At 44.5% G+C, this 131,217-nt stretch overlaps 6 protein-coding genes, 1 long non-coding RNA gene and 1 pseudogene across 7 annotated transcripts; 5 read left to right on the forward strand and 3 right to left on the reverse strand.

The window, feature by feature from the left end:
- Nucleotides 1-5,353: 5,353 nt before the first annotated feature.
- On the forward strand, nt 5,354-9,351 carry LOC136515076 (DUF724 domain-containing protein 3-like). Its single transcript, XM_066508759.1, has 3 exons — nt 5,354-5,896; nt 6,400-6,858; nt 7,486-9,351. The coding sequence occupies exons 1-3, from the start codon at nt 5,354-5,356 to the stop codon at nt 9,349-9,351; spliced, it is 2,868 nt and encodes a 955-aa protein (XP_066364856.1).
- Nucleotides 9,352-23,152: 13,801 nt separating this feature from the next.
- LOC136518733 (uncharacterized) lies at nt 23,153-23,803 on the forward strand. The gene is made up of 2 exons (XM_066512423.1): nt 23,153-23,389; nt 23,472-23,803. Exons 1-2 carry the CDS (start codon nt 23,217-23,219, stop codon nt 23,599-23,601), a joined length of 303 nt encoding a protein of 100 aa, XP_066368520.1. The 5' UTR covers nt 23,153-23,216; the 3' UTR covers nt 23,602-23,803.
- Nucleotides 23,804-24,810: 1,007 nt separating this feature from the next.
- On the reverse strand, nt 24,811-26,997 carry LOC136518352 (probable carbohydrate esterase At4g34215). The gene has a single exon (XM_066512000.1). It carries the CDS (start codon nt 26,545-26,547, stop codon nt 25,690-25,692), a length of 858 nt encoding a protein of 285 aa, XP_066368097.1. The 5' UTR covers nt 26,548-26,997; the 3' UTR covers nt 24,811-25,689.
- A 557-nt stretch (nt 26,998-27,554) lies between these two features.
- LOC136514956 (uncharacterized) lies at nt 27,555-29,764 on the forward strand. The gene is made up of 3 exons (XR_010773910.1): nt 27,555-27,634; nt 28,435-28,625; nt 29,532-29,764. It is a non-coding gene; the product is annotated as an uncharacterized lncRNA (long non-coding RNA).
- Nucleotides 29,765-32,294: 2,530 nt separating this feature from the next.
- LOC136518134 (probable carbohydrate esterase At4g34215) lies at nt 32,295-34,351 on the forward strand. The gene is made up of 2 exons (XM_066511802.1): nt 32,295-33,027; nt 34,003-34,351. The coding sequence occupies exons 1-2, from the start codon at nt 32,425-32,427 to the stop codon at nt 34,204-34,206; spliced, it is 807 nt and encodes a 268-aa protein (XP_066367899.1). The 5' UTR covers nt 32,295-32,424; the 3' UTR covers nt 34,207-34,351.
- Nucleotides 34,352-35,148: 797 nt separating this feature from the next.
- Nucleotides 35,149-39,040, reverse strand: LOC136518135 (calcium-dependent lipid-binding protein-like). The gene is made up of 11 exons (XM_066511803.1): nt 38,850-39,040; nt 38,502-38,603; nt 38,024-38,074; nt 37,760-37,880; nt 37,168-37,286; nt 36,961-37,059; nt 36,783-36,863; nt 36,614-36,696; nt 36,137-36,362; nt 35,844-36,011; nt 35,149-35,758 (listed from the first exon to the last, which is right to left on the reverse strand). The coding sequence occupies exons 1-11, from the start codon at nt 38,952-38,954 to the stop codon at nt 35,441-35,443; spliced, it is 1,473 nt and encodes a 490-aa protein (XP_066367900.1). The 5' UTR covers nt 38,955-39,040; the 3' UTR covers nt 35,149-35,440.
- An 18,176-nt stretch (nt 39,041-57,216) lies between these two features.
- On the reverse strand, nt 57,217-65,597 carry LOC136518306 (MFP1 attachment factor 1-like; annotated as a pseudogene).
- Nucleotides 65,598-69,128: 3,531 nt separating this feature from the next.
- On the forward strand, nt 69,129-72,507 carry LOC136517187 (PGR5-like protein 1B, chloroplastic). Its single transcript, XM_066510715.1, has 11 exons — nt 69,129-69,495; nt 69,630-69,751; nt 69,867-69,963; nt 70,072-70,172; nt 70,286-70,342; nt 70,456-70,532; nt 70,689-70,737; nt 71,092-71,202; nt 71,298-71,395; nt 71,475-71,550; nt 72,252-72,507. Exons 1-11 carry the CDS (start codon nt 69,303-69,305, stop codon nt 72,288-72,290), a joined length of 1,020 nt encoding a protein of 339 aa, XP_066366812.1. The 5' UTR covers nt 69,129-69,302; the 3' UTR covers nt 72,291-72,507.
- The last annotated feature ends 58,710 nt before the right edge of the window (nt 72,508-131,217 follow it).

The raw sequence follows: 131,217 nt of genomic DNA on the forward strand, positions 1-131,217 counted from the left end.
ACACCGAGTCCGTCCGGTCTAGATTTATTACTCCACATTCCCATATCACATGCTAACATAATTAACCAATGTTCCATTTAAAACTTGCAGGTGGCAGGTAGTCACCCGACTTTCATCGTTCTACGCATAGCTAAGCAAAACTAGGCATATACAAGTTTAAAACTGATAAAATGGTAAGTATGGAATAACAAGGGTGGTAATGCACCAATTAGGCTTTTACTTAACTCTTAATCACTTAATGCAGTAACAGAAAGCAAAAAGCAAAATTAATTTGTAAAACACAAGGTAGGGTTGTATGCATCCGGGGCTTGCCTTCGTTGATAGAAAAGTCCGATTCCTGCGACGTTACACAAGGATTCGATCTGACTTCAACAGACGGATTAACCTCCTCAACAACTTGATTAACTACCACGTTTTCACCTTCGTTCACTACACGTAATAACAATGCCATGTTTAACATGATGCGGAATACGAAATATGATGCTCGATGATGGATGCAAAATTAATAATTTGAATACAACTTTCCTTCGCGGTACAGTTGCAAGTCAAACAAACTAAATCTTTTTTATAACACATATATCAACTGCCAAGGATCATTAACAACAAATGACCCGAGGTCATCACTCAATCCAAAAGTCCAAACAAAAACATAAATCATTAAAGGTTACTATTTGCTTTTATGAATTAATTATTTAATTCAAAATTATGAAATAAATCAACTTATTCTAATTGAGCTCAAAATTTTAGTACATGTTCATTACATGTTAACTAAGTGGCAAAACAAATTTCATATTTTTTGGATAAATAAATAAGCCTAGAAAAATCATGGAAATCCATTTATGAATAAATTGAGCAATTTTTATCACATTTAAAAATTACTGAAAAACATTATTTCATATTTTTCTTAAATACTATACCTCACAGAGAAGTCACTCAAAAATTTTCATAATTTTTGGAGCTCTAAATAAATCTACACAAAAATAACAAAAACAGACACTATTCATTCAAATCTGAAAATAGAAAAATCCATTTGAACGCTGAGTCACTGACAACGGGTCCCACATGTCATCTTCAACCTCCGACGTTGACCACGGCAGCGACGGCTCTGACCGGAGATAACTCGCCGACGGTGAGTCCAATGGCGATGGCCAAGGTACCAAAACGTTCACCAAGACTAGGCGCATCTATTGACGTCCCTACTTGATCCGATGACGGTCCTATGCTAGCTCAACGTCGGCCATGGCGGATGCAGTGGCATGGCAGTGCTACACCGGCAAAACGAAGCCAAAAACGGGGAAACAGAGGGCATGGGAAGGTCCAGTAGCTCACCACGAACACGTTCAAGCAAGAATTAAGGCCGGAGAAGCAACGGTGAAGCGGGGCGGCGTTCACAGCGATCACGGCGGTGCGAGCAATGGCGACGGCGGTGTTCCAGTGGCTGTGGTGGACAAAACGAGCAATCAACAAGATATTAAGCACCACGGCATCACAGAGAAGCTGAAACAATGCTTCTCGAGATCAGAAGCTCACCGTAGAGTACTGGCCACGACGGCGCTCGCTCGACGGGGACTCTGCCGGCCGCGAGGAAGAAGAGCGTGGTCAGCGAGTTCCCGGTGAAATCAGTCGACCACAGTTGGCTGGGTGGATGCGCAAGAGAAAGACGGAACTGGAACGGCCTTTACCAAGACGACCACGGCGCTAGGGAGACGGTGCGGGCTCGCCGGAGCTATGGCGGTGGCATCGGGAAAACAGAGCAAGAGAACGGGGCCAACGGCGACGGCCGGGGCTAAATAGAGCAGCTCAGAAGCGCAAGGAAGCTGCGCTGTGGCCTTCACCGCGCCAGCGCGACGCCAAAGACGGCCACGACCGCGCCTGGAAGCAAACCGAAGGTCGCCGCCGGTGTAGCTTGAGCGGTGAGTACTGTTCATCAAATTTACAAAATTGCCCTCCAGTTTGAAACTCAAATTACTCCCAAATTTTTGCAACAACTCAAAAATCTCCAAAAATAAAAGTTGTTCAAAATCAAAAGTTCTACAACTTTTCTTTTATAACCATCTCCTAATTCGGTCTAGATTTTGAAATGAACTTTTGAATTTGAATAGGGAAATTTACCGAATTACGCCTTTTTGATTTACTCAAAAATTTTCTAAACAACTTGAAAAACTCCAAAGATAAACTTTGTATAACTTATTAAGCTCTATACTTTTGCTTTTGGGCCCAACCCCAAAATATGCTTAGATTTTGAAATGGATTTTCAGGGTAGGATTTAAATGTGGAAAAGCGGAGTTTTCTCGAAAAATTCAAAATCCAAACAAACATTGAACTTGAGTCAAACAATACATTGCAACACATACCACATAAATATAAACTTGTATTAGTGTATGCATATCAAAGTTTTCACCAAATGCCAAATGCTTTGCAATGCATATGATGACATGCCAGATTTTAATATTTAAACACCCGAGGTGTTACACTTAGGCTTGATTAAATCTATAGAAAACAGTTTATAATGACAAATAGTTTATCATATGAAAATATATCCATGAAGAATACAATGCTACTTATAATTATAAAATATTGATACATTTTTTTACAAAAACTGTTCTTTGTTTGACATCCACCAGTGAGGCAGTTTTGTCCATCCCTAGACCCGTAAGCCAGACAAGCTTTCTAGTCAGTGAACCAAACATGCTCTTAATCAAAATTAATATGGTATAAATCAATAAAAAGCTTCAAATAGAGTCATTTTCTTCTGGGTGGAGTATATAGGGAGGGGCGTCCTTGTCGAGGGCACGACAAGGAAGGAAGAAAAGGAGAAGATTGAAGGAACATGACGATAACAAGGGTTGCTTGTGGCATAAAAACGAGACTATGAGGGAAGAGATGAGCAAACGTAAAGAAAAAAAGCTAACCGCTGGATAGGGACCACGGTAAAAAAAAATGATTTGAGAACCACTTTAGTTTAAGGGCTTGAACATAGACCTATTAAACTTGTGTTATTTAACTAAAACTTTAAGTCCAGTCTCAATGGTAGTTTCATTGTCAATAAATGAGGTGTAATATAGGGAAAAAGTGATGATGTGGCACCCTGTTGACCAAGAAAGAGAAGAATTTTTTTCAGTAGGATGAAATAAGTGTGGCTCGGTTACCAACATCTTAGAAACGGAATGACACCACATCGAGGGAGATTCATTTCATCCTCAGGTAGGTGAGGCAATCTCGTTCGGAGTTCAGTTGCATTTGGCTATCCGCTCCCTCCCCACCTTCGACAAAAAGATGGCACCTCGCTTCCAATCTGACAGCGAGCCGGCAACGACGACTTGATGCAACAAGGGAGTTCCCGAGGGGCGCAACTCCGAGGTCCATGGATGGTTGACAAAAGAAGGGTGATTCCATTTGCTAAGAGGTCCATGATCGCCGGCGTGGGTGGCTTTTCCCTAGTAGGCGGCGCCGGCGCAAGCCGGCCGAGAGTGCCGTGTAGGCCACTAGAGACCCTTGCATTTGGTCGTGCAACAGTATAGCTGTATTGTCCTTTTTTTTGTAATATTGCTGGTTCGTTCGTCGCACGGTCAATCTTGCTTGTGTCTCGCTAGTGAGATTGTGTCGTTATGTAACGTTTTAAACTCCTGCATTCTTAATGAAATACGAGCTAGACCCGATAGTGAAAAAAAAATCACCGGCCATATTCAGCCACGCCGCACCGCCATGAACAATGTTGATCGGGATATGAATTCTGGAGGTAGTAGCGGCTTGGATTTCCCCTACAGGAATCCACTCCCTAAATCCATGATTTGTTATAGATCTTTGCATTTTAGGCACGGAATAACATCTGAGATCACGAATTTGGTTAGCACAGGGGAAAGAAGAGAAAAAGATTCATAGAATAGGGAGCGCTGCTATCGACTTTGTATGTTTGGGCTTTATAATGCATCAGTGTGATAAATCAGTCTTATACTCATCACATTTCTTGGAATAGTGGCAGAGATATAGTTAAACCTAGTTGTCATCAGTTCTTTCTGTCGTTCTGAGCATTGCCGATTGTGGTCGAGTTCAGAGTCGAACCCAATAAGCTAGGGAGGGTACCAGGCGGTGTTTGATCTGCGTAATTTCTCTGTAAACAGAGGTGTATCCATGATATTGTTAAGGTCGTCAGACTTCCAACAGTAGAGGTCAGCTTGTGTGCTCAAGGATTAAGCTAAATATGTTGTCAAAAAAGAAGAAGAAGAGCAAGCTAAATATTATTTGAAGTGGCTGCATAATTCACATGGTACATCTGATCATAACACCGACTACACAACACTTTAATGATATGGTTAGTCTATGAAACTGTGTAAAAAAAACTATGCATCGAGAGCGACTGCTTCCTGCATCGTTTCAAACATGTAAAGCTAATGTGACAATATTATAATTTGTGAGATAAAACTGTACACTAAGAGCAAGTATAGTAAGATGACAATCATTCTGTTCGCTTGTTGATTTCAGCCATGGCTTATCAGTCAGCCAACAGTGTTTTCCTCTCATAACAAACCAGCACCAACCGGGCTTATCAGTCCAGAAACCAACCAGCGAACAGGCTAAATAAGTGAGCTATACGCTAAGGTAGAGAGAGAAAAGAAATGAGCTATAAGCGACATAGAAACTCAGAAATAATGTAAGAGACATGCATTAACTGTGAATAACGACGGTAAAGATTTATACAGCAAGCAACGGACGGTATCAGTAGCCTTGCTCTAAAACTAATTTTAGTTTAGGGTCTTGATGGTTGCTCTGTCCCCGTGTTGCTGATGCCCAAGGTCGTGCACTGCTTTCTTCCCCGTTTCCAAGAAGGAACCCTCTTGTGTCGCGGGGTTGCGCACAGTACAGTACAGTACATGGTGCTGGCTGCTGGGCTGCAGGCCGGTCCAGCGGTGACTGGCAGGCGAGAAGGAACGCGTCCCGTCGTGGCACCCTGCATCCAGTCCACGTACGCCCCCAGCTAGCTGTCCCGTCTCCGCTCGCCACTGCGTTCCGCCGTCACATCGCCACCCTCTCCTCTCCTCGCTGCTCCCAGCAACCGCCAACCAGGACGGGTATCCCGCGACAGCATCAGGCTCTCGCCGCGTGCCCCTCAGAGCCTCCATCCGGGCCGTCCGCTCCCGCCACCGCCTCGGGAGCCGCGTCCCTTCCCACTACCACCGCATTCCCTCTTCAGTTGCAGCACTGCACCAGCAAAACCCCGAGCCCGAGATGAGACCCCTCCTCCATCGTGGCCTCCGCCATCAATGATCCCGGACGTGGACGACCATTCCATCGCTCTTCTCTGCTGCCCACCCAAGAAACACACAGCGGAAGGAGCGCGTCCAGGATCCGATCCATGGGGCGCGGCCGGCCCAGGAAGCGACTGCGGTCCCACGGGGACCACGAGGCAGCGAGGGAGGAGGGCGACGACGACCCAGCCCTCATTCCCGTTGGCGCCGAAGTGGAGGTGCGCAGCGACGACCCCGGCTTCGTCGGCTCCTACTACGAGGCCACCGTCGAGGGGTACCAGCACAGCGACCTCAGCTACGTGGTGGCCTACTCCAAGCTCAGCCGCAGGGACGGCGGGGACTCGCCGCTGCGGGAGGTCGCCACCTCCACCAACGTGCGCCCGCGCCCGCCCCACAGGCCGCCGCCGCGGCGGGGGTTCGCCATGCACGACATGGTCGACGCGTTCCACAACGGCGGCTGGTGGGCCGGCGTCGTCGTCAGTGCCGTGGCGGTGCCGCCACCGGAGGCGGACACCGCGCAGCGGCCACGCAGGGTGTACAAGGTCTGCTTCCCGACGTCGCGGGAGCTGCTCGACTTCGAGGAGACGGCGCTGCGGCCGAGCCGCGTGTTCCTGGACGACTGCTGGGTCCCAGCTGCTGCTGCAAAGGCGGTAAGCGATCTGCCTATTCGATCCGTGCATGTTTGGGTTGGATTGGAGTGCTAAATACTAATTATTTTTTTCACTGATCCCATATTTTAATTTTTGGAACGACAACGACTATAAATGTCAAAACTTTTACGCAAAGATTATATTTTTAATGTTATTTTACTTAAATAAACTGGTTAAAATTTGGGGTCCTGGAAGTGGACATGTATTTTCTCAGCATTTTGGATATGAACATGGATTGTATTTATATAATAAGTGCTACTAGATGTGAATTTCATAATGCACTCCAGAAAATAAAAATGCCACTTCTTTACAATTGTTAGCTACTATATTATACTGAGCCATTTGGGCCTATATGAAATGGACTTGTTAATTGAATGCTTGAAATGGATGAATCAAAGAGATGAATTAAAATTAATGGATACTGGGTTGTAATCCTAGATTGCAAGCTCAAGTAACTATGGTGAATGCCCAACTGTGCATTCTAATGCTCTTGCTTTGTGCAGAAGAATGGAACACCACTATTCAGAGAGGGAAGCCAAGTTGAAGTGAGTCGCTCCACAAAAACGTTCGGCAAATACTGGAGTCCAGCTACTGTTCTCAAAGTAATTGGCGCATCGAGTTTCTTAGTACAATACAGAGATGTCAAAGAGGATGGTGAACTTGTTACTGAGATTCTAGACTCTCAATATATCCAGCCAACAAGAGACATGGTTCACATGGACTCAAAGTATAGATTTGCCCCATCTTCTCACGCGGAAGTCTTCCGTGAAGGTAGTTGGTGGTCTGGTGTTATTTTGGAGGTTTTGGATATTAAATCAACCAAGAAGTATGTCGTGAAAATCAAGAGTCACGAGGCAGATAAGGATGATGCCGAATGTACTGATTTGTTGACTGTTGACCATACGCAGCTGAGGCCGCGCTATGACTGGTACCATGGAAAGTGGGTGCGCTGCTCGTCAGAGGTACACATAATTTATCTTTTCTGTTTTTTTGAGTGTTTGTAAGCTCTGGTTTAAGTTCTTCTGCACATGGATGGTGTCCTTTTTTTATGTAACTACTGGAATGTTTGTAATGACATTATTTCACTTTTAACAAAACTCTCTTTCACAAAAAAAGGGTTTGTTGTCGACTGTGGTTAGTTTTTCCAAAGTCTGTACTTTCACTATGTGACTCTCAATATTAGATTCCTTGGAATATTATTTGTTTGCTCAAAATTTGTTCATTTTTGTGCACTGTTTTTGACATGACCATGCCATATTGATTATTCTCATTAATTGGTTCAGTTTAGCAATGAGCATGATATTAGTATTCCAGGTCTTCATGCTTACAAGAATAAAAAAGACCTCTTTAACGCAATTGTTGGAATAATTGATTCTTTTAGTCATGGTTATTGTACTTCATTATTTTCTTCGTTCATTTATAAAGACCACATAAATTCGTTATAGTCAAACCAACATATATAAATTATGGACGTTCAGATTCCTAAATCTATGTTGTACTGGTGTTTTTGTAATCTTTTGGCTTGTATCAACATTTTGATCAAGATTATAATTTATCACCATAATGATGTGTTGTCTTTCCCATTTCAGAAACCTGTTAATAAGGGGCCTCAATCAACATCTCGAAAAAGGCCAGCTTCTGCTGTCTTGGCAATGGCATCATGTAACGATAGTGTTGATATTGCTAGCATGGCACCATGTGTTGACAATGACAGCATCAGCTATGAATCTGGCTCACATCTTATGGAAAAGGTAAATAAAGATGTAGTATCGGAACCATTTTGGTCTGACTTGGTGTCCAATGAAAATGACCCTACCAAGCATAAGGCAAGCACTTGTCCTGAAAAAGTGGTGAAGCAACAAGGTATAATATTGTCATTTAAGTCCCACTTGCCTACCAAGCGTAAGACAAGCAGTTATCCAGAAAAAGTGGTGAAGCAACAAGGTACAATGTTGTCATTCGAGTCCCACTTGGCACTTCCTTCACAATCATCAGCAACAGGGTTTGGCAATTTCAAATATGATCCTAAACTTTATCTAAGTGATCAACTTGAACGACGCTCTTCTCAGATGGTGGCCAAGCCCTCTGCATCACAGACTGGACAGCTGCAAGCTTCCTTGTTTGGATCATTCGGGACATTAAGGCCTCTTCCTGTCCCACAGACCCCATCTTTTATAATACCATCACATACCATAGAATTTGGCAGCGTTGTAGGATCAAACAAAGCATTAGCTTATCAGGAAAAGCAATCAACTGATGGATGTTGTGATGGTATGGCTGGCGTTAACCAGAGCACCAATTTTGGGTCATTTACTGCATTCAAGAATTTTTCAGCTCATGAGGAACATGGAATGCCGAAACAGGATCATACTTCAGCCATGGTGAGGGATGCAGCTGAAGGTATCCAATCCATCGAGAATTCAGAAATAGTACAATTGTCTTCTATCGGTATGAGCAACTCTACTGAAGCACGACCTGATGATACATTGATTGCACCAAAAGGTGCCATGGTGAGGTATGCAGCTGAAGGTAGCAAATCCATCGAGAATTCAGAAATAACACAGTTGTCTTCTATTGGTACGAGCAACTCTACTGAAGCAGAACCTGGTGATACATTGATTGCACCAAAAGGTGCCATGCTGAGGTATGCAGCTGAAGGTGGCCAGTCCACCGAGAATTCAGAAATAACACAGTTGTCTTCTATTGGTACGAGCAACTCTACTGAAGCACAACCTGGTGATACAGTGATCGCACCAAAAGGTTCTGAGGGTACGCCAATGTCCAAGTTTGTTCCAAGCAGAACACACGGCTCTAGTGACTCCTTGCTGCAGGGATCTCGTGATGTCCAGGAGAGCATCGTAGCTGAACAGCCTTCAGATTCCTCGGATGTTGAGGAAATTCCATTCGTGAAGACCTCCCCGTTGTGGGCACAGATTGAGGCAATGGAAGTTTTCTGTAAGGTGCCGCAACGACCAAACTTTCACAAGTGCCAGCAGCACGTTCCAGAGCTCCGTGAAGGAATGGCATTGGGTCTGATGCTCTGTTTCGCCAATCTGGCAGAGAGCGTAAAAAGGCTATGCATTGAGGATGATGATGCAGTGTTCGAAGAGAAGATGAAGGGCGTTTCTTTGCTGCAAGCTGATGGGTTCGACGTGGAGCACCTGCGATCACGCCTGGAAACATTGCTGCGCATAAAGAAGGGGCGTGCCAATCTGCAGGGCACAGTTAACGATCTGGAGGAGAAGTTCTCTCACGAAGAGACTCAGAGGCGCACACAGATCGGTGTGCTAAATATGACTGTCCGTCAGCTTGAACTGCAGGTTTGTCTCTTCCGCCGCATGATGCAGTCTGCTATTTCACAGGAGCTAAGTGATGCCTCGGAGATCTCGAGGCTGAAAAGAGAAGTTAGCAAGCTCGAGCAGCGCTTCAGCAGCGCTACCGCATCACCGTGGTGAGGCACACCACCTGCGTCACATGCTTATTAGTGCTATCTAGGGCTGTCTTTTGGTGTATTTTGCCGAAACTGGCGAAACTTATGCTGGTTATGATTCTGGGATGTTACTGCATCAGCGTTCAGCAAGTGAACTCTTAAGACATCTTGTGTAAGTAGTTGGTAGGGCTGCCTTGATGGGTATGGGAACTCAGCAGCTGATGAGCCTTATGCCAGGAGCCCAGGAGCATATGATTCTGGTATGTTACTGCACACCTGCCAGCCTACTAGGCAGCGGAGAGCTCCCTGGCCATTTGTGTGTAATAATGTAGTTGGTAGGACTGCCCTGGTATGGCGGCATGAACCGAAGAACCTTGTTCCATCTGTTTTGTTTCTGGGATATCACTGCACCTGTGCTTTATGTGGAGTACCATATCATCATGCATGTATTCTAGGCACGTCGTGTTTTGCTTGTTTGGTGCCTGGACAATCTGGGAAGGTTGCAGGGCTTGTCACTACAGCAGCCAGTGGCTTCCCTGAGTGCCAGCTGCACTCGGGGAAGACCCTCCGGCTAATCCTCGTCCGACAGAGACGCCTTTCCCGAGTGCCGAAAATCGTGCACTCGGGGAAGGCTTTGCCGAGTGCCGTGCTGGCACTCGGGGAAGATTTCACGCCGACGGCCGACGCCGTTTTTTTTTTTATTTTCTTCTCCGAGTGCAACACTCGGGAAAGATTTTTGAATTTTTTTTAAATACTCTTTGCCGAGTGCTGCAGCTCAGACACTCGGCAAAGAAATTTTATTTTTTTTAAAAAAAAACCTCTTCCCCGAGTGCTTGGGCTGTGGCACTCGGCAAAGAAATTTGTTTTTTTTTAAACCCTCTTCCTCGAGTGCCGCAGCCTAGGCACTAGGGGAAGCCTGTTTTTTTATTTTTTTAAAAAAAGATGTCTATTATGGCATATTATTGATTGTAGTAATAGTACATGCTCTGCAGGTCACAACAATGGGTATTATTGCACTGAAGTGCTATAATACCAAAATGAACACAATATACAATACAAAATCGTTTCTTAGTACAGCCACAATTTTTGGATCTAAGATAACTTGAAAAAGATTACAATAGCAGAAGAGCAAGGTACCCAAACTATAAAATTACTCAATGGGCCAATTATGATAAATTCACAATATGCATTACATAACATGTTCACATTGCCAGACTTAGGAAATTTAGTGCAATTTTGAAAGAAAATGGTCACAGGTACGTATACAAATCATTGTAAATGGTCACTAGTACATACATCTATGTAGCCCTATGTGCAGCAGGTACCAAGAGATAGCATAAAGGATTTTCCTAATACATGAAAATTCAGAAATATAAAAGAAAAATACAATTGTCTCCAAGCAGGCCAAGTGCTTAATTTTCTAAAGCATTAGTTTGGCCTCAAATCTTCACTGAGTGAAGCCACGCCAATACTCAACCATGTCCAGTTCCCAACTAGCAAGCCAGAACTTGATGTTCTTTCCTTTTTAAAAAAAAATACTACTTTACAAGTTAGAGCAGCCCACACTGTATGTGTGACAGCAGTTACATATTCATATACAAAAACTTGTTCCAATGCATAGTAATTTATTTAATCCAAACAAGTCCTATTGCTCTAGAAAAACCACGTAAAAAACTGATTAACTTCTTGAGATCATACTACACTTCATGTTAGTTAACTGACATTCCATGTTATCTGAATGATGCTATATGTGAAACAAGCATACACATATAATTTATACTATGTTAACTGTATCTATCACATGTCAAAATGGGTCTAACATTTTGCAGGACAAGCTTTGCATAAAGTGGGAAAACTTCACAGGCAAAAGATAAAGGCAAGCTGTATAAGAAGATAAATAGATTGCAGTACATACTCTAGAAAGTTAGAATTAAAATTAACCTGTCATTTTTATTGAAACAAAATCGATCAACACTGCACTGGCTCTCTACTACCTTGTGTACAATGATAGTGCAAAGTGGGGGTTTAGAGGACCAGAAGAAGTGGAATCTTGAAGAGATAGGTACACGCCTTCTGTTTGTTTGCAAGAGAAACATATGTTTGTGTGCAAGAGAAACATACCTATTGAAGTGGCACGGAAGAAGGCTGGAGCCACACAGGCACCTAGGATGTGTAAACAAATGTCAATCAATCTGAAATCAATAGGGGAAATGGTTGTTGAAACATTTAGTTTGGACCTACCTACTGTTAGAAAAATACTTGTTTAAAAAACACTCAAATTATAGCATGGAAAAGTCACAGTTTTGCAGATAAATGTAGAGCATGATGACTATTAGCCGTGTCAATTTATGGCATGGTGAATGTACCTGTCATCCACGGTAGATGAGCCAATTCATGTTCTTTGCATCACGATAACATCTCCAAGTCAAAGCTCGCAAAAACCTGTGTACTGAAGCAGTAAGTATATATTGCAATAAAGAGCGCTAACAAATTTACCTAACCAACCAATATCTTAAATCTCAAATAACAAGCATCCATCAGACACAATCATAGAAGGGTACAATTAAGGATTTAGCTGCTGCAAAGAGCAAAAACAATTTTTGAATGCATTTACCATACTATATATGCCATCTCACTCGAAGAACAACAATTATTGATGCCTTTACCATACTATTTATGTCATACATATCACTTGAAGAACAACAGTTACTTTGGCAAAGAAGGAAACAATTGTTATCAGAAAAGTCAATAAGCTATGATACCTTATTCATTATCATAATCAAGCATTGTATATTTGAAAAGGACAAATGAATGTTGTAACCCGATCAATCTGAATAATAATAGTAGAATTTAACCGGCATGTGAACACGCATATGAATAACCAGAAGCTATGGGTTACTCAATTTTCTGAGTGGTACTAATTATTGCAGGAATCCTCATCAATGCGAGGTACAATCAAATAAACAATTATCTCGAATAAAACCTCACTAGCAATGCTGTTTTTGCTGAATCCGATGGACCGTTTACCAGATCTCTGCTAATGCAAGAACGACAACATTGGGCAGTATGCTGCAAGTAGAAGAGAGAGGAGGCGCACCAGCCTAGCACCTGCGGACAGACCGACGGACGGTGGTGTGGCTGATGGAGGCACACGGGAGGACAACGCCGCAAGGCTACTGGAGGCGAACTGGGGGGCAGACGGTGTCGGGGCTCGCCGGAGTCGGAGTCGGGGCGGACGGCTCAGGGACGTGGCTCGCCGCGACAGATCGGGGCTGGAGCTGGGGCGGCGGTTGGAGGCGCACGGCGTCGGGGCTAGGGCTCCGCCGGGGCGGGGGAGCCATCCAGAGAGCACGACGGCGCACGCGGCCAGGGAGCTCGACCTGCACGCGACTGCCAGGCCACCCTAGCAGGCCTTCATCGCCTCTTCCGTCATGCTGTTTGCGGGGAGGCGTGGCCGTGGAGGAGGGGAGGCGCGGCCGCGGAGGAGGGGAGGCGTGGAGGCCGTGGCGTGCGGGCCAGTGGCGCTCCGGCAGGGGGGGATGCGGCGGCAGCGGGTCGAGGGAGGTAGGGCCGAGGCCGCGCGGGGGCCGAGGCGGGGGCGCGCGGGGGGCGGGAGGCAGGGGCAGGGGCGCGCGGGGGCGGGAGGCAGGGGCGGGGGCGCGCGGGGCCGGGGGCCAGCGGCGGCGGGTCGGGTGGCGACGGCGAGCCTCCTGGCGGCATGGGTGCAGGCGCGGGGAGGCAGCAGGGGCGCGCGTGGTGTGGGGCGCGGGTGGGGGTGGTGGCCGGTTAGGTTTAGGATATTAGGGGCGATTTTAGGGTTTTGGGGGTGTATACGCGCGTGGGTTGGCGGGGAAACAGAAATTAGGCCGGATTGGCGCGGTTCTAGCGCGGGTGATCGAATTCGTGTGAAATTTTTTGACCGGTACGAACTGCAATGGCCGCGGCCAGATCGATCTGAGCTGAACTGAAAATTTCAGTTAGGGTGGAGAAAAATTCCAGGGAAGGGTCGTCTATACGTACACCGATATTTAACGAGAAATTCTAGCTCCGGAGGACAATAAGTCCAGAGAAGTGTCCTCTGTACACGATGAATAATTAACTAGAATTTCCGGCTCGGGAGACGAATAATTCCAGGTAATGTATTGAGAAGAAGTGAGAAAATAAGTGCCCTGGACAGTAATGACCACTTTGTCATATGAAGAAATGACCAATACAAAAGTTATAGATCTTGATGAGTTATTCAACTTTGGTATTTATCACTTTTTCAGCTGAAATCATTTGGGGTACCAAAATCTTGTCTGAAGTTGCATATTTTGAAATTCAAAATTTAAATTGTTCAAACTTTTCATATGTATATATTGACAAAACCAACAAAATAAATTGATAGAGAATGATTTTAGAAAATTTTAGAAAAAAAATCATCAGATTTGGAGTTAGTATGAGAAAGAAAAACTAGTTACAAAGTTGACACACAGATTAAAAAAAGAAATCACACTGTAAACTTTGTAACTAGTTGTTCTCCCTCGTACTAACTCCAAATATGATGGTTTTTTTCCTAAAAATTTCTAAAATCATGATTCAACATTTAAGTTTGATTAAACTTGGATGTGACAATGTTTTACGCATTTTGAAATTTGAAATTTGAAATTTGACAAGTTCCAACTAAATTTTAAAACCCTAAATGATTTCAGATGTAAAAGTGATGAATACAAAAGTTGTTTAACTCATCAAGTTCTATAACTTTTATTTTGGTCATCTTGTCATTTGACAAAATTTGAACCTTTCAAATTTGAAATTTTAAAAAATGACAACTTCGAACCAAAATTTGAGACCCAAAATGATTTCAACATAAAAAGTGATGAATACCAAAGTTGTTCAAATCATTAATATCTATAACTTTTATTTTAGTAATCTTGTCATTTGATAAAATTTGAACCTTTCAAATTTGAAATTTTGAAAAACGACAAGTTCGAACCAAAATTTAAGACCCAAATTGATTTCAACATAAAAAGTGATGAGTACCAAAGTTGTTCAACTCATGAATATCTACAACTTTTATTTTGATCATTTCTTCATTTGATAAATTCTTAGCACACATTATTCACTAATCTTACACATGTCTCATATAATTTATAAAACCATATGAGAGATATGTCACATTTGTGAACAATGTCATTACCACTTTGTCATATGAAGAAACTTTGTAACTAGTTGTTCTCCCTCGTACTAACTTCAAATATGATGGTTTTTTCCCTAAAAATTTCTAAAATCATGATTCAACATTTAAGTTTGATCAAACTTGGATGTGACAATGTTTTACACATTTTGAAATTTGAAATTTGAAATTTGACAAGTTCCAACTAAATTTTAAAACCCTAAATGATTTCAGATGTAAAAGTGATGAATACAAAAGTTGTTTAACTCATCAAGTTCTACAACTTTTATTTTGGTCATCTTGTCATTTGACAAAATTTGAACCTTTCAAATTTAAAATTTTAAAAAATAACAAGTTCGAACCAAAATTTGAGACCCAAAATGATTTCAACATAAAAAGTGATGAATACCAAAGTTGTTCAAATCATTAATATCTACAACTTTTATTTTAGTAATCTTGTCATTTGACAAAATTTGAACCTTTCAAATTTGAAATTTTGAAAAACGACAAGTTCGAACCAAAATTTAAGACCCAAATTGATTTCAACATAAAAAGTGATGAGTACCAAAGTTGTTCAACTCATGAATATCTACAACTTTTATTTTGATCACTTCTTCATTTGACAAATTCTTAGCACATATTATTCACTAATCTTACACATGTCTCATATAGTTTATAAAACCATATGAAACATGTGTCACATTTGTGAACAATGTCATTACCACTTTGTCATATGAAGAAACTTTGTAACTAGTTGTTCTCTGTAACACCCCAGGTGTTTGCCACCAGTTAAGCAATGGGTTTGAGCTAAAACATGGTATATTAAGTGATGATGAAGATGTCAAGGTCAAACCTATAGAAACGAGCCCCAACCTAAACTTGGAGATTTCACCTTTGCTCGCCTATAGACCCCTTTTCAAGATATATGCTTGGGTGGTGTTATTGGAATATCTTCATGTGTCTCACATCAATACCCATCTATATTGATCCATGGACAAGTTTTGTGAAGTTTGGAATCAAGAAGTCACATGAAATGACGAGTTATGTCCTTGCTTGAATAATTTTATAAAGTGAATGGAATTCTTGATCGTCAACCAAATCTTGCAACCTTGCCCAAATGACTCTAGATGAACTCTACAACAAAAGTCATGAAAGGTTCATGTTGAGGAGAAGTCAAGAAAATGCCTCAATCGGTCAATAACTCTAATTTAAGCTTTATAGTGATGATACTTTGACCTATGTTGACCAACCACTTACAGTGCTTGCATGGAGTTGCACCTTAAATAAAAGTTGAAGATTGGGTAGAGTAGAACAAACTTTGTTTTTGGACTAAGAGCTAGATCAGCTTGGAAGTAAGTCAAATCAAGGTCACAAGATCGAAATTGCCGTTGTTTTCAGCACTTAGAAATATTCTAAGTCTGGAGTTTCGCTAAGCAACGACGTTGGCATTCCGCGTTCTCTGAAATTCGCTAAGCAACTTGAGTTGGTCCAAAAATAAAAGTGGAAGGTTATACTATGAAGAAGAGCATGCAAAAAGTTGCACTGAGTTTGACTGAGTTTTGACCTCCGAAAGTGAATTTCCGTGACCGTTATCAAGGCACTGACACTGTCATTTTGGGGCTTAATTAGCCACTAACCTACAGCCCTAATGGCCAGTTACCCTTAATGAAAGTTGGAGAGTATCTAAAGAGCAACAACTTTGGTACAGGCACCCAGGTCTAAATCCATGTGGATTATGCGAAAAATGGACTCCAAGTCGGGCACCGCGACGCACGCCACGTGTTCGACGAAATGGCGTCGTGGCAGCCATGCACCGGAGCGCGCCCCACCATGGCTGACGCGTGTCCAAGCTCTGCGCCACGCGCTGCCGAGTGCCCTGCTCCTCCATAACTGTGCGCCCGAGCGGCCCTCGCCTCCCTCCTCTCCATTCTCCTCCTCTTTCTCGTTGTCTCCTCCTCGCTCTGCCGCTCGCGCCGGCGTCGCCCGCCACGGCCGGCTACAGCCATGGCCGCCACCAGAGCCCACTCCCACCCGAGCTTCTCACCTCCAGACGCCATGCGCATTGCCGCGGCCACCTGCTCCGTACCTTGTGCCCCTCTTGTTGCCGTGCCCCGGACTGGAGTTAGCCGTCGCCGAAGCCAGGCCATCACCGCTACCGCCTGGACGCCGCGGTCGAGCCACTGTGGGCCACCTTGGGCTAAGCCGAGCAGCCCCGCGGATGCGCACGGACCCCTTGGTGCTTCCCCATCATTCCCCCACCACCGCCAGCCCTTCTCCGGCCACCACCGACCGATTCCCCGGCGTCCTCTGTTCCAATTCGCGTCAAGGACTTCGCGCAAGAATTTGAAGAAGAGCAGGGTCCTATCTGCAATGTCATAGACTCATGTGAATAGTGCCGTAAGGACTGGTTTGTAATTATTTTGCAGGAACTTTGGAAATTCATAGTAAATCGTAGAAAATTCGTAAAATAGTAAATGAGGACTTTTTGGAATCCTTGTGAAATTGTCTATGCAGTGGATCTATAATATGGCATGTTTTAGTTTAAATATTTTGCGGTAAAAATAGATTTGTGCAGTAAGGTTGTAATGCTAGTTGAATTTGTTATTTTTCATAACTGTAGATCTAGGGCTCCAAATGAAGTGAAATTTTTGTGGCATGCTACTTATGTGATAGTTGATGTGTGGTAAAAATTTCATGAGTATTGGATGAAGTATGAGTGAGTTATTGGTTTATCTTGCTCTCACATGAATTCTTGCTTTAGCAACTTGTCTTTTTCATAGAGGTTGCTATACATATCCAAATGGAGTGAAATTTGTACAGTAGACTATTGAGAGGATATGTGAGCCACTGTAAATTTTGTAGAAGTTATTGTACACTTTTGGTATATGTTCATTAAGTCACCTTGTTATCTAAAATAAATTAAGAAATGCATTAAAAGAATTTATTTGGTCATGGACACTAGGTTTTTTGGTGTTCTTTAGTCATGTGTGACATGTTGGTAAAGTTGGTTTTGCCCAATTATGTATTTGCAACATAAGTTAATAATTATTTTCTTGCCGATGTGGTTTATGGACAGATCTAGGAATTTAGCAAAGTTCTTCATGATAATATGCTTTGTTGTGAAACTTGTTTATACAAAAGTTGTAGATAATTCATGTATCTAGCTTCTATTAAAATTTGGTGTCATTTGGCCAAGTAGTTTAAGAGTTACAGCTGTTTAAAGTTGGGTTTCAGAAATGGCTGCTTTCTGTCAATTGTAGACCAGTTTCTGTAAATAGATATATTTGACTTAGTTAACTTGAGAATCATGCTAAGATGATTAAAGATGAATTGTAGAAAATTTCATAAGCTTTCCATAATGTCTTCTTGCAAGTCATTTGGATTTGTGTAACTCCAGTTATAGCTAAATCTTGTAGCTGCTGTTTGCATGTCCAGAAATTGACAGATTCCAATTATAGTTGTTTGCTTGTATATTGCTAAGTGTGGCTTTGTTGATGATCAAGTTATGATACTTGTGACCTTATTAAACTTGTGTCATGCTTGATGTGCTTGCTCTCTATAGTTAGTTGTGTGATGATAGTTAAATAGCTATTGGTGTCTATGTCTTACATAATCTTGTGTTGTCTTGAATGCTTATGTGATGCATCTTGTGTTACCATTCATCACATTCATACACATGCATCTTGCATCTCATTTAGGTACGCTAGATGAACCACGTGAAGGACGTGATGTTGGAGCCAAACCCGAAGACAGTGTTTGATGGATCTGTCCCGAAGATGGAAGGACTAAGCGAGTGCTAGGATCTGAGATGTCACCAGAATGGTGCAAGCTAACTGAACTGACTTGTGTCGGATCCTAGGCAAGCCCCGGAGCATTATAAGTCTCCTAATTTATAAAAGCAATTCTTTCTATATATGAGTTATATATTGTTGCATTAAGTTGTAGGAGTTGATTGAAACCGTTGATGCATTTATTACTATCCTTGCCTACCTTATTACCTTTTTACCCTATTAGGTCAGGATCGAATAACTGCTTAGCCTTGCTTAGACCGGTAGCGATCGGTGATATCCGGTCACCTACATTTATAGGTGGTTACTGGAAGAATTTAGCTATGGAAAGAATGATATCCTGGAATTAACCATGTGTGATGGATAATTGGAGACCAGACAGAAAAAGTTGGAGGCAACCAGACAGGGTTCTGGAGTGCTGTTAGTTTCCATCTGTGTCGATTAAGGACCGACCGTTGTTGGGCCTCGAGTCATGTTGAACGCATGCCTTACATTTAGCTGGCCGGATAAAGTACCTTCCAACCGTGAAGCTGGGAGATTTTTCGGGCCGAGTAGATTGCCCGCAACGCACTGTGCCGGAGCAGGTGTGGTAGGACACGGGGGCGAGATGATAAGACTAAAGTGCAGTCGGTCGGCCCCCGAGTACATGTGGTTCCTGGCAAACTCGAGATTCCTGAAAAGTTGACTCGGTGATCAATATCTCACTTTAGCGGGTGAGTGAGGTTTGTGTAAGGAATAAATCACCAGCTGGTTAGGAATCGATTCGAATCGCCATCGCTCCTGGATAGTGAGCACTTGACTCGAGTTACTTCATCGTAGTAATTATTATGGAACAATGATGGTTATATGGATGGTATGGGATATGCTAAATCTAAATTGGTAACTGGATGTTATTGGTTAATCAAGTGATTGCTATAGTATAGGTGCTTACCTAGATGGATAGGTTATAATAAAGATGATGCAAAGTATTTAAAAATGGTTTATTCATGATAACATATGCTTTTCGCAAACGAGTCAGCTAGCCCACTAAAGAAAGCCTTGCATGATCCTTGGTGTCACTTTATTTCTGGTTTACGACGGGTAAGTCTGGCTGAGTACATTCGAGTACTCAGGGTTTATCCCACCTTGTTGCAGGTGATGTTCTCGACCTGTTGATGATGGTGGCTAACCACCGGTGGGCTCGGTGATTCTATACTTACTTCTCATCTATATGCTTTTGTCGGATGATGTCACTATGCTAGCAATATATTTGAAACTTATATTAATGTAATCATTTGAAAGCTATGTTGTTTTCACTAAGCGATTTTGAAACCCAAACTTGTACTATTATTTGTTAACCCCTTTGCAATATTATTTCCGCTGCAACCCGATGTATGTGATGTGTATTTGCTTAATCACGCGATCTTGGTTGTGATGTTGATTTACCGAGGTCTTTCGGGACACTCGGCGGACTACCGGGTTTATATGAGTGAAAGTATGGGTGTGTCAACGTGTTAGCGGAGACAACCGTACTTGATCTTGTATAAATTGGGCGGTTCTGTCACATTCTCCCTCGTACTAACTCCAAATGTGATGGTTTTTTTTCCTAAAAATTTCTAAAATCATGATTCAGCATTTAAGTTTGATCAAACTTAGATGTGACAATGTTTTACACATTTTGAAATTTGAATTTTGACAAGTTCCAACTAAATTTTAAAACCCTAAATAATTTCAGATGTAAAAGTGATGAATACAAAAGTTGTTTAACTCATCAAGTTCTACAACTTTTATTTTGGTCATCTTGTCATTTGACAAAATTTGAACCTTTCAAATTTAAAATTTTAAAAAATGACAAGTTCGAACCAAAATTTGAGACCCAAAATGATTTCAACATAAAAAGTGATGAATACCAAAGTTGTTCAAATCATTAATATCTACAACTTTTATTTTAGTAATCTTGTCATTTGACAAAATTTGAATATTTCAAATTTGAAATTTTGAAAAACGACAAGTTCGAACCAAAATTTAAGACCCAAATTGATTTCAACATAAAAAGTGATGAGTACCAAAGTTGTTCAACTCATGAACATCTACAACTTTTATTTTGATCATTTCTTCATTTGATAAATTCTTAGCACACATTATTCACTAATTTTACACATATCTCATATAGTTTATAAAACCATATGAGAGATATGTCACATTTGTGAACAGTGTCATTACCACTTTGTCATATGAAGAAATGACCAATACAAAAGTTATAGATCTTGATGAGTTATTCAACTTTGGTATTTATCACTTTTTCAGCTGAAATCATTTGGGGTACCAAAATCTTATCTGAAGTTGCATTTTTTTGAAATTCAAAATTTAAATTGCTCAAACTTTTCATATGTATATATTGACAAAACCAACAAAATAAATTGATAGAGAATGATTTTAGAAAATTTTAGAAAAAAACATCAAATTTGGAGTTAGTATGAGGAAGAAAAACTAGTTACAAAGTTGACCCACAGATTAAAAAAAAGAAATCACACTGTTCACTATGATCATGTAAGGATCATCTAGAACAGTGTGATTTCTCTTTTTAATCCGTGGATAAACTTTGTAACTAGTTGTTCTTCCTCATACTAACTCCAAATGTGATGGTTTTTTTCCCTAAAAATTCTAAAATCATGATTCAATATTTAAGTTTGATCAAACTTGGATGTGATAATGTTTTACACATTTTAAAATTTGAAATTTGACAAGTTCCAACCAAATTTTAAAACTCTAAATGATTTCAGATGTAAAAGTGATGAATACAAAAGTTGTTCAACTCATCAAGATCTACAACTTTTATTTTGGTCATCTTGTCATTTGACAAAATTTGAACCTTTCAAATTTAAAATTTTAAAAAATGACAAGTTCGAACCAAAATTTAAGACCCAAAATGATTTAAATACACTTTTCCCGCAAGTACCTCGTCATGTTACGTCAACAAGATGCTCGACATTTCATGTGAGTTCCTGGATACGGCCTCAACATACACCAAATATCATGAATATCATTTTTTGAATCACCAAATTCTATTATTTCATGCACCTGCAGTTCAAATTTAAAGTATGCAAAATTGTCCCAAATTTGAACAGGGAGTTTTAAATAATGTGGGAAGGCCTCACAAAAAAATGAGGCAAAAAAAAAACAAAAAAACAAAAAATCTTCCCCGAGTGTCTTCTCTGGCACTCGGGGAAGGCAGCCTCTTCCTCGAGTGCCCTGTTCTGGCACTCGGGAAAGGGCCTCTTCCCCGAGTGCCAGGGAAGGCACTCGGGGAAGGATTTTTTTTAAAGTTTTAACGGCGTGGGCGGGGTGGACCGTCAAGTACCATGTTTTTTGCCGAGTGCCGATCTTCTCTGAGTGTTGCACTCGGGGAAGAGGGCCTTTGCCGAGTGCTGCTCTTTACCGAGTGCCAGGATCTCTGCGGCACTCGGGAAAGCCTCTCTTCCCCGAGTGCAATTCTTCCCCGAGTGCAACACTCGGGAATTCCCGAGTGCCCGATTTTTGACACTCGGGGAAGCCAGCGACACTCGAGGAATTTTGCCTCTCCCGTAGTGTGTGTGCTGGTAATTGAATGATCTTGAATGACACGTACTGTTAACTGAATGATCTTGAATGACATGTGCTGTTAACTAAGTGATCCTTCGGTTTTGAAAAAAGGTGAATGACATTGAATGACATGTGCTGTAAATTGAATGATCTTGAATGACATGTGCTGTTAACTGAGTGATCCTTCTGTTCTGAAAAAAGTGAATGATCTTGAATGGCATGTGCTGTTAGCTGGATGAGAATGATCCTTCTGTTCTAAAAGAAAAGAGTGCATGATCTTGAATGACATGTCGTGTTGCTTTAAGCTTGAATGCTTGATGACTCCATCTCCACCTTCTAGTAGAAGGTTTATTTTTCTTATATATGCATACAGCAGCAACAATTGTCATAAACCAATTCGTTCATTGCGATTCCATTTGCGTTTACACTTTTTTTTTTTGAGAAAACTCTCCCCATCATATTCAGGCATTATAAGAGTTACAAACACCATCAGGTGGAGCTAGAAACCAAACATGTCTACCCATCTGACTATAAATTGAGCTGCGAGCTAACAAGTGTGCATCGTTATTGGCTTGCCGATTCTCATGCATAAATTGATTTTGGATGATTCAATAGTGCTCTGTGAGAGAACAAGTTGAAACAAGGGAAGAATGGATCAGCCGACTGGATCATTTCTAAGGATTGAAGTCTCGGATAAAAATTTACATCCATTGTCTAAAACTTTACGCCCCCCGCTCGCCTCGCTGAAAAAACAAACCGAAACACTATTCCGGCTGATTTGCTGTGAGAGAAAAATACTGTTTCGACTGTAAAACAAGCTGAAAAGTACGGATTATAAGAGAAACGAACATGGCCTACGTTTCCATCAACTATTTTGTGGATTTTAGTATGCACTAGTTTTGTTATCTATCAGTAGTAATAGACCTGGTGTAGACGCTATCTTGACCCGGTGCTAGTATATACGCTTTTGTAGCGTCAGAATTGACGAGCTCCGCCACTGCTCCTAAGAACAACCCGCCTGCATCTCGTGCAGCCGCAGCCGCAGCCGCAGCCACCGTGTTTGAGTTCTTTGAGGTTGCCGCGTCAACATTAATTAATTTTTGCATAATAACCTGGGATCCACCTCGGGCCCTGTGGGCTGCGGGTTACTCGGACTCGGTAGCATCATCTCCAGCTCTGAAATAAACAAAACAATGCGTTTGGACAGGATGGCAGCCCACAGGGATACAAAGCCGGGCGCGGTGGACCAAGGCCGACCAAACAACTTGAGGCAAGTTTCAACGGCCCGGCCCACCAGCAGAGGACAAACCAGATTCGACTACTCCAACTCCGCTGAGGTCTCGCCCCCGAATTCGCATTCGCATTCGCACTCGCACGGCCACGGCCATGGATTCCGGCGTGCCTGCCCCTGCCCCTGCCCCTGCCGCCGCACCCGCGGCGGCCAAAGACAAGCTGTGCCGGCGGTGCAAGACGAGCTACGATCCCTCGGTCAACACGCGCCTCTCCTGCAGGTTCCACCCTTCCTTCTTCGTCTGCCGTCGACACGACGACCAGAAGAGGTGCCTGCCTACCCTACCCTACCCTGCCCTGCCCTGCCCTACACCCTGCTCGCCTATGATCTGATTCATCTAGGTAGTACAGGTACTACGAGCTCCGCGACGGCGACCCTCCCTACGCCGCCAAGTTCTACGACTGCTGCGGCGCCGAGGACCCCGACGCTCCCGGATGCACCACAGACCTGCACCGTTCCTACGACGACGCCCAGGGCTAGCAAGCAACCCTCCTTCCTCTTCCATTCCACCATCCGCTTTGTTCTTCTACACCACAGGCCTCATCTTAATCTCCATCTCATCTACCGTTTGCTTTTGCCTCCCCTCCCAATCCGGAGATCAGGAGAGCGGCTGCTTCAGCCATCGAATTAAACCATCTTGTACAATAAATAAGCTTGCAAAATAACCCGTGCTTGACTTGAACCATCCATCCATATAGTCTAATCTAATTAACCACAAATTCGAGCGAATCAAATCCATGTGTTTTGATTTAGGACTTGCCGACTTGGTGGTATCTGGCATCATTACCATCTGCTCTTGTGTGCACTTATATATGCCATGCCTTGGGAAAACCTGGTTGGTTGCATTCAGAGCATATATAGGAGAATACAGATGGCATGCCGTTTCTGAATCCTGAATTCCCGCATCATCAACATGGCATGTTTTGCCCACACAACAAATCTGTGTATACTGCGTACTCTGGAATCTGGATCAAGAGGAAACATCCGATTTTCATGAGTACATGAACCTCCAGATGCCCCCAAATCTGTGCAACTTGCATGAGCAGACCTAATCTTATAAACTTTCTTATGTTGCAAACCGTTGGCAGAGTGCCAGTGCTTACAATCTGGGTTACAAATTTCTTTCTTCTCTTCATGGTCACGTGGTGGTCTGAGTGTAGTCAAATATGCTCAAACTCAGCGTGCCACTAAGCTCTAGCAATGAAATGATGCATAACGAGCTCATCAAGCACGCCCCATAATCCATAGCAATGAAATGATGCATAATGAGCTCATCAGGCACGCTCCATTGGTGCCTCCGTAGCTGTGCGATGAAAAATGATTATGGTATGCACAAACATCACTAGCCAGGGAACGGTTCAGCTAAGCCCTGTCTCTCATGTGGCGTTGGTGAAGGGGAAAAAAAACTTCCTTCCTTTCAGTAAGTGCATTGCTACCTTTATATGAATGGCATTGCTGGCATTGACAATAGGGCAGCATGTTCCCACCCCCCACCCCCCCCCCCCCCGACTTGGGGTATTTTCAGATGCTTGGCTTGGCCAGACTTTGGAGGTACTCCATAGTATTGGTTGTTAGGAAAGCTGTTTCCTTGCTCCACAACGATTTACCAGCTTCAGCGATCTGACTTACCTTCTCCCTAAACTGATATTTAGGTAGAGAATATACTAATACAGATGTTGCCTACTGAAACTTTCCCCTTTCCAATTCATTTAGGATTGTCGGTTTCAGAAGTCCAACAAAGTTGAACGGTGCTAGTTTACTGAAAGTGAAAGCTGACAAGGAAACTACAGTACATATTGACACCAAGCAGAACAGTCCTCCACTAGCGTTATGAAAAGAAGTCATCAATTGCCTGAAAGTTGCAGCCCAGCTTCTTTTGAGGCAAGGCAACCACCAAATGGTAGCGCATATTCTGAGCAATCTCCCAGAAATTCTGAGGCGCAGAGGTGACAAAGCTCTGAACTGAACAATACGGAGTCTCTGTTAGCCTGTGATGGATCTGACACGGTAACATCATACGGTAGTTTACAAGTAAACCTAGCTAGTGAATATTCCTATACTCCGTAATGTTGTATCTGTTGAGGAGAGTCACAGTTTTGAAGTCGCCTGCTTTTGGAGAGCTCTCTCTTTGGACCTGAAGCATGAGTACATGCTGTCAAAACTGAATTGCCTCTCAGAGCAGTTAGTGGGCAATTACTTGGTCGCTGAACAGCGTGGCGTGTTCCGTACAAGTTTAACCTGGTGCTAGTACTGTGAATGAAGAGCATGAACTGCGAGCATCGATTGGTTGGCCAGAAATGAGCAGTTAATACTGACTTGATTAATAATCGCGTACACAGTACAATGCGGTTAATGGGTGCTGTAACATAACATTTCTGTTACGGCAACCCCAGGAATGACCATTTCATTTTCAATTTTTCACCATCAGTATTCAGTAAGCAACACAGAAATTGAAGGCAGGCTCTAGAGCAGATGCGGTGTGCCTGATGGGTGTAATTTGGTAGCAATTGTAATCTAATACAACAAGGAAGGAATGGCAATGAGAACGAAGAAGCAGTAGTCAGGCTCTCAGAGCGTAGCTGCCAGGTAGGAGGCGGCGAGCATCTTCCCCAGCTGCACCTGCGCCGGCGTGGTAAGATGCGTGTAGTCGCTGGCGACGGGCAGGCCCTTGGCGTCCACGTACTTGACGTTGTGGAGGCTGACCCTCCTCTGCGCCTCCCTGACGATGTCGACGAACTTGCCCTGCCCCGTGGCGAGCCCGACCTGGATGACGAGCAGGTCCGGCATGCCGAGGTCCCGCCTGACGTCGCGGACGAAGGCCTCCATGCGGGACGTGTAGACGTCGGCGTCCTGGCGCCTGATGGTGTCGGCCTCGCCCTGGTACCACAGCAGCGCGGCGAGCCTGGGCCTGGGCCCGTTGGCCGTCTGCTGCATGGCGGCCCTTGCGCGCGCGAGCATGCGGTCGTACAGCGGCGTGCCGCGGGACCAGTTGGCGATGGGCGTGGCGCCCTGCGCGCAGGGGACGAGCCCCACGACGGCGGGGCGGCGGCGGCCGGAGCGCCAGGACCGCAGGAGCGCGTGCGCGAAGGGCATCCCGGGGCCGACCCCGAGCACGTTGTGCAGGTCGATGCCGGCGTGCAGCGGCTCCCGGGCCTCCTCCCAGCGAAGGGACGGGGAGAGGCGGAGGATGCGCGGGGAGGGCGCGCAGTCGGGCGGCACCACGCCGTCCCAGGTGCCGCTGGTGGCGCCGCCGCGGCCGCCCATGTTGGACTGCCCCGCAAGGAGGAACACCAGCGTCGGGCTGGAGGCGGTGGCGGAGGCGGAGGCAGTGGCTGCCTCCTCTGCCCCTGCTGCACCTGCGGTGGCCAGGAAGAGGAGGAAAGGGAGCAGCATGAGCATTGGGAGTGCTGAGAGCAGTTGCGCCATTGCCGCTCGCTGTCACTACTATCACTCACAGGGACGGACGGACCAGTTGGTGTTCGCTGCTGTGTGGAGTGAGATTTAAGTAGGGAGAGGACAGCTACCGCGGCCACTGTAACTACTGGTACTGTACCCTACGGTGGCGGTGGCGGTGGCGGTGGTAGGGAAGGGAGGCGCCGACGCTACGCTAGCTACAGCATAGAGCTGCTGCTGCTGCGGTGAATTAATTATTTCTCCTCATCCGGTCATCCTCTTGCATTGCCATTGCCATTGCCATTGCAGCATAGGCAGCCATGGAATTGGCATCAAATGGCGGAGCGGAGGTGCATGCATTCTATGCAGTGGGCAGCACCGGCAACGCGCGTGGGTCACGGATTTCCTTTGTCTGCCACATATCCATCCCCACACCACCCCCTGGTCACTGGTCACTCACGCGCGCATCGGCATCGGCGGCGGCCGCATGCATGCATTCCCACGCATCCATCCATCCATCCTGGCGTAAAGCTGTGCCCTTTCCGTTTGTCTGCCTCTGCTCCATTGCGTATACGACCAAGCATGACCTGCGAAGATATCGTATTCTCTGGGCCTGGCCCATAGGTCGATATGCCCACACACAACACAAAAAGGGACTGTTCCAACTTGTTTGTTCATCTTTGTTTCCTCATTCGCGAGACGACACAATCCCGGCATCGTCACCCGCAACGCGTTTTGTAGGCTGTCCTGTATTTACGTGGGGCCGACATACTCCCCAAACTAAACTTTACTTATCTATATCTAATATTAGAAACGGTAGCCCCCCGCCCCCCCCCCCCCCCCCCCCCCCCCCCCTGCGCGCACGATGACGGCCGGGCCAAGCTCTAGCGGCGCAGCCTAGGCGCCGGCGACCATATGCCTCTGGCGCGAGCAAATCCAGGTACCGGTTATCTTACATGTAGTAATGGCCTACAGTTTCCCTCATATTCTACATTCTTCTTCACAATTTTCCTCTGCCTTTGATTAGATTACTATGTGTCCGTGTCCTGATGACGAAGACCACAGGGAGATGATGCATGTGTAGAGGCTGCTACAACACTCGTCAAAAAATCAGTGCTAGGTCGGCCTTTTCGGTTTTGCTTCGTTGATCTATCTTCCCACTTTGATACAACCAAAACATGTTTCGATGAATATGTTACTTTGAAGGTTAACAAATGCACATATATTACAGTCAAATTAGTTCTCTTCAATTGTTGTTGGAAACATTATTACTTGCATGTGGCGTGTATACCTACATGTCCTCTAACGACGATCACAGAAATCAATTTTAGACGTCCTTAACCAAAATAAATTCATCGTGGTGCGTACGTTTTTTCTTCATTTTCAGAGGTATACTTATTCAGGGTTTCATATCTAGTTATGGCAAAGTGTGATCAGCCAATAGGTTCGCAATGTGCCAAGGTCAATTATCTAGGTGTATTAGTGTATTACAAATTCTGCCATGAAATCAGTATGAATTTTTAGCTTCTACCAACCTCTTCCTATATGATTTGTCTTAGATTGGGTTGACAGTTATGAGAACCTTCTCATATATTCATGGTACAAATTATATGAGTTTAGGATGCTTTTCTTGATTGTGTTCGCTTGCTTAATACCAGTAGGTGGAATTCAATATGATGCAAATTAGTTTCTATCCCACCTTACTTCTAGGGCTCTAATATGAATCTGATGTTCTCAAATTATTGGCTTCAAATTTTTTGGATGTCATTTGTATGGATTTTAGTGTGATGCAAATTAGATTCTATCCCAGCTTACTTCTATGGCTCTAATATCAATCTGATGTTTTCAAATTATTTGCTTCTAATTTTTCTAATGTGACTTGCATGGATTTTGTTCTTTTCCCACCAATGGTTCATGTAGTCTCAAACCAGGCAGTATCTACAGTGTGTTCTGTGTACCAAGCATGGCAGCCATCCTGGCCCCAGGCGCTCGAAATCGGACGCCTGGGAGCCGCGCTCGCGCCAGGCAAGATTCCCAGGGACTAATCCAAACAGGCCCTCAGTCCGTTTAGTTGTACAAGACTACCAGGAACACATCCTACAAAAGCACAGGTAACTATTTTTTTTTTTGGCATGCACTTCTCGGTTTTCAGACATGCAAATGTTAGAAAACCTGAAACCACATCATCACATTTCTGAAACAAATATATTTGGGTTAACAAAAACATAAGGTAATTACCATTAACGATCTTATCCTATTATGCCCCTTTCCGTTTTCTCTTTTGTTGTTTTAGAATTTTGGATACCATTCTTGCTCAGCCTTTATTTGATTTTGCACACTAAAAAAACGCACCTCCATCCCCGCGCAAAGCGCGACTCATAGTTACTGTGTCCCTAATTAGCTACAGCTTCTTCAAAGGGAAACCAAACTGTATTAGATTCACAAGTTCCAAACTGCAAGTTATGTTTCCTACTTGCTTTTGTTTACACTGGATTCAAAATGGACCTATTCAATACTATAGGAGTGCTCAGATACAAAAGTTGCTTCGATCAACCTTTTCCATTAGGCTTGGACAGAACCTGAACAATTTTCTATTTCAAACCCATTTCTTTCGGTGAATTTTGTCTTCGATTCGTACGAGAATTAAGTCGAAATAGGCTGAAGACCATCGAAGTAGCAAATTTGCTTCCTATTTTACAATTCCAGCTGACACAATTTTGAATAGGTTTCTTCACATTCAGACGAACCATTTCTTGAGGCCAATGAACTGCTGTTTGTTGTTGTGGGCCTCTTATTACCTATACATAACACTACAACAAGGTCTTCTCCATTTATTTTGCTTCTGTCTTGCAGTGCAGTAATTTATTTGCGTAGTTCATATGACTTTTGAAATATATTCCTTGCCACTGAAACAAAAAACAGTTTCTGACATCTACCAAAGTGCACTCGATTTATGGCCTAACTCATTTCCTCCTTTAATTTTTAGCTGCCAATAAGTCCCTGTTTCGTGTTTGCAGCATGAGGGACTCATATACCTATTTCCAAGTTGTTGACAACGCTTCTGGCTTCCCACCAGGGTTATGGCTTCGACAGTGTTTGAACTGCAAGTTATGGTAACTACATAGTGCCCTGAAGCTCCAGCCGTGCTGCTCCGTTCAGCTGCAATACGAGGATCAAGATGCATCTTGAATTGAGACAGACATCACTGCATGTTGCTGACTTAGGATGCGGCATATATTGCATTATTTCTTTAACTTTCAGCGAATGAACAGTTTTTTTTCTCTCACAACAAATAACGTAAGCATCAGCCTAAACTAAATTTCAGCGAAACAAACAGGACCATAGTATGCTGGTTCGCGTGGGGTTACTGGCTAGTATAAATTCTAAATGCCAAGGAATGCATTTGGCCATCATTGCACGTGCGCTGCAATGATGGCCAAATGCATAACGATGGCACCTCTCAAGAGGACTAACAATATGTTTTGCGTGCACGAAAATCTATATTATAATAATTCTAAACCCAACTAACTATGTATCTCAGTTACGTCCACAGCACATGCATTGTAATGTCCACAGCATGCCACACAATCCACTATTTCACAATTCTCATAGCAACGCGTGAGTTACGTTTTTAGCTACATAAAAAGAAAAAGGCAACCTATCAAACTAAAATAAATAGATGAATTATTACTACTACGGATTCTGGTCTGCATACTAGGGCTAACTGTTAGTTATTACTCTCTAATGTTAGTCGTAATAAGTAATCCAAACAAGAAGGTTAACAGACGAGTTAAAGTTTAACCAACATCCTAACAACCCTCTAGATAGCCAAGTCCATGAGTTGCAAATATTCTGGTCGTACCCTGGACAAGGACATAAGCATGTTCGCTTGCTCGTATACGATCATGGATTATAAGCTGGAACACTATTTTTCTCTCACACCAAACCAGCCAGCAGTAAATAATCTACGATCGTTTACGATGAAACGAGCAGACTGAAGATTGGGCCACTCTCTTCTCAAAGCGCCCTCTAGCAAGCCAAGTCCGCGGCCGTTTCTTCCAAGCTCAGTTCTGACATAAGTCAACACCGGCGCCCCATATCACTGAAAAAATAGTATCGTTAAATTATAGAATAAATCTAAAAAAATATAAGCACACATATTAAAATGAGAATTTAAATCTGAGTGGGTGTTGTTAAATCTTAAAAATGCGAGTATCTATGTCAAATAAAAAACTTGAACCCGGATAAATAGAGATCACCATAGGAAAACTAACTGGTTGAGTCACATGCAGTTCTTCCACCATTTTTTTCTGTCACATATAAACATTTTGTCAGGTGCTGGAACTAAAACTTTTTGTCCTTTTGAGGATGGATCTTGGAGCATCAGTTTGTGCTGAAAATAGGTGGACAGGTAATGTTGCCCATGGCTCAAAATGTCAACGGCATGCGATGTGCCAAATGTTGTCCTAGTGCGGCCACAGCACGCGGTGCCAGCTACCCAAATGCCCTTTCCAGATCCACATCCACGATCCACCCATGACCCATCTAGATCATCGGACTCGGACCACAGGAGTAATTACTACAAGCTGATGTAAAATAAAAAAAGGAAGCGGCGGGCCGATTCTAGAAAGCCACTTTCTCGTATGTCAGCCCGGTAAATGGGCTGGTCCAGAGAACTCATATGGCCCGACAAAATGGTTTCGGTATTCAATTGGAAGAGATCTCTTTTAGCAATCGAACATCTTACCCTCTTAGCTCTCTCGAAATCATTGAAACTATCTCACTGCTCGGTTAAAAGTGATTTTCAAGGTGGTCTTATCTTTCTTAACTTATTGAAAATATGATAAATACTACTCCCCCCACCTTAAAAAGAGTCGCTATAGGACTCGTGCTGGTCAAACTTTTTTTAGCTTGACTAGAATTTTAGAAAATATTAGCAGCATTCATATCTCCAAGTAAATTTAATATAAAAATACACTCAACGATCTATCATCTATCTAATGATCCTAATTATGTACCATAAATGTTAATATTTTCTTATATATATGGTCAAAGTTAAAAATATTTGACTTTTCGGAAAGTGAGAATGACACTTTTTATAGGGCAAATGGAGTACTTAATAAGGTTTTGAGGCCGATAAAAACCATAGAGATGGAATGAGACATAAGGAACCCAAATAAAATGTTTAGAGGCTGTGAAAATGTATCTACAAGATTCATAAAATTAGATTTACCTCTAGAGGAGAGGAAAAGGTATTGAGGAAAAAAAATCTAAAAATTATTCCAAAATATTCTACGATGTCCATATGCGTTTGAAAAATACTCTACCACAAAAATATAACATGCAACCAGCAGGAACGCAACATAAGTTTAAGACTATGCTGGTTCCATATCGTGTGTTTGTTATAGGGAAGTTTTCAAAACGTATCTAGACTTTGAATGGATTGTTTTGGGAATTTTTTTATTTGTTAACTTTTTTTCTTCATTTTCTTAGCGCTAAATATAATTCTTGAAAGCTTTCGAAGATAGTTTCTTGATCTCTCAATTTTGACGAAACCTAAAATTTGTTGATTTGCAGTAAATCGAGAATTACATTTTTTTCTTATTAATATAGAGGGAGTAGATGAGGCGCTTGGAGATTGACTTGTAAAGTAATGGAACGAAGGACGTCTTCACATGAAGGATCTTTGTTAAAGTTGAATTGGCGGAAGGAGCACGTGAGTATAGATCCTGGACAGGGGTACCCATCCCTACCCACTGGCCCACTGGCCTGCTTGTCGTTTGACCTCGGTCGCTCTCTTTCGCTTGCCTTGCAATCTCGATCTTCTCGTCCAAGAGAAGAGAATTCAAAATCTTCGTCGGCCAGAGCCAGACGGGGCAGAAGATCACCAGTCAGACCAAACCCAGAACAATGGTGCTCCTCCTCCTGCTCCTCGTCGCCGTCGCCTCGTCCTCCCTATCCCAGGAGGGCGTCGTCGCCGCCGACGTGCCGCCGTCCAACAAGCTGATCTTCATCCTGGCGGGGCAGTCCAACATGGCCGGGCGCGGTGGGGTGGTGGCGAACCGCTGGGACGGCGTGGTGCCGGGCGACTGCGCGCCGTCCCCCGCGGTGCTCCGCCTCTCGCCCGACCTGCGGTGGGAGGAGGCGCGGGAGCCGCTGCACGCCGGCATCGACGCCGACCACCACGCCGTCGGGGTGGGGCCCGGGATGGCGTTCGCCAACGCGCTGCTGCGGTCGGGCCACGCGGGGAGCCCCGTGGTGGGGCTCGTCCCCTGCGCCGTGGGAGGCACGCGGATGGCGGAGTGGGGCAAGGGCACCGAGCTCTACGCCGAGATGCTGCGCCGGGCCAGGGTCGCCGTCGAGACCGGGGGACGCATCGGGGCGCTGCTGTGGTACCAGGGGGAGAGCGACACCGTCAGGTGGTCCGACGCCACCGAGTACGGCCGCCGGATGGGCATGCTTGTCCGCGATCTCCGCGCCGATCTCGGCATCCCGCACCTCCTCGTCATCCAGGTAATAAATAAACTTGCATTCCATTACATTGTTACTAGTTAGTAATATGTGATCCATAATCCATCCATGGCTTTGCCTCGGTTGGTAGGAGTACCTAGGTAGAGATTGCTTGCTGCTACTACCTAGGAGTACTCTGGTATTTGCCTATCTGCTCTGCTCTCCTAGACTAGTCCATTTGGTTATGGTTGGTGACGATTGCAACAACACAATTGGATCCGTCCCAGCAGCACCCCACCACTAACTACAACTACACAAAGGCAAGGCTCTGTTCGTGCCTTGCCCACGGAGCACGATTGGTATGGTACTCATTCCCGTTCTCACAAGCAAAGCAAGCAAATTCAGTACCCGCCGGAGCCGGTGACTTCACATCCCATTCCATCACCGGACCACCGACCACACACCACCTCAACGACTCATTCCGCTCCAAGCGAAAGCCACGTACTGGACCAGTTTGCATTGTCAAGCCACAGTAATTGCTGTACCTGGTTCAGGCATTATTACTGTGGCCCTTGCTCATTGCATTTAATCCCTGCCTTATTGCAAGTACACCACGAAGCTTACAGAAAAAGGTTGTTGTTAGCCTACAAATGCAGCATTCCGACATCTTTCGTCGCCTTCATCATTAGCCTCAAGTATCGTTGAGTGTTCATCATTTTGGGGAGCGGCGGTGCCATTTCTATTTTCTGTACAGAGAAGCACACGCTCGTGTTCGCACTTGACACCACCTCGCTTCTGTACAGAAATGAATATCATCTGCTGAGAAAGATACCCTACTCAAAGCAAAGATGGTGGGGCTATTAACCATTTTGCTCCAATCCATGAAGCAAGCATGCCTTCTGACAATCCTACTGAATGGTCTACCAACCAACCGTAGTTTTCAATTCGTAGACCCAACGACTAACTAATAATTACGAACACAAACAGTATGCCGCACCGCACTAATTCCTTTTTTCTCTGTTCCTCCACATGTTTCAGGTAGGGTTAGCATCAGGCCTAGGACAGTATACTCAAGTCGTACGGGATGCTCAGAAAGGGATCAAACTTCGCAACGTCAGATTCGTTGATGCAATGGGGTTGCCATTGCAAGATGGCCATCTGCATCTAAGCACCCAAGCTCAAGTCCAGCTAGGACATATGTTGGCTCAGTCCTATTTGAATGATGGTACATCCCAGCTCTAGTTCTCTATCTACTTCTTTCTTCAGAAAATAAGATAGAAACTCCAAAACTTTTGCTCCCACCTCTAGTCAATTAATTCCCTATTTGGACGATTCATTGAGAACCCATTCTTATAATTGTTATTGTATCAAATCAAATTGTTATAGACTTACAGAGCTAGCTCAGTGCAATATCTTCATTATCGCAACTCAGAGCCATCTCATTGTCTTCCTTTAGTTCTTGGTAATGATACTATGATAATCACTACGCTCTGGAAAGCCTGGGGGTATGCAATGGAAAATAATCTAGTTCGTGGAACTGAGTTGGGATCTGTATCATTGAAGTTGAGTGCTAGATAAGAGTGGCATTACTTCTAGAGTGATATTAGCTGTGGGAACCGGAATGGCCTGGTGAAATGGTGCAAAACAAGATTATGAAACCAATCAAATGGTTAGAATTGGAATAGTCGAGAAATTAGGTCTTGAGCTTTAATTTGAATACGAGGAAGCGAGTACTCTGTCCTCCAGTGTACCGGAAACACCTTTTGATTTTTGGCGGCAAAGCTGTAGGAAGTTTCGGACCATTGTAGGTTGCCTTTCTGAATTTGCTGCGCGAATGGGGGTCCTTGCCTTGTCTCTGATGTACCGCTTTCGAGAACACTGCATGTGAGTCGAGTCTAGCCATGTTCTAGTTAAAGCAGTAACTGTTAGAGCAGGCCACGGACACTAAGCTTTATTCTATGGTCAATCAAATTTAGCATCATATTTATTTGCCCTTTTTCTTTTTGTGGGGTGATAGGACATGCGAATTCTCGAACCCCTAAACCATGGTGGCTACAAATCATTTTGGTATTTTGCTTCATTTTTATTTGAACGGAGCATGCACATTGGCACATGTACCCTGTTCGTATGCAATCAGGTGAGATGAAGAAGAAACCCAAAGGATTTTGTGCACAAGCATAGTTTTATACCAACACACAGGCATGTGAATTGTGATGCCGCTACAAGACTTATTCTCAGTATCAGGCAGGTGGTACATACAAGGCACGGTATACATACAAGATTTTTTTGTCTGACTAGTTATTATTATGTGATACCCTGTAAAGGAACAGAGCCTAACGTTGGAGTTGGTTGGGGCATGTCTGAAAGCTTGTTCTTTTTCTCTTTGTTGTTTTCCGAGGGGGGGACAGGGAGTATGCAAGCTCAGGGGAAAAATGAAAAAAGTTTGGAAGACATTGCCTGCGTCCGTCAATTAGCTTCAGGTTGTCTGTGAACGTGAGCGTGACATGACCTGCTGCTGGTCGCGCTTCCGATGCATGCTGAAGCTCTCGGTGACGGTTCGGCCCATGAACTTTCCCGCTTTGCCAAGCCCACTTCCCACGGCGCCGATTCCGGAGCCCACCAGGCCCACGCCGCCAACCACGCCGGACCCCACCAGCGAGGCGGCGCCGCCCAGCGCGTCCATGGTGCCGCCGATCAGCCCGGCCTCCTTGAGCCGCTTCCTCTCCTCCATGGCTTTCTTCTCCATCTCCATGGCTTGCACCTGCTCCTCTCTCGTCAACGGGTGGTACACGACCTGATGAAGTGATGAACAGAGCAGGTTTGGATGAGAATCAGATGCAGCTTGTTTTATGTCAGGAGGCACCAACAGCTGAGCTGACCTTGAGGTGCAGTGTCCCTCTACCCTTGTTGTCCTTCACTTTTAGTGAATCTAGTGACTGCAGCACATTCAGGGTGATCTCCGTTGGGTTCTCAGGTTCAAGGCTGTTCACTGCCAGTTTAGCCACACCCATTTTCTTGTCTTGCTGAAGAGTGTCCTCATCGCAAATCTGAAAAAAAAAAGCTCACCACCGGCGTCAGGGCATTCTTTTGTTTCTGTTTTGTTTTGTTGCTAAACAAATACTACAAAGTCACAAACTCTTGGAGTTGAAGCAAAAGAAGAAGAGATGAAGACCTCAAATATAACTTCCTGTGTTTCCTTGTCTTCCACAATCAAATGAAATGTCTCGTTCCATTCAGGATTAAGGTTATGATCGACGACCTTCGTTTTCACCTTCAGCATGGGACGGATATACAATACCACGTAAGGATCTGATTTTCCGATCATCTCCATATTAACCAAACAAGTTGCTTTTACTACTGTCACTGCAAGTCTGCCCTGAGGTTTCAGCTCCATCTCACTGAAGAAAATGCAAACAAATACTTCACTGAGATCAGAATCCATCAGTATTGAGATCTAAGAATAATTTCTTCATTGCTACTTTTATGTTATCAGATCCTGAGTTCAGTAAACCCTCAGGGTGGGCCTGTTTGGATGAAGGGGAATGTTCTAGGAGTTTATAGGATTCAGTTCACATTTGTACTGATAAATCCTAAGGATTTACTTCCTAAAGTCCCATTTCCAAACAGGACCTTAGGGTTACAAACTAACCTTGTATCAACATTGACTCCAAGTGGAACCACAATCCTGTGTGGCCACTGAAGCATGTCAGTAACAATTGAATTCACAGTATCCTGCATTTGGAGATACAAAAGCTATGGTCAATTCACAACACCAACCAATAAAAATCTTTAAATCTTATAGCCCCCTTTTTTTTTACATCAATCATATCAGAAAGCCCTGGAATAGCAGTAAGGCTTCCTCCCACAGCCTTGAGGGTGTACTGTATTTTCGGCTTTGGCTGAAGCAATATAAAGGCCACAAAATGAATACATCAGAGACCATAATATGATGATGCCATAGGGTAAAAATTCCAGGAATCCACAAGGATTACATGCCTCTGCAAGGAGGGCCACCACAACGGCAGAGATGCAGGGGGCCTCTTCAGAAAGCTGAAATATCGTACGTACGACCGTGAATACCTGGAGATCCTTGAGCTGAAAATATGTAGGTTCATGTAAAAGTTAACATTACTCAATAGTACACCGGAACGGTCGCGGTGCTCCAAACAATGTATGGCTGAACAAACTAGTATCATGTGAAACCTGAATGGGCAATGAAGCAAAAATGGAATCAACAGCTAGGATTATGCTTGGATCTCCACCCCACCGAAAATCAATGTCCATGATGATCTGGCCTGGCTGGAGGTTTTGGATACGAATACCTTCATAAATAAAAGATAAAAGTAAATTTAAACTACTCCAATTCTATATCGCATCACAAAGTAGAGTGCTACACAACACTGTGCTTATCTGTATTTGAGGAAAACAAAAACATTACCCTTATCGGAAATTGATTATTGTGTCGCATTTCCCCGATGGCATGATAGGTAATATCCTTATGTATCTGGATCTAGTCGATTTCTTAACATGATGGATAGGAGCTGTGCTCAAACCAGTAATCTAATGACATAAGGCAATGCTCTAATCATGTTTTTCTCTCAGTAAGTTATAGTTGTCTAGTTACTTGATTGCACTTACATGTTACATAGGTTCAAGATTCAAGAAAGGATCCTGCATATGTAAACATCTTGTAACAAATGAATGTCATTTTGAATTATTTACCTAATCTATGTAGACAAGATGAGCATGATGAGAATGCTATGAATTGCTTCATATGTTTAGGTTAGAGAGCAACCTTCTATCTTTGGTGGCACATTTCCAAGGAAAAATCTGCTAAACTTGAGTGATTTTATTCCCGGAGGGCGGTAATCATCGAGTAGTGGTTCAACAGATTCCTTGACAACCAACGTCGCAGCCTAATACCAAGTAGAAGAGATAAATTGTCATAAAGCTAGGTTCAACAGTCCCAAGTGCGAAATGAATTGGAAATTTGGCTGTTGGTGAATTGATGTAAGTAAAATGAATGAAATTATTTTGTACCGAGTTCCTTTTTTTATACCTGTGCTATAAAAGGCCAGAGTTTGCTTAGGTGTTTGTTCAACCACTTTACCTGTAGAGCAACAAAATTCATGTCCAATAAGTTCTGAAACATATGTAGTAACACATATTATTTCAGGCTTTGACCTTTGCGCATATGAACAGAAGGTTTATAATTGCAGTTATAGCAGAAGACAAGATTTTTAAAACTGTTTTACTTCAAAGAGAATTGCATTAGCCCAACAAAAAATTGTCCACACTCTACACACAAACCTCTTTGACGGGTCAACATGAAAATAGCAACAAAGTCAAACAGTTTCAATGGATGGATCGATGACAGATAGATCAACCAAAGGCGTACTTAGAAAAATAATAATAAAGTAGCCATCAAGGATGCAAAGGATTGAAGCAAACTCTTCTTATTTTTTTTTAATCTCAGAACATAAGTTTATTAAATATTTTTTTTCATAAGAAAGAACATAGGTGCAGTTGCTTGTCACCTGCTCAAACTGTTGAAATGACACCCATTCAGGAAAATTGTCACCACATAGTTTTTTCAGATCGTCTCTTGAGAGTGAGCCAAGGATCTTGATGTCAGCTGCCTGTTGAGGAGACATATGAACATATACCAGGTTATATATCGCCAAATTTTCAAAGCAGCATGAAATTAGCGCGACATAAAATTTGGATTGACGACGAAGGGCACCCAAAGAGCAAATAACCGTTTTGAAGCATGTGTACAGATATACTAGTGGGTTGGGTATGAAATCAAATGAATGAATACTACTTCAATTCCCAGATAGATTGCCAACAAATAAACAACCAACCGTGCAGTAGCCAGTAGGTACCTTGGCGACGCGCTTGGTGGTGCGGCGGCGCATCATCCTGCTCCAGGCGGCCATGAGCGCCACGCCCAGCAGCAGCCCCGCCACCATCCCGGAGACGAGGCCCATCGTCGATCGTCGTCTCTGCCGGCCGGCACCGATCGAGCGAGGCGAGATGTAGTACAGCGCAAGGGCGGAGGGTGCAATGCCTGCTCTGTGTCTATCGCTTGCGGATAATTTATTTATTTGTAGTATAAGTCGACGGGGTGAGGCGATCGAGGGAAGGAGATGATGAGGTGAAGTAGTTGTCGGCTTCGAAACCACAAGAAATTGCAATCGCATTGCTTACTTACTACTACAGTAAGTATTGCTTGCTAGTATCCCGCCTATAATATATAACTGCTTGCTGCATGGGAAACTACTCCAGTACAGTGAGTTGAATTTCTCTCGAAAGAGATTTGGTTTCACATTTTTCATATATAACTGCTTGCTGCATGGGAAACTACTCCAGTACAGTGAGTTGAATTTCTTTCGAAAGAGATTTGGTTTCACATTTTTCTTGTTGCTTTTGCTTTTGTTAGAGCTCTGTACAAGCACGTACCCGATACGATCTTATTATAATATAACTTCCTTGGAGCCCCATACGATTGACCACGCTGGGATCAAGGTCGACCGGTAAGATGAATCCTCATGCCTACATGAAGCGGACTTGCCAGCACCACGAAATCCGAACCGGGCGCTAGCGTCGCGTGCAGCGAGCGAACGAGCGCCTCAGCAACGTCGGATACCCGGATCTGCAAGCGAGCGCCCCCCCCCGGGACGTCGCTCGTGACGTCAGACCGCGCGCGAGGTCCGGTCGTGCCGCCCCCGCTTCTCACGCGCATCTTATGTGCAAACACCCGATATACTTTTAAAACATACAGATACAACACTTGCAACATACAAATTAAAAAAGACAGATAAAACACTTAAAACATGCTACACTTGCAAAAACATCTGAAAAAATACTTAAAAACCATTGCAAACAAATACAATATCCAGATAAAACACTTGCAACATATGCAACATCCAAATAAAAACACTTGCAACGTACAACTGAAAAAATAGATGAAACATTTGTAACAACCCAAAAATCCATACACCCAAAAATACTACAAATTTTTTTTTGAACTCCCATGTGATGATGAGTGTCATGTATAGAAACCCAACCTAAGAAATGCATTAGGTCTCACCCAACCAAGACAACACATAAGCATGTCATGTCATTTGTTGATTATGATTATTTAATTTCTAACAAAATAAAATGTTGCATACAATGTTAACTTAAATTGTGACTTGGATTCTCATTTGCTTTATGTTATGCTTAACAATTCCATTAAAGTAATAAACCATAAAGTTATTATTAAACAAAATTCCCTAAACTTCAATGAACAAGTTACCTCAGTTTTAAATTCAAATTCTAAACCAAATTTGAATTCAAACAATGGAAAAGAAATGAAAAACAGAAAAAAGAAAAGGAGAAGAAGGCCTCCCAGCCAGCTGCTCGGCCCAACCCGCGCGACCAACTACCGGCCCAGCCCTCCACTTCTCCCCCTCCGCTGGCCCGCGCACGCGCAGTAGCAGGCCGGCCCCAACTCACGCGCAACAGCCCAGCTCGCGGCCCAGCGCGTCGTCCACGCCCGCGCGCCCTGCTGCCTTCGCCAGTAGCCGCTGCCACTTGGCCCCACGCGTCAGCCACACGTCGCCCATGCCCGCGCGTTTCCCCCGTCTCACTTGCAGCCGCTGCCGCTGGATAAAAGGTCCTAATATGGCTAGAGGGGGGTGAATAGCCTATTTAAAAATCTACAAATCAACTAGAGCAATTTGATTAGTATGACAAAAAGCGTAATGCAAACTTGCTCTAGCTCTACAAGGGTTGCAAGCCACCTATCCAACAATTCTAGTTGCAATGAATACTTAGGCACACAAACTAGCTATGTAATTACTCACTAAGAGCTCTCAACCTTGCTACTCTAAAGAGCTCAACTAGATGAATGTAAATAATAAAGCAAGCTCTCAATTCTAATTACACTAAAGAGCTTGTATCAACTAGTTTGCAACAATGTAAATGAGTGAGTAGAGTGATTATACCGACGTGTAGGGGATGAACCAATCACAAGATGAATATATAGCCAATCACCGAGAGAATGCCAAAGACAAGAGACAATCGATTTTCTCCCGAGGTTCACGTGCTTGCCAACACGCTATGTCCCCGTTGTGTCGACCAACACTTGGTGGTTCGGCGGCTAAGAGGTGTTTCACAAACCTCATCCACACGATTGGACATCACAAGAACCGACCCACAAGTGAGGTAACTCAATGACACGAGCAATTTACTAGAGTTACCTTTCGGCGCTCCGCCGGGGAAGGTACAACTCCCCTCACAATCACCGGAGACGGCCACGAACAATCACCAACTCGTGCCGATCCTCCATCGCTGCTCCAACCGTCTAGGTGGTGGCAACCATCAAGAGAAACAAGCGAAATCCGCAGCGCAACACGAATACCAAGTGCCTCTAGATGCAATCACTCAAGCAATGCACTTGGATTCTCTCCCAATCTCACAAAGATGATGGATCAATGATGGAGATGAGTGGGAGGGCTTTGACTAAGCTCACAAGGATGCTATGTCAATGAAAATGTGCAAGAGTTATCCCATGAGCCGGCCATGGGGCTTTAAATAGAGCCCCCATCAAATAGAGCCGTTGTACCCCTTCACTGGGCAAAACACGCTCTGACCGGACGCTCTTGTCATACCGACCGGACGCTGGCCCTCAGTGTCCGGTCGCCCGATGGACGCCACGCGTCACCAGCTTCAAACGCTGTTCGTCAGATTTCAACGGCTACGAAGCTGACCGGACGCTCCGGTCAAAACTGACCGGACGCTACTGACCGGACGCTGAAGCCCCAGCGTCCGGTCGTTTCCAGTAAGCTCCCCGAGGCATGTTTTTTCGACTGGACGCGTCCGGTCCACCTTGACCGGACGCAGCCAGCGTCCGGTGCTCAACCCTTAGCCACTGTGCAGACCCGTCAGTTTGACCGGACGCAGAAACCAGCGTCCGGTGCATCTCAGGTCCAGCGTCCGGTGCAACACCGAAACTGGCGACCTCTTTGTCAGCTCGACCGGACGCAACCTTTCAGCGTCCGGTCACTGAGTGACCCAGCGTCCGGTCAGTAGACCGACGCCAGCATCATTTCGACCAACTCCATTTCAACTCTAACTTCTTCACCCTTGCTCAAATGTGCTAACCACCAAGAATTTTGCATCCGACGTAATAGAAAATAGGCATTTCATTTTCCCGAAAGCGCCGAATGAGTTAGCATCATTTCCCGAGAGAGGGACCCAAACCCATCTCAACCCTGCAAACACCTTGTGCACATATGTTAGCATATTTTCACAAATATTATCAAGGGTGTTAGCACTCCACTAGATTCTAAATGCATATGCAATGAGTTAGAGCATCTAGTGGCACTTTGAGAACCGCATTCCGATACGAGTTTCACTCCTCTTAATAGTGCGGCTATCTATCCTAAATGTGATCACACTCACTAAGTGTCTTGATCACTTAAAATAAAATGGCTCCTACATTTTATACCTTTGCCTTGAGCCTTTGTTTTTCTCTTTCTTCATTTCCAAGTTTAAGCATTTGACCATCACCATGCCATCACCACTGTCATGATCTTCGCCATTGCTTCATCACTTGGAGTAGTGCTACCTATCTCATAATCATCTTGATAAACTAGGTTAGCACTTAGGGTTTCATCAATTAACCAAAACCAAACTAGAGCTTTCACTGGACCCCGCATGTCAGCCCTCCTGTTCTTCTTCTCCATGCCGCACTCAACTGCCGCGCGACCAAGAGCCGATAGCGGTGGCAGGGGCAGGCCAGGGGTCATGCCCGAGGCATGGTCCTGTCTCCCCCTTGGCGCATTGCCCACGCGACCTCCGTGCCAACCACCCCACGCCGCAATGCCGTTCGATGCCCACGGTGCATCACCAACCATCCGCCCGTCCGCCAAAGATGGAGCTCAGAGCTCTGGCTATAAAAGCCTCAGCCCCGGAGCCCTAGCACTCGTCCTGATGCCCCGCCGCCACCTTAGTGGCCGTCCACAGCCCACCTAAGCCAAGAGGGAGAAGAGGAAGAAGAGGGGGAAACGCCGAAGCCGCTGTGGGGGAGGAGACCGCCGGAGCCGAGAGCGACGCCGTCATCTACATCATCGACGCGGTTCGGCACGGCACTGCACGGCTACCGGAGCTACACGGCCTCAAATTGACATGGCATCACCATCCATTCTTCCACGCCACCCACGGTGAGCCCCCCCTTCCGGTCTCTCTCTGCCGCCGAACCTCACCGTCGGCCATGGCGCTCCACACCTAGAGCGTGTAGGCCAGCGCCTTGTCTCCGGCCACTAGGAACACACGCACCCACGCACACCCCGCGACCATGCCGTGACCACCCCACGGGAGCCCCCTTGATCACCCGTGCGCATCGCCGTCGTCACCTTGTCGCCATGGCCGCTGGAGCCCCCACCGGCCACCGGGAAACCGAAGCCCCGCCTCGAGCTCGGGATGCCCTCGCCGCGTCCACATGAAGCCGTAGAAGCCTCATCTGCCTAGCACTAGCCACTAGAGGGCCTACGTGCGCGGCCTCGCCACCGGTGAGCACTGCCGAGCCGCCGGCCGCCGTGGCCAACGCACTGGAGGACCTCGACACCCACTTAGACCTCAGGATCATGACCGCCGTGGCTTGGGGAAGCTTTCCCCCTCCCCAATCGGACACCAGCACTGCCACGGAGGCTCACCGAGCACTCGTCGCCGACGGGAGCACCGCCGCGGAAGAAAACAGGGGAACACCCCCTCGTCGGCCACCCATGCGTGAGCTCGGTGCATGTGAGCCGAGCCAAGGAGAAGAGACGGTGGACTTGGTCCACCATGCGCCCTACCGTAAGTCCATGGACCATGAGCGCTGGTCCACCGTGAGCCACATGGTGTGAGCTGCGCTGTGGACGAAGCCCAATAAGAGCCCACGGCCGTGACATGGCAGCATCACAGCGTGCCACGTGTCTGACCCGGCCCGGCCTAGACTGGCCCAACCCGAAGCCCAACCGGCCTAGTTTGGAACCGGCCCATATTAACCATTGATCTGGCCCCACAGGTCAGCGACATAGTGTTGCTGGACCCCCATGTCAGACGATGACGTCATGCTAGCGTCGTAATGACATCACACGGGACCCACATGTCAGTAGTAACACAGTCGAGGTGACATCATGCTGATGTCACGATGACATCAACTGCTGACGTCAGCAGCCTTGGACCCACACGTCAGTGACCCTGATCATTGACCAAAGACCGTTGACCATTGACTCACCGTTGACTTTGACTGGGCCCACCTGTCAGTGACCCAATGGTCTCTGGCCCTACCTGTCAGTGTGGATGACGTTGATGATATCATGTTGACATCAGCTGGGCCCCACCTGTCAGCTCGGAACCGTGATGCCAATGTCATGTGGACGTCAGCAAGCCACGTGGACCAACCACAGCGTGACACATGTCAGCCCAGGATTAATTCAGCCTTTTCCATTTTCAGAAATGATTTAAACTTCAGAAATTCATAACTAATTCATATGACCTCAGAAAAATACGAAACCAGGACCAAAATTCATCTAAAATCAAGCTCTACGCAATGAACCCATGTTTGAGTGCATTTGGCTCTTTTGAATTTTCATTGCTTCTATGTGCTATTCTATAGATGTCGCTAACGCGACTATAATACGATCGTTCGCAGACTCGGAGGAGAACCTGACGGACAAGGATCATGAGTACTATGAGGAGTACGGAGATGACTACACTGAAGGTGCCACATCCCACCCAATCTCGTAGCACCTATTACGTATGGCTAATGTAGAACTACTATTGCTTTACTTTACTGTTATAATCATACTATGATAGGACTTGCATGGTAGTATGCTTTCTTGATGGCCTTTACCTTGACGCAACCATACCCCTGCATACCCTGCTATTAGGTTAGACACACGCTTACTGCTATATTTTATTTGCTTGTACTTCTACTATGCTTATACTACATTAATGCGTGGTGTATTCTGGACTACGGGGAGAGTGTTGCGTGTGTGACTTGAGTGTGTGGAGGGTGAGGGTTGTGTCGACCAAGTTGGAGTATACGACGAGCCTAGGGCAAGTCTTGCCATGGGGTGCTACCTGGGCACCCCTAGAATGGATACCTGTGGTGGGTAAATGGTATATGAGGTGGTCCTAGGTGTGAACCTATGATGGGAGGAGCCCGGGATGGAGGTGCTGTGGTGGCACGGTAAATGGAAACCCTGATGAAGACATTCTGGCTTGGTCAACCCTAAGGACTTACTAGTACTCAGATTCACCGGGAAGCCTTACGTACCACTCGCCCTATATGGTGTGGGACGGCCGGACTACTCGGTAGGATATTGCCACTACTGCTAGGTTGATAGTGGATAGTGCGAGGGAGGTACGGGGCATGGAGGAATCCCCCACACCCTTCCGAGACTTCACGGAGACCTTATGGACCTCGCTCATGACTCACAATTTCAGCCACCCTAGACTAGACTTGGGGTGTACCAAGGCTGAATGGTAGAGTAGCATTATCCTAGGTTAGCAAGCGGACGGAATTAGCCCAGTTGACGATGGTCAGCGAGGAAGGCAGATCTTGTGGTTATGTAAAACCTCTGCAGAGTGTATGGTTGATCGATCGATACATGTGCTGACTTGTCGGCTATGGACCTTTCCTGGGTTTCGCTTAAACTAGATAGAGAGATGAGTCCTTCTTTTCTTCCCCCTGGAAGTGAGTGTTCGGTCATAGCCAGGGGCTACGGGCCTTGAGACAGTGCTGAGAGGGAGTTGGCCTGTCGACTGAGCGATGGTATAGTATGGTGATGGTATGAAGAGGGTGGTATGTCGATTCCCAAGATCGAAACCTAGCTCTGGAATGGAAAATGGGGTGGGATGGGTGTGTGAATGGTGTTAAAACTTGACCAACTGTTAATAAATACTGATATGCTGATACATAGGAAACCCCAGCCTTATAGGTTCCTTTTGATTATATCCAACTTGCATCCAATTTCCATAAAGCAATGCTCATAGGGTTGTGAGTGGCCAATATAAATCATACTGATAAATTTTGGCATACAGGTTCTGTTGAGGAGTATAGCTCCGAGGAGTTTGACGGTTGAGGGGTTCATGCCTACGCTCGAGTTTGGCGATCTTATCATCAAGCTGTTCTGAATGAATGCTACTTTTGATTCCACCAATGCGGCGATGTAATAATTTATATAATTCCGTACTATTTGTACTCTGATATTATCATTATATGGATGTGATATTCGACTGAAATTTGGGTAATATGATCTACCACGGTCTTATTATACTTCAACTCTGTGGATTTCCCTTCGCAGAAATTGGGGTTGTTTCAGTTGGTATCAGAGCCATACTTGACCATAGGACAAAACCCTCAGAAATGGACGATAGAATAGGACGTGGACAACCCTTCTTTCGGTTATATACCGACCCTGCATTTACTTTTATGCAAGGCTTATCTATTTATTGACCTGCTAACACCTGTCCCCTTGAAACATGCAGATGGCAACGAACGTCGACTGGCCGCCTCTAGGACCGCTACCTCTGGACCACGCCAAGCTTACCTTTGACCTACGTGAGCTCGGGGGTTTTGCACAGACCCTCTGCCGAGTTCTCGTCACGTTAGGTGTCCCCGACGAGCTTGTCAAGGTCACCTGCACCGGGAAGCCAGCTCAGGAAGGAGGAATCGAAGGACCGATTATCATCTCAGTCGAGTTCCCAGCTAGCACTACCTTACCTTCTGTCCTAGCTTCCACCGAGTTGACTATAGAGGACACCATCGAGGAGGGACTGTGAGCTATCTCGCATAAGGCACTTCGTAGAGTGATGAGGGACCACTACGAGCACCTAAAGACGATAGAGTTCTGTCTACTTCCCTAGGCCCTTGACCTCAGCCTTACCCCTAGTGAGCAGAGTTTCGCAGCCGGCAGAGTTATCCTTGCCGAGGAGGACAGATGCCTTCGTGTCTCAGCTATTCACGTACTGGAGCAGGATAGGTATGTGACCCAGCTAGAGCAGAGGAGACGTCAGGACCAAGCCCTTCGGTGGGAGTACTAGGAGCGAGACTCGTAGGGAGCATAGGAGCAAGCTAGTCTACTTGAGACAGTTGCCAAGCTGCAGGACGAGCTCAACCACCGTGAAGAAATCCACAGAGCCGAGGTCGACGACTTACAGGATAAAGCCGCCGACCTAGGCAACAGGAACTGCTACCTCGATAGTAAGGTCTTGGAGTTGCAGAGAGAGTCGGACGACAAGAAGGCTGAGTTCAACCGTAGAGGAGACAGAGAGATCCAAGGGGATTGACATGCTGAAGATCTAGTCTTGAAACAAGACCATGACTCAAGATCTAGAAGAGTTTAGAAAGAAGGCCATTCGCAACCAGGGTCACCTGATCAAGGCACTCAGGCAGAACGAGTACCTACAGGACAAGTGTGAGAGGACTCGATAGGCCTGGCAGAAGTCCGATAGGAAGCGCCTCAGGGAGATGAAGGGTATGTGGGATCAGCTACCCAAGGAGATTCGTAGTAAGACGAAGCCTAGGGTAGAGGAGTTTGAGTTAGCCCTGACTCGCCTTAACCTAGGTGCCTATCCTACCCTACCTAGAGCCAAGCCTACTGAGGAGCTCGCCGAGGCCTTGAAGTACGTGTCCCGACTTCACAAGTCTGATGAGGAGATCGAGATCGAGAACAGTCGTATCCCAGCTGCGGTATATGAGTTAGAGTAGAATGACCCTACGTGGTCATGAGTCATGTCAGTAGCTTCCGTAAGTTGTACCCCATGATGTACCCCTTATGAGATGTATTATGAAACATTATGCGTAGTACGATTCTCGCACGTCTTTAAGTGTAGCTACTGGAGATGCTGCTATGTAATAAAACCCATGTAATGAATGTTTTGGATCTTATTGCATCTTATGGATCTTATTGCTTCTTTGTAATGAGTGTTGGATAGTGTAAATGTTTTTCTTTAAATCGTCAAAAATCATGTAATCATATTGAATTATAAGCACTTTTGGCACAAGCACTAAATTCTCTATGATCTGTGTTGCAGATGCCGAACCACCGATCTAATCGCCTAATGAACTGTGGACGTGCGCCCACCCCTGAACTAGTTAAACCAAATGGGGGACGTGGTGGCAACAACCATGGCCGTGGCCATGGAGGGATACCCTTCCACCTGGAGAATACTCCGCCGCCTGAGGAGAACATTCCACCACCACCACCACCGAACCTGGCAGAAGTGATGGCACAACAGACCCAGCTTCTTGCAGCTCTTGTTGAAGGAGCGAACCATCACTAGGGAGGTCAGCAGAATGACTTCCAAAGGAAGCTAGAAGGATTTCTGAAGCTAAGGCCACCTACCTATGATGGCACCAACCCTGACCTGCTTGTAGCCGATGACTGGCTCAAGGAGATGGAGAAGAAGCTTGATCTCACTACTTTCACTGATGATGAGTGTGTTGGAGCAGCCACACACCAGCTCACGGGTGCAGCACGTGCCTAGTGGGACAGTTTCAGTGACTCCCATGAGGACCCTGCCAACATCTCGTGGGATGAGTTTGCTGAAGCATTCACTGAGTACCACATTCCCAAGGGTGTCATGGAGGCCAAAGCTAAGGAGTTCCGCAACATCAAGATGGGAAAGGTTAGGGTGACTGAGTACACTACTCGTTTCACCAACCTTCTTCGCTATGCACCTCCCTATGTTGTGAACTCTAAGAAGGAGAAGCTGTACTATTATCGCAAGGGACTTAACCCGCACATCAAGCTGAAGTTTGGCGGTATTGAGAGTAACACATTGCGTGCTCTGGTGGATCGCTGCATCCAGATTGAGAAGGACCGTGCTGAAGCTGGAGAAGAGTACAGGGAGAGGAAGCATATGCTTGAGGAGTCCTTTCGTGGACGTGATCGCAAGAGGTTTTGCAGAGATGCACCCTCCAGGGAGCACTCTCGCCACAACAGGGATGACAACCCTGGATCGAGTAGGGGTAGTGGAGGCTACAACACCAAATACTCCCGCCCTGCTCAGGATCGTTACACCCGGGACCGTTATGCTCAGGACCGCAACATTCAGGACCATTCCAACCGTCCCCGCTTAGCGAATGAACGCCCAGCACAGAACCAATCCGCACCAAGCACTGGAAACTAGAAGGCACCCGCGCCAACCCCTACAGGCGGTGCGCCTTTCACCTGCTTCACTTGTGGCCAACCGAGTCACAAAGCCACTGAGTGCCCTCAGAACTCAGCTACTTAGAAGTCTTAGTTCAAGGGATCTGCTACTTGTGGACGTCTCAACAATCTGGACGTCGAGGAAGCACAGACTGCCCCTAACGTTGTGTATGGTATGTTTTTAGTTAATGGCAATACTGCATCAGTTCTATTTAACTCTGGAGCAACTTGTTCATACATATCATCCAAGTTTGCACGAGAGCATGACCTGCCTATAACCCCACGTGAAAAGCCTATCATCACCAGTTCACCGTTAGGAGACCTAAAATGCACCCACATCTATAAGGGAGTGAGTCTTACCATTGAGGGTCTTGTTTTTAAAGCCGACCTAACCCTTTTACCTTCCACTAGCCTAGATGTCATTATAGGTATGGATTGGTTAACCATTCACCAAGGTATCATATCATGTTCACCTAGATACGTCCAAGTAACCCACCCATTAGGCCAAGTCATTAGATGTGAACCCCAGTCTGGAAAGTCCACCTCTATCCTATGTGCCCTTAAAGCAAGTTCAGAATCACAAAAAGAGGAGAAGACAGTTCATGATGTGCCAGTAGTCAGAGACTATCCCGATGTATTCCCTGAAGAATTACCGGGTATGCCACCATACCGTGATGTAGAGTTCATCATTGATCTGTTACTGGGAACGGGACCCATTGCCAAGAGACCCTATCGCATGTCAGTTGATGAACTGGCTGAGCTCAAGAAATAGCTTGATGAGCTCATCTTGAAGGGATATATCAGACCCAGTGCTTCACCCTGGGGATCTCCTGTTCTATTTGTCAAGAAGAAGGATGGTTCAATGAGAATGTGTATTGATTACCAAAACTTGAACGCAGTCACCATCAAGAACAAGTACTCCCTGCCAAGAATTGATGATCTACTTGATCAGCTTCGAGGTGCCAAGTATTTCTCCAAGATTGATCTCAGATCTGGCTATCATCAGATGAAGATTCGAGAAAGTGATATTCTGAAGACAGCTTTTGTGACTAGGTATGAGCAGTTTGAGTTCACTGTGGTGTCCTTTGGACTCATGAATGCTCCTACATACTTCATGAATATGATGAATAAGGTTTTCATGGATGAACTAGATAAGTTCATGGTGGTATTCATTGATGACATCCTTGTCTATTCACCCACCGCTGAAGAACATGAACATCATATGAGAACTGTGCTCGAGAAATTAGCCCAACATCAGCTCTATGCAAAGTTCAGCAAATGTGAGTTTTGGCTATAGGAAGTTGCCTTCCTAGGCCATGTACTATCAGCTGAAGGTGTCGCAGTAGACCTAGCCAAGATTGAAGCTGTGAAAGAGTGGGATCAACCCCGTAATGTGACAGAAGTTAGAAGTTTCTTGGGATTGGCTGGATATTATCGCTGATTCATTGAGAATTTCTCCAAGATAGCCCGTCCAATGACCAATCTTCTAAAGAAGACCAAGGAGTTTGAATGGACGTCCGAGTGCAAACAAAGCTTCCAGGAATTGAAATAGAAGCTTACCACAACTCCTGTGTTAGCATTGCCTGATATCAGCAAAGAATTCATGGTCTATTATGATGCATCCCATCAAGGACTTGGTTGTGTATTGATGCAAGATGGAAGAGTGATAGCTTATGCTTCTCGATAGTTGAAAGAACACAAGAACCGTTATCCTACTCATGATCTTGAGTTAGCAGCAATTGTATATGCCTTGAAAATCTAGAGGCACTACTTGATAGGCAACAAGTGCGATATCTACACCGATCACAAAAGCTTGAAGTAATTTTTCACTCAAGAAGATCTGAATATGAGGCAACGCCGATGGCTAGAGTTGATCAAGGACTACGACCTAGAAATTCACTATCATCCAAGAAAAGCTAATGTAGTCATAGATGCCCTCAGCCATAAGAGCTACTGTCACACTTTGATCACTAAATCCGTACCACCTGAGCTCAAGGAAGAGATTGATGATTTCCAACTTGAGATACTACCGCATGGCTTGTTGAATGAGCTCTGCATACAGTATGATCTCATAGAATGCATCCATCAAGCTCAAAAAGATTGTGAAGAAATCGAATATCTCCATGGTCTGATGAAACTAGGCTATAAGACCAACCACCATGAAGATGAACAAGGAACCATCTGGTTCAAGAACAGAATTTGTGTTCCATCTGACCCAGTGCTACGAGAGGAAATTTTGTCAGAAGCTCATGATTCTAAGTACTGTATCCACCCTGGAGGTTCAAAAATGTATCAAGATTTGAAGAAACACTTTTGGTGGAAAGGCATGAAGACAGACATTGCAGGACATATGGCACGATGTGACACCTGTAATAGAGTCAAGGCTGAACATCAAAGGCCTGCAGGTTTGCTAAAGCCTCTTGACGTCCCCAAGTGGAAGTGGGAGAGCATATCCATGGATTTCATAGTTGGATTGCCCCGTTCACAGAAAGGCAATGATTCCATCTGGGTGATTGTTGATAGCTTGACCAAAGTTGCTCACTTTGTACCAGTTAAGACCAAGACCAATGCCAAAAAACTAGCAGATCTATACATTGAACATATTCTCAGACTGCATGGAGCTCCCTCTAGTATTGTATCTGATCGTGGCCCTCAGTTTGTGTCTCGATTTTGGGAAGCCCTACATAGGTCCATTGGAACCAAACTTGACTTTAGTACCACTTATCATCCATAGACAGATGGACAGACTGAATGAGTAAATCAGATCTTAGAAGACATGCTTTGCGCTAGTGTACTGAATTATGGCTCTGATTGGGAGAGATGCTTACCCTATGCCAAATTTTCTTACAACAACAGCTACCAAGCCAGTATCAAGATGTCGCCGTTTGAAGCTCTATATGGCAGACCTTGTAAGACACCTTTGATGTGGTCTCAACCAGGAGAAAGATCATTCTTTGACTCCATTAAGATTCAAGATGCCGAAGACGGAGTTGCTCAAGTAAGAGAGAATTTGAGAATTGCTCAAAGTCGATACAAGAGCTATGCTGACAAAAGGAGAAGAGAACTTGAGTTTAATGTGGGGGACTTCGTCTATCTCAAGATATCCCCGCTACGTGGGACTGTCAGATTCCATGTGAAAGGAAAGCTTGCCCCTAGATTTGTTGGCCCATACAAGATTTGCAAAAAGATTGGAAAGCTCGCCTACAAACTCGAGCTACCTGAGGAATTGGTGGGTGTACATCCCGTATTTCATGTCTCACAGCTACGCAAGTGTTTGAGGGTGCCCGATGAAGTAGTCCCAACTGATACACTTGACATTCAAGATACACTTGAGTATAGAGAACATCCTATCAGAATTCTGGACAGAGATACCAAAGAGACCCGAAGCAAGACTATTCCTATGTGCAAGATCCAATGAAGTAATCATACTGAGAGAGAAGCAACATGGAAGAAAGAGTCGGACCTCCGGCTATGGTATCCTTACCTCTTTGAAGAGTACGCTACACTTTAAATCTCGAGGACGAGATTCTGTTAAGGGGGTAGGACTGTAACAACCCAAAAATCCATACACCCAAAAATACCAACTATAATTTTTTTTGAACTCCCATATGATGATGAGTGTCATGTATAGAAACCCAACCTAAGAAATGCATTAGGTCTGACCCAACCAAGACAACACATAAGCATGGCATGTCATTTGTTGATTATGATTATTTAATTTCTAACAAAATAAAATGTTGCATACAATGTTAACTTAAATTGTGACTTGGATTCTCATTTGCTTTATGTTATGCTTAACAATTCCATTAAAGTAATAAACCATAAAGTTATTATTAAACAAAATTCCCTAAACTCCAATGAACAAGTTACCTCAGTTTTAAATTCAAATTCTAAACCAAATTTGAATTCAAACAATGGAAAAGAAATAAAAAACAGAAAAAAGAAAAGGAGAAGAAGGCCTCCCAGCCAGCTGCTCGGCCCAACCCGCGCGACCAACTACCGGCCCAGCCCTCCACTTCTCCCCCTCCGCTGGCCTGCGTGCTCGCAGTAGCAGGCCGACCCCAACTCACGCGCAACAGCCCAGCTCGCGGCCTAGCGCGTCGCCCACGCCCGCGCGCCCTGCTACCTTCGCTAGCAGCTGCTGCCACTTGGCCCCACGCGTCAGCCACACGTCGCCCACGCCCGCGCGTTTCCCCGTCTCACTTGTAGCCGCTGCCGCTGGACCCCACATGTCAGCCCTCCTGTTCTTCTTCTCCACGCCGTGCTCAACCGCCGTGCGACCAAGAGCCGACAGCGGTGGCAGGGGCGGGCCAGGGGTCATGCCCAGGGCATGGTCCTGTCTCCCCCTTGGCGCATTGCCCACGCGACCTCCACGCCAACCACCCCACGCCGCAATGCCGTTCGATGCCCATGGTGCATCACCAACCGTCCACCGAAGATGGAGCTCAGAGCTCCGGCTATAAAAGCCCCAGCCCCGGAGCCCTAGCGCTCGTCCCGACGCCCCGCCGCCACCTTAGTGGCCGTCCACAGCCCACCTAAGCCAAGAGAGAGAAGAGGAAGAAGAGGGGGAAACGCCGAAGCCGTTGTGGGGGAGGAGACCGTCGGAGCCGAGAGCGACGCAGTCGTCTACATCACCGACGCGGTTCGGCACGGCACTACATGGCTACCAGAGCTACACGGCCTCGAATCGACATGGCATCACCATCCATTCTTCCACGCCACCCATGGTGAGCCCCCCCTTCCGGTCTCTCTCTGCCGCTGAACCTCACCGTCGGCCATGGCGCTCCACACCTGGAGCACGTAGGCCAGCGCCTTATCTCCGGCCACTAGGAACACATGCACCCATGCATACCCCGTGACCATGCCGTGACCACCCCGCGGGAGCCCCCTTGATCACCCGTGTGCATCGCCGTTGTCACCCTGTTGCCATGGCCGCTGGAGCCCCCACCGGCCACCGGGAAACCGAAGCCCCACCTCGAGCTCGGGACGCCCTCGCCGCGTCCACACGAAGCCATAGAAGCCTCATCTGCCCAGCACTAACCACTGGAGGGCCTACGTGCGCGGCCTCACCACCGGTGAGCACTGCCGAGCCGCCGGTCGTCGTGGCCAACGCACTGGAGGACCTCGACACCCACTTAGACCTTAGGATCATGACCGCCGTGGCCCGGGGAAGCTTTCCCCCTCCCCAATCAGACACCAGCACTGCCACGGAGGCTCACCGGGCACTCGCCACCGATGGGAGCACCACCGCGGAAGAAAACAGGGGAACACCCCCTCGCCGGCCACCCATGCGTGAGCTCGGTGCACGTGAGCCGAGCCAAGGAGAAGAGACGGTGGACTTGGTCCACCATGCGCCCTGCCGTAAGTCCATGGACCATGAGCGCTGGTCCACCGTGAGCCACACGGTGTGAGCCGCGCTGTGGACGAAGCCCAATAAAAGCCCATGGTCGTGACGTGGTAGCGTCACAGCGTGCCACGTGTCCGGCCCGGCCCGGCCTAGACCGGCCCAACAAGCCCAATTCGGACCCGGCCCGTATTGACCGTTGACCTGGCCCCATAGGTCAGCGACACAGTGTTGCTGGACCCCCACGTCAGACGATGACGTCATGCTAGCATCGTAATGACATCACACAGGACCCACATGTCAGTAGTAACACAGCCGAGGTGACGTCATGCTGACATCACAATGACATCAGCTGCTGACGTCAGCAGCCCTGGACCCACACGTCAGTGACCCTGACCGTTGACCGAAGACCGTTGACCATTGACTCGCCGTTGACTTTGACCGGGCCCACCTGTCAGCGACCCAATGGTCTCTGGCCCCACCTATCGGTGTGGATGATGTTGATGATGTCATGTTGACGTCATGCTGACGTCAGCTGGGCCCCACCTACCAGCTCGGAACCGTGATGCTAACGTCATGCTGACATCATGCAGACGTCAGCAAGCCACGTGGACTAACCACAGCGTGACACGTGTCAGCCCAGGATTAATTCAGCCTTTTCCATTTTTAGAAATGATTTAAACTTCGGAAATTCATAACTAATTCATATGACCTCAGAAAAATACGAAACCAGGACCAAAATTCATCTAAAATCAAGCTCTACGCAATGAACCCATGTTTGAGTGCATTTGACTCTTTTGAATTTTCATTGCTTCTATGTGCTATTCAATAGACGTCGCTAACGCGACTATAATACGATCGTTCGCATACTCGGAGAAGAACCTGATGGACAAGGATCATGAGTACTGTGAGGAGTACGGAGACGACTACACTGAAGGTGCCACATCCCACCCAATCTCGTAGCACCTATTACGCATGGCTAATGTAGAACTGCTATTGCTTTACTTTACTGTTATAATCATACTATGATAGGACTTGCATGGTAGTATGCTTTCTTGATGGCCTTTACCTTGACGCAACCATACCCCTACATACCCTGCTATTAGGTTAGACACACGCTTACTGCTATATTTTATTTGCTTATACTTCTACTACGCTTATACTACATTAATGCGTGGTGTATTCTGGACTACGGGGAGAGTGCTGCGTGTGTGACTTAGGTGTGTGGAGGGTGAGGGTTGTGTCAACCAAGTTGGAGTATACGACGAGCCTGGGGCAAGTCTTGCCGTGGGGTGCTACCTGGGCACACCTGGAATGGATACCTGTGGTGGGTAAATGGTATATGAGGTGGTCCTAGGTGTGAACCTGTGATGGGAGGAGCCCGGGATGGAGGTGCTATGGTGGCACGGTAAATGGAAACCCTGATGAAGAAATTCTGGCTTGGTCAACCCTAGGGACTTACTAGTACTCAGATTCACTGGGAAGCCTTACGTACCACTCGCCCTATATGGTGCGGGATGGCCGGACTACTCGGTAGGATATTGCCACTACTGCTAGGTTGATAGTGGACAGTGCGAGGGAGGTACGGGGCGCGGAGGAATCCCCCACACCCTTCCGAGACTTCATGGTGACCTTATGGACCCGGCTCATGACTCACAGTTTCAGCCACCCCAGACTAGACTTGGGGTGTACCAGGGCTGAATGGTAGAGTGTCATTATCCTAGGCTAGCAAGCGGCCAGAATCAGCCCAGTTGACGACGGTCAGCGAGGAATGCGAATCTTGTGGTTATGTAAAACCTCTACAGAGTGTATGGTTGATCGATCAATACATGTGCCGACTTATCGGCTATGGACCTTTCCTGGGTTTCGCTTAAACTAGATAGAGAGATGAGTCATTCTTTTCTTCCCCCTTGGAAGTGAGTGTTCGGTCGTAGCTAGGGGCTACGGGCCTTGAGACAGTGTCGAGAGGGAGTTGGCCTGTCGACTGAGCGATGGTATAGTATGGTGATGGTGTGAAGATGGTGGTATGTCGATTCCCAGGATCAAAACCTGGCTCTGGAATGGAAAATGGGGTGGGATGGGTGTGTGAATGGTGTTAAAACTTGACCAACTGTTAATAAATACTGATATGCTGATACATAGGAAACCCCAGCCTTATAGGTTCCTTTTAATTATATTCAACTTGCATCCAATTTTCCCAAAGCAATGCTCATAGGGTTGGGAGTGGCCACTACAAATCGTACTGATAAATTTTGGCATACAGGTTCTGTTGAGGAGTATAGCTCCGAGGAGTTTGACAGTTGAGGGGTTCGTGCCTACGCTCGAGTTTGGCGATCTTATCATCAAGCTGTTCTAAATGAATGCTACTTTTGATTCCGCCAATGCGGTGATGTAATAATTTATATAATTCCGCACTATTTGTACTATGATATTATCGTTGTATGGATGTGATATTCGACTGGAATTTGGGTAATATGATCTACCACGGTCTTATTACACTTCAACTCTGTGGATTTCCCTTCGCGGAAATTGGGGTTGTTTCAACATTACGAAGAAATGCTTGCAGCATACGCGTATAAGCATTGCAACATATGCAACATCCATATGAAATACTTGAAATATACATATGAAACAACTAAAACATAGCCTTGCAATATGCCTAAAAACACCTGAAACACTTAAAATATAGCGTTGCCGGCGGCCACGACATACCTACTAGGGAACTGCGGTAGCCCCCTCCTCGACGAAGGCCGGGGACTCGGTGACGACGGACTTGGAGGCGGCGGCAAAGGCCTTGACGACACGCTCGACATCGGGCTCTGGGATAGCGCCATAACGCTGGGAGAGGATGATGGGCGCCGCGAGGATCTGCACGAGGCAGCGCACCATAGAGTCGCACGTGTGCTGCAATGCGGCCAAATGCTGAGTGACGGGAGTGTGGAGGATATATTCCTGGATACCACAAAATGGTAGAAGATATGTTAGGACTTATGAAAATTGTAATATAAATAGAATACCTACCATATAGTCGACTAAGATATTTTTCTTATAACCCTACCTCTTTAGAGTATATAAGGAGGGGCAGGGGTCCCCTAGTCGGCATCTAGACATCTCAATACAATCCATCAGAATAAAGGACGTAGGGTATTACATCGTACTGACGGCTTGAATCTGTCTAAATCTTGTGTCTTGGTGCTTGTATTACCATCTAGTTTGTGATCACGCGTAACTCTAACACACACTCTACCGTCATGAGTTCGTTGACAGTGACGCACCAAATAGGGGTGTGCGTGCTAATCCCGTGACGAACCAGATGAACCTCGACATCAACAGCACGTTCTCGACCACGGCCCTGTGCATCAACTACTCCGTTGGGGAGGTGCTCTACACTACACAAGGAGGCTCGCTGCGCGGTCCGATCGTCCGGAGTCCAGCCGGGTGTACCACGGACTCGAGGGTGGTTTCACGCGGTACACCGTGGTACGCAAAATCAAGCAGCATATCGCATCTCGCAACGAGCTCCAGAGTCGGACACGGAAGCAAAGTGAAGGACGAATTCATCTGCACAGAGGCGTGCGATCTGTGGGATCATCCAATCTTGATCTGCTGGTGGCTTCAAGCTCGGCCTCACGCAGATTCGAACCCATCGTAATGCCGAGCCTGGATAGAGCACGGAACCTGATGACATCAACTGCAGTCAGAAGACAACAAACAGCTTCTATAGTATTTTTCTCTTACAATAAAACAACTTTAGTCAACTTATCAGCCGACTTTAATACCAGCCGAACAGGCTCAGAAAAGCAAAACATATAAGTTGCAAGACCATACAAGATGACGTCGTGTACAAGTTAGAGAGAATTCCTTATTTGATACTGGGAAAATAAGTCATTCCTTTTTTGGTCCTGAAATTTTCTTCGTTCCCTGTTTGACACTCACTTCAACTTTCATCCATAATTTGGCACTACCGTCAAATCCATTAGCTAATGATGTTAACTGGCTGTTAAAAAGACGTTTTTGCCTCTAGAAAAAAAAGCGACGAAGCAAATTTGAGAGGAAAAAAAGCCTGCACCCGCCTCTGATGCATGCGCCCAGCTGCAAAAAAAAGGTGCATGTTTTTTTTCCTCTCAAATTTGCTTCGCCGCTTTTTTTCTAGGAGCAAAAATATCTTTTTAACAGCCAGTTAACACCGTTAGCTAACGGATTTGACGGTAGTGTCAAATTAGTGATGAAAGTTGAAGTGAGTGTCAAATAGGGAACGAAAAAAAATTCAGGACCAAGAAAGAAACGACTCATTTTTTCGGTGTCAAATAAGGAATTCTCTCTACAAGTTATGCCCAATCAGCAATTAAAGCACGACAAAAAATGCATGGAAGCTATTAGTGCAAACTGACGACTACGAGCCGCAAGCACGAGCCACCAACGAGCAGCTAAGCGAGCCGTCCAATCCGTCAAGCGAGCTGTTTACTCGGACATCGTGACACGCTGACTACTCCACTCGGCCGTCAATTTCCAAATCTGATCCGCCTAAGGCCGATCAGTAACATAAGGACGACGTCGTCTAGACTACTCGCTTCAATTGTCTGCCGCGCCGTAATGATGATCGCCGCGAAGAAGGACGCTACGACGACCGCGACCGCCGCCATGACAGGGCCACACAATTTCGTCGACGCCGACCAGATAACATCATACGTCGTCGACCAGACGTTCTGACTAAAAATAAGTATTCTTCTTATATCTGCATTTAATACAATTTTCTCCACGATTTCATCATATTTTCTTCAATTATTATTTCTTCATTTATTCTCCATGATTACTGTCTCCGAGATGCTCCATTCGTTCTCCATGTGAAATATCTTTAAGATACTCCATCGACTCGTGGACTAGCCACGTTCTCATTCATGTTATCCAGAAACGGCCCTGTTATTGATCTCGCACCTACACGTGCACGGGTGCCAGCGCTGTGCGTTATGGGCGGTTGGCAGCAGCTCTTCGGCGATGCTCGTACTCATACGCGTAAATGGGTGCCAGCCACTCTACGCTATGGGGTATGTGTGTGGCAGAACCGTCCAAAATAACTTGCTTTCGAAGGCGCTCGTCTTTCACTAGACACTAAGCACCTCAAAAGTAAGCTACATCGGACAATTCCGTCGAGCACACTCCAAGGGAGAACTCGAAACAATCCACGTTTTACATCCAGAATCCAATAATGAGTACGAGCTTATAATACTTAGTTCATTTCATACAACAAGAGTTCTTGAAAATTATTTATTACAATACCAGAGTTCAGAGTGTGATAATTAAACAACGGAATAAAAATAAACATCTAGCGGAAATGATACAAGGATCCGTCTATGCTCACCAGAAGAATCCTTCACACAAGAGCTACTCCTCAAGCTGCACCTACAATAGGGGTAAAATAAACCATGAGTACACAATGTACTCGCAAGACTTACCCGACTAGTAGGAATAGTTTCCCGACTCTCAAGGATATGATAGGCAATATGTGTTTGCTATTTTCTTTTTGTTTACGGAAAGCATTACTAATAGTTCATTCTTACGGTCAAGTTTTATTAGCAGTCATGATTACTTCTTTAGCTAACCATTCTAGGTAAGCACATGTTCTACTTTCAAGCAAGAGTTAAGCAATCAGAACCATTTCACTATCTTTCATTTTCCAGTTCTTACTATAGTGCTAGACCATAGTCAAGTCATACCGTCTCAAGGAAACGGCGATTCGTAAACCAATGTATCCCAGCTGGGTACACCGAAACACGCGCCATGTTTGTACCCTAGGCACAAATAAGACCAACCCATTCCACTTCTGTCACGGGGTCCAGGTCCCCGTCCAAACTTGGACTCCAAGCCTCCACACTTGAGATCTGGTCTCAATATGGTGCTTAGACCTCCACCTTTCTCCGTCTCCAATCAGTCGGTCCAGAAAGAGCCGAAACCACGATAAGAGCGTAACGATTCTTCCCGCTCTCATAAGCAAGTATGTGCTCAGGATAATAAGTCTGCGACCTGACTACCATCCACAGCAACGGACGGTCATTAATTGACACGAACAGGGAAAACAGTGTAACCAAGCTAAGCACCGTTGGCCGTGAGACATAACATGTTACACCAACCATTACCCATACCATATCCTTGCCCTGTCTCAATTTTTTCTTTCATCATTTTATTATGAGAGTACTAATAATCTCCTATTGTGAGCAATGACATGTTACTCACGCTCCGATGACATAAGCATAGCATCTACTCGAACCTGCACTAGTAAGACTCTTAGGACATGTATATCTATGTATGTGGTTTTCATGAAATTCATATAACATAAATGCACAATACATATATATACGGTGAATTATAAAATAGAGGTTATGCACCGGGACTTGTCTTGGACAGGTGCGGTGTCAGCTGAGTCAGTCAGTGACGGCTTCGGGACCTCCTCCTACATGAGAATCTCCTCTCCGTACTTCTCGATGATCTTCTCGAACTCGTGATCACCAGTGGTCACGATCTTCGTCAACTCTTCTCTAGATGCATGCGATGATGATGCAATACTTAGCATTTGGACAACAATAACTCTTAAAATAAGAATACGCATACTAAGCTACTAAGATAACTCTAATGACTAAGATACTAAGCTAACTATCATTTTCATCAAGCAAAGTGTTGGGTTCAACTAATAAACCCTTAGCCTGGCAATTTAAGGATATATCTTTATTTCTACTAGTGATTTAATGTATATTGAAACAAAGAGTATTTAACTACCCTAATGCTTAGTCTATTCTAAAGCTACAAAATTATAGTGAGCACATAATAATACAATCAAACTGCTGTAAAAATTTCAGAATCAAAACTATCATCAATTCATAATAAAAAAATTCCTATAATAGTTAACTTAATATTATGAAGCACTTTCAAATGATTTAATAGCTCCTAGTGCTAACACATATAAACATGAACTAAATACACCAACAGATAGATCACAATTTTAGGAACCTAACAAAATTTGTTTCGCAATTTTTGAACACCCACACGAATTTATATTAATTACCAAAGATCAGCTAGAATTAAATTAGAAAACCATTCACAAATTCCTAGAAAAAGAAAAATCAATCTGACGCGCGGCCCACACGTGCGGCCCATGCAACGCGGCGCGTGCGCGCGCAGCGGCCCGCTTTCACGACCCACGTGAGGCCAGCCCATGGCAGGGAAGCCCGCGCGCTAGCGTTTTTGCAAAAGAGTCCTCGATTTTCTTCCGAATCACACCTAAGCCCCAATACTATTTCCCCCTCTCTCAAATCTTCTCACTTAACCCCCTGACTTTTTGGGAATTCCCCCATGCGACCCCCGGCGACTCAGCGCACGGCGGCGGCGACACAGCGCGGCTGCGCCGGCCACCTGGGACCTGCACCGGCCCACGTAATGGGCCAGTCACCGTCTCCGACTCGAGCGGCTACGCTAAGCGTCGGTGCGGGTGACATGACTTGCCGGGGGAAGGTTGCAGCGGCGCGCGGCCATCCGCGACGGCGGTGCCACTGTTCCGGTGAGCTGGGGCAGCTACAGACCTAATTGGTTAGTGTGCAAGCATCAGGTGGCTACCATGGACCAGGCCAAAGCGACGGTTGGAGCGGAGGACGATGGTGGAGGGCTAGCCACGTGCGGTCGAGCTGTGCGGTGACGCACCACGGCAGCACGGTGGCGTAAGCGATGACGGTGAGGCGGTAGAGGTTCGGCTAAGGCACGCAGGGCAAAGAGGGGTTTGAGGCGAGTCTAGCGGTGCAGCTAATTTGGCTCGAGGTGGTCAGATGGGGGCTACCCTCAGTGATTCAAAATTAAAGTTTGGCCGGGCACCATTCAAGGCAGGGTGGGAACGGTTGGCTAGGCGGCTTGATGGCAGAGCTAGAGACATGATGAATCGGGCAATGGTGACTTCTCCCTGCTTGTTTTAATGGCGCGACTCAGTCCACCATGCCAGTAGAGCAGAGAGAGGGGAGGGGTAGGTCAGAGCTCAGCTCGTCCTCGCCTTGGCGGGGCGTGACTGGCCACTAGCGAGTCGGCACACGTGCAAGTGCTACGGGCCATCACGGCCAGAGGGAACGTGTGCGCGCCCACGACCAGGCACGACATGTGTGGCCGTAGTGCCATAAATGGCGAGGCGACGACGCCGGTAGCAGGGACAAGGCCACGTGCGCGGTGAGGCGAGCAGTAGCGGCAGTGGCTGCGCCACAGCGTGAGGTAGGGAGGGCAGCAGCACAATAGCAGTGCGACAGCGGATGGGGCTGCAGATCGACAGAGTGGCAGCGGTGGTCATCGGGGCACAGTGGCCAGCAGCTGGCTGGGCAGGCGACCAGTGGCAGGCGTATTGGCTAGCCGTAGCCAGACCGTAGCCAAGCCACGGCCAAGCTAGGTCAGCCTCAGCTGGACAGCGCGGGCGAGCACGGCACGGCGACGCAGAGCGACTACGTGTGGTGACCGCGCGCATAGGCGAGGCAGCCCGAGACTGTGTTCGTGCACAGATTGTAAAGCGTCTCTCAACACTAATCCAACTCGGTTGCGGCTAAACCACCTTGACCATGCTGAAGGAGGTACATCAGGCTACCATAAGGAGCAAAATCATAGCACTGACCTTTAGCTAAATTTTTCAGAATTAATTCACCAACATAGCATTGCCATACTGTTATTGGACTTAAGAATTTTTTCTAGGTCTTGAGCTGAATTTGATTTCAAGTTTCATGTTTAGGCTATTAGAAATATTAGCTAGCAATGTTACTTCAAACATTATTTAAGCATCACACACATGTTCTATAGTATTTTGTTCCATGAAAATTGGTTTAAAACCCTACTTGATAATTGTCTGAGTTATGGAATAGCATCTCATTTAGCATTTTTATTGATTATTTTATGTTGCAATACTTCATGTATTCATTCCATCACATGCATTATTACATAAACATGATGTTCATGACATGATTTAGTAATTTGTTTAGGGCGTAACATCGAGGGTGTTACAATGGGCTAGTCGGGGCTGGTGATGCTATGCAGAACCAACCAGAAGGAAATCACTCATATTTTAAATATGACATTTTAAACAAATATAATGTTTATCTACTCTGCTCTACCGTCTTTATCGTCGAGTTCATATATTTTTTCACATCATGTGCTATCGATTCTACATATTTGTATTACAGGGTCCGGTTCGGTCAACGAGCTTATTTTTTACGCTCGGGGACTAGATCAGTCGAGAAGGACAAGAGGATCACTGCCCGAGGGGTCACACCACCTGGCGGTCGCACTTCGTCGCCGACCAGTTGACCGGACTGCTCGGCGCTCACTTTGACTCGGCGCTCAATTCGCCGCCGACCAGTTGGTTGGGCTGCCCGGTGCTTGCTTCATCGCCTACCAGTTGGTCAGATTGCTCGTCGCTTGGGTTTCATCATCAGCTACGCTGGGAGCTTATCAGCTATGCTGGGGACTCCTCGGTATTCGGATTCTTCGTACTAGAGTCACCAGCTAAGCTGGGGACTCCATCGTCGGTCAGATTTTGCTACGTCGTGAAGCTGAAATTCTCAGAGGGAAAATTCACCTGCCGGTTTACTACGTTTTGACGGTGTTGCATGTCATGTATGCTATCAAGCTGCTCCATGCTGTTTGGATCAAGGTTCTGATATGATCCTGGGCGGCATGTCGGGGCCTTGATAAGTACATGGCAGATGATGCTGGCTATTTCACGCATCAACACTGGAATATCATACTCGAGCAAGTTCGAGGCCTGCAGACCAGTTAAACTGGCCGGTTGTTTATTTTCTCCGATGGACTACCGACTAAACTGGTCGGGCTCAGGCTTGGGGACTAAGTGTGTACACTTCACCTCGCGGTGAGTGTACTTTTCTTAGCTAAGCTGGGGACTAACTGTGTGATCGGCTACGCATCTGGAGTCTTGTATTTTTTTTACTCTGCCACCACGTGAATTATTTACCTAATGTCAGGCTCGGGGACTAAGTGGCTACACTTCACCTGACGGTGAATGCAGTGCTTTTTTTCCTAATTCACCCTCCTTATTGACTAAGTCATGGATGATAATCATCCAACCTCGCAAACGGTGTCTAAGTGGCTATACTTCATCTGAGGTGAAGAAATCTCAAATTTAATTTTGAGCCCTTACATCCTTTTGGTAAGCCTTACTTGAGTAAGTCTGAGGTCTATTTACTAGTTAAACTGGTCATCAACCATTTTCACTGGCCGGATCATCAGTTAAACTAGTCGACCGCCTATTTTACCATTCGGACTACCAGTTGAACTGGTCGGATTACCAGTTAAACTGGTTGGCTTCAAGTTTGACTGCTCGAACGTGATCAAGACAGCGTTGCTGAGCGGATACAAGGCGCTCGGGGACTTATCCCCGGGTACCACAAGATGGTAGAAGATATGCTAGGACTCTTATGAAAATTGTAATCTAAATAGAATACATACCTTATAGTCGACTAGGATATTTTTCTTGTAACCCTACCTCTCCAGAGTATATACGGAGGAACAGGGGTCTCATGGTCGGCATCTAGACATCTCAATACAATCCATCGAAACACAGAACGTAGGGTGTTACATCATATTAACGGTTTGAACCTGTCAAAATCTTGTGTGCCGTTGCTTGTATTATCGCACAAATTTTGGAGTCCGCAAGCTGACGTACGGATGCCATACAAGCTAACAGAATAAATAAGATCTTGCATGTACGTGTGTATCTCCAGGAGGCATGCAAACGCCCTCGGTTCGAACATGCAAGTACCTCGGCGACAGACTCCGTGTTTTAGTGCACACGAAGGCCACGCAAAGATTGCTGTGATATACATGCACTCGTGGGTCACCTGGAGGATCCCGCAAACGGCGGTTCATCTACTCGCCGAGATGCATCAAGCGACTACACCCGTTCGGCTACGTCTCCGCGTACCCGTCCAACTGCAGCGAGCCGCCCGAGTGGTAAGCAAGCCGTCCACGCAACATCCACCTACTCGGATCTCTTGGCGCCCGCGGTAGCCGCCGGGGCGGTGTCCGCAGATCCCTCGCGCGGCAGCGTTGGGGGCGTCCTCCGCCATGGCTGCGCCATGTTGGGGAGAGTTCGGAGTGGACCATGCCGTAATCCATGGCGGCGAGCGGAGAGGTCGCGTCTCTGGACTCAACTGAAGCCAGGATGCGAATGTTTCTGGAGTAATTTGTTTTTACAAACTTTTAGAGTGGAGTTGAGAGCAAAACGTTGTAGGCCGTCGCGGCCCACGTTCGGACACCGGACTCCCTAACCAGAGAAGTGCTTCGCAACGTTGGCGTGGTGTGGCCTCCTACGTCCTAGTGCGAGGGTTCCCTGATGCCCTCTTGTTGCTACGGTGTCCAAAATCTGCAGTGCCATCTACTGCGCGCCAAATCAATCCTCATCCGATTAGAAAGCTTCTTAAAGATGGCGTTGGATGACGTGTGGCCTATTCTACCTAATGTTGGGCCCTCCTAGGCCCACTAAGCTTGTCCTGGGCGCCCACGGCATTGTAAATCTTGTTTGATCTTCTAGATCTTTAGCAAAGTGCATCTTTACACCATATATACCTTATTTTGCAACATGGATAAAAAATATAAGTACCTTGCAAAAAACGTTAGTTTCCAGGGGTTAGTCAGTGGCATATATAGCATACAAATTAAGCATAGATATCAGGAGAAATTGATACGAAAGATGTCGCTACAAATAGCTCCAATAGTATTATTATAGAGTTTTGACGATGAAGTATTATTCTAGAGTCCCTAGCATCTTGAAGATCAAGGTGTCATGCACAGACCCCAGACTGGTCGACTGTTAGGCAGCCCAGAGGCTGCACTCAAGTGCTCCAGAGGTCAAGTGGCTAGTGACGACATTTGTTTCTTTCCCTTTCCTGACCGCAAATGACATGTTCTCTAGGTGTTTTTGGCATAACAGGGCATGAGGAAGACCTAGGATATGAAAGATACTTCCATGCCTTCTGGTCACTCAAGCATGTCTGACACAAATTTCTAAGCACTCTGTGACCTGAAGGAGTTTTGAGGCTTGTGTTGCTTCTTGGGTCAATTTCACATTTCTGCCACATTTGTGTGCTATAGCTCATGAATTTCTAATAATTTTGGGGCACCGATGACTACCGGGTAGCTTGGATGCATCCTAGATGTCTAGTGCCCAATGGAATGTTTTTTGAGCCAGTTTCGAGATCCAGATGATGCATTGCTTTGGTGTTATAGACCCTCGAGGCCTCTAGACATAGGTTCATGGATTTATGGTGTTTCCGAATGCCTTGGTTTGGCCACTTGTTAAGAGTCCATGTGTGAAGTTTAAGTCACTAGAGGAATGTGTTCGTTGCACCTTGGTGGTCACCAATGATATGTTCTCAGGTGTTTTTGGGGTTACTAGGGCATCGGGAGGCGAATGATTCAAAGGTTGTGCTTACACCTTTTGGTTTGTTCCAACACGTTTGGTATGACTTTCAAGGCATTCTAGGGCCTTTGGAGTTTTGTTTTTTTTTTTTTTTGGGGGGGGGGGGGGGGGGGGGGGGGGGGCACTGAAATTATACAAGATCGCAGATTGCCGAGAAAGCCCTGCTAAATGTGTCGAAACAACAAAAAAACATAAAAATAGTCACATGAACCACCAGAAAATTTATAACCTGAATATTCGAGAGGCCCGAGGGGCACAGAGAATCCAAATAACCCGTCGTATCATTCATGACTAAAACTAGGTAGAGAAATATTACGTCAGCTACACTACATCTTGGCAGCTAGCCGCTCCCGGTCTCAACTCTCAACTCAACGTGGCACAAATGTAAAAGTCAGCGTCGGATGGCCAAAACTACACGAGCGAGGCTGCAGAGTAATAATATCTCCGAGGCAAAATTGATTTCATAGCATCGAAAGATCACGATATTTGAAAAATACCATCGAAAGACATCCGTTACGTAAAGTACCACAGAAGAATGGACTGTTACCTTCAAATAGTATTCCGTTACGGTGGCCGCTTTTGCCGTGAATTCCTCCGTTGAGGCACATTTGTTCCCCCATTTCAAAGAACCAGAGCACACACGTCGGCGTACGGGCACAACCCGATTCGCCCTGGAGAGGGCACAACGACCATGACTGACCAGCCGGCGGCCTTCGCGATGGCTGGCCGCACCTATCGATGTCAGTGGCGTGGCCTGATATGGCTCATAGGAGCATGGCCTCGTGCCCGCGCGACATGCAACACGGGAGATGGCGGTGACATGCAGCAATGGCGAACCTGGCGACTACAAGGTCACCGCGGGTACACGTCAGGTGCGTGGGGGTGCTAGAGGGGCTGTTCTGGGCATGGCTTGTGCGGGGTTGAGTAAGAGCAATGGGGCGGCTCACCATGCGGAAAAAACAAGCGTCTACGGCCGGCGGCGAGCAGGACGGAGGCGGCCCGCGAAGTAGGGCTGCCGCGCGGAGTTTCGGCCGAAGGAGGTGCACGCGGTGGTGGTGGACGCGGTAGTGTAGCTGGCTTGGTGGAGGCGCCTCCGATTAGAGCTGTCCACGGGAGTTCCCCGCATTGTGGCCATGGCGAGCAGCAGGAACAACGCACCTGGCGGCAGCATGATCTAGCGTCCTAGAGCGGATTTGCCCAGTTCAGGTGAGCCGTGGTCGGACGAAGTCCGGACGGATGTGGTTGTACGCTCGGGCGAGGCGCTAGTGGTTTGCACCCATGGTAACAGCGACGGCGGACCGAGAGCCGACCATGGCAGCGGACAGCAGCAGTTTTGGCGACATGGCGTGGCTCCGGCCCGAAGTTGTTTGCTATCGTGCGCAGGGGTGAGAACATGCTGGCGGAGATGGTGGGGCACACAGCTCGGCAGTGGTACGGTGGTGCCAACGGTGGGGAACGGTGGTGGTGAGAGCTGAGAGCAGATCGGCGGCTCCGAGCTTGGTGTTCAGACACAGGCACAGGCAGCCATCGTCCCAGATCCCAACCATCGCGAGTACTCATATATGCAAGCACGATTGATATATGATCCATGCACGTACGCACAGTCGCGCACACATGGCACTGGTCTCCTGGCATTCTCCACGGAAGTGAGGGCGTGAGGCAGCTGCGGCCGCCGCCGTGCGGACCCGGCGTGGCTGGGCCGTGCGAGGTAGCCACGTGGCGTGGGGCATGTATCGCTGCCTATCAGCCCCATGCCCAACCAGACAGCTGGGTTGAGGAAGAAAGGTGTCTCGACGGAGGAATTCATGACAACAGCCGCCATCGTGATAGAATGCTATTTGAAGGTCACGGTTCGTTCTTTCGGTGGTATTTTACGTGACGAACGTCTTTTGATGATATTTTTTAAATGTCGTGAACTTTGGATGCTATGAAACCGATTTTTCCTGTCTCCAAATATTGCTCGCAAGTCGCAATTGGTGCCAATTTTCTTAAAGAAGTAAAAATCCATAGGATCAGCAGTGAGCTCCCACCACACGACAAGTGTCGAGAAATCTAACGAAGCCGCGCGCGCAGCAGGAGCAGGAGGAATGGACAACGGATGGATGCTCTGCTTTCTTCTTCTTCCCTCCTCCACACATCCCGTTCCTACCGCCCAGGAGTGGGGAATCAGTGAGCTCCTTCCCCACCAATCATATCTCCATTATCCCGCGGTTCCGCCCAGCTGCTCCACATCTCACCACGCGCGCGCGCACACACACACTCTCTCTTCTCCAGCTAGGAGCCAGCTCGCTCGCCTAGTACTGATCACTGTCGCTTGCTTGCCAGTCACCGCCTCGATCGCAACGCCCTTGGCATGGCGTCCGAGGTGTGGCTATCGTCGGCGTCTCGCCTCCCATCCCTCTCCAACGCACCACCTCGCTTCCGCTCCAAGTCAGCCGCCACCACAACCGCCTCTTTGTTCTCTTCCTGCCCCCGCCCTGCTCGCGGCGCCCTGCCTGTGCTGCGCGTCCGCCGCCGCCGCTGTCTTCGCGCCACAGAGCAGCAAGGTCCGCCACCGGGTGCACTCCACCTGTTCGACTTAATTAACTACGCACAAGTTCGGTTATTTATCTATCTAGTCTAGCAAAGTATATATAATATAACTGGTTTGCTTTCCGTGGCTGTGGCTTTGATTCGGCAGGCCAGGTTCAGGAGCAAGACGACGAGGTGGTGGACAGCAACATCCTCCCCTACTGCAACATCGACAGGAAGCAGAAGAAGACGCTCGGAGAGATGGAGCAGGAGTTCCTGCAAGCCTGTCAGGTTTTCTTTACCCTACCTACAACAAGGACATACATACATACAGGATTTTCAGCTTAATTCTTTGATATAATTTCGCTTGATGCCTCATCATTGAGCGTTCCCTCCAACGAACCAGGCCTTTTACATTGACCAGAAGGCCATCATGTCCAACGAGGAGTTTGACAACCTCAAGGAGGAGCTCATGTGGGAGGGGAGCAGCGTCGTCATTCTAAGTAAGCATGTTTATTTGCTCCACTACTAACAGCCTGTGCTCAAGTCTTTGCGCAAAAAATAGGTGTGGCGTCGATACAAATTACTACTTTCCTGTGTGCTGTTTCCAGGCGAAGATGAGCAAAAGCTTCTGGAAGCTTCCATGGCCTATGCCGCTGGCAGCCCCATCATGTCTGATGCTGAATTCGACGAACTCAAACTCAAATTAAAGGTTGGGCCTCTCCTTCCATCCTGTGTATACTTGCAACGATGATATATATACACACTTCATGTCCATGTTCGCTGACAAAGTTCTCTGCTATGCTGTTCGATCACCTTCGTTAGACAGACGGCAGTGTCATTGTGATGGAGGGTCCCAGGTGCAGTCTAAGGAGTCATAAGGTAAATAATTGTTTTAAAAAATATTAGAATTGGAGTTATGTATTCCAATGGCAGGCTGATTACCTTTTACTCTGTGCAAGTAAGTATTCTGATATGCATCCTATATGGTACAGGTGTACAGTGACTTGAATGTTGACTACCTAAAGATGTTCCTGCTAAATGTTCCAGCCACCACTGTAGCTCTGGGACTGTGAGTTCATCCTTCATTCTTATACTTAAATCTTCTTTTATTATATATCTATGACTGTTCCAGTTATTCTTTTACTTACTTAAGCTAGTAGGCTTTAATTTGTTGTGTTTGTTCACCCTCTTGATGAATATCTAACATTACTTTCCTTACATTTAGGTTCTTTTTCATTGATGAATTGACTGGTTTTGAGATCAATGTATTCCAGGTCAGTGTCCACCTGATTCAAGTACCTTATTTCTTATCCAATTTCTTACTAAGCTATGACCAAATATGCGATACATCCTGACAATTGCCCCTCTGACACACCCCCTCTCTAAAGCTTCACTACTTAGTCCAAGAAATGTTGAAAGAATAAATATTTCTTGGTATTTATATATTTTTTGGATAATAAAGCTGTACGTATCAAATTATAGTTTTGAAGAATGACCACAATTTGCTTATTAATATGCATTCTTTGCTCTCTGCCTGTTCGAGGATAAAAAAATTATCCATGCTTAAGTCATTGGTCTAGGTCCACATCCTTCTTCTGTTAACTCTGCATTCTTCTTGAATAATGCAGCTGCCAGAGCCTTTCGGATTCATTTTCACATGGTTTGCTGCTTTGCCCCTAATATTGTTCTTAGCACAGTTATTGACTAAGGCTATAGTCCAGGACTTTCTAATCCTCAAGGTATTTGTCCGTCGCGCTAACCATTGTTCTTTATGGCAGAGTATATATATTGAAGTAGAAAGGAAACTGATGATTTTATTTTTCTCTGGATCTAGGGGCCATGTCCAAATTGTGGTACTGAGAACCTTTCCTTCTTTGGGACTATACTATCAGTCTCTAGTGGCGGTACAACAAACAAAGTGAAATGTGCAAAGTATGTCCCTTTATCATAGATTATGTCACTCTTGATGTGCTTATTTCTAAGAAGCATCGTTGCAATGTTCTATTTCCAGTTGCAGTACCAAGCTGGAATATGACTCAAAATCTCGGGTGATCACACTTCCAGAAGCATCAAGTGCATATACAAAGGTACGAGTCTACACTCTGCAGCATATGTAGCAGATAAATGAGTGAAACGTTTTGTACTGCTTGCCTTGCAAATTAGTATGAACACCCCTCAAAAAGCTTTGGCCCACGCTTTTTGTTGCGACAACTCTGGTCTCTGTTTGCAGCCGGGTATGGAAAAAAATGCACAACCTTATACCAATGATGTTTAGCTGTTGCTTTGTAGTCAATCCAGTAAATATGCTGGCCAAGTACAAATAGAGTTACCTGTTTATTTGTTGTTCCTAAAATGTATGATACATAGACTGCATTTTAGCACTGTTCGCCTAAACGGTTGTTTAGCCCGTTTAAACACCGTGTAAACGCTACACGATGGTGCGCCGTTTCCATTTAATCACCCGTTTACCCCGTTTAATTGGCCGTTTAGCCCGTTTAATGGGACGTTTTGCCCAAATAATGGTTAAACGGTAGGTGACCGACTGTTTACCGTTTAACGTTTAGGAAAACACTGCATTTTAGTGGGGACATATAACATCAAAGTAACTACAATGAAGTGTCTGTCATAATGGTGCTAAAGAGCTCACCTATGTTGAATCAAATTTCTTATCTAATGATATAAAATCAAAATGTGGTCAAGCGCATGCGAGACACACTGTGTGCAGCCTGAAAAGTGACAGTTCCGATGATATAAAATCTGGCATTTTATTTTAATTTCTTTTTTTCAGGAACAGGGAGCTCCGGAGCTTGCGAGTTCTATAGAATAAAGGTGGCTGTCCGCACAGTATAACAATTACTAGAATTGGTTTGTAGCAGCCTCAGCTGGGAATCTGTAGCAGACTATGGATGAGTTGCAGAGTGCTGTGTGTGTATAGGAAGGAAAAGCTTAGGTGCAGCTGCCGCCTGCCGATTGTACAATCACTATTGACAGTCCAGTACGTTGGCATGACGTATGCGATCATCTCAAGTCCGGGCTTTGAAGCACTGATTTTGGCAATGAACATACAGATATGCATGCAAAGCCCAGGTCTACTGACCGGCCACGGCCAGGCTGACTGATGAGCCCAAGCCCAGCACACGGCCCACGTAACCGAACCTCCTTCTCTAGGTTGCTATATACTCGGCCTCTTTCATGTTTGAATAACTTTAATTTGTTCCTCAAGCAAGCTGCAATCAGAGAATTAATACCATTCCAGATCGATGAACAGAATTAGCAAGCAAGCATTTTGCATTGCTCCACCAAACAAAAATTCGGTCGCCTAAATGTTAGGTTATACACATGATCGATCTAGGTGCATATATGCACAGCTTTTGGCTTTTGCTAACTTTTGCATCCACGCAGCAGCATGTGCTCGAAACAAAACCAGTCCTGATCTGAACAAAACAGCCAACAGGTACGGTGAACTTGAAACGAAACATCCATGCAGGTGCTAACTTTTGCAGCAGCATGTGCTTGAAACAAATCCAGGTAGCATGCATGTTGCTCCAGCTTTCTCTCTACTCATCCTGTAGCCCTCGGTAGAAGGTGTAGGTAATGTCATGTGTTCTTTCGTTCTCCGGAAAATAAGGAACCGTCATATCCATCACTGCCAATATATAGTATATAACCTCTATCTATCTAGCTAGCTACAGGTGTGTTCAACTTTAAGCAAAACACATGATGCGTGCAGATATAACCCAGTCGCCGACCTGCTGCATGCGTTTGTTTCCCCTTTTAATTTCTCTGCACGCATGCCATGTGGCTATTTTGATATATATCCTGCCATTTTTTTCATCACAACACCAGTCCCGATCGCTACTAGAAATATAGTTTTAGTCAACAACATTTGTAATTGAAACTTTCACTGACGGTTCACAATCGGTATAAACCATTTTCACCGAACCTATGTGACTCCCTCTCCCCACGTATGCTTCCTTAGGATGGTTTGCAATCGGTGGAAATCATTCTCACTATCGGTAGAATATGTGACTCTCTCCCGCCATGTATGCTTTCTTAGAGTGGCCAATAGACACTAGTAGAGAAACGACCTTTGATCAACTTCAAAATTTGGCTGTAGTCCCGGTATTTTTCGCGTCCGGGACTAGAGAAACATTTAGTCCTGGTTGGTAGATTCAACCGGGACTAAAGGTCCCTGCCCAACGGCTACTGCGCCAGGCTTTTGCTGGAGGGGACCTTTAGTCCCGGTTGGAGCTACCAACCGGGACTAAAGGTTCACTTTTACTTTCGGTTTGTATCTCCAACCGGGAGTAAAAGTCTACTCCCGGCTAAAGGCTCCATCCGAGACTAGAAAGGGATATTTAGTCCCGGTTTCTGTATACAACCGGGACTAAAGGTCCCCTCCTATATACCCCTTGTTCCTCCCCGAGCCCGAGCCACTTCGAGCTCAGTGTTCTTGCTTTATCGCCGGCCTCTCTTCTTCCTCATCACCGGTGATCACAAGATTTCTTCCATTCCTCCATCGATTCTTCGGTTCTAAAGGTTACCAACTTTATACTCTCATGTTTCATCAGTAGCTTATTTCATTTTGTGGACTAGATATATGTGGTTTTTTTATGGTAGATTTTTTTTTATTTGTAAGCCATTTAAGCTCAAAATCACTTTAAAGTTTGCATATTTGGATGAAGGAAGGTTAAAGTAGTTATTCAAAACTAGTATTGAGCTTTCATTTCTAGCATGCATAGCCCACTTCATGCTTTAGAGATATAGAGAATTTTAGAGTTTTTTTTTAATTTTATTTGTTTATAAAATGAGAAATTTATATTATATTAAAAATGAGTATAGAGAGTAGATGTCAACTGCTTCCGGGTCCTCGGCCTCTCATCGGGTTACAAAGCGACTGAGGCCGGACCTCCCTCTCATTGCATGCAGAAGTGTGAGGAGAAGATTGTGATGGAGTACCGGGTGAGGAAGGAGTGTCCCAACAAGGGCCGTATCTTCTACAAGTGTCCGGATCGCAATATGAGTTATTTTGTCGCATTTGATGATTATGGTTAATTTATACTTATTTTCATGATGATTGTGATTAAAGTTCTAATTTTTTGTTTTAATTTCAGTGGGATGGCACTGGATGTTCAGGCTGGTACTGAGAGGAAGAGTATGTTGAACATGTGCAAAACTCTCTTGCACAGGCGTTTACGGCGGCTGATGAGGCAGTGATCCTATGGAAGAAGCCCATAGATGTTGAACAAACGCATGATCTGTCTGTTTTAGTTAGGATTGGCCGCGAAATCCTTATGCTGCTGAAGTGCATTTTAGCTTTAGTTTTTTAGTGATAGTTGGGATTGTCTACATTGTAGCGAGACTTTCATAAATTAATACCTTGTGTGGTGGCATGTATGTCGTATAATTAACTAATTATGTTCTAGGTTTTAATATGGTATATATGTCATGTAATGCAGATGAGACGGTATTGGATGTACAATGCTGATCGCCGCTCCCAAGAGTTTATTGAGGGCGTGCATTCTTTCTTACGTGTGGCCGAGGCAAACAAACGCGATGGTTTCATATGCTGCCCATGTGTCATATATAAGAATTTGAAGGAATATGCTAGCTCAAGGAGTTTTCATTCACACTTGTTGAAGTCGGGTTTCATGCCAAACTATATTTGTTGGACGAAGCACGGAGAAACCAGGGTTGTAATGGAAGAAGGTGAAGAAGAACAATGGGACGATGATGACATTATTGCTGAATATGGGGCCTTCAATGATACTACAATGGGGGAAGCTGAAGAAGAGGTAGGGGCAGAAGATGAGCTCGCTGATGATCTTGGTCAGGCCATTCATGACACACAAAGAGAATGCGAAAGTGAAAAGGAGAAGATCAAGTTCGAGTGCATGCTAGAGGATCACAAGAAATTGCTATACCCAACTTGTGATGCGGGACAAAAAAAGTTGGGTACCACACTGGAATTGCTGCAATGGAAGGTAAAGAATGATGTATCTGACAAGGGATTTAGGGAGTTACTGAAAATCCAAAAGAAGATGCTTCCAAAGGATAATGAATTGCCCGCCACTACGTACGAAGCAAAACAGACCAGGTGTATGTGTATGGGATGAGCATAAATAGGAGCACTTTGACCTATGAGCATTGTTGTTTGTAACAATCAATGATTGGCCTACTCTAAGTAATCTTTTAGGACAATCAAACAAGGGATATAATGCGTGCACGCACTATTTCGATGACATTAAAGGTATATTCTTGAAAAAATGTCGAAAGGTCGTGTACCTTGGCCATTGTCGATTTCTTCCTGTGAATCACCCCCTAAGAAAGAAAGGCGAGCATTTTAAAGGTAAGGCAGACCACCAGACCAAGCCGGGCAACCGAACTGGTGAGGATATACTCAATATGGTCAAGGATGTGAAAGTAGTATTTGGAAAGGCACATGGCAGCGAACCTGTTCCGAACAACGCTGACGGTCACGCACCCATGTGGAAGAAGAAGTCCATATTTTGAGAGCTACCCTATTGGCAAGTCCTAGAGGTCCGTAGCGCGATCGACGTGATGCACCTGACGAAGAATCTTTGTGTGAACTTGCTAGGCTTCATAGGTGTGTATAGGAAGCCTAAGGACACACTTGAAGCACGACAGGACCTGCGGTGTTTGAAAGAACGAGACAACCTGCATCCAGAGAAGACAGATGATGGACGCCATTACTTAAGTCCTGCCAGCTACACTCTTAGCAAAGAAGAGAAGGAAAGCATGTTTGAATGCCTAGCAAGCATCAAGGTACCATCTGGATTCTCCTCGAATATAAAGGGTATAATAAATGTGTCAGAGAAAAAATTCCTAAACTTAAAGTCCCATGACTGCCACGTGCTCATGACACAATTGCTTCCCGTTGCATTAAGAGGAATTCTACCTCCAAATGTACGTCTAGCCACCGTGAAGCTGTGTGCATTCCTAAATGTAATTTCTCAGAAGGCAATCGATCTAATGGATCTAGCTAAACTACAGAATGATGTGGTTCAATGTCTTGTCACCTTTGAGTTGGTGTTCCCTCCTTCCTTCTTTAATATCATGACACACCTCCTAGTTCACCTGGTCAAGGAGATTAGCATTCTCGGTCCTGTGTTCCTGCACAACATGTTCCCCTTTGAGAGGTTCATGGAAGTCCTAAAGAAATATGTTCATAACCGTGCTCAACTAGAAGGAAGCATTGCCAAGGGCTATGGAACAGAGGAGGTCATTAAGTTTTATGTTGACTTTATTCCCGACCTTGACCCGATTGGTGTTCCTAAATCACGACACGAGGGGAGACTAAGTGAAAATGGGACACTAGGGAAGAAACCATATATTGATATGCAGGACAATTATTTTAATAAAGCACACTACACAGTTCTGCAAAACTCTTCTTTGGTGGATCCATATATCGAGACACATAAAGAGTTGCTCCGATCCAAGTTTCAAGGGAAGTCTGAAGCTTGGATTACGCATCAGCACATGAAAACTTTCAGCGACTGATTGCGAAAAGAATATCAGGGTGATGAGAGTATTGATGAGCAACTTTATTTGTTGGCTAGGCAGCCATCGTGGCATATCCTCACATACAAAGGGTACGAGATAAATGGAAATATATTTTACATAGTAGCCCAAGATAAAAGGAGCACTAACCAAAATAGTGGTGTCCGTATAGATGCCACCGACCCTAATGGAAATAAGCAAACATATTATGGCCGCATAGAAGAGATATGGGAACTAAACTATGCACCTACTTTTAAGGTTACTTTGTTCAAGTGCCAATGGGTAAAGGCGACTGGAGGCGGGGTAGCAGTCGACAACCAGTATGGAATGACAACCATGGACCTCAACAATATTGGGTACAAAGACGAACCGTTCGTCCTTGCCAAGAATGTGAATCTTGTGTTCTATGTCAAGGACATGGCTACAAAACCGAAGAGAGGAAAAAACAACAACGAATTGAAGACAAGTCAGACATATCAGAAGATTATGAAAAGGATGACCGAATTCCACCCTTCACAGTGACTAAAGACCCAAGCATCCAGCTAAATGATGAGGACACTCCATGGTTACGGTGCGATCATAACCAAGGGATATATGCTAAGAAAAAGTTCACTACTGTACCCGCTTGATATATATAGTGATGTATTAGACCTATTATGTAATAATTGTGACTTCAGATTTTATTGTCGTGTTTTCATATTTTCTACGGTTCAAATGAATTTTCTGCTACACGGTGGATTTCCCGTGGAGAATGTGTGATGAAAAACTAAATGATGAACGTTAATAAGATGTGAAAACTAATTTCCTGTCAAAAACAATAGTTTTAATGATTTTAATTAAGTAGTATATTTTTGCATGGTGTAAATTGTAATTATTATTTACACTATGTCAAATATTTATACAGTAAAACAAAAGAGTTTAGTTTACAAATTTTTGTTGCGTATAATAATACAAAACCAAGTCAAAGAATTTTTTTATAATTTTTTTGGATAATATTTTTTTATTAGGCAATTAATAACTCTCTGCATATTTATATAAAAGAAATATATAAAAAAGGAAAAAAGTTACTTTACTCCCGGGTGGATCAACCACCCGGGAGTAAAGGTGGTGCTTTAGTCCCGGGTGTATACACTAGCCGGGACAGATCCCCCTTTACTCCCGGGTGGATCAACCACCCGGGACTAAAGGTAGAGCTGCAGTTTTCACAGCCCGCCCAAATGCCCTTTACTCCCGGGTCGTGGGTACACCCGGGACTAAAGCTTAGACCTTTAGTCCTGGTTGTAATAATAGCCTAGGACTAAAGATTCTTTAGTCCCGGTTGGTAGCTTCAACCGGGACTAAAGGTATCCCTTTATAACCCACGCCCTAGTTCTCTTCCTTTCTGTCTCCGCCATGCCGTCACCTCATCTTCTCCACCAGATCGATCCAGCAGTGCCGCCGCTCCCAGGCGACCACCCTACCCTCGCCTCGTCAGCGTGCCTCTTCTTTGGCCGACCAGTGCGCTTCTTCTTCGGCCAGCCAGCGCGCCCCGCTCATCCTTGCTGGAGCGCACGCCGTCCTCATCCCTGGCCCCAACCTCGCTCGTGCTCACCGGAGCTGAAACTTCACCATGCTGCCTCACCGGAGCTCGCCCGAGCCTTCCTCGCACGCTGCCTCACCGGAGGGCGGCCGAGTCTTCCCCACGCTACCTCACCGGAGCTCGCCCGAGCCTTCTCCGAGCGCGCTGCCTCACCGGAGCGCGGCCGAGCCTTGTAATTAGTTTCGATCTCTTGTATGTGCCTGTCTGTAGCATTGTGTGTTTGAGCATGTTTGAGTTTCTGTAAAACGCGACGTGCGGGACGGCGGAGAACTCGTGCTGCCGATCGACTCCACGCGGCTGCGGTGCCCAGCGGTGCGGCTCGTTTCCATCGATAGCACCAGGCAGGCGTTAGTCATCGTTCAGCTCTATCGGTCATGGTTTTGTGGTTGCGTTGCTATCTTGTGCACTTCGTTCGTAGAATCAGAGCCCGAACAGCTGGCCTGACAGTTTTGGTTTCATTGCTACGGTCCAGGGTGCAATGTAATGCAATGATAATTAACAATGTGTTGCTAGGTCAAAATATGGTTGTTTCTATGGACTCCACGACTAAACATTTTATTTTAACTTTTAATGAAATGAAAAACTTAGAAAATAGTTAGAAAATTATAAAAAATCCATACTAGTTGAACTTGCGGACCGTGACCAGCTTGGTGAGCATGTTCTCTGCCGAGCGGTAACGGACATTAAGGAGGAGCTTTGATTCTATGAGGGAGAGCGACAACGGTCATGGAAGACCATGTTCCCTTCCTCGTAGAATCGGAGCTCTTCCTTGGCCACGTACGGTGCCGTCCGGTGAAGAAATGCTCGCCGAGATGATCACGTAAGTAAGGTCAACTAGTACGGATGGTTATTTATTAAAACTTGTTTTTGAGCTATAATTTGATGGATATTTGATAACTTTAGACCTACAAATGTCACAAATGTTACTATCCTCGGCAACCTAAACGCCCGCGAGCTCGCCGATATCGAGCAGGTCACTTAGAATTATTTTTTCTATGAAATGAAATACTTAGAAATCATGCCTTTTATTTTTTAGAATTAAATTTTCCATTAAATGAAAAACTTAGAAAATAGTTAGAAAATTGTAGAAAATCCGTATTAGTTGAATTTGCGGACCATGTTCATCTTGGCGAGCATGTTCTCTGCCGAGCGGTAACGGACGTCAAGGAGGAGCTTTGATTCTACGAGGGATAGTGGCAACGGTCGTGGAAGACCGTGTTCCCTTCCTTGTAGAATCGGAGCTCTTCCTTAGCTAAGTACGGTGCCGTCCGGTGGAGAAATGCTCGCCGAGATGATCATGTCAGCAAGGTCAACTAGTATGGATGGTTATTTATTGAAACATATTTTTGAGCTATAATTTGATGGATATTTGATAACTTTTGACCTACAAATGTCATCTGCAAATGTTACTATCCTCGGCAACCTAAACGCCCGTGAGCTTACCGATATCGAGCAGGTCACTTAGAATTATTTTTTTCATGAAATGAAATACTTAGAAATCATGCCTTTTATTTTTTAGAATTAATTTTTCCATGAAATGAAAAACTTAGAAAATAGTTAGAAAATTGTAGAAAATCTGTACTAGTTGAATTTGCGGACCGTGTTCATCTCGGCGAGCATGTTCTCTGCCGAGCGGTAACGGACGTAAAGGAGGAGCTTTGATTCTACAAGGGAGAGCGACAACGGTCGTGGAAGGCCGTGTTCCTCTGCCTCGCAGAATTGGAGCTCTTCCTTGGCCAAGTACGGTGTCGTCCGGTGGAGAAATGCTCGCCGAGATGATCACGTAAGCAAGGTCAACTAGTACAGATGGTTATTTATTGAAACATGTTTTATTTTTTATAGATATATCTAGTGGAGTAAAAGCTAGATGGCTGCCCCGAGAGACAACATGGATGAAGAAATGATGAATATTATCAACATCGACACTCAATTTGCCGATGGTGACCAGCAGGATGTAGATGACGGAAGTCAATACCTAGCTCTTGAAGAAAACCAAGAAAATATCATGCAAGAAAATACTGGCGAGGTATATATATATATTTGAATATCTATCATCTATTATGTGTACACATGATATTTATTTATTCTTTTTTATACGTAGCCCTCTGGATCGACGACCACAACGACGAAAAGCAAAAATATACGAGGCCCAAAAAAGCCATTGGAGGGGCGCTACATAATATCAGAATTCAATATCGAGACAGACGAACCATTTGGTCCACATGCAAGGAAATTCGTGCAACACTGTGGGTACCTTGTAAGGGACAGAGTTCCGATCAGTGCCCGTGAATGGAAGCAAAAGATCAGCGAGCCTCATGTGAGTTTTGTCTCTGATCTTGATAAGAATTTAATTTGGGATGATATCCTTCAACATTTCACGTTGCAAGCGGATAATTATGATGATATCAACGATGATGAATTGAAGGAGCTAGTTCGAAAGTGGGCTATGAAGAAGATGGCCACACAATTCCAGACTTGGAAGAAATCCCTATACACGAAATACGTCAAGAAGAACCTAACACCCAATTTCAATACTAGGGGCCCGCTCATGAAGTTGAGGCCCTACTAGAATGATTTTGTACAGTACAAGACATTAGAAGAGGGTGAGAAACGGGTTAGAAGGAACCAAGAGAATGCCCAACAGAAGATATACCACCATGGCATGGGATCTGGTGTCTACACGACTGCCATTCCCAAGTGGGAAAAAATGGAAGCGGACATTCCTGCCAAGGGTATCACACCAGAATCACTCAATTGGCCGAAACGCGTGAAGAATTGTTTTTTCGCTCATGGGGAAAGACTGAACCTAGAGACCGAGAAGCTGGTTCATGGCCCAAAACTCAAAAGAGCAACACAAAGATTATCTTATGCTCTACAAGCTAAAGCTATTGGTGCGTTCAGGCCGAATAGAGAGAAGGATGAACTGACGTATGCCATCGAGACTGCTGAACACAGTGGCCGAACAAGAGGTTTAGGACGAAACATTTCTTGGGAGCATGGTTTCCCTAATGACAGATATACCTACAAAAGCCGGCATAGAAGGGAGGATGAGGAAGCAGCGCGGATCAGCAGGTTGGAGGAATATGTTCGTGAGTCACAGGAGGCGTTGCTTCAAGCATAAGAGCCCGAAAAAAACATGCAAGCTAGAATGCAAGACGAAATCATAAAGCAAGTGCAAATAGCAATGAGCGCCCAAAGGCAGGCATCAGATGCAGGAATCAACATTAATATTAGCCCTCCTGATCAGTTGAAAAGCAGCTGTGCTTTCACGGAGTTGCCAAATCAAGATGACGCAATGCTACGTTTCCTTGTGGATGACATCACTGCACTGTTTACATCATGTGAGCTACATATTCTAAAAGAGAATGCCACAATCATGGTGGCTCTCGGTGTTTTTTCTCTTCTAGATCCTACCAAGACACCAAGAATCCATGGGGCAATAATACCATCTGGATATATTAGCGTCTCAGTGGATAGAGTTAACAAATGTTTTAGTGATCTAGCTCTTGACATTCCAGGAGGTGATGGGGAGAAGACTCTAGGAGAAGCAGAGAAGACATTCATACTATGGCGCAAGCGCTACATCATTATTCCCAGGGTCTCTAGTCCACCGCCGCTTCCTTAATTGCCAGACAATAGGTGCGGACATAAGTGAACAAAATTTTTTTTACTAATTTTCTATTGACATGCATGATTAAAAATAACAATTTCTTATACCTAATTATTCTTTTTTGTACTCACACAGCAGGGTCTCCGCCAACCTAAGTCCAATTATCTAATCTCCAGATCATCATAGTGCTCCGGGAAATCAGGTGGCAACGCCGCCACCGCCGCCACCTCCAAGGAGGTCTCCAATGCCTCCAAGGAGGTCTCCAACGCTTCTAAAGAGGTCTCCAACGGCTTCCCCGCCTCCCTTGATGACTAAGAAGAAGCCAGCTCCTAAGAGATCCGCCCCACAAACGAAGCTGTTGGCCCACCAGCCGACAAAGAAGAAAGCCACATCTAATCCAATTATTCCCCAAAAATTGTCTTACGAGAAAAGGGAAAAGGAATTAAATGCTGCAGTACAAAAAGATGTGGACAATTTCTTCGACAAAGTGAAAAGGCAACGAGAAGCAAGGGAGAACCCGGAGAAACCGTACTTCTACCTACCTCTAGATCTTCTAAGAAAGAAGGTGGACCAGAAAAAGCGGGAATCTCAAAAGACCCTACCAAAATCAGACTACGACCGCTCTCTCACCAAGTCATTTGAGGCGGCGTAGAAAAAGACTAGACCAGGGAAAGGTATTGCACAACTCGGATAACAATGGCAACAATCAGTCCCCCCTCTTATCGTTCGTAATGAATATGGTTCAAACTTAGACTTAGACGTCGATTTTGAGGAGCTGGCTCGGTTTTACGAGGAAACTGGTTTAGACCTTGCCCAAGTGCTCGCTGAAGGACCATCTGCTCTGAAAGTGGATCCTTGGAAGAAATTTGAACATGGAAAGAGTCTATGCAACCCTGAGGCCTTAGGTGAACTGGGTACGCAAATATACTTGCTAAACAAGTGGTACATGGCGGTGTGTGAACGGGGAGAGGCCTTTGTTCCTGTCAGAGTTAGAAACCAACATTACTTCCGTGGCGATGACGTTATATATGTCGAGTTTGTAGAATTACACCAGCTATACCACCTGGACTCTCTCGACAAAAGTCTCATTAGCTGCTATTGTCTGTAAGTGTGATTATTTTCTACTATTAAAGTGTATATATATAAAGCTACATGTATATATATAAATTATATATCCTCATACTATACTTTTATATATGTAGATATGAGATGACAGAACTTAGAAGAGAAAGGATAATGATGTTGGTTTCATTGATCTAAATGTCGTATTCAAACACCCTAACCCCCCGCCTCAATAGAAAGCTGAACTCGAGAAAAATCTCATGAGGTTCTTGGTGAACCAACAAAACAAGAACATACTCTCCCCTACAACTTCAAGTGAGTGTTAAATAATTAATGTCGATCATATGGACATTTGTTCAATTATTTGCTTACTAGCTAAGCTATCTCCCATATATATATATATGTTGACTCTAGTTAATGTCGATCATATTTGTGTATAAAAACATATGCAGCAATCACTGGATATTGATGGTCATCGATATGACCAATACTCGCTTGAGCATCTTAGACTCGTTAAGAAAAGAGCAAACAGAGTTACAAGACATGATAGATATTATCAAGGGTAATTTGATCTCTCTACCAACTATATATACCCCGATCTCTTAACTGCAACAATTATTAAAGGCCAAATTAATTTTTTATTTTATTGGGCGAGTGTTTGGAAAAGTTTCATTGAGGAACACCACATGAAACATTGCAAAGCGCCACTGGATGTAATCGCACACAAAGTAAGTACTAACTATATATATATATATATATATATATATATATATATATATATATATATATATATATATATAATTCAATTAATACAATGCATGCTTTCAATTCGCCGGATCTTTTTTCTCGTAAAAGTGGGTTCTGAGGCAAGAACAGGGGAACAACTACTGCGGATACTATGTTTGCGAGTTCATCATGGCGTACGCAAAAAGAACTTCTGAAGAGATCCTCAAAGTACGTTATATAAATATATTCATATATTCACAATTTCTTTTGTTGCTCATATATATAAGTAATCACGTGACCAACACATACATATATTAATACTTTTCCTTTAATTTTTATTGAAGACTCTATGGTTGAAGAAAAAAGTCATACGACGTGACCAACTGAAAGCAATTCAAGAGACCATAGCAGGATTTCTTAATGACTAGGTCCTCAACAACGCCGGTGAGTTCTACAATGACGTCAATGAAACATGGAAGCCAAACCAGATAGAGTGAATTTGTTATTCCAAGGATATGATAGAATATACAATGCAAGCTTTATTTATAATATATATATATATATATATATTATATGTACATAAAATAACGTACAATATATGTATATGCATGTAATATATACGTTAGTTTGTACAAAATGTTCGAACATTATAAACGTGTAGAATACGTATATTACTAGCAGCGTAGAATGCGTATTCGAAAAACTATTCAAAAACCAAAACGAATCATCAATTGAAAACAGAAATAAAAAAAGAAAACCTTTAGTCCCAGTTGGTAATACCAACCGGGACTAAAGGGCCGCCCCATGTGGCCAGGCCGGGAGGTGCACCTTTAGTCCCGGGCGAGAAGCCGGGACTAAAGGATGTGCCCTTTAGTCCCGGATTCGTGCTCCCGGTTGGGAAACCGGGACTGAAGGGGTTTCCCAACCGGGAGTAAAGCCCGTTTCTGCACTAGTGAGACGAGGCCCACTCAACCTTGTGTCACCCTACACGACCATGAGGGGAGGCCGATCAATGGACCCACCGTCCTTGTGTGCATACTTTTCTTCCCACCGGTCACTCTCTTTCTCTTTCTCTCTCTCTACCTCTTTCTCCTTTACTCCTCCCTCTCTCTTCCTCTCTCTTGTGAAGGGCTCGGGATGGTGCCTCATCGCAGGCGCCACCGTCTCCTTGTGCATACTTTTCTTCCCACCTGTCAAAGCTTATCGAAGGTGATTGTGCTCCTCGCTCCCAATACGTTTTGGAATCGAACTTTATACTATCGCTTGCTGCGTCTTGGAATCGGACTTTTGTACCATTGCTGGTCGCGAATTATTCTAACCTGTATGGGTACTGCACGGACATGAGCAGGGGTGGATTCAGGGGCTGCAGCCCCCCGGTGGGCCACAAATATAAGAAGTAGGTCAGCCCAACTCGTCTTCAGCTCAGCCCAGCAACCCTATCGAAGCCCAATCAATGCAACTCGAAGCCTCCTTCTGTTACTTAGTCCCCCTGCCCCATTTATGGATCCACCCCTGGACATGAGTCTAGATCACATACGAGAGAGGAGAGATGTATGAGGGCATCATGGAAAGTAAAAAAAAAAGAGACAGATATAGGAATTCTTCTCCTTTGTTAATTGTACTTCTTGTGTTTTCAGGCAAGTACGTATGTAGGACCGTACAGCCGGGACCTTTGCAATTTGCAGGTGGTTGAGGTATGCAGATCTTAGGTAGGTAGAGCTAGCTGCTGGGTGCATATATACCACATGCATGAGCCGATCGAGTGCCAGTTTATTTGGATGATGTGCCATCTGAAAATCTGCAAGATATTATGCTTGCAGTTACCGCATATGAATGCCATGCATGCTGTTTTCTATCTGATCTGATCTGATCCTTTTATCACTGAAGTTTTCCCTTGCTTATGCACAGTTGATTCGATCGGTTGTTTTTTTATGCCGTAACGTAACTAGCTAGTAGATGATTCTTCCAAGGATCGGGTGAATATATATAATATTAATATAGTAGACGGTTGTTGCCTGCCGACGGTCAGTGTCGACCGGTCCTGCATTGGCTACCGCCAATCGTCACTACAGCTTGTAAGGAAGGAAGGAAGGAATAAGCATATTATATGAGCGATGGTAGCTTGATGACACGTCCAAGATTGTGCGTGGTTGCACGTCACATTTGTCATCGTCTTCTTTATTTGATTCGCCGGTAACTCTAACTCATATATATGGTGCTTGCATTGGTAACTCATCTGAACACGCGCGTGTAGTAGTTTGCGGCCCAAAGAAACAAAACTCATCCAATATCGATCGAGATCACTAGCTACCTACCCAATCCCAATGCAACCTCTCGATCCCTCTCAATGCAAATGCAAGGGGTGCATGGAGGAGGAGGCAGCACACAAGGGGAAGGGGTGCCTCCAACAATCCAAGTCCCCATCAAGTTATTAATTAGTTGTTTTATTTTACAGGGAGAGGGAAGAAGAGAGGAGAGGGAGGCCAGGGATGATATGCATGCATGCATGATGCCAGGTAAGCACATGGATATATGGCCAGGCCAACAAGATAGAAGCAAACAAAATGTCCTATGCATGCCCTACGTACGCGTCATGTGCTCCTAACATAATATCGATCGATGTCATGCATCCCAATGCAGCATCTGTTTGTTTGTCCCATCCTTCCTCTCCTTGTTGCAATTATTAGCAAGGGAAGAAGATCCAACAGAGTCCAGTAGAAGATGAGATGGAAGGAACTCTATGCATCAAAACAAACTCCAATATATGGCTGCTGGTGTACATTACATTTGTATAACATAGGCCTCATATGCTTGCTAAGCTAAACAACTGCTACTGGATCCTTCGAGTATCCCTTGTCTTATTCGTTGTTGTCTTGCATGCATGGCTCGATCACTTGTACTATACATCACTACTAGTACTAGCTAGGGATCGGAGCGTCTGTGTAGATAGTAGTAAAGAAGATCAAAGGGTCTCTCATCAAGAGATCGAAGAGCCACCTCCACTCATATACAAATATATGCATGCACATATATAGACAAATCCTGGATCATGCAATGCAATATATAGCAGCAAGTAACTGGTGGATTACTGGCTAGTTTGCATCATGAAGTGGAGGCCAGTGTGGAACATGCATGCATGAGATGTGACCAGGTGCCTGCATGCATATATAGTACTGATCATCAGTAGTATTAATGTAGCTAGTATATACGTCGATTGTGCATGTATATGTCCAGATGGACAGCCTGCTGCTTATTAGGATCGGAACAAGTTCAAATTTAAGCTAATCAGCCAGCTTTTCTTGGTGTGCTAATTGTGGTATATATGTATTGCCTGCTAGGCGAGTACCTACTAAGTATGGTAATCCTTGGTCCTTGGGGCACCGTACCGCCGCCGCTTATTTCAATTGCATGCTGTGATCTGTCGGAAGCTAATAAGCCAGCCAGCCTCCAATTGGGTCTTAAACTAGCTAGCTTAGCTAACTCATCCTCTGGTCCATCATCGTCAGTGCTTGAATATATATATGTATACAAATATAGGACAAATGATACATACGGTCTCTCCCACTCCTAGTGATTGTTCATTTGATGGATCAACAACTCAGCTTGGCTTAACTAATGATCAAAAGACGTACTGCAGCTAGCTAGATAGCTACCTAGTATGTAAAAACCCACCCAAGTCCATAATCCTTTTTTTCACATCCTCCTAGTTTAATCTCCTAGCTAGCTTCTAGTGTTAAAAGGAATCCAAGGAACAACAAGGACAACTACTGCTTCTAGTGTGTGTAAAAATTATGCATGCATGTAAGAATTATTCTTGATGATATTATTGCTAACTCAATATCACCTACGAGATCGAGCATAAATAAAACACACAGACGCCCCGTTCGCTTGGCTTATAAGCCGTACTTTTTTCAGTCAACGAACAATATTTTTCACTCACAACAAATCAGCCAACAGTATTTTCAGCCATGGCTTATCAGCCAAGTGAACAGGGCAATCCTCAGCTCCAATCCATTCATGTTGATCTGTAATGCATAGAGAACTTTGTTTTAGCAACATCTGTCGTCATGCATAACTCATCATGGCGTTACTTTAATTTGTCATCTACTTCAACCTTTAATTTATTATGATATCGTCAGAAGAACTACTGCATCCTTCTATCAAATGAGGACATTACGCAGAGCACCCAAATAAAAAAAAGAAACTCACAACAGCTAGCTAGCCCAACAGATATATATACGCTCTTTGACGTTATGTGGCCCTCAATAGCATTCCATCGAAAGGACGGGTTATGCTAGGGTTTTTGTAATCGCGCGCGCAAGCTAAGAATGCTTGTCGCGTGACAGCAAATGCTTTGGAGTTTAGGGCTGTCGAATGTAAGGTCAGAATCTAGCAAGAACGAACAAATGCAAGCGACGAGTTGTTTTATTTGTTGCCTCTCATCGATCAGTCATCAGTGTAACTAATATAAGGCACACTTTTTTCTTTCCTCTTTGGCTTGTTAATGATCATATAACTACTATCACTATGTGTTAAGATTAAACTAACTCAAGGTCATTAGATGTAACACCTCAGGTGTTACGAGCTCGCTTAGCACCAAGGTTAAGGCCTAAGAGAAATCAGTCAACCAAATTTTTGGGTTTTGAAAACCTAATACGCACATGAAGTAATAAGTGAATCCTATGTGACTCACTTTTGTGGACTCAAATAAACATCCAAGGTAACTCACTCAGTGCGTGAAGTATTTAAAAAATGTCCGATAACGATTTTAGCAAATAAATAGCGAATGACTTGTTCTATTCGATTAAGCATGAAAAATAATTTTTTATAAAAATTGTTTAAAATATAACTCGTATTTATTACTTGAATAAAAATTGGAGTGCAAGTTTAGTAGAGGAAAATGCAACTTTTGTTTTGGTGAGTAGAAATTGTTCAATAGTATATTTGATAGCTCAGAAATTGAATCCGAAATTAAACTAGAACTTTTCATGAATCGGTAGGAAGTTAAAATTATAGTTAGAATACTATTTTGACGAATTATATTGAGCAAAATAGTTAAAGTGTGCTTAAGTATTTCGCTCCTATGGGTTAATATGCAGTATGGGCTATGTCATGATATGCTTGCTAGTTGAAATCGACAAGGTTTAGACCTTTTAAAAATTAAGTCAAACGCGTAGTGGATGTTAGTTAAAAACTGAAATACATGATTTTCTAAGTATGGAAAGGTGGTAGACAATGCAATCTTGACATTTGATTTCTAACAGAAACGTTTAGACACTAGCCGTATGTTTTGGTATTGTTGATTGCATCTAAGTGAGCATTTGAGAATGATATAGGTCGTAGTGGTGTTGGGTGTTACGTTGCTCTCTTTAAAATTGCTCGAACTTCGTAAGAACACGCTGTGAACTATGTGTTTGGTGCTTTGTTCGCGAACCGATGTTTCCGCGACGAACTGATCTTGGCACTTGTTGATCTTCCTCCTCAGCGGCTTGTTGATTATAACCATGGTTTCGCTAGGAACTGGGTAGCGTGAACTATGGATGGGGTGAGCGGTTGAGCCTTAGGTGGGGTAATTAGTTGTTTTTGTTGAGCTTTAAAATTCGTGCGTGTTGCCGTTTAGCCGTTGGGCTTCCGTGGTCGCGGTCACCACGCGAGCATGGTGCCACGGCTGCCCGACAACTCCTGGCCATGGCCGCTGCTCTGCTGGCCAACTTCACTGGCAGCTGGCCGCCCATTGGGTCGGGGTGGGCCGCGCTCGTCTTCGTGGTACCAGGTTGGGGTCGCTGACGGCGAGGCCGTGAGCGGGCCGAGCTCATGCCGTGGCAGCCATCGTCTAGTTGACGTGGCACTTGTTCCACCACTCGAACCACCTACGCGCCGAGATGTTGCCTGCTTCCGTAGTGACGTCGCACTTATGACCTGGTTGCGATGTCACTATCCCCTCTCTCGTTGCGTTGTGCCTTGGCTCCGCGCGCAGCTTACCGCATGGCCTCTGTTTCGTTGCCGCCGACCGAGTTCGCCTGGACGAGCCGTCCCATCCTGGTACCTCACGACTGCTCCCTCCGAGTCGCGCCGCATGCACGTCCTCACGTATTTATCGTAGCCTCGGCCTGGGCTGGCCGAGCCACGTACAACCACCGTTGCCTGCCTTGTCACCATTGGAGCCACGCTATTTTCGTGATTTCACGCTGTCCATAGCCCACCTTCCACTTTAGCACTCTAGCAGATAGATATAGCAACCAGCTAGCAATCCGACCCTCTCCCTGACGCTGGCAAGCCCTATTGGCTGGCAATTTGGTGCTTCGTTCACCGCGGGCCGTGAGCGCCGCCGTAGCTGGTAAGAGCACTACTAGAGAACAGACTTTAGAACGATGTCCCAATTTGGCATTAGCCTCAGCATTTTTTGCCCCCAGGACTAAAGGATCCTTTAGTCCCGGTTGATAATACCAACCGGGACTAAAGGTTCCTGCCCAACGGTCGTCCGCGGGGTAGGGATCTTTAGTCCCGCTTGGTATTACCAACGGGAACTAAAGGTTTACCTTTAGTCCCGGTTGATAATATCACTCGGGATTAAAGCTTTTAGTTCCGGTTTGGGTGAGGCCCCGGGAATAAAGATTAATCTTTAGTCCCGGTTTGGCCCCCTAACCGGGACTAATTATCCCGGCCTATAGACCAGCTCATTTCTTCCTCCCCAAGCCCGAGCCATTCCATTCAAACTCACTGCCTCTGTTCTTCAGCTTGTTGTTGTTCTTGCTCTCTCCCCCTCCATTGGTGTTGCTCTTCGATTTTGGGGTAACAAACTTAATCCTCTTTTGTTTTATCAGTAGCTTATCTCATTTTGCGATGTAGATGCATGTGTAACTTTATATGTTGGACTTTATTATGATTTTATATGTCATTTTTAGCTCAAAATCACATGATGATTTGCATATATGTTTGGATAAACAAAAGTTAAATTAGTTCATCAAAATCACGCCTCGCTCGTCCTCGCTGGAGCATGCGCCATCCTCGTCCCCGGCGGCTTACGTGATCTTAGAATTAATTTTTCCATGAAATGAAAAACTTAGAAAATAGTTAGAAAATTGTAGAAAATCCGTACTAGTTGAACTTGCAGGACCGTGTTCAGCTCGGCGAGCATGTTCTCTGGCGAGCGGTAACGGACGTCAAGGAGGAGCTTTTGATTTTATGAGGGAGAGCGGCAACGGTCGTGGAAGACCATGTTCCCTTCCTCGTAGAATCGGAGCTCTTCCTTGGCCAAGTACGGTGTCGTCCGGTGGAGAAATGCTCTCTGAGATGATCACATAAGCAAGGTCAACTAGTATGGATGGTTATTTATTGAAACATGTTTTTGAGCTATGTGATTTCTATGTCATTTTTAGCTCAAAATCACATGATGATTTACAATAGTAAAATCACTTGATAGTTTGGTATTTTACTATTATACATAGTACATATTTCATGGTTTAGTTAGATAAATAAATAATTTTAGTTTTGTTTAAATATATTATTTTAGAAAATGTGAAATTTACACTAGTTTGCAAAAATAAGTATAGAAAGTAGATGACAACTGGTACCGGATCCTCGGCCTCTTATTCGGTTGCGAAATGACTGAGGCTAGAACTTCCTCTCATTATCTGTGGCAAGTGTAAGCAGAAGATTGTGATGGAGTACCGAGTCAAGAGACAGAGACCCAACAAGGGTCATGTTTTCTACAAGTGCCCGGATCACGATGTGAGTTTCTTACGCATTTGATTATTATGGCTAATTGACCTGCTTTTCTTGAATATTTTTGACTAAATATTTTTTAGCTTTAATTTCAGTGGGAGGGCAATGGATGCGATGGTTGGTACTGGGAGGAAGATTATGCTACATACGTGCAGAATTCGGGTGCGCTTGAGGTAGCTGGCTGCTGATGATGAGGCAGTGAGCCAGCAGGAGAAGCTTATTGATATTCAACAGAAGAATAATTTATCTGTTTTAGTTACGTACGGTCACGAAATAATTATGTTACTGAAGTGCATTGTAGTTTTAGTTTGTTTAGTGATAGTTGGGATTGCTTACTGTTGTAGCCAGGCTTAGTTAATTAATCAACCGTGTGTGTGTCATCTATGTTGTGTAATAAAATACTTAATTATGTTCAAAGTTTTCATAATTTGTCGTGTAATGCAGATTATGTCACGCCATTGGATGTACAATGCCGATCGCCACTCTCAAGACTTTATTGAGGGCGTGCACTATTTCTTAGGTGTGGCCGAGGCAAATAAGCGAGATGGTTTCATGTGCTGTCCATGTGCCATATGTAAGAATTTAAAGGAATATTCAAGCTCAATGAGTCTTCATTCACATTTGCTTAAGTCAGGTTTCATGTCAAACTATATATGTTGGACTAAGCATGAAGAAAGCGGGGTCATGATGGAAGAAGGTGAAGGAGAAGATTTAGACATTGATGACATTATTGCTCAGTATGGCGCCTTTGATGATACTACAACGGGGGGAGATGAAGAAGAGGTAGCGGCAGAAGATGATCTCGGTGATGCTCTTGGCGATGCCATTCGTGATGCACAACAAGAATGCAAAAGTGAAAAAGAGAAAGTTAAGTTCGAGCGCATGCTTGAGGATCATAGGAAGTTGCTATACCTGACGGCCGAAGAGGGGCAAAAAAAGTTGGGTACAACACTGGAATTGCTATAGTGGAAGGCAAAGAATGGTGTATCCGATAAGACATTTGGGAATTTATTGAACCTCATAAAGAAGATGCTTCCGAAGCCAAATGAATTGCCCACCACTACGTACGAAAGCAAAAAAGGTTTTCTGCCCTTTGGGATTAAAAATCCAAAAGATACATGCATGTCCTAATGACTGCATCCTCTAGCATGGCAATGAATACGAGAATTTGGATGAATGCCCAGTATGTAAAGCAGCGTGGTATAAGATCAGGCGCGATGATCCTGGTGACGTCGAGGGTGAACAACGTCCTAGAAAGAAAATCCCTGCCAAGGTTATGTGGTATGCTCCTATAATACCATGCTTAAAACATTTGTTCAGAAATAAAGACCATGCAAAGTTGTTGTGGTGGCATAAAGAAGACCGTAAGGTAGACAATATGCTGAGACACCTAGCTGATGGGTCCCAGTGGAGAGCGATAGATAGGGAATTTCTAGAGTTTGCAAATGAGGCTAGAAACTTAAGGTTCGCCTTAAGTATAGATGGTATGAATCCTTTTGGGGAGCAGAGCACTAGTCATAGCACTTGGCCAGTTACTCTATGTATCTACAACCTTCCTCCATGGTTATGCATGAAGCGGAAGTTTATTATGATGCCGATCCTCATCCAAGGTCCGAGGCAACCTGGCAACGACATTGATGTCTATCTGAAGCCATTAGTTGAAGAACTTCTAGTTTTATGGAACAAACTAGGTGTATGTGTTTGGGATGAGTACAAACAAGAACACTTTGACCTACGAGCAATGTTGTTCGTAACAATCAATGATTGGCCTGCTTTAAGTAATCTTTCAGGTCAGACAAACAAATGATATAATGCATGCACACATTGTTTTGATGACCTTGACAGTATATATTTGAAAAGATGTCGAAAGGTCATGTAGCTTGGCCATCGTCGATTCCTTCCTTTGAATCACCAAGTAAGAAAGAATGGTAAGCATTTTAAAGGTAAGCTAGACCACCGGAAGAAGCCTCATAACCGAACCGGGGAAGATGTACTCGTAATGGTTAAGGATGTGAAAGTAGTATTTGGAAAGGGACAAGGCAGCGAATCTGTTCCCAAATATGCTAAGGGACACGCACCCATGTGGAAGAAGAAGTCTATCTTTTGGGAGCTATCCTATTGGTAAGTCCTAGAGGTCCGCAACGCAATCGACATGATGCACCTGACAAAGAATCTTTGTGTGAACCTGTTAGGATTCATGGGTGTATACGGGAAGCCAAATGATTCACTTGAAGCACGCCAGGACTTGCAGGGCATGAAAGAATGAGACAACCTTCATCCAGAGAAGATAGATGATGGACGTCATTACTTAAGTCCTGCTAGCTACACGCTTAGCAAAGAAGAGAGGGACACCATGTTCAAATGTCTAAGTAGCATCAAGGTCCCATCAGGATTCTCCTCCAATATAAAGGGTATAATAAATGTGCCAGAGAAGAAATTCCTAAACTTAAAGTCCCACGACTGCCACATGCTTATGATGCAATTGCTTCCAGTTGCTTTAAGAGGAATTCTACCTCCACATGTACGTCTAGCCACCGTGAAGCTATGTGCATTCCTCAATGCAATTTCTCAGAAGGCAATCAATCTAGTGGAACTAGCTACTCTACAAAATGATGTGGTTCAATGTCTTGTTAGCTTTGAGTTGGTGTTCCCTCCATCCTTCTTTAATATCATGACACACCTCCTAGTTCATTTGGTGAAGGAGATTAGTATTCTTGGACCTGTGTTCTTACATAACATGTTCCCCTTCGAGAGGTTTATGGGAGTCTTGAAGAAATATGTGAAAGTCCATTCTAAGTCTGAAGGAAGCATCGCCCAGGGCTATGGAACAGAGGAGGTCATTGAGTTTTGTGTTGACTTTATTCCTGACCTTGCCCTGATTGGCGTTCCCGAATCGCGACACGAGGGGAGACTCAGTGGTAAAGGAACTTTAGGGAAGAAAACATATATTGGCATGGAAGACGATTATTTCAATAAAGCACACTACACAGTTCTTTAGAACTCGTCATTGGTGCATCCGTACATCGAGATACATAAGGAGTTCTTACGATCCAAGTTTCTAGGGAAGACTAAAGCTTGGATTAGGCGTAAGCACATGAAAAGTTTCAGTGGTTGGTTGCGAAAAGAATGTCAAGGCGATGACAATAGTGATGAGCAACTGCATATTTGTTGGCTAGGCAACCATCATGGCATATCCTCACATACCAAGGGTACGAGATAAATGGGAATACATTTTACACAGTTGCCTAAGATAAAAGGAGCACCAATCAAAATAGTGGTGTTCGCATAGATGGTACAGATCCAAATGGGAATATACTAACATATTATGGCTGCATAGAAGATATATGGGAACTAGACTACGCACCTAATTTTAAAGTCCCTTTATTCCGGTGCCAATGGGTGAAGCTAACCGGAGGAGGGGTAACAATCAACAAAGAGTATGGAATGACAACAGTGGATCTCAACAATATTGGGTACAAAGAAGAACCATTCGTCCTTGCTGCCGATGTGAGTCAGATGTTCTATGTGAAAGACATGTCTACAAAATCAAAGAGAGGAAAAAATGAAGACATCAACTCAATGATCAATGAGCCAAAGCGCCACATAGTTCTTTCTAGGAAAATAAATATAGTGGGAATTGAAGACAAGTCAGACATGTCAGAAGATTATGAAAGAAATATCCGAATTCCACTCTTCATAGTGAAGAAAGATCCAAGCATCATGTTAAATGATGAAGACACTCTATGGTTATGACAAGATCATAACCAAGGGTCATACGTCAAGAAGAAATTCACTGTTGTGCCCGCATGATACAACGATGCACTGTTGTGACATAGTTTTAGAAAGTCTATATGAGATTCAAGAATTTATGACTAGTGTTTGATAAAACTTTCTCAAATGGGAAAATGAGCTATGTAACAATTGTAGATCTTGCTGAGATGATCAAACTTGGTATTCAGAGTTTTTTCATCTGAGGTCATTTAGTGTCTCATTTGAGCAAGTTTGACCAAGTCAAATTTGGTCAAATGAAAAAATAACACTTTGACTCTAGTATTATGAACTCTAAATGACTTCAAATTGAAACATTTTGAATACCAAGTTTGTTAAAATCATCAAGATCTACAATTGTTGTTTTGGTCAACTTTCCATTTGAGATAGTTTAGATGGTTCAAATTTATGATTTTTAAATTTCGACGCCTATAAACTAGTTTTTGGTACCCTAGATTGTCTCAAATTGAAAAGTTTTGAATACCAAGTTTGTTCAGCTCATCAAGATCTACAATCCTTATATAGGCCATTTTTTTATTTGAGAAAGTTTGAACAAAATGTAGTTCAAATTTCACAAGTGTGTGACATAGTTTTAGAAAGTCTATATGAGATTCAAGAATTTATGACTAATGTTTGATAAAACTTTCTTAAATGGGAAAATGAGATATGTAACAATTGTAGATCTTGCTGAGATGATCAAACTTGGTATTCAGAGTTTTTTCATCTGAGGTCATTTAGTGTCTCATTTGAGCAAGTTTGACCAAGTCAAATTTGGTCAAATGAAAAAATAACACATTGACTCTAGTATTACATACTCTAAATGACTTCAAATTAAAAGGTTTTGAATACCAAGTTTGTTAAAATCATCAAGATCTACAATTGTTGTTTTGGTCAACTTTCCATTTGAGATAGTTTGGATGGTTCAAATTTGTGATTTTTAAATTTCTACGCCTACAAACTAGTTTTCGGAACCCTAGATTGTCTCAAATTAAAAAGTTTTGAATACCAAGTTTATTCAGCTCATCAAGATCTACAATCCTTATATATATTGCCGGTGTTTCTACTCATGTAGCCGGTCTCTGGATCTACATCAACCACTGACAAGAGTAGGAAAGTCTGAGGGCCCAAAAAGCCATTAGAGGGTCGTTTCATAATATCGGAATTCGACATCGACACCGGCAAACCATTGGAACCACATGCTCAGACATATGTCAATCAATGTGGGTTCATTGTAAGGGATAGGATCCCAGTTAGTGCTCGTGAATGAAAGCAGAAGATATCTGCTCCTAATGTTAGTTTTGTATCTGATCATGATAAGAACCTAGCTTGGAGAGATATCACTCAACATTTCACATTACAAGCAGATGATGCTTTGAAGGAGCTAGTGAGGGATCGGACAATGAAGAAGATGGCAACATTGTTCCAGAGTTGGAAGAAGACATTGTATAAAAAGTTTATCTTGAAGAATGAAACGCCGGATTTCAATGCTAAGGCGTTTGTCAAGTTGGAGTCCCATTGGGATGACTTCGTACAATACAAGACATCTCAAGAGAGTGAGGAACGTGTGATGAGGAATCAACAGAATGCCCGACAGAAGCAATACCATCATCGTATGGGATCAGGTGGTTATAGGAGTGCTATTCCCAAGTGGCAGAACCTAGAAGCAGAGATTACTACCAAGGGAATCATACCTGAAACAATAGAGAAGAACTAGCCTCAACGCGCGAAGAATTGGTTCTATGCTCATGGGGGAAGCCTAGACCCAGACACTGGCAAGCTAATTTTTGGCCAAAAAATTGAGAGAGCAACACAGAGACTAGCTCATGCTAGGGAAGAAGCTGATAGTGGTGTTTTCAAGCCCAAAGAGAAAAGGATGAATTGACATATGCCCTAGAGAATCCCAAACATGGTGGTCGAACAAGAGGCTATGGGGCGGTTCCGTGGCTACAAGCATTCCCAGCAGACAAGGATACCTACAGAAGCCGCCAGAGAAAGAAGGATGAGGAGGCAGACCGAATCCGTGTATTGGAGCAATTTGTTAATGAGTCACGACAAGCATTGCTTGAATCACGTGAACGAGAAAATCTCTTGAGGCAAGAATGCAGGAGGAGATCAAGAGGCAAGTATAGCTAGCAATGAGTCAAATGCAATCGCAATCAACGCCGGGAGTCACCATTAGTCCCATTGGTCAGATGAAAAGCAATTGTGCTTCCACAGAGCTGCTAGTTATTCAAGGTGACGCTGGGTTGCGCTTCTCTGTTGATGACATTACCGAGCCTCTTACAACATGTGAGCTGCACATTCCAAATGGTAATAATGCATCAATCATGGTGGCTGTTGGGGTTGTATCTTCAATAGACCGAATGAAGACACCAATAATCCATGGGTCAGTTATTCAACCTAGATATGCTAGCGTCTCGGTCAATAGAGTGCTCAAAGGTTACAACAATGTTCCTCTTGACATTGAAGGCGGTGATGGGGAGAAGACACTAGGAGAAGCAAAGAAGACATTTATTCAATGGCATAAACGCTTCATCATCATTCCTAGGGCACCACCACTTCCCCTACCTCACCCTAGGTACGAATGAAAGTGAATGAAATATTATTTTCTATTAATTTTATATTGGCTTCAAAAATAATTGACCCACAACTTGTTTTTGTATCAGGGTCTCCCCCTAGCCTAGCCCAATCATTCATTCCCCATCTCATCACAGCATCGCGGGGGGCAAGACGACTTCATCCCCACGGCGATCTCCAACTCCTACACTAGCACCATCGCCTCCACAACGATCTCCAACTCCTACACCGGCCCCACCGCCTCCACAATGATCTCCAACGCCTCGACGCCGGACTCCAACACCGGCCTCATCGCCTCCACGCCAGTCTCCAACACCGCCCCCACCCCCTCCACAGCGACGCACTACAAAGACGTCTAAGGTCCCGACGACAAAGAAGACCCCAAAAAAAGAGTTATTTCTCAAGAAATACTTCCTGAAAAGACTGATGAGCAAATAGCAGCTGAAGAAGACAAAAAAGTAAAAGATTTTTTTATAGATATCCAAAAGCAGAGACAAGCGAAGCTTAAGGAGAAGTCGTACTTTTACATACCACGAGATCTGCTGAGGCAGAAGGTCAAAGCTCACAAGAAAAAGATGCTTGAAGTTCGTAAGCCTCTGCCACTATCATACTATGACCGCTCCCTTGTGAAGTCACATGATGCACATAAGAAAAGGAAAAGAGCATCAGGGAAGGATGTCCTACAGCTCAGACAACAGAAGCAACCAATGCAAAATCTTATTGTTGCTAATGAATATGGTTCCAACATAGAAGTCTATCGACCAGACAACTCTGGAGAAGTGTCAGTTTAAGACCTTAACGCTTTTTTGAACTAACTGGTTTAACCTTGGATCAATTGACGGGCAATGCTCCAATCCAGAACCTAGAAGTTGATACCTAGAAGACTTATAAATTTGGCAAAAGTCTGTACAACCATGCGGCTCTGAATGAATTGGGTACGCAAATGTACTTGCTCAACAAGTGGTACATGCAGGCGTGTGGCAGGGGTGAGCAGTGGATCTTTGTCAGATTTAGAGACCATCATTACTTCTGTGGCGATGACATCTTACATATTAGTTTCGAAGAATTGCATCAACTATACCACTTGGACGCTCTGGATAAATCAATCATTAGCTCCTTTTGTTTGTAAGTGATTCTTACTTTTATTTAATAAACTCACTTGCATGCGTACGTGTATATAATTATCCTCACATGTAACTTATATTTATATACAGATTCTAGATGTCAGAGCTCCAAAGAATACAAGACACCAGTGTTGGCTTCATTGATCCTTATATCGTATTCAAAACCGATATTATTGTCAAGAAGCACTGGGTATCTGAAGCACAGACGAATATCATGAGGTTCTTCGTGAAGCAGCACGACAAGACAACAGTACTTTTCCCGTACAACTTTGAGTAAGTGTTAATAATAATGTAGTCTAAACATTTTATGTAATATCAATACAACTTATATGCATGTACATGTGTGTATAAACCAATGCAGGTTTCACTGGATACTCATTGTCATTGAGCTAAACTCAAGTCGGTTAGTAATCTTGGACTCATTGAAAAAAGAGCGGGCACTATACCAAGATATGATAGATATTATCTAGGGGTTATTTCGATCTCTCGCGTACAACTATTATTGAATAGACTTTGTCATAATTTATTAATGATCGTACAATATTGGTCACACAGGGTTTGGAAAGAGTTTATTCGGCAACACCGCAAGGATTGCAAGGCACCACTTAATGTAGTTGAAATACCAGTAAGTTGTACTATATATACTTCCCCACATGTTTAATTACTATATCGTACTTCAATTTACGTGTGAGATGATGAGAATAATCTTCTTCTCGTACAGTGGTGTTTGCGGCAGGAACCAGGTAATAACTTGTGAGGATACTACGTTTGTGAATTTATCACTGCACACATGAGAAGAACTCCTAAAGATATCCTCAGAGTACGTATATATCAATTTTTTATTTATTTTTAAATGAATATATATATATATATATATATATGTATTAATACTTTTCCTTTTATTTCAAATGCAAGACTGAATGGTTGAAACAAAGGGTCATGCAAAAAGACCATATGAAAGCAGTTCAAGAGTCAATAGCAGGATTTCTTCTAGAAAAAGTGCTAAATCCCAACGGCAAGTTCTACTTTGATCCTAAGGAATAAATGATGTAAATTAAATGTTTATTGATATCATTATTTTTGAGAACAAGATTATGAAAGTGTTGTATATATACACATATATCTATAATATATATAGTTTCATACTTTATTCGAATATAATAATGCTCGAGATGAGAATTAGATGTAATTATATGCGTGCGTGTATTTATATTAGCAGCGTAGAATGTGTACATAAAAACATATTATATATTAAACAAATATGTGTAACTGAACTAAAAACAAATTAAACAAAAAAAAGAAAAAGAAAAGGAACCTTTAGTCTCGGTTGGGGTTACCAACCGGGACTAAAGGGTGCAGCCACGTTTGCTCGGCTGGAGGGCCTTTAGTCCCGGTTGGTAACACGAACCGAGACTAAAGGTCCCTCTTTAGTCCCGACTCGATGACTCGGGACTGAAGGTTCCACCTTTAGTCCCGGGATCGTTGTCCCGGCGTGGTAACCGGGACTAAAGGCCGTTACCGCCCAGGACAACAAGTCCATCCTGTAGTAGTGGAGGTAGGTAAGGCCAAGGGTTTAATTGCTTGTAATCCCAAACTTGGCTTGACTTCCCCTATTCGGTGCTCGTGTTATTATGCCCAGAGCGTTTGTCGATGGCGTGGTGACGTGCTGGTGTCTACGACGGAACACCGCTGTCCTGCTCGGTTGCACGTGGCTAGACCGCCATCGTGTTTCTCTACTTCAATCTCCAGAGCAGCGGACACCATGGTGAGCCACTGTTGCTCATCCACCTTTTGTATTTTGCTGAACACGCGTAGTTTTGTCAGAACTGGCTTGTCGTCGACGCGGATCGCCACCCACCGTGGCAGACCGTGACAGGGCGTTGCCGAGTGCCCAACCGCCACCCATCGCTACGGGTTTAGTCGTAGATGGTGGTCGATCCGTTAGTGCTATCGCAGTAGGTCTAGCGCACCGACGTAACCACGATCGCCACTAGTGTGCCGCGCCGCCGCGCGCGGGGGTGCCGAGGACTGCCCCATTGCGAAGGCAACACATTCGAGGGACTTTAATACAAAATGTGAGTCTGCACTAATAGGGCTCTGTTGCCCTGCCTGATTATCCTAAAAACTGAGTCCTCCTTTACAAAGTGCTGCGCGCGCGGGCTTGCCCCGCCTTGGGCCGTATTGGGCCACCATTGCGCGCACGCGCCCACGCCCCGCGCTAGGGCGGCAGGCCAGATGGGTTAAGGTCGGCCCTTTTCTTTTTTCCAAGTATTTGCTAATTTAGTTTCTAAGCCAAACTTGTAAATTCAATACCAATTTGTGTAGCTAACCAAAAATTGTGAAACTTATTTTGTTAGGTTCCTAAAATCATGATCTACCTTCTAGTGTAGTTTATTCACATAGTTTCATAGAATTTTCAAGAGTAGACTAATTAATTTGAAGCACTTAAAATGGGTAAAATATAAACTTGTAGGAATTATTGTGATGAATTGGTAGTAGTACTGGCCCTGAAATTTTAATAGTAGATTCCTAATAATATTAGGTGCTCACTGTAATTTTTGTAGCTCAAAAGAAATTAGTTTGTTAAGGTAACTAAATAAACCCTAGTACAAAAATATATATTTAATCAGTCAAATGTCAAAAATAATTGGGGGTTTGTAGAACGAAAACATTTTTTGGAACAAGCCTTACTTGGCGATGTGGATACGCAGACTAGTACGTTAGTCATTAAGCTAGCTCGTTAGCTCGCAGAGTGTAATCATATTATAGAGTTGTAGTTATCATTGATTAATTGCGTCTCTGCGTTGCATCCACGAATATCATAATAGGAACAACGATGGATCGTGAAGATGACCGGAGTAGCAGAAAAGATGGTGCCTGATGATCGTGTCACCACGATGGAATGCTACCTTTTGGTTATATCTTACCCAGGCAAGCCCCGATGCATAACTCCTATTATTCTGCACTTTATTTTATGCTTGTGCATTAAGTTTAAGGAGTTGAATGAAACCCATTTGCATATATATATATCCTTATCCTATGAGTCTTACTAGTATGACAAGATCATGTAGATTGCTATGCTATAGGACTCCTGTAGAAGTCGAGTGATTGCCTATCACTTGCGAGAGATAGGAAGGATATTATTATTGTTATTATATTACTATCACATGAAATATATATAAATGATAATTGGAGACTGGACGGAATGGTATTTTGGATCTGGACTTGGTTAGGCATTCGAGAAAGGCTCCGATTGCACTTGTTCCGCCTGTGTCGGTTAAGGACCGGCCATTGCATTGGATTCTAGTCAGGTCACAGACTTATTATCCTGAGCACATACTTGTTTATGGGAGCAGGGAAGGCTCGTTGCTCTCTTATCGTGGGTTCTGGCTCTTTTCGGACTGACTGATTGGAGGTGGGGATGGTGGAGGTCTAAGCACCACACTGAGTCCGAGACTCAGGTGTGGGGGCTTAGAGTCCAAGTTTGGACGGGGACCTGGACCCCTTGACATGAGAGTTGTGGGTTGGTCCTGCTTGTGCCTGGGGTACAAGCGGGGCGTGTGTTTCGGGATACCTAGCTGGGCACATTGATTCACAAATCGCCGGATAATCCAGTATGACTTGTCTACAATCTATCATCGTAGTAAGAACTAGAAGATGAAAGATGGTAAAATAGTCCTGATTGCTTACCACCTGCTTGAAAATAGTACATGTGCTTACATAGAATGGTTAGTTAATAAACTAATGATGACTGCTAATAAAATTGAATATAAGGACGCACGTTTAGTAATGCTCCTGTAGATGCAATAAACTCACAAGCCAGATAGCCTTGTATATCCTTGGAGTCTTTTCTTTCCTCCTAACGGGTAAGTCTTGCGGAGTACAATCAAGTACTCAGGGTTTGTTCTTTCCTATTGCAGGTGATAGGAACATGTGGATCTGGCACTTGTGTGTGGAAACCTCCTTGTGGGCTCAGCGAGGATTTTCTTTACGTTGCGGACATAGAGTTTATTTGAAACTTCCACCCAAAATGTTTTACAGTAGAAAAATGTATAACCTATTATAATATATATAACAAATCATCATGTTAATGTTTAACTTATCATTAAATGATTTTGTTTCCGCTGAAACTTTGATAACATGGTTATTTTCTGCTATTATAAACAATGAATATTATACTCTGATGTTGCATGGAAAGTGATGTAAGAAATAACGTAAGAATGTTGTAAGCTTTATTCTCTCATTTGTGATCCTGATGAAAAAATGTGGATTTTTGGGTTCTCCCTTGCGGTGTGCTTGATGGAACCGCGTAATTTAGTGTCCTCCCTTGAGTACTTAGTATCTAATGGAGGACAAGTACTCCTTGGAGGCATTAAATTAGGTGGTTCTACCACATTAGAGAAGTATTATTTGTTCCATGGTCGTGGTCACCACGCGAGCATGGCGCCGCAGCTGCCCGACAGCTCCTGGTCGTGGCCGCTGCTCCGCTGGCCAACTTCACTGGCAGCTGGCCGCCCATTGGGTCGGGGTGGGCCGTGCTCGTCTTCGTGGTACCGGGTTGGGGTCGCTGACGGCGAGGCCGTGAGCGGGCGGAGCTGACGCCGTGGTAGCCATCGTCTAGTTGACGCGGCACTTGTTCCGTCGCTCGAACCACCTACGCGTTGAGATGTTGCCTGCTTCCGTAGTCACGTCACACTTATGACCTGGTTGCGATGTCACTGTCCCCTCTCGAGTCACGCCACACGCACGTCCTCACGTATTTATCGTGGCCTCGGCCGGGGCTGGCCGAGCCACATACAGCCACCGGTGCCCACCTTGTCACCATTGGAGCCATGTTGTTTTTGTGATTTCACATGAACAGTATCTTCTAGCCAGAACAGTATTTGTCTCTCACAACAAATCAGCCAGAACAGTATTTTGGCTTTTTTTTCAGGCCAGCCGAACAGCCTATATATATATGAAATAAAATCGTGGCAGGTTTATGTCCAAATCGCGTCACCCTTTTTTTTGTTTTTTGTTTTGATGAAGTGAGAGTATTGCATGCATCTTTGCTGAGCCCTACGGATCTTGATCCGAATGAAGCTGGGGTTCTCAGCTAGCTTAGATGGCAGCCAGTAGTAGCTAGGATCCTGCACACCCACCTGCTACACATAATCCAACTCGATCCAGTACATGCATGTCCATTTTGTGAACATGCACGCGGAACGTACTGACCGGCCGCATGATCGATGATGATCAAGCCTGTTGTCGTATTTGTTGTTCCCATCTTTTGCATATATATACATTAATATATACACATATATACGTATACCTATAAAAGCAAGAAGAACAGATGATGAATATATTCATGTAGTATACCTATTTTTGTTGTCGTTTTGCTCATGAAATTGTCTTGGCTATTATACATCTGGCTTCAATTCAGGTCTTTCTCTGCCATATACTGTTATAAACTTTTTTGTAACTTGGCCCATAAGGAATTAGTAAAGATCTGGAAATAGAGGCTAGTAATTTCTTTTGAAAATTGTTGGCAGGATTTTTGCCAGGCAAATATATTAATAGAAGAGAGACAAGAGCCAAAGTGCAAGCAAAAACAAAGACCTAATTGAGGGTTTTAATTAGGTTCTCAAATCAAAAGAGGCAAGCCGGCCGTCTAACCATAGGCAAAATTTTCTCTTAGTCGTTTAGCTCCCGCACGACATCATAGTCTAGCCTCTTCCTTGATCTTTGCAATTAGCATCGTCAGAAAAATATAAATACCCTGTTCGCTTGGCTGATAAGCCATGGCTGAAAGTACTGCTGGCTGATTTGTTGTGAGCTGTTTGTTAGCTGAAAAAATACGGCTTATAAGCCAAACGAACAGGGTGAAAGGCTAGTAAATTAACTGAGCATGCAATTTATTAAGTGGTTGATATACACTGCTGGTTGGTAGCTATCAATTGCATTGGTTTCTTGTCCTGTTCCTTGTGCTCTAGTACGTGCTAGTAGAACCGACCGAATGTTATCCGTACGTGTTGCCTCTTTTCTTTGTTTCATACATATAAATTACTACATGAGTGATTGTTGCTAGTAGTATTGTAGATTTAGACGTTTGTGACAGAGGATCAGGTAGTTAATTTTCTTTAATGGAAGATGAGATAGCAACTGGAGATGAGGCAGGTAGCTAAGGATGAAAACGGTCGAACTCGGTCGAAAAACTCCTCAACCGTTTTCTACTTTTACATTTGAAATACGAAAGCGAAAGCGAAAGCGGACAAGCCGGACACGAAAACGAACACGAACTTACGGAATATCTAGAATTTCGAAAACGAACCAATTCGAGCGGAATTATGTCGAACACGGTCGGTATGCGAAAATTCAATACGAAATACCGACCCACAGTGCATAGCATTAAACAAGTGCACGACCAAATACATAACAAGTTCACAACTAACAAGTGTATGATCTAGTTCAAGTGCATAGCATTAAACAAGTGCACGACCAAATACATAATAAGAGAGATGAGGCTGGGTGCCGTCTATAAAAGAGGGCAGTTAGCCACCGGTAGAAAGAACACAGCTGCATGGTGAGCAGCCTGTAATTGGGCTATATGACCTGTGCAGTTGGCCAAATTCGGTTTAAACCGAATTTTGAATTCGGAATATTTCAAATTAAAAGTAGAAAAGTAGAAAACGGTCGAAAAATGTGTAAACCGTTTTCTACTTTTACATTCGAAATACGAAACATCTCAAATGCGAAAACGAAAACGGTAAAGTCGGACAAGAAAATGCGGATTCGGTTGGATTAAATATAGAAAACGATGCGGTTCGGTTCGGGATATTTCCGTTCCGTTTTCATCCTTACAGGTAGCTGCTGGTGCGTGTATACTTTTGGTGCTGGCCTGTGCGTGCTTTTGCTTGCGGAAGGCCAAAATCAAACGGGTTTATGTAGCATATATTCTACTCTCTACGTTCTGAATCGTACGTCGTGCTATCTTTTTTAGATACATATATAAGTATAGATTGTATAGATCTAAGTGCATAAGAAAAACTATGTCGTTATAATTTGGAACAAAGGGAAAGGAAAGGATCGAAGAGACTAGTATATTACATTACATTAGCATTATCCAAGTCCATCTTATCGATCGAGTACACATGTACACGTTACCGGACAAGAAGGAAGGAACACATCGTCGCAATCGTTTTGCTGTATTATTAGTCTATTCTATATATTAATTAACAAAAATAACGCAACAGCAGCAGTAATATATGTGTGCCGTCACAAGTAGTGACAGCTGACATGCATTGGAACTCCAGTCCAATATATAATGGCTAGCTATACACATAGATCGATCATGATGCATGGCGCCATCGATGGCATCCCCCCTATCTCCTATTCCTATAGCTCCTCGCCACTTTCTGCACGTACAGACGTGTTTGCATGTAAGCCTAGGACGACGAACGACCCAGGGGCAGGGCGGCGCCGGCGATCCAATCAAATTAATTTTTAGCATGCCCTGCATATATATACATCCAGCTGATGATCCAAAATCATTGCGTACACAGGTAACATATATAGGTACCGTCTTGCTACACTCTCATTATATATCATGTGCAGCTAATAGTACACAGTGCAAAATCTTTGGGCAAGAGATCAGAGGATTAATTTTGCATTGGTCGCTTCTGCTGTAGGGATATTAAACTAAGTAATCACGTATGCAATGCAGAATGCACCACGCACATGGATCCATGTTGATCCTGGCCTTACCAACACCCTGCCATGCATAAGCCATCATGCATCTGGGAGCACTAATATTCGTCCCGTAGTCCATGCATTATGGCACTGCTGCAGATATTTATATGCAATGAAAGTGTTGATAGCAAAAAGGGGTTAGAGGAGGTACATTCAATTGCGACTTGGGATGTGGAGATGTCCGAAGTTACTACTTGCTAGGCTCCAGATACTAAGTGAAAAACGGTTCGTAGCAATGGGATGATTTTTTTTTAGTGATGGCTGGTGATGGAGTCGCCCCTACAATAACGTGTTCGGAAGCCATGAGACCAGCCGCCCCTACAAATGAAACAGCAGGGGTGGCTAATGATATGAGCCGCCCCTACAAATGCCCGAGTATAAATACCTCCGATTTGTTGGGGCGGCTCAATCACCAACCGCGCCTATAAATGACCCACATATAAAAAGACTGCAGCATATTTTTTCTCCTCGGGTCACTAACTCCAACCCATGAAAGAAAGGTGAGGAGTCCTTGGGCACCTCCTAGAAATTGCTCTACTAAGGGTGGAAGGTTTTGGTCTCAAATCCTTTGGGGCGAGGTTGTAGAAGGTAAGAAAATGCTATTCCACACTTTTTTTGAAGTTTTAATGGTTGGTTAGTGAATAATTAGAGTTTTATTTTTCTCTCTCTTCTATGATGCTTGAGCTACTTATGAAGCAAATTAGACCCAAGTTTTGAATGTACTTGGGTAAATTAGGTAGGGGAACAAGATCATACCCTTATTTGATCCATGTTTTTTGATTTTAGTGAACAATTAGTTAGTTTTATGGATGTTTTATGTGCATGTAGATCTAGATCTAGGGTTTGGTTTTTTTTATTAATTTCGTTTTTGTAAATTTATGTTTGATGAAATTGAACTAGGGTTTGTATGAAAGATATTGGGTAAAATATAATTGTTGCTAATTGTTGTCTTTGAAATTTTTTATTGTAATCAACAAATATGTATTTTAATTATTTATGGATAAATGGACCATTAATTAATTTTTCTCTACCATGGTGTGTTTGTATGCTTCATGTAGTTATATTTGATTTATATTCATATATATCTGAAGTATATACAATTATTCTCAAGTAATTATTAATTTGATTTATTTTTATATATATGAATAAGTAGTCCTTTATTATAAAAGATGGAGTACAAGAACTCTTGGATGTATGGTTCGTTAAGGTTCAAGGCATGTTTCCGTGAAGAGGTGGACAAATTTATTGAAGCCACAGAGAAGCATGCAACAACGTTGACAGAGAATAAGGATACAATTATTTATCCCTGTAAAGATTGGAAGAACCGTATGACATGGACAAATATGACTATTATCAGATCATATTTGATTATGCGAGGATTTGTTGAGGACTACACAGTATGGATTCATCATGGTGAAACGGTTATTGTTAACGACGAGGATGAGGAGGAATACGACGATAAAACCCTAGAATCCCTGTCCCAATATTCAGCAGAGCTTGATGCATGAATGGATTTCGAGTTTGGCAATGAACAAGGTGGTGATGCTGGTGGGTGGGATGGTAACGATGAAGGTGGTTCCAATAATGATGGTGGAGCACGTGTCAGGGATGAAGATGATTTGGAGGACATAATTTGAGCCCTTGGATCAGAGATTTTACTAAATAGCCCGAAAGGTCTAGAAAATTTAGAATGGGTGATAAAAGCATCGAAGGAGACTGTGTATGATGTTGAAAAGGGATGTCCGACACATTGGACATTGCTACGTTTTGTGCTTGAGCTACTCATCTTGAAGGCTAAGTACGGTTGGTCAGACTGTAGTTTCAATGATTTATTGCATCTCCTGTCATGGGTGCTGCCACAACCAAACTCAGTTCCCGCCAACACATACCAAGCGAAGAAGATCATAAGTCCATTGACAATGGGAGTTGAAAAAATCCATACATGCCCCAACCACTATATACTTTTTCGTGGTAAAACGTTCAAGTCACTGGATAAATATCCCCAGTGTGGGGCCAGCCGGTACAAGAACAATGACCTTTACGGTGGGGACAAAGCCTCCACGGGGGAAAACAGGAACAAGAAGGGTACAAAAAAGGTGGTACAAGAATCTCAGCCCCCCCAAAGGACACTCTATTAGGCAACGATGTAAAGTAGAGAAGAATTCCTGCCTTAGTAATGTGGTACCTGCCAGTGACCGACCGCTTGAGACGTATCTTCCTAAACCCTAAAGAAGCCGCACTCATGACATGGTGGGATGATGAGCGCAAGGTGGATGATGATAAGATTACACACCCGGCTGATTGTAGTCAGTGGCAAAGGTTCGATGAGAAGCACAAAGAATTCAGCGATGACACAAGGAATATACAGTTTGGCTTGAGCACCAATGGAATGAATCCCTTCAATGAGAGGATGAGTGACCACAACACTTGGCCAGTGATCTTGACCATGTACAACATCTCAACGTGGTTGTATCAGAAGAGAAAGTATGTTCTTCTCACTATTCTTATTTCTAGCCCTAAACAACTAGGCATTGATATAGACGTGTTCCTTGAGCCTTTGATGCAAGAAATGGAGAGGCCATGGAGGCATGGGGAGCCGATGTACGATGTGTTTCGAAAGGAGGACTTCATTTGTAGAGCAATAATATTTGTTACTACCAATGATTACCCCATGTTGTTTGCTTTATCTAGACAGATCAAAGAGAAGACAGGATGCTTGGTTTGCTTAGATGGTACTACATGGGTGTACCTGGATGCATCCAAGAAGATAGTTTACCTAAGGAACTGATGCTTCTTAAAGACAAGTCATAAGTACCGCAATAAATTGTTCTTTAGATTTTATGACAACACCGTGGAGATTGAACCCCCTCTAGAGAGACGTCATAACGGAGAACACATGTACAGAATGGTGAAAAATATACATGTTGTCTATGGAAAGAAGAATCCGGATGGGACTAACAGAGATAGAAGCACACCTCCTGTCGAAGGCGTACCTTTCAACAAACAATTGATCTTCTTTTAGTATCTGCCTTATTGGCCCGACTTGGAGGTCCCCCATGCCATTGATGCTATGCACGTGCAGAAGAATGTCTTTGAGAGTCTAATTGCTACCTTGATGGACATAAGCAAGTCAAAGGATGGTCTAAAAGTATGGAAAGACATGGTGCAGCTAAACGTGATGCCACAACTTCACCTGGTACCTAAGGCTAATGGAAAATACACTCTACCCGCGGCGTGCTTCAACCTAAAACTAGACGAGAAGAGAGAGATATGCACTTTCCTGAGGGGGGTCAAAGTCCCGACTAGGTTTTCAGCAAATATGAAGAAGCTAGTGTCGATGAAGGACTTGTCAATAACACACTGCAAGGCTCACAATTATCATATGATGCTAACATTGTTTCTACCTATTGCAATCAGGGCTATAAAGCTAGAGTTCTTGAAAATGGCCATCACCCGCATGTGCTACTTCTTTTCGAGAATCTCAAAGAAGACGATTGGCAAGCAAGAGCTGAGTGACCTACATTAATTTGTGGTGGAGACATAAAACCAACTAGAGATGTGTTTACCTCCTGCTTTTTTTATATAATACCACATCTCATGATTCACATGGTTCATCAGATACAGGCGTTAGGCCCTTGCTACTTGCATGAAATGTGGTCCTATGAGCGGTTCATGTCAGTTCTAAGTCAATATGTGCATAATCGAGCATACCCAGAGGGCTCCATGATAGAGGGTTATAGTACTGAAGAAGTCATCGAGTGCTGTCAAGAGTACCTAAAAGTACAGAAAGGGATTGGTAACCCCAATTCTTGTCACAAGGGTAGGCTGGCTGGGAATGGCACTAGTGGTAGAAAAGTGTTCATCGACCATGATTACAAAGAGGTGAGTCAAGTGCATTACAGTGTCTTGTAGAGTACACAACTGATGCAATCGTATATTGATGAACACTTGGCTATCATTATGGCTAAGAGAAATGGTCCGTTCGGATGATTGGGTCATGAAACAACACAAGCAATGACTAACTACATGGTTGAAGGATCAAAACATACCGCCTAGAGAAACCATAGACTCTATTACCATTAGTAGGTTGGTGGAGGGGCCATCGAGACAAGTGACATCTTGGAATGCTTATGACATCAATGGGTATACATACTATACCCACGCAAAGGATAGTGAATATGTGAACCAAAACAACGATGTTCGAATAGTGGCTCTCGATGGATTGGGGCAAAAGATCCAATACTTTGGCTTCATTGAAGAGATATGGGAACTTGACTGTGGAAGGGATATAACGGTGGCCCTGTTTTGATACCGCTGGATCAAACAACACCAACTGAACGAGATCGGATTGAGAGTCCTGGACCTCAAAAGTCTAGGCTACCAAGATGACCCTTGGGTGCTCGCTTCACATGTCGCACAAGTTTTCTATATGTCTGACCCACAAAGTAACCTCCCCTCGAAGAAGACAAAGCACGTGGTTGCCTCCGGAAAACAGTACATTATTGGAGTTGATGGCGTAGACGATGTTGAAGCTTACAATAACTACAATGAGATGCCGCTATTCACAGACTTTTCTAAGAAGATCAGTGTTGTGGAAAAAAACCTACCTAAAGACATATTGCCATGGGAACGAAAAGGTGTCAAGGGGAAAGTCATTACAGCGGGCTAGCTAGTTGTTGAACATGGAGTGTTTGTGTAAGTGTGTGTTTGTAAGACTTTATTTATGCATGCGTGTGAGACTATATATTTATGTATGTGTGTAAGACTATATATTTTTGTATGTGTGTGAGACTACATTTATGCATGTGTGTGAGATTACCCTTTGCAACATCCAGATGAATCTATTTCAACATCCACTCTATTAGTGTTAAAACTTTATAAAATCACTTAACACTTTATGAAATGAAGAAATGACCAAAACAAAAGTAGAAGATCTTGACAAGTTATACAACTTTTATATTCATCACCTCTATAGTTAAAATTATTTAATAGTTGAAAATCAGGTTTGAAGCTGTCATTTTCTAAAATTCAAAATTTGAACTGTTTAAATTTTGTCAAATAAAAAGATGACCAAAATAAAAGTTGTAGATAGTGATGTGTTCAACAACTTTTATATTCATCACCTTTACAACTGAAATCATTTATTGGTTGAAAATCAGGTTTGAAGCTGTCATTTTCTGATGTTCAAAATTTGAATTGTTCAAAAGTAGTGACAATGATAGATGACTAGACTCAAATGATAGAGCATGATTTTAGAAAATTTTAGGGAAAAAACATAACATTTGGAGTTAGTATGAGGGAGAAAAACTAGTTAAAAGTTTCAGCCACAGATTAAAAAGAGAAATTATACTTGTTCATCATTGATCATCATGAACAGTTGTGATTTTTCTTTTTAATCTCTGGGTAAAATTTATAACTAGTCTTTTTCCCTCATACTAACTCCAGATGTGATGATTTTTTTCCTAAAATTTTCTAAAATCATGCCCTATCAAGTTACTGTGTTAATTTGATCATTATTTTCATTTGATAAAGTTTGAGCTATTCAAATTTTCAAATTAAAAAAAATGACAAGTTCTAACGAGATTTTCAACCATTAAATGATTTCAGCTGAAAAAGTGATGAATACCAAAGTTGTATAACTCATCAAGATCTACAACTTTTATTTTGATCATTTCTTCATTTGACAAAGTTATAGTAAACATTGTTCACAAATCAACATATTTCTCGTACAGTTCTTGAAACTATGAGTCATATGTGAATTTGTGAACAATGTTTACTAATACTTTGTCATATGAAGAATTGACCAAAATAAAAGTTGTAGATAGTGATGAGTTCAACAACTTTTATGTTCACAACTTTTATTGTTGAAATCATTTAAGGTTTCAAAATCTTATTTGAAGTTGCCATTTATTGAAATTCAAAATTTCAACTATTCAAATTTGGTCAAATGAAAAGATGAGCAAAATAAAAGTTGTACATATTGATGAGTTCTACAACTTTGGTATTCATAAGTTTTTCAGGTAAAATCATTTACTTTTTCAAAATATTATCTCAAGTTAAAATTGTTTGAATTTCATATTTTGAATCGTTAAAAAAAGTCACGTGACAAGATGACCAAAATAAAAGGTGTACAAGTTGATGAGTTATACAACTTTTATGTTTACAACATTTTTATTTTATTTCATTTAATGTCATAAAATTATAGTCAAAGTTTTAAAATTCAAATTTTTATTTTTTATTTTTTTTGTTTTCTATATTGTTTTGACTACAATTATTTTTATATATATTTCTGCATATATAGAATAATATAAAATATTATATTTGTGCATATATACAATTATTTTTATATTACTTTGAGTTTTTGTGATATAAAAAATACATAATTAATAATTTAATAAAATAGAAAATATTTCGTAGGGGCGGCTGGACCAGGAACCGCCCCAACAAATCGTTCTTGGTATATAACCACGGGCGCTCGGGTGACAAAGTGTTGGGTGCTCTCTTCTTTCTCCCAACGCCGTTAGGCTGCCTCTCCACATCCCCAGGCCACAGCTCGATATCCCCGCCGCCGCCGCCTACCTCTCCGCACCGCCTCTCTGCCACCTCCCGGACCTCTCCCGATGCCGGCGCCCCCTCTCCGCACCCCCGGGCCATAGCTCGACATCCCCGACACCACCGCCTCCCTCTCCGCACCGCCTCTCCGCCACCTCCTAGACCTCTCCCGACGCCAGCGCCCCCTCTTTGCACCCCCGGGCCATAGCTCGAAATCCCTGGGCTGCCACGACACCGCGCGCCCCATCTCCATGGTGGCTAGGGTTTTAGAGCCCCTGGCCGGCTAACCCGCTGCCTCCTCCCCATCTATGTGCCGTCCACATCCATGAGCCGGTTCGTCGTAGCCTCGTTTTTGACCTTGAGGTGTCGTGGGCCTGCTCCCTACCCTCCCATGGCCCAGGCGTTCGTGCTCCCTCCCATGGCGAGTGGCCACGGTGCCCAAGCTCTCCGATGTCCACACTCCTTCCCTAGCGTCCACACCTCCAACGGTGGGCGGCCTGGCTGCTCGTGCTCTCCGGTGTCCGCGCACCTCCACTAGCGTCTGCACTCCTCCAGAGCTTCCCCTACACCTGACAGGTTTGGATCCACCACTGTTGCTTCTCGTTGCTCGCTGCTCGCTGCTTGCTGCTCCATCACTTGCTCCTGATGCTTTACCCAATGTGCATTGCCTTGGTTTGTCAATGCTTGTGTGCTTATTTGCGTAAATGCTCATTACATGCTTGGCAAATTGGTAAGGTATAGCAATATTTCTTTTTTTGCTACTGCTGCAATCTGAATCAATCTATTATATAGAATCATAGTTGTTGTCTCTGTACCAATCTATAGACATCAATGTAACTTGGGAGGACCAATTCTTTTGTTAGTTTTATTCCTTTCACCCTCTCAGTACCTATCCAAGACAGTAATGAAGCTTTTTTCGCTTTGAGTCTGTAGACACTCAGTCACCACCTAGTCACAATGTGCATTCTTTTATTACTCTAGCTTACCGGATCCATTAAATCATATTACATCACAACAAGACACATTCAATTTAATAGTATAGAGCAATGTTTGGCCTTTTAGTTGATGACTGCATACATACCAAATCAGGAATACAATGCACAGAAACAATGAAACAAGGATCATGAAAATTGACAAACAAAGGTGTGAATGAGAACAAAAAAGAACAGCATAAAGACCATACCTCATATGAGCTCCTCTGGTCATCAGATCCATTGGTGACAGGAGTCTCAGCCTCCGAAAGAATAACTGGAGATAGTGGAGCCCTGATAGCAATGTACTCCAATTTCGGTCTGGGCTTCTCTGTCCTGTCATCACCAGAAGCTTCCTTTGCTGCATTTCTTCCAGAATGTAGAATAGCCGGAGGTGTTGAAACCACCTCATTTTCGAGCATCACAACAATCTTCTCAACCACCACATTATCATCACTACTATTCATCCTCGAGATGTTACTGTTAGTTTCCTTTACACCAGCAGTTTCTGTTGTAGGAAGAGCTTTAGCTCCAGGTGAAACCTCTTTTTTCTCTACTAGCTACTGCATTTTTCACAACAGCAGAAGCTTGTGGGTATTTGACCTTCAGTTCTGGTAGTGTTGCTGATTTACTCTGGTCAAGCTACATTATAGCTAAAATTTTCTTTGTCTAGGTATCTTGTGGCATGCTTTTTCTCCGTGGGTGGTCCGTGCTTGCTGACTTGGAATTCAAAGGATGGCCAGTCGATCTATTTTATGATTTGAGTATTGTGTGACCATATTTTTGCACACTCTGGCCAGGTTCCACAAGGCCAAGATGAATATGTTTAGTTGCCTGGACATGCCTTCTGGCCAAGTTGAATATGTTTAGTTGACTGCATTGTTCTCTGCATTGTTCCCTATAGTTTCATTTACTACTCGCATATACTTAGTTTATATGGTAGTATGTCAAGCAAGCATCTCTTGTGCTTGGGCACAGAGGTTGGTATATGTATTGGAGGGTCCAGTGGACCTCGTCTCCTTTTGTTGGCTGGGCATGCAGGAATAATGTGAAATTGGAAACCTTCTCATTAAAGGGATTCTGTGTTCAGACTTAAATAAAGCCGTTGTGCTTAGTACCTTGAAGTGTTCCTCTCACTCTATTGTTTTTTCAATATTGTGAACAACTATAGGTAACAACATCCCTATAGTTTCACTTGGTTCCCTTGGAAAGCTGCATATTGCTCTCTATTTCTCTCTTTTAATTTTCACTCTCTTGATTGACTGGATATACAATAATTGTGATTCTCAGTTTTTTTCCTGCTTTCTAGTATATCTGTATGGTTGTATCTTGAAGTGTTCCTCTCACTGTATTGTTCTCTTTAGCATTTTTGAGTAATAAGTTAAAAAGATTAATGCAAGTTTTTTCATGAGATGGTCTGAGAAAAATCTAAGCTTTCCTCACAATAGCTCTAGGTTGTTAGCTTATGACAGTCCCTGACTTTTATTTGAGGGCATATATGAAACTTCACTCTGAAATAATTGTATATGAAACTTCACCAGTTCATGATATGAAATTACAATCCTTTTTTCATTGTTAGTGCTAGTTTAAGCTATGCGTTGCTAAATGAACAAGCTATGTGTTGCCATCCTTATTTCTAGGACAAGGCTGCTCTTTTCTAGTCCTATTGCGCAATAGGACCAAAATTGGCATGATGATTGAATGGGTCCTCCTGCTTTCCTATTCTCTATGTTTGGGAAGCAGCAACTGCTTTTTTACACCTTTTCCTCTATGTTTGTTAAGCAGCTGTTGCTTTTTTTTTGCCAAATCTCCCCTCTCCTCTCCTCTCCTTTGTTTTGCTGATGATGAAATTGTCTAAGTCCATACATTATATGGAATATGAGCTGATGATCATGAACTTGTGAGGAACTTGGCATCATTAGCAGCGGCCCCTACATTACCTTCTCCTCTCTTCTCTGTTATGATGCCTTGATGCTCTAAGTTCAAGATCAGATGATGATTGACATGTTTCTGAGGCCTCTACTACTGCTACTACTCATTTTTTGATATATTGTTGTTTTATAGGACTACTTTAGTTTATAGACCTTTTTGATTTCTTATACCTTCTCGCGTACCTAAAGCATACTTTCTTGCATCTATTAGAACAAAGCGCGAAATAATGTCACGGACACCAGACAGTGCAGCCCAATGCCCCGAGCATGATGAGCAGCCAACCTATGAGGAGCAAGCACTAGAGGACCAACTTACTCAGGAATAGTTTGATAACGAGTTAGAAAAGGATCTAGAAGTGATGCTTACTCAGGAGTAGTGTGATGAGGAGGAAGGGGGAGCAGAAGGAAGAGTAGGAGAGGTTGCTAAAGGCGAAGAAGAAGAGGATGATAATGATGATGACTCAGAAGAGGGATATGTAAGTCCCGAGGATCCTTTCCCATGTGAATCTAGAAGGAGGCCAACAGAGAAAGATTTGGACAAGGATTTGGACCCGAATGAGGAGGTGGGGAAAAAGCCTTAGCTTGTAAAATTTGCTAAAGCTTTGGTTGTGTTACCTCTGCTAACACTTGGACTTGTCGTATATACAAGTCCTATCGTATATATAGGTCTGTCCTAAAACTTGAAAAAGAAGACGTCGACGTCAGTGACATCTCACTAGACAAGACGGAGTAGAGGAAAGGAGAGCAGAGGCAACAGCCATAAAGATGGATCACGATGCCTCTGCTCCACAACCTCAAGACACAACCACAACTACAAAGCCTAAGAGGAAACGAGGGGATAGAAAAGCAAATCAATATCCAAATAAGGCATGCTATGTGATAACAGAGGTCGGGCCAGCAGGGGAGATCCTTGAGCCAAAGGAATTAAGAGGATGATTTCATAATGTGATCAGGGCCCTAGTAAAAGATAAATTGAACCCAATAATTCCTAACTGGAAAGAGGTACTAGAGAACATAAAGGATGAACTATGGGATAGGCAGCTGAAGCTCAATTTTAGATCTCCAGAGGGTAAGCACGAACTAGTAAAAAATACTTTCAGGATGATGGGAGAGTCATTCTGACGTTGGAGGTCAGAGCTCAACAAGAAGTATATCCAAAAGGGGTTAACTCCCTTCAACAAGTTTGGCAACATAACTTCTAGTCAATGGGAGGAGCTCGTGGCTCAGAAGACTTCACCGGAGGCATTGGAGCTCAGTGCCCATAACACCGAGCTGGTGAAGAGGAACAAACACCACCATCATCTTTGCCCGATGGCTACTATGCCAAGGAAGATTAGTTTAGGAAGATGGATGAAGAGGCCACAACTACTGAGAATATCGATGTGACGAATTTGAAGGTACGCTCAAGGAATTAGATATATGTGAGGAGTACAGAATCATCCAGTGGTAATCTTAAGTTTGATAAGTCGGAGACCCAAGAAGTAGTATCAAGGATTCTGAAATATGTTGAAGACAAGGAGAAGGGCTCTTCAATCCTTCCAGAGAGAGGGATGAGCTTAGCCTTGACTTAGGAAACAAGGAGCACACAGGTCACACCAGGGGGCTAGGGAAAAGGACGACCTAGAAGAAAGGATTCAAAGAGGATAGGCACATGTACAAGAAACATGGCAGAGATTGAGAGACTAATCTTAAGCTCCAAGTGAAGGCTCTAGTTGCGAAGGCACTGGAGGAACAAGGACTGTCTATGGAGCCATGGATATTAATGATGCCACCGGGAGAACTGACATTAGTTGGCAGCCCTACGAAAGTTCCTAGCAGCCAAGGTTCCACTGCAGCCACAACCCCCGTCGATCGCATATGGGAACCAACTAGTTGCACCTTGGTATTTCTCAGCAACTGGCAGAACATTGTGATGGAGGTGGCAACGGGTGTGGCACATCCTCCCGGTGGCTTACACCACAATAATAAGATACCGCTGGACTACACTAGGGTCGAGGTGCATACCGTAAAGCCTGAGTTCATGCAGTGGAGGATAGACTATGCAACTCTCGAGGGCTGGTGTTACTCAGAGATGTTATGGGGTAGTTCATCCTCTAGCACAAACGGGACATTATATTGACTACTTCTTCACCGCATCTCCCTCTCCCAAATTTGGAGTGAGTTGTTGAGGTCGGGGAGATATTTTCACCGTCTCATGACCACCACATTCCTAAGATGCCACATTCTTCCCCGCCTCCTAGCAAGCATGTGCCTGATAAGCCACAACCTTCTCCAGCTTGTACCAAGCAAGTGCATGATGAGATGCCACAATCTTCTGAACAAGCACAACCGATACATGAACAATGAGTGCCTCCTAAAGAAGGTGATGCACAAGAAGATGAGGACGTGCCTGAATGGGAACTTCGAAAGAAGCATCCAATGACTATAAGACCAATTTATGTTCCGATGAAAGACATCTCATCAGTGTCCAAGTGGTATTCCCATGACCAGTTCAAGCCTGAGAACCAAGTTAAAAAAGTCACATCACGGGGTTCTAAGGAGGCCATCACTAGCAAACTCCACCAAACAACAAAACAATATCCAAATGTTGATGCCATCAAATGGTCAAAGGATTGCCCAAAAACATATGAAAGAGGCAAGCCCTTTCTACCAAACCGGGACATCCAGCGCCTACCACTTGGAATGAGAAGGTTTCATAATTGGTACTTGCATGTTCTCCCAATGAGCATATACCTCATACAAGCATGCTTCCCCACTGGCACAATTAGAAGCCCAGTCGGGAAAATTATCTTTGACTTTAATGACATGCAGACATGCTTTCACCTCGGAGCAATGGAGATGAATCTAATTCACATGTGGTGCCTGTAAGTCCTTGTCCTCCCGATATGATATGAATGTAATCTTTGAATTTTGTTGTAACTAACCCACGCCGTGATTTGTAGAATGCAAGTGCACATTGTCAAACAAATGTCAAGTGTGAAAGCTGGGTATATAGACCCACAAGCTATAGCACAAACAAATATTAATTACCCTAAACAGTGGCTATTGGTTGCCAAAGAGCTAGCTGCTGGAAAGACTCTTCAGGAGAAAGAGCACATCCGTACGGTGAAACTAAGGGAAGAGTCCCTTAAGGTTGCGGCATACATTGCCCTGGCTTTCAAAATTCTCCAACAACACTCTACTATATGGCTACCATACAACTTCGAGTAAGTTCAACTCTATACTTAAAGCTTTGTTCGATATATTTTATTCGATGTAAAAGAGCTTATCTAGTTCTATGATTAAATCCATGCAGCAACCACTGGATTTATATAGGCATTGATGTCGGGAGGAGCATGGCATGGGTCTTTGACTCAATAGATAGGGACCTGGTGACATACAAAGATTTCATATCGATTCTCAAGACGTATACATATCGACAATCCTCATTAGCTTATATGTTTGTATACATACTTGTAACGTTCACTTTTGGATACTAACAAGTTATATTTGGTAAAATAATTCGAATAGGGCATTTAGGTTCTATGTCACTAAATATCACGGAAGGCATGATCCAGCAAGGAAGGAAAAGCTGGCTATAAAAACACTATGTGCGGTAAGTGTAACTTACTTCTTCAATACTCCATTATATGGCTGTCAAAAGCATTACTTAACATTTTCATATGCAAAACACATAGTGCCCCAAGCAGAAGCCTAGGAGTGTACATTATGGATACTATATATGTTCTATGATGAGTAACACTGGTGCCTACAGGAGACACCCCTTAAGGGTAAGTTTGAACCTCTTCACCCGTAGTATAAAAACTACGTACATGGTATGAAATACTAAACCAAAACTTGTTCTCTTGTAGTGGAAAGAAGAAAAAGAAATGAAAAGAGACCTATACAAGGATGACCAACTCTTAGAGATCATCGGCGACCTTTGCAACTTCATATTGGACCAGATTATACACGTCAAAGGCACCTATCATGACCGAGAGTCTAACTTAGGTAGAAATCCTCAGTACCAACACCTTCATGAGACCGAAAGGCTAGCTCTAGGACATTGATAACAATGTGTATGGAATTTGACATTGGTTTTACCTTGTGAATTATGTCTATTTAATGATGGATTGTATATATTCTTGTGAATTAGACTTGTAATTGTAGTTTATATAATACTCTCGTGCTTGTAGTTTATATAATACTCTTGAGCGAACACGGTTTGGAACGTTGGTCGTGGGGTGTTCGATGGGATTATCTCGCTTTCCTCGCTCACGTTGGTCGCGGGGCTTTCGGCAACGTGAACGCTGAATGGAATATGCGGAAACAAATAGTGTTCTGGTCGAATTTGAATTGTAAATTTGAATTTTTTACGGGAAAATATATTGTAGGGGCGGTTCTAAACTGAACCGCCCCTACAAATAGGTATTATAGGGGCGGCTGGTACTACAGCCACCCTTACAAATCAATTGGTAGGGGTGGCCTAAGAACCGCCCTTACAAATGCATGATTTATAGAGACGGTTTGGTAGGGGCGACTGGCCAAACCGCCCCTACAAATGGTCTTCAGTCATCTCTACAAAACATTTATGTAGTAGTGTGGGTCTCAGGAGTTGGATGTCAGAAGTTTGATGTTTGACGGAAGTTCTGATGTTGACTTCTTCATTGCAAAGGTGCAAGCTAGTAGCTACAACTTAATTCTTAGGTGTGATTGGATTCATGCCAATCGATGTGTCGTCCCTTCCAATGTGTGCACCAGTTTCTCATCTAGTGGGTTGACAATGAAGTGGAGATTATCCATGCAAACTCAATGATCGGCACCCTATGTTGCCACGACCATTGCTCCTTCACTTGAGGTGCATGATGGTATTGCCTATTTATATGGGCATAACCTTGCTGATTTTTAGTTTATTAGTGACACTAGAGAGGTCTTTGTGCCTGTTTCTTTGAAGCCTATTACTAATTGGCTCAATATCATCACATAGTCATTAATAGATGCTAATTCAAAGTGATTCAAACATCATGTTGAACAGTATCAGACTTCTAAGACTGATTCATGTGAGACTATTTATGATTTTGATGAGCTTGATAAATTAGGATAGGGTTTTACATCGTTTGACCCATTTTAAAAGGTTAATGTTGGCAATGGCTCTGTTCCAAGGATGAAATTTGTAAACCAAAACTTGGAAGCCGATTATAAAGTTAAATTATTCTAGCTTCTTATGGAATATATGTTGATTGCTACGAATGGAATTGTATTGAGATGCTTGGATTGAGCCGCGAGCTCATTGACCATGGACCTCCCATCAAACCTAGGTTTAGGCCTCACAAGCAACATCTGCACCAGTTCAACTCTACAATATACAACCATATTAAAGAGGAGATTAATCAGTTGTTAGAAGTGGGTTTTATTAAACTATGCAGGTATGCTGAGCGGGTATCTAATATTGTGCTCATTGAAAAAAAGACTCTAGAAAGTTGTGAGTTTGTATTGATTTTCGAGCTCTTAATAAAGCCACTCCAAAAGATGAATATCCTATGCCTATAACCGATATGCTTATGGATGATGCTACAGGATATCGCGTTATCAGTTTTTTTAAGATAAGACCAGCTACAATCAGATTTTTATGCCCAAAGTGCACATGTCCAACACAACTGTTATATGTCTTGGTTTTGTTGGTCTCTTCAAGTGGATTGACATGACTTTTGCATTGAAAAATGCGAGTGCTACTTATCAATGGGTTATGAATTGGATCTTTCATGATCTGATTGGTGTTACCATGGAAATATATATTGATGATACTATGATCAAATCGGCCACTCATACATCTCTTTTGGTTGATTTACATCTTACTTTTGAAAGGAAGCACCAATATAGTTTGAAAATAGATCCACTCAAATATGCTTTTGGTGTATCGGCTAGGAAGTTCTTTGGCTTAATTATTCATGACAAAGGCATAGAGATTGTTCCTCAGAAAATAGAGACCATCAAAAAAGTTTAGGAACCTACATGCAAAAGGGATATGTAGAAATTTCTAGGAAAAGTGAACTATCTGAGGAGATTCATTGCGAACTTGTCCAAAAAGATTATTGAAAGCGCAATCAAGCCCTAATTGTGGGTTTTGGTAATAATGACCATGCAATTAGAGGACTAATGAGATTTATCGAGATGATAAGTAGGGAATCTGGAATTGAGGATGTTATATGAAATGGAGGAGCCCCAATTACAAATGATGACGGCTTCAAACTCAAAGGAGGTTTAAATTCTTTTATATTTTGAATTTGAGTGTAGGAATGTCGTACTATAAAGGGGGCACAATAAACTTGTTAAAGTGTGCAACCAAGTGCTCAATCTTATGCACATACATCCTTAGTTGCTCAGCGAAGACAACCATCTTTTCACTGATTTCAACCTTGATGTCTTGCCTGGTGCGGCAGTGCCGCACCTAAAGAGAGGCACTGCTACAGTGCGGCACTGCCGTGTCTTAACTGACCATTAGGAGTTGGGGGTATTTATACCTCTCACACTCCTCTCTAATTGCTCTTCTTCCACCTCTAGCCATTCAGACCGATGCCAATAGCTCTTTGCTCATTCTCTCTCTTCTCCATTGGTGACCTTGAGCTCCCAAGCATTCCATTATGATTTCCCCATCAATCCTTAAGAGAAAAGGCTCTGAAACTAGATTAGAGAGCAGATCAACTTATTCCTAAAGTCTAAGAGCACTTGGTTCATGTTTTAGCTGGTGGATTGTGTTTGTTACTCTTGCAGCTTGCTCCTAGCCAGCTAGAGCGTTGCCCGTGGAGCTTGCCAACTTGTGTGGCTGTCCTGAGATTTTTGTAACCATCTCTTGAAGCTAGTAAACTCACCCCTCATCTAAAGAGTTAACTCTATTGACTTGAGATCGAGGAAGGGTTGCAAAGCCCTAAGCCTTAGTGGCTAACCTCAACAACATGGACTTAGGCAAGCCTTGGTGATGAGCTGAATCATGGGATAAATACTTGTGTCACCTTATACTTGTTTTACTTTCATTGCATTTTTATATTGTTGTTGAGGTGATTTCTAGGGTTTGAGGTCGATCTACTTGCATACTCTTGTGCTATCACTTCTAGCTGTCGATCTGTGAATTATGCCTTGAAGTTGTCTGTAGGTGCAGTAGTGCCACTGTTCTAGTCTGGTAGTGCCACTGGTTGAATTTGACATTTGCTCAAGTTTTGTTTTAACATGCCTATTCACCCCCTCTAGGCTAACCAAAGATCCTACAATTATTCCTTATACTCCCATACTTTGGTCAAAGAATGAATCTGAATTATTTTATTGGGGAGTAGAGTAGCAAGAAGCCTTTGAATATGTGTCAACGCCATCAATTCTTTATGCATAGGAGGGAAGCTTCATTTAAATTATATATTGATGCCGAAGAGAAGGTTATCGATGTTATTTTGACTCAAGAAGACAATGGAAAAAGAATATGACGTCACCTATTTGGTTGGGGTCTTCTTGATCCCAAGACAAAGTATGTCCATATTGAAAAATTATGCTTATTGTCATACTATGCATGTGCTGAATTGAGATATAATTTGCTATCTAGTACATGCTTCATTTCATGTTAGGATAATGTTATGAAGCACATGTTACATTGGTGAATCCTTAACGGAAGGATCGGTAATAATTGGGTATACACATTAATTGAATATGATTTGGCTTTTGAACCATTGAAAAACATTAGATGGTCAAATCTTTATTGATTTCATTGTTGAGGATATAATTGATGTAGAAGATGAAATTAGTTATGTCACTTGTACTTCATGGAAGCTTTATTTTGATGGATACACATCGAGCCATTGAACTACTTTTGCATCAACAATCAAACCGAATGAAGCTCTCTTGTTTGGCTTGGAAATATTGCAATCCATGGAGGTGAAACATGTCGCTGGTGTATTATTTTGCTAAGGTCTTGTTGCAGTACTCGAAGAGATGTGCAACTTTGTAGTTGACTATATTTTCATATTAAATCATGTAGGGCCTAGAAATTCTATTTTAAGATCAATGATTTCAAAATTCTTTTTTTTGAATTTTTCAAAACCTCAGATTGAGAAATGACCTAAACCAAAGTTGTAGCACGTAAAGAGATTATAATTTTTCTAGTTCAAACTTTTTTCATTTGTATTTATTTAGAGTCTCAAATAAGCCTTATAATATTCACTAAAGTGAATATATTAGTGTCGGATATCAGTATTAGGGATACCCGAAAAAGGGATCTGAGGACCATGGACGACAACTCGCCTAGATAATCCAGGACGTATTTCAGACTCGATTGACCCCGAAGGAATGGTTTTTGCCTCGCTAGACCCCCCGGGCACTGGCCCCGTGTCGCCCAACCCCGAGGGTACGGGCTCCATCTCGCGTGACCCCTCGTGCGAGGGCTCCGTCTCGCCCGGCGGTGTCCGTACCACCCCAACCACTATGGGTCCAAGCGTGTGGGCTTAGGTCAAGCCTCTAACACTAGAAGGGGTGCGGGCACGCCATGATGTGACCCATGGGCGCTATGTTGCCTAATCCCCGTACGATCACTGATAGGCATGTCGGTTCACCATGCCATCCACTGGGACAGGATGGAACGCCATGACCAGCTGATGACATCGAGGCATGGCACCAGTGGTGAATAGGAGCCCAATGTCGAGCCATCCCCGTCACCATCTACAACATCGGTAGGACCCGCATGAAGGAGAAGAAGGACGCGGCAGTCCTAGAGGGCTTCTTCTCCTCGATTTTCTCCCTCTTTCTCTCTCTCTCTCTCTCCTCTTTTTCTAATGTATCCTACATCTTCCCCTTCTTCTATAAAAGAGGGAACACAATGCAACACAAGGGGAAGGGAGGCACGTGCACATGGCTGAGCAGCTGAACAAGCTCTTAGCACTTTTCAATCCTTCCACCAGAGACCTAGGATCCGGTCCCACTCTTGCCCATCTATAACCCCTACTACAGACAGTGCCGATAACATGAGCAGTAGTAGACTGGACGTAGGGACCTTCTACCTAAATCAGTATAATCCTTATGTCCTCTGAGCACACCATCCGGTCTAGACGCGCAAACTAGAAATGTACTAGCCAGTGATCTGAAACATCAACAGTTGGCACACCAGGTAGGGGGCTTTTGCGCGTCTCAACGCCCACATCAGGCCTCGGATGGCTAGTCATGGCGTTAGTTGGGTCCCGGGCACGCACATGCACTTTGAGAGCCTAGACTTCATCATCACAATGGAGGGAGAGTTGGCGTAGGCTTGAGGAGCTGTAGCTGCACACGTCGGAGGCTCATGTTCCCTGGAGCGACCAGCTCCTTGGCTTCGACTACGGGAGGCTAGAGTGCCAACTCGACACCTTCATAGGACCCTGACCGTCCTGAGAGGAGTTGCGCTACCTTACATTCTCCTTCACCCATGCCATGATGCAACTTGCCGGAGGGGACCCGCTCTCCCCGGAACACCTCACCTAGGGTGCCCTGGCAGCGTTCCTGTTTGGTCTACGCAATGCTGTGGGAACCGTTGGCCACCTTGTGGTGCAGCGCATGCACCCATCCCCTATGAACGACGAGTTCATGGGGATGACCGAATACATTATGGAATCTTTCCACGACCTTCTCGCGGGAGATTCAGAGTCGCTCTTTGGCTCTGTCTCTAGCAGGGGGAGCCATCACCCCTCATGAGAATGTTTTGTGGCAGGTACCCCCGAGAGACACGTCAAAAGCTTCCATGAGGGAGGGGCTAGCCAACCAAACGACCTCGATGTTGAGGTCGAGGAATATGTAGGGGGCCTTCCTCGCATGCGGGTGGAACAGCTAAGGCCGCAGCACTAGGAGCTCGAGGATGCACAACTCCAACTCGAGCAGGAGCGCAAAGAGCTTGAGCGAGAGATTGAGCGCTATGGAGTCGGTGGACGTGCATGCACCATGGCCCGTGATGTGAACCGAAGGATCTTCGAAGACGATGGAGCCCTCCCACACTTCACCCGAGCAAGCTAGAACATCGCTACCGTGGCGGCATTACTTCAAGGGCTCTCGGAGACCGCGACACCCGAGGATCGTCAGGCCCATCGCAAGATCCACACATTGTTCAAGCGCACGACGATGCAGCGTGCGGAGAGCTCACTGTCTCAGTGACATGAGCTCGATGCCAGTCAGCATGCGCCCTCGAGAAGACATGTCAAGAACATGTCTATTCACCAGGCACTATGTGGCGATGGGGGGGGGCATGCCGCAGCCCTGGTGCATGAGCATCTTGGCCTCCACCATGACGCACATAACACCCTAGATGCCCATAGGCATGGATGAAGCAGCGAGAGAGAGGAAGCCGGCCATAGCTACCACCCTCATTATGGCTGATGCTATGACAACGGTGAGGACCAGAGCCCAAGACCCAACCTCCTAAGACCTCAGGCCTTTGGTGACATATCCTCAACGCCGCCTTCCCACTATGGTACCAACCACTGACCAATGTCCCAAAATACTCTAGGGAAAGAAACCTAGACTAAGGCTCAAGGATTATCGGCTTGCTTTCCATACTGGTGAAGTAGATAGTGACAGTTTCATGATCTGCAACCCCCCATTGTTCCTGTCCAATTCAGCGTGAACATGGTTGGAGCACCTTCTGCTCAACCGGATTCAAAGTTGGGCGGACCTAAAGAAGATTTTCGTGGGAAACTTCTAGGGCACCTACATGCATCCTAGAAACCCATGGGATCTCAAAAACTACCAATACAAGTCTAGGGAAACCCGTTGTGAGTACATCTGGCGCTTCTCCTGATAGTGCACGAGCTGCCCGATGTTGCCGATGCTGACGTTATAGTAGCATTCCTATCTAGGACCACCTGCGAGTCCTTGATTCACAAGCTAGAACACAAGGGACCACAAACCACCAAGGAGCTCCTCGACATCGCCACCAGCCACGCCTCCGGTGAGGAGACAGTTGGAGCGATTTTTGATCGTCCCAAGGGCAAGGCGAAGTGGGACGAGGACACTGGCGAAGGCACCTCCAACCGCCCCAACATGAAGAAGAACAAGCAGTGACGCGAGGGCTCGCTCATGGCCACTACCAACCGCATGGGGGGGGGGGGGGTCAAAAGCCCACTGAGCGTAGCCCAGACCACTTCAAAAAGCTGCTTGAAGGGCCACTTCCCATCAAGCACCTATACAAAGACTATGTCCTCAAGAAGCGGTTCCTGTCCGATGGCTCCAATAAGGGGGAGCATAGGAAGGAGCCCAAGTTGGCGGTAGACGACACCAAGGGGAAGGACGGCGACTTTCTAGCGCTAGATGGCTACCTCATGAACATTGGGGGGTTGGCGGCTTATGACTCCAAGCGCCGCTAGAAGCTTGCGTGCCGTGAGGTCTATGCGGCCGAGCCGACCATGCCTTCCTTCCTCCAATGGTCGGAGTCCGCCATCACCTTTGATTGGACCAACCACCCAAAAAGCATCCCATAGCCAGAAGATACCCGCTCATTGTCGACCTGATCATCGGCACAAAGCGGCTCACCCAGGTGCTAATGGATAGAGGCAGCAACCTCAACATCATGTACGCTAAGATGCTCGATGCCATGGGCATCGACCGATCACGCATCCGGTCAACCGGGGTGCCTTTCCATGGCATCGTGCCTAGAAAGCATGACCATGCCGCTTGGGTAGATCAATCTGCCTGTCACCTTTAGGAATCCAACCAATTACAGGACAACGACCCTTACCTTCGAGGTGGTCGGGTTCCACAGGACCAACCACGACATCTTGGGATGTCCATGCTATGCAAAGCTCATGGCCATCCCCAACTACACCTATCTAAAGTTGAAGATTGCCAGGTCCACACGGGGTCATCACCATTAGCACTTCCTTCTAGTGCGCCTACGAGTGCGAGGTCAAATGTTGTGAACACACCATGATGATTGTCGCCTCCAAAGAGCTCGCGGAAATCAGGGAGGAGATCGTTGAAGAAGCACCCGACCCCAAGCAGTAGGCTGAGTCTTTTGAGCCCATGGAGGGTGCCAAGGAGGTCCTCAAAGACCCCAACAGCTCCGAGGGCAAAGTGGTGCACATCAACACCACACTTTCCTCCAAATAGGAAAGCACGCTCGTCGACTTCCTCCACTGCCAATAGAGACATCTTTGCATAGAGACCCTCAGACATGCCAGGCATTCCTGAGAGAAGTCACTGAGCATGCCTTAAAGATCAGGCCAGGCTCCAAACTAGTGAAGTAGCGCCTGCGTCGCTTTGATGAGGAGAAGCAAGGGCCATCGGTGAGGAGATTGCAAAGCTTTTGGTGGCTGGATTCATCAAGGAAGTGTATCACCCTAAGTGGTTAGCCAATCCTATTCTTGTAAGGAAAAAGAGTGAGAAATGGAGAATGTGTGTTGATTACACGGGTCTCAACAAAGCGTGTCCAAAGGATCCATTTCCTTTGCTACGCATAGATCAAGTAGTCAACTCGACCTCAGGGTAGCGAAACCCTTTGCTTCCTTGATACAGTACTATGGATACAATCAAATCACGATGAAAGAGTCTGAACAACTCACGACGTCACAAGTTCTGCTACGTCACAATGCTGTTCGGTCTGAAAACATGGGGGCTATGTATCAGCATTGTATGCTCAAGTGTTTCAGAGACCTCATCAGGGCGAACCGTTGAGGCCTATGTATATGACATCGTAGCCAACCTAGAGCAGACCTTTATGAAACTTCAAGCAAACGGCATCAAACTCAACCTCGAGAAATGCATTTTCAGGGTCCCGAGGGGTATGTTGCTGGGTTTTATCGTCTCCAAGCATGGCATCGAAGCCAACCCAGAGAAGATCTCAGCCATTACAAGGATGGGCCTGATTCAGAACATAAAGGGGGTACAACGAGTTACAGGGTCCCTCGCCGCGCTCATCCATTTTATCTCACAACTCGGCAAATGAGGTCTCCCCCTCTATCGGCTTCTAAAGAAAGTCAACCATTTGGAATGGACGTCTGAGGCCCAGGAGGCACTTGACAAGGTCAAGCAGCTCCTGATAAAGGCCCCGATACTGGTCCCCCCTGACTGACGGAGAAATGCTCCTGCTGTACATTGCGGCCACCACACAAGTGGTCAGCACCACCCTAGTGGTAGAGCAGGAAGAGGAGGGACACACCCTCAAAGTACAGCATCCCAGTGTACTTCATTAGCGAGGTCTTGTCTGATTCCAAGACTCGCTACCCCCAAATTGAGAAACTCATGTATGCTGTCCTTATCGCCAAGAGAAAGTTACGTCATTACTTTGAGTCACATCCGGTGATGGTCGTGATGTCCTTCCCCCTCCATGAGGTTGTCCAAAACCAGGATGCCATAGGAAGGATTACGAAGTGGGCACTCAAGTTGATTGGTCAGGGTATTTCGTATCACCCCTCAGATGGCTATCAAGTCCTAAGTCCTGGCTGACTTTGTGGCAGAATGGATCGAGATCCAAATGCCAGTCCGTGGCCATCAACTAGGAGTACTAGATGATGTAATTTGATGAGTTACTGATGAAGAAGGGGGCCGGTGTGGGGCTGGTCTTCATTTCACCCCTCGGAGTGCGCATGAAGTTCATGGTCCACATCCACCTTCCTGCCTCCAACAATGTGGTCAAATATGAGGCACTAATTGACGGCCTATGCATCATAGTTGAGCTAGGCATCTAACGGCTCGACATTCGGGGTGACTCCTAGCTGGTCATAGACCAGGTCATGAAGGAGTCAAGCTGCCACAACGCCAAGATGGTTGCATATTGTCGAGTGGTCCGCTAGCTAGGAGGACAAGTTCGACGGTCTTCGAGCTCAATCACATCCTGAGGCCGCTCAATGAAGCAACCGATGCGCTAGGTAAAGATGGCGTCTGGCTGAGAGCCAGGTGCCGATGGGCATTTTCGCCTAGCTGACCAGTACAAGCCTTCGGTCCGCTACGAGGAGCTAGAATGAACTGGTGATAGGCCGCTGACCCTAGGCTCAGGGGCTGACCAACCCTTGGCTCACCCTGACCTCAAGGTCATGGAGTTTGATGCAGATCCAGTGGTAGAGCTCGACCCTCTTGCTGACTGGAGGATGCCTTACCTCGATTACCTCCTCCATGATGTGCTATCGATGGACAAAATCGAGGCTCAGTAGCTCGCGCGTTGCGCCAAGTCCTTCATCGTTGTTGAGGGGGAGCTCTACAAGCGAAGCAACACCAGGATCCTAGTAGCGCTGCATCCCCATCGAACAAGGGAAGTAGTTGCTGAGAGATATCCACGGTGAGGTCTACATGCACCATGCCGCACCTAGGACCCTGGTCAGAAATGCATTCCGATAGGGCTTCTACTGGCCAACCAGCAGTAGCAGACGTTGAACAAATTGTGCACACCTACGAAGGGTGTCAATACTATGCTCAGTAGACCCATTTGCCGGCCCAAGCACTCCAAACTGATCCCCATCACGTGGCCGTTCGTGGTCTAGGGGCTCGATATGGTTGGACCTCTCAAGAGAGCGCCCGGAGGCTATACGCACTTGCTTGTCACCGTAGACAAGTTTATAAAGTGGATAGAGGCTCTACTGATCTCCATGATCAAGTCCGAGCAAGCCGTGCTGTTCTTCCTTGACATTATCCATCACCTTAGAGTCCTAACTCCATTATCACGGACAATGGCACAGTAGTTCACTAAGAAAAAGATTCTCTAATTCTACAATGAATACCACATCCATGTCGATTGGGCCACCATGGCACACCCCCACATGAACGGGCAGGTCGAGCACGCGAATTGCATGGTCCTACAAGACCTTAAGCCTAGGATCTTCAACCGGTTGAACAAGTTTGGTGAACGATGGGTGGCAGAGCTCCCCATGGTGCTCTAGAGCTGAGGACGACCCCCAGCCGGGCCACTGGCTA

This window comes from Miscanthus floridulus, chromosome 17, assembly GCF_019320115.1.
Source record: "Miscanthus floridulus cultivar M001 chromosome 17, ASM1932011v1, whole genome shotgun sequence".
Classification (NCBI taxonomy): Eukaryota; Viridiplantae; Streptophyta; class Magnoliopsida; order Poales; family Poaceae; genus Miscanthus; species Miscanthus floridulus.

Bases quoted from the DNA above. Each gene is read 5' to 3' on its own strand.
- LOC136515076 (XM_066508759.1), top strand. From the start codon at position 5,354: ATGGGGCGCGGCCGGCCCAGGAAGCGACTGCGGTCCCACGGGGACCAC. The intron at 5,897-6,399 runs GTAAGCGATCTG...TGCTTTGTGCAG, and splicing joins CAGCTGCTGCTGCAAAGGCG to AAGAATGGAACACCACTATT. The intron at 6,859-7,485 runs GTACACATAATT...TTCCCATTTCAG, and splicing joins GGGTGCGCTGCTCGTCAGAG to AAACCTGTTAATAAGGGGCC.
- LOC136518733 (XM_066512423.1), top strand. From the start codon at position 23,217: ATGGATTCCGGCGTGCCTGCCCCTGCCCCTGCCCCTGCCGCCGCACCC. The intron at 23,390-23,471 runs GTGCCTGCCTAC...TAGGTAGTACAG, and splicing joins CGACACGACGACCAGAAGAG to GTACTACGAGCTCCGCGACG.
- LOC136518352 (XM_066512000.1), bottom strand. From the start codon at position 26,547: ATGGCGCAACTGCTCTCAGCACTCCCAATGCTCATGCTGCTCCCTTTC.
- LOC136518134 (XM_066511802.1), top strand. From the start codon at position 32,425: ATGGTGCTCCTCCTCCTGCTCCTCGTCGCCGTCGCCTCGTCCTCCCTA. The intron at 33,028-34,002 runs GTAATAAATAAA...CACATGTTTCAG, and splicing joins CGCACCTCCTCGTCATCCAG to GTAGGGTTAGCATCAGGCCT.
- LOC136518135 (XM_066511803.1), bottom strand. From the start codon at position 38,954: ATGGGCCTCGTCTCCGGGATGGTGGCGGGGCTGCTGCTGGGCGTGGCG. The intron at 37,060-37,167 runs GTTTCACATGAT...ACATATTTTCAG, and splicing joins TTGCTTCATTGCCCATTCAG to CTCAAGGATCTCCAGGTATT. The intron at 36,697-36,782 runs GTAAAAAAAAAG...CTCCAAATGCAG, and splicing joins GGCTTTCTGATATGATTGAT to GATACTGTGAATTCAATTGT.
- LOC136517187 (XM_066510715.1), top strand. From the start codon at position 69,303: ATGGCGTCCGAGGTGTGGCTATCGTCGGCGTCTCGCCTCCCATCCCTC. The intron at 70,533-70,688 runs GTGAGTTCATCC...CCTTACATTTAG, and splicing joins ACCACTGTAGCTCTGGGACT to GTTCTTTTTCATTGATGAAT. The intron at 71,551-72,251 runs GTACGAGTCTAC...TCTTTTTTTCAG, and splicing joins CATCAAGTGCATATACAAAG to GAACAGGGAGCTCCGGAGCT.